Below are 144,179 nucleotides of genomic sequence, written 5' to 3'. Positions count from 1 at the left end.
CCTCGGTGAATCCATGCTGACTGTTCCTGATCACTTTCCTCTCCTCTAAGTGCTTCAGAATTGATTCCTTGAGGACCTGCTCCATGATTTTCTCACTAACATTTACAAATGCTGTTAAACTGTTTCTCTCTGGGCTCAAATGAAAAGCAAGTGATCTCTATTAAGTGCATTTAGTGGTTTTGACTGTTAAACAATTAGGGCACATGAGCATAACTACCCTAAATGTCATGTGCTGTGCTGATTTATTATTTAATACCCACATTTATTGGTATTGATAGCATTGATGGTCAAAGACTAGCAAAACTGAACAAAGTCTTGGCCCTAAACATCAAGTAGACTCCAAATAGCATTAGAATAAGGGAACTCCAAGTCTCATCTTCAGATTGGATCTTATCCACCTTTTTTTCCTGGAGCACAATCATATTTAGCTCTACTGCTATGTTACTTTTTGGAGGGTGTGAAAGAAAGAAAGAAAGAAAGAAAGAAAGAAAGAAAGAAAGAAAGAAAGAAAGAAAGAAAGAAAGAAAGAAAGAAAGAAAGAAAGAAAGAAAGAAAGAAACTCCTACTTAGTTTTATGAAGCCTAACACATAATAGTGTGTATGGTCAAAATGTGGTGTGTGTGTGTTTGTGTTTATAACCATGTATACATCCCCAGTGATATGTGGGAGTGAACTGCAGTGAGTCACAGTAATGAATCTCAGGCACATCAGGTAGGGTTGCAATCCAATACCCCTCTCCAAAGCCTGCTAGTTATGTTCCATTATGCAACTTTATCCACTATAAAAGTTTTGTTCAAAGAAACTCTGTGGCCAAGCAGGTGTAGCAATTACACCACCACTTGCCTTGTGAGTTCTCAAATCTAAGCCTTCAATTCACTGTATCTGACAATTATGCCAATATGAAAACTGTTCACTGCAGACTACCTGCTGTGTGTTTTGTTTAAACTTGCTTAAGTAATCAGTAACTTCTTTGATGATAAATACAATAAAAGAAAGCATTAAAGGTGGCTAAGGAGAAAAATATCATCTTCAAACAATTTTTCCATTCTTTGACAGCTAGAAAGTTCCTCACCCAATTTGGTGGGTGGGAAGAGGGGGAAACATGCTCAAAACTGTCAAGTTTCAATACTTTGGAACACAGTGTTGCTTATGCTTGGGAAGGTGGTGGAACAGCACCATGCTATGAAAACAAACATTGGCCCAATCAGGCCTGGTAACTCAAGAAGCCAGATATTGCTTTCAGAGCGATACACATTTTATTTTCAGAGTAGCAGCCATGTTAGTCTGTATTCGCAAAAAGAAAAGGAGGACTTGTGGCACCTTAGACTAAATTGGTTAGTCTCTAAGGTGCCACAAGTCCTCCTTTTCTTTTTACACATTTTAGTGACAATTTGCCAACTCTCTTGAACAAGCTATTGCGGAAGCCAGTGGTGACAATGCATGTATAAAGTTCTGCACTGCTTCTTACCAAGTAGATGAACTTTTGGCTGGAAAAATAATGATTTGTGAATTGAAAGGAAAGGAGGCAATAGGACATTCTGGAGAAATGAACAGAAGTACTATAGAGAACAAAGGGTTCCTCAGGAAAATCCTTCCCTAGTGACAAGTTCTCGAACAGGAATTACCCTACTTGAGACGAAAGATCTTCAAATGATGGTATTTTACCATCAACAATCCCATGGAAATTTTCTACAGGACACTCCCTGTGGTATTTCTCAGTGGCTCCCTCTTCCTAGAAAAAACAAATGATAGAGCATCAGCAAATTCTGAATAATTCAACCCAGCACTCCCATTAAAGGAGGCATTAGAGTGTTTGAAAAGCAATAATTTCCTCTTTAGATTTTTTTTCATTCTCTCTCTCTCTTTTTCTCTCTCTTTTTCTTTTTTCAAAACGCAGCACTGAAAGATGAGACATTCTGCAGCAGATAGCTGATTGAAAGTAGAGTTCTCAGCTTTTTGGAAACCAAATGGAAAATTATAGAAATAAAAAGAGAGGGGAAAATGCAGCCTAAGCTTTGCATGAGGCCTTGTGTGGGCTTCTTTGTGAATTTTACCCTAAGTAGAAAAAAACAGTAACATAGCACCAAAAAACCTCTTGCTGTTCTCCTCCTTCGCTGTCCAGCTAATCAACATGCAGACTCTTTAAAGAAAGAATTGCTCTTGATAGAATTATGAGGGAGATATTTGCAGTTGTGTGCGCTTGGTCTTATTTTAAAATGCACAGCTTGTAAGAAAAGACCCAAGTTCAGAGGGCCCACAGAGACCCTAGGCACAATTTAAATCGTATATGAGCTCTCAGAGTGAAATTCACCTTCTTGCAGATAACCAATACAAGACTCATGCACCAGTAATTTCCCACTTAAAGCCTCATCATATCAGTAGCATTATTTGTGCTTCCCCATCTGTCTGTATCCACCTGTCTGTTGTCTCTTGTCTGATATTTAGATTGCAAACTCGTTGGGCCACAGATCATCTTTTTTGTTCTCTGTTTGTATAGCAACTAGCACAGTGGGGTCCTGGTGTATGATCAGGGCTCCTAGGCACTATGATAATACAAATAATAAATAAGTGATGCATCGGTCTTGTGCTGGTCTACTGCACAGAGGTGAATATCACCCTGAATCCAGGTTTTAAGTGTCACTTATTTTATTACTTGCATTGCAATAGCACTCAGTCATGGACCAGGACCCCACTGTGTTTGATATAATGGGTCAAACCTTGGTCACTTTAACTCATGGCAGTAATTCCAATAATTACTAATTTACTGAGGAGAGGAAGGACAGCAGAGTTTGGCCCATTCTGATGTGTGTTTTCTTTAGGGCCAGTACTATAGTTCTGATGAGGTGTTTTTGTATTATTTACAATTAATATATTGTGAATGCAGCACCACAAACAGTCTTGGCACTACAGACGTACAAAAGACAATGGACATGCCTTAAACAGCTTACAGATAAGTTAATACCTTAATAAATAATTAGAGTGCAAAGAGAGGTCATGACCAGCCTATTACAGGGAATCGCGTGCTATACATAACTGGAGACTATGGGTGGGATTTTCAAAAGCACACAGAATTTGCCTAACTGTCCCACTAATGTCAGCATAAGTCTTTCATTGACTTTAGTTGAAGCAGAGTTAGATCACTACTGAGTGCTTCCAAAAATCCCATCTTCCATATCCAGAGATGAACAATAATTCAAGAACGTCATCCCTGGGTCAAAATGATGGTGCTATCACATAGAAGTAATATACTATGTGTAGGATCTGGAAATATAGTGCATTTCTATAACTGCTAAAGCCATAACATCTGGAATGCCATCTTGGAGAGGCTCCAAGTGATTTCCACGAGGAACACTTTGTAAAAGTTGTTACTTTTCTAGGCATTTCAAAATTTTGTAAGTAGAATATGTTCCCAGGCCCTCATAGGAGCAAAGATTGGATTATAAAGTGCTAAATGTTTTTTACAACTGTATAAGCAATGATACTAGATGGATAACTATTCAGGGGAAATTATTTTTACAGACAATTTGAATGGATTTGTTCCAGCCCTCAATTAGTTTCATATTTCAAGAATCCAGAAATGTAGAACAATTTCTCTTGTGTTCATCCCTTTCATGGAAGTCAGGGAACCCAACCTGGGGAAGCCTCTGTTCATTCTTCCTATTTCTTACTGCATTAGGCCCAAATTTTCAAAAGCTTGGAGCAGCAGCAAATAGCCATTTGGATGCCCACCTGGGGCAGCAAGCGGAAGTCAAGCCCTGAGGAGATTTTCAAAGCTGCTGTTCAGTCATTCATTCCCAAATGTTCTGAGAGCCCAGTAGCTTGAGCACTTCCAGAGAGCAAGGCAGGAACATGGCCCAGCAAATGGACACCTAAAAAGCACTTTCAAAAGTGGAGGCTTCAAGGTGCTCAAACGTTACACAGATCAGAGGGGTGCCTCCTGGCTTAGTCATAACTTAAGGTACTCAAGCATCAGTCCCTTGTTGGGACTGGATATCTAGGACAAGCCACAATAACAGTGAGCATTTTAGTGATTGCACTTGACTATGTTGCATCTGTAGTGTATATCACGAAACAACTTAGGGAATGATAACAGAAAAGAAGGCTGAGACTCATAAAAGAAGGTCCTTTTTACTTTCTTTACAAGGTCTGTGTGCTTCAGATGAACTTCTTGTGAGGCACAAGACAGAGAAGTGCCAGTTTACCTGGAAGCATTAATAACCATATCCATACAATTCAGGGTACCACTGCACTGAACATCCTTGCCACTGGATTCTTTCACAAGCTCATGAGGGACAGAACTTGCACCAACTAGTCTTTTTTCTCTGAGTGCCTAGGGGACTTCATAAAATATGACCCACAAGGACACAAAAAACATTAGCTTCCTAGGGATAGGCAGATCCCACACAAAATTAAATGGGCATTGTGGATTGCACACACATCCCTCTCAGGGGACCAAGGCAAGATAATGAAGCTTACTGATGCTATAGAGACAGTATGTTACCCGAAAGTAGTGTTCACAGCTATGAAGGTTAGATATCCAGAATAAGGGAGCAAGGGGAAACCTAACGTCACATGAATCGATGCCATAATTACAGAAATGACACCCTTCAAGGAAGAGCAGTTGGGCAAGTGTTTATGAATTCTCTCTGCCAGCACAAAGCAGAGACTGTTGCTACTTTTGTCAACTGGGTAAATGATGCCTTTGGAAATGCCATGATGTAGGAGTCAAATAGAAAGAATTGTTCCACTGGACAATATGTTCACTTACACAAATTATAATACTGGAAGCATGAAATATAGAAGTAGTAAAGAAAATATAAGCATTCCTTTTCCACATTAAAGATGTCAAAAATGTTCTATTTTACTATGCTATATTGTAAATGCACTGTTAAAATAGGTCTTCCTTAAAGCAACAGTACTTTTGACTCATCAGTAAAATCTAGAAATCATCTGGATTGTAGGCCCTACCCCATGTAGATAGCATTTAAAATTCTGTAGGTAATAAAAAAATGTTGCTTTAATTATTTTTTCCCCATTGTTTTTGAGAAATGTATACAAAATAAAATTTCCTGACCATAAAGTCAACAAGGGAGTCTTGTGTTTTTCACATTTGCTTGTCTTGTCTAGTAGCATCAAATCCATGCTAGAACCTCACTGCTAGAATATTGCTAGAACCTCAGAAAATAAAAAATGTGATGAATTTTTTTTTCAATTGGCTTCAACTCAGCTTTAAAAAATGAATGATTTTTGTGTCTATAATTTTAGAAGTGCAACAATTTTTGTGCAAATAGTACTAGTTAGCCATCAAACTGCTTGTTTCTGAGAAACTGTGGATGAAGTTCTAGAAGCTGTTTAATAAAACATGAAGACTTTGTGCCTTCTGAGTATGAAAGACTGAAGGAGTGGTTTCCCCAAGCCCACATAGTAGAATTTTATCAGGCTCCAGTGGGAAAGAGGACCTCGTGTTCTCAAAAGGATGTTCGGCAATGTTTATTTTTCATTTAAAAATGGCAAGGCAGCTCAATAAAGAGGATTACAATTGAATACTATAAGAGAAACAACATCAAAAATGAAAACTGCTCCTCTGAGTTGAGCCAAGTTATTGAGTGGTTACTCACAAGTGTTTCAAAAATGACTACATTGAAAGGCTGCCCTATGGTAGCGTGTGCCAGATGCCTCCTGTAAGATGCTGAGCACCCACAACTCCTATGGAATTCACAGGAATTTAAGTCACTTAGCATCTCAACCAGATCAGGCAAATGGTATCCCACATCTAATTTCTATGTGAATTTTCTATATTAAAAATTCTATGTTAAGCACAACAATCATTTTATCTACATTGTCATTCTTGCGCCAGAAAAAAAGGGCTTTAACTTTGAGTTGGGTGTCTTACCCTCATTCCTATACATTAATGCTCACTGTGCTATGTCAGTCTGCTCGACAGACAAAGGGAAAGAAATGGGGCAAAGATAAAGGAAGACGGAAATATTTCAAGACTAGCCCATGTAGTGTAAATCAGCTTGTGTAACTTCTCTGGGTCACACAAAAACCTCACGCTCACATTTAATTTGCCCATCCTGAAGTATTTTTCCTAGTAATGCCAAATACCATAATGCTCTCTGTCAGTGATTTGAAATTATTGTATAAGCTACATATCGGGTACACTATTGTTAATGAAATGCACACAAGATGATGAACAACTTCCTTTTCCTGCTGGAGCCCAGCTGCAACCAGGCCCTGTATCCTTGATGCTGTAAATCAGGCCTTTGTACTCCGGGAGGATTCAATCAGCTGCAGGTGTGGGCCCGCCAAGGCCCGTCTGGGATTAGGTAGCAGCATTTGATATGAGATCCCAAACAGCACCAGCAATCCACACACCACATGTGGCCAGTCTTTGGAGAAAGCAAAGGAAAAACGCTGATGAAATGTGGCACAGGACCATGGAATGCAATTTCAAACTTCCACATCTGCAGGAAAGAGAGAATGAAAGTTCCTAATTTTACAATGATGATGTCATTGAGAATACATGATGGTGGAAATGATGTGCCAAGGTTTTCATAGATTTAACCATTTAGGATGCTGCTAACTGAGGGTTGAGTTTGTTTGTGACATTGCAGTTCTAAATGGAACACAAGAGCAGTTGCCATCCCTCAAATGTTGTGTGTATGTATACACATGGCCACACAAAACTTACACCAATTAAGCTGACGTTTTGTACAAATTCACTAACTGAAAACATTGCTACATCCATTTCAGTGCATATTCCTTTAAAAAAAGAGATGTAATCTGGACAAAGCAGTACCTCACACTCAATGAGGAAAAAGCATTTACACTCAGCAAGAAAAGAACACTAAGAGTTGTTCTGCTTTTGCCTTCCGCCTCCCCCCCCTCCCAGTGTTAAGAGCTGTGAAGAATTTGCTTCTTTACATTTGTCCATGGTATTTAGGGATGAAGAAATATTAAAACAGTCTGGTTTTGTTATTACTGTAAATATAAAATACATTGAAAAGAGCATGCACTTGATTTTTGTAAAATCTGTTTTCCATTAGCTTATCTTGATAGCTGAAGTTAATCATTATTTTTGACCATATATGATTTAGATATGTCATTAATTCATGTACAATCCATCTGAATAATGATTGTGGTTTTCTGCTTTACAAATTCATCTACTTCACTGCGAAACCAAGAGAGTCAAATTCCATGCAACATCTGGTTTCCATTTTATGTAATTGCTATTTTTAGAGTTATAATCATGTGTTATTGTAAGGACCATGGTGTCAATCACTCAGCTAATGGGGAAAATTCAATGCCTAAATACCTGGGAGAACAAGAAGCTGACTGAAACAGGTGCATTTAGACACTTGGTTTTAAGTATAATTCTAGTCTCCCAATTTAAATAAATCATTTTAAGGAGAAACTATATTCTTTCCATTCCTTCTAGGAACCAAAAGTTTAATACAAGGGTGTCACACTATGTACCTGGACTTGTGCCCATTGGTTTCAGCAGGAGCAGGATCAGATCTTATATATAAGCTCCAGTACCATTAACTTAATGCATCTGCTAATCTTGAAGGTTAGCTTGTAGGAGCTATTGTATGAAGTAGCCCCCATTCATGAAGACTAGTTGCAGATTTTAGTAAAAGGAAAAGAGTAAACTTTAGCTTCTTCTTAAACAATAACAATAAGGTGTGCACACATGGCTAATTCTCCAAACCTATAAAGAAGGCACAGACCAAAACAGGATAGCTATTCATGGGAAGAACTGCACCAATTCATATGTCCCAGAGAAATGTACAAAAATAATTCAAACAAAACTGTACGGGAAACATCTCGAGTAATGAACAGCTTTAACTTGCACTTTAAATAGATGTGGACTATTGTAAAGTATTCAGCAAGTACTATGAGCACTTAGTCACAGGATGCACTGGCATACAGAATTTCACCCAGAGGGCTCAACCAATAAACAAATGTGTTCTTCTCTGCCCACTTTCATTTTTAAACTATATTCATTTTTAAACTTTCAGGGCAACCAAATGATGATGAGCAATATGATGTTGAGCACTATGCTAACAAGTTCTAGACAGCATAATCTCAAAACAAATTATACATATCACGCATCTCTACCTTCTTAGAAATAGAGAGCTAATGATCCTTAGGAAGCTCACAAGGACTAATATGAGGTCCTTGTTAACAGAGCCCTTAAAAGGTGAAACTCAGATTTTTCTTTAAAAGTAGACATTTCTACCCCATCTCCTGGCGAGTATAGCCTTGAAAACAAACCAGCATAAACCAGTTTCTTGGAATGAAAAGAACAAGCCACTGGTTTTCACTACTGCAGAAGAAGACTGGGAGGGAAATTTCTAAAGATACACACAGACATACACACTTAATGTCAGTTAAGTGCACCTCAAATTTCAGTTTCCTTACCCTCGCCAAACTCCTCAAGCTGGCCTTAAACATAGTGGTGTGATGATGTGGATAGGAATAAATTACAGTTAGGGAAGCGGGGTTAGGAATTGGAATTCTTTTCACGACAGGACCTAAAATGCTAAGGTTGGCTCTGCTCATTAACATTTTTCATCCCCCACTGAAGATGGGACTGAGATGGCTGTTGCTCACTCAAGCAGCTGCCAAGCCAAAAGTTGTGCCTCGTTTTGCCATGGTTGCAACAGGCACATCCCCTCTTGTATCTCCCGCCAGTGCAGAGTTTAAGTATTATATTTTCTCTGGTGACATTCCCACAAAGTAATTGTGTGTGCATGTGCAGACTTAGCTAAGTAGGGTGTGATCAGATCCTTTTCCAGCGTGGATAACTGCCTTTGTGCCAGGATAAGTGCATAGCTGCCTTTACTCCTCTGTCATTTTATGTCATTGACACAAAGTAACTGTGTGTGTGAGTACATGTTTGTGTGTGGGTCCTACAATAGCTTTGCAGGGTGCCTCCACTGGGAATTAAATGAGCTAAACAAGGCTGTCTGCCAAAGCTGTGTCATGGGAAGGCGATTGAGATCCTTGTGCTGCTGCTGTGTCAAGCACATCAAATGCCATGTATCATTTCGAATGCGCAGTCAAACCGGTGAGTTTACTCTGGTCAGAATACATTGAGGTGAAAGTCAAGCACGTGAATGTCTGTAGACAATGGAAATGGCCAAAAAGGAACTAGTTTTAAATTTGAGGACTGGACTCTTTTTTGGTGTATTTGTCCATTTCTGTTATTTAGTCAGAAAAGCTAACAAGTAAATAGAAATATAACACTGTTATTAAAGTGAACATTGCATAGGAAAGAGCCCATCCAAAAGCCATGTCACCAACTCTCACAATTTTCTCAAAAGCTTAATGATATTTGATGGTTTTTAAAGTTTCCATCCCTGGAGTCAGGTGAAAATGTGAAAATCTCAGATTTCTTTTTTTTTTTAAACACGGTTCTTGCTCTCATAGTTGCAGAGAAAAGCCTGAAAACATGAGCTGAAAAGGCTCAAAAGCCAGAAGGCAATTCAGAAGAACCCCAGATTTATTATTTTTTTAAAATTTCATTATGGGAGGAGGGAGCCTGACTCATAATTTTTGAATGGTTGGGGTTGGCAACACTGCGGACATTACCTGAAGAAGCTCTAGATATAGTATAATATATATTTCATTTGAAGTATTGTTTCCTACCCTCTTGAATGGATAAATAAAATACCCAGGGCCATCATTTCAAAGGGGCCTCATCAAGACCCGAACATTTGTGCCTTTAATGTGCAATTACCTGCAACTGCAAATCACATTAAGATATCTAATTGCAGTACCATAACTGGAGTGTGCAAAACTAGATGGGAATGATGGACATAACTTTATTCTTCAAGTTTGCTAAATATATTTTGAAGGTGAACAAACTTCCCCTTGTAGAACCTAGACAGACAGATCCATCCTCATTCCTAAATGAATTGTGTAAACCAACCCCTTATTCAGGAAGGGAATTAAGCTACTCAACTAGTCTCACCTATGGACATACTTAAAGTTTAGGCAGGCGCTTAATTCCTTTCCTGAGTCGGGGTTGATTTTCTCAGTTCATTTAGGAATGAGGATGGGTCTGTCTCTCTCCTCTGTGTATTTGGAGGCTCAATATTCAAGAGTAAGCCACAGAAGATCACCTTCTGCTCACGTGAACAGATAATTTCTACTCCTACATTATGCAAATTCTAATGCAGCTTTTTGAGATCTATAGGCTTTTTAACTGACATGATTTTCATTTGTATAATAAAACAAATATCAAAGTAAAGCAGGTAACATTGATCGGATAAAAGTAAGCATAGGAAAAATTAGTCTGTATAGCGGTGGGGGGGGAGGGGAATTCCTAATGGTGAGACTTATTAGCCCGTGGAATAGCTTCCCAAGGGAAGTGGTGGAAGCCCCACTGAGGAAACCACTGACAACAAGACAAAACAAACCTCTTAAGAACGAATACACTGTAGGGAGTGATTCTAGATGGGCAGTGGAATTGATATGATGACCTCTTAGGTCATTTCCATATTCATTTTCTATGAAGTTATGTCAGGTAATGAATGAATAGACTCAGTGTAAAAAATAGCTAGCTTAGGAGGATTTTAAAAGTAAACGAGTGGAACACAGTTTGAAATAGTCATGTTTTCCTCTCAGAGCAGGCCAACGTAAATATTATTTCACATGTTATCAAGTAATTCTAAAACTAAACATACTCACCCTAACAATGGTTATGATCAAAATTTAACAATGTCCTTTTGAAAGTTCTCAGTACATAAAACTTAAAAGTAGCCTTAAGGTATAGATGACTAAAAGTTTGGAGTTGGGTGCTTCTTGCTCATTGGGGCGAAGGAGCTTGTTTGTTTTTAATATTGCATTCCATTTATTTTATGCTTTTCCCTCAGTTCAGTTCTCAATGTGTTACAAATGGTCATCATTAGGTTTCAGGGTTAGAAAATGTCCCCAGTATAGGCAGTTCCAAGAAGCCACTATGTAAGCAGGTTTAACTCCAGTTAAGTCTGTAGCATTATAACTACTTACACCAGGGCTGAATTTCGTTTAATAACTTATGTGTAAGATGCTGCCCATCCAATAGCAGTCCCTATCCCTTATTCTCACTTAAGTATCTTTAATCACCAGGCTACAAACATATTCTGCCAGTTTCCAGTTTAGGGATCTATTTCTAGAGTAACATTATCTGTTTCGCGGTATCTTTACCATTTTTGTTTCAATATTTACATTGTGGTGATATTTATCTTGTTCTGTTCCAACAGGGGAAGAGAATTTGCTAATAAAGGAATCATCACTTGAAGAGATATTGAAATGTATGAGCGCCTCTTCTGACAAGCTGCATGCCCATTGACTTCAGTGCTGAGGGTGATCAGCACCTTGCAGCACCAGACCCTACATTCCGAAGTAGGAGAGCACATGGCTCTGGTGTTGTGATTCTTCCTCTTTCTTCTACTTTTGGTATTTGCTGGTTTTCCTCACTTCCCAGCTTTTGGAGTCATATCAGTAGGTGAGGATCTCAGCTTTTGTTTATGAAAATAAAAATGCTTTTAGTTCTGTTGAGAAAACCTTGAAAATGCAAACTCTAATGGCTCAAAAACCAGAAGGCAAATCAGAACCCCAAATTATTGTTGTTTTTTTCAAGTCCATGGTTTTTAAACCAACGTCATGATTTTTTTCAGCCCTGATACAATTTTTCAATGCTTGTAGTTGACAATACCATGGTTCGTTCCGGTGAGTTAAAAGGCAGCAGTCTCTAGGGATGCAGAAAGATAGGTTTAATAGGAAGATTAAAATCTTGCCTTATTTCACAACATGTCAAAATGCAAGGAGAGCAATCAACAACCTAGGCCTGTTGAATGGAGGTTATCTAAGGGCTGCCTAGCAGATCATGGCAACAAGCCTCTAAAGCATTGCTGAGTGTGATGATTTTTGCACTTATTTGCCTTCCATGGCTTTTACTCCACTGCAAGCTTAACATATGCACCTGCATAATTGAAAACAATCCAACTGTAAGTGCTACTCATGCAAAAAAAAAAGACACAAAACAAAACAAAAAAATGACAGAGAATTTCATAGGGCCGGCACTAGACCAGTAAAAATAGCTGATGAACTTTGCCAGCTGTTGAAAACTGTCTGTGGGATCAGTTCCTTTGTTCTTCTCTAATAATAGTTTTAGTTTAAGTTTCTTTTTTTCCTTCTTTTTCTTTTACTTTTACTGTTTTCATTTTGCTTTGATGTTGAAAACAGCCACAGCTGCATTACAAAAATAATAGCTCCCACTTTCATATACAAGTTCATGCACTGGGAGGCAACATTCTGAATACACACATGCACACACACACACACACACACAAATTTTGTGCATAATCTGATGGTGACCATCTATGACCAAACAAGAAAAATAGGACCTCTCTCTCTCTCTCAAAACAAAACAAAAAGACAAAGAATCATCTGGCCCGTTTATAGTGGGATCTTTTAATAACAACCAACAATAACCTCTTGACATTTATATAGTTAGTGCATTCCCCTCGAAGGCTTTCAATTCCCTGCACAAATATGAATTAATTATTGTATTTATTTATTCAAATTTTTATTTTGCTACCAGTGCTCTGGACACCCTTAACAATCTTCTAAAATTATATTAATAAATAAACAGACCCGTGAATTACCTCAGATCAAATCAACCGGCAACGAAATAAATATAACAGAAATTAATCAACCTTCCTGCACATATCCTACTATGTCCCACAACCACCACTACCCAGCTCAACTCCTCACGTGCAAAGGAGAAAGGGTAGACCTCCCAGTGTGTTCTGAAGACTAACAAACGTGGGCAATTAAGACCATGAAAGCAGAGAATATCTTCCAAAGGCCTGGAAGCCCTAACAAAGAACACCCTCCCAGCTAGCCCTCATCCCTTGTTTAATTTAGCCTCACATATATAGACGAGTGATATAGGTAAGTATTATGCCTATTCTAAAAATGAGGAAAGTGAAGCACAGTGACAGGTTAAATGACTTGTTTAAGGTGACACAGGAAGCCTGTTGCAGAGCTGGGAATTGAACCCAGGTCTTCTAAATCCCAGCTCTGCATTTAACCACATGACCTTCCTTCCCTTGGACATGAAAAACAAGGATATTTTTTTATGAAAAAATATTTTCTTCCTTTGTATGTCTTTTCATAGGATGCCTAAAATGGAGCATTCCTGTTGATTTTGACTCGACTTCCTGAATAGCCCCCATTATTATAATGTTGCTTAAAATAACAGAATAATTAGATCACAATTCGTAACCCCTGGAGTATAGATCAGCAAAATTAGCCGCAAAATAGCAGGCCAGATTGTAGAACCCTTACTCTTGTTGGTCAGGATTTACCTAGACAAGTAGTTCCACTGACTTGGTTGGGACTACTCAGGTAAGTAAAAGCTCACCAGTGTATATATTTCACAACCAAGCCCAGAGACTGGAGTAGGGAACTGTAGTCAAGACTCCTGAGTTCTATTCCTAGTGATATATTATTATTTAATATCAATATTACAGACTGAGACCTCTGGGCACTACAGATTAGTGTCCTGTTGTGATAGGCACTATACAAACATTATATGAAGACTGTCCCTATGCTCAAGTGTTTACATTCAAAGCCCTGATCTTATAGTCTGCCAGACTGAGGGTATATCTACACTGCTGACTCGGGCTCATGGGCTCAGGCAAAGGGACTGTTTAATTGCAGTCTAAATGTTCTGCTTGAAGTCCAGGCTCTATGACCCTGCAAGGTGAAAGGATCCCAGAGCTCAGACTGCAGACCGAGCCCAAATGTCTACGCTGCAATTAAACAGCCCCTTAGCCCGAGTCAGCTGGCCCGGGCCAGCCATGAGTTTTTAATTGAAGTATAGACATACTCTGAAAGCTATATGATCTCTGACCAATCATTTCTGCTCTTTGAGCATCGTTTTCCCAATTGAAAATATTTCCCTACCTTGCAGGCACACTGCAAGTCTTAATTAATTAGGGCCGATTCTGCTCCTGTTACATTGAATCAATTAGGCTGTTCACAAGAGTAAGGATTGAAACACTGAAGCTCAAGGTAACTAAGATGCTAAAGATCAGAATTTGATTTTCTGGCTCCACTCATGATCTCATGCTCTCACTTCATGAAGAAGGCAAATCACCCAATCTAAAAAGAAACAGATTTATCGCCTTGCCTACGGTCAAGTATTCTTCTTCAAAGTTCAGTTCAGCTCTGAGTTGAGTCTTAAATTAAAATCAATATTTTGTTATGCAGGCAAGTGTACATTCCCTATAGGGCAGAGCTATTTTTTTAACACTTTGAAAATCATAGTTTTTCAATTATCCAGAAACCCCAACCAGCTCTACAACTGGTAGAAAACTCTAAAAAAAAAACTTGCATTAAAATCTACAGGGTCCCACCTGCTCTTTAAATCAAAAACTCTAATTCTGGGCCATTTTTTTTCCCATTAGAAACCTGAATTTCAAGAAATTTCAAGCAGCTCTATCCTAAATGCTTCAATGAAATATTTTTAAAACCCCTCTGTCCCTAGGAATTAAACTGCCATCATTATAAAGCAGGAAGAATTGGTTAGTGGCAGTGGACAATAAAAAAAAAAACTGAGAAAAATGTGGTAGCCTCAAAATATCCCAAACTCTTTTAAAGTGATGGAAATGATTAGAGTTAGCTCATCGTACTAGGAATATACAAATAATTTCAGATATATGGATCAAAGAAACGCAGTCAACGAAGGTAACTCTGGAACACAGAGTGCAAGAAGCAGCAATGTCTTATTTTAGGCCTGCAAGCCGTATGCATTTTTTTTTTGTTTTGTAATTATTGCCAGTTAGCTTTAAAGACTTTGCCAGTAGAATGAAATGTTCTTCCTCCTGTTGAGTCTGCTTCCATCTGTACCTTCCCACCCATGACAGAAACATTTAGTAATGATTAGTGATGGCTACATCTACTCCAGGAAGCAGCTGGGCCACTGACTGGTCTTATGTGTCATAGAAATTCCAGGGTGTTCTGCAGCTTCAGGTTATTATATGATAAACTCTATTTAAAAGCAGTTGTCACGGCAATCAGTGGATACTGATCCCTGTCATGTGACAGAAATATTGAGCTTTGTCATCCTGGCATGGACCACGTGATTAGAGGAGGAAAAAAAGATCCAATTACTTGCCTGAGCACTTGTGTGTCAGACCCTTGCTATAGAGATGGATGTTTAGGGGTACAATTTAGCAATGGTTCAGTTGCCATGTAGTGGAAGTTGTGCTCATTAGTTGCTATACAAAGTGTTGCCAATCCTCAAGATTTTTTTGAGTGTCATGGGACTTCAGTTAGGGCTGGAGTCAGGTGAAAGGTGACCTGGAAAGCTCCAGCCCTCTTTAAAATTTAAGCCCTGTCTAGGAACAGCCCCCCTCTGATTGGCTTCCTTCTCCACCTCCTGGGAAAGAGCAGCCAATCAGGGCAAACAGGACCTTTCCCCCCTCCCCTCAAGAACTGACATCATTCTCACAGGAGGGGGTCAGGAAAGAGGGAGCAAACAGAGCCAAGCAGCTCAGGGCAGGCCAGCTCCCTCCTTCCCCTCCTGTGGCTCCTCCGCTTCTCCCCTTCTTTCTCCCTCCCTGCACCACCTGGCAGGGTAAGGGAGAGAGGGAGGTGAAGAATCCCTCAAGCTGCCCCCATCAGCCTGGAATGGGGATAAGGAGACCTCAGTGCATTCCCCCCCCCCAAGCCTGGGAAAGAGGGGTGACAAACCCCAGGACTTGCAGGAGGAGCTGGGATGAAGCTGTGGAGGGGGAGAACTGATTTGGGGTTTGGGGGAGAGTGTTGATTTGGGGCCTTGGAAAGGTGGATGTGGGGTAAGATCTCCTGCCAAAACCCACCTTACTCTGTACATTTGGGAGCGCTGGCAACCCAGTAACTGCCACACACACACACACTGGGGAGGGTGTGTCAGAATGAGTGCATAAACCAAAAGGCAGACCAAATGTAATACAATATGATTTTTTAAGAAAAAGTTCTCGTGATTTTTGAGACAGTCTCATGATTGTTTGGGGTCTGACACATAATTTTTGAGCCTTCAGGGTTGGCAATACTATACTCGATACAGTATATAACACTCACAGATACAATGCACGTGAAATGGTCCTTTCCCCTCCCACAAACTAGATTAATAACATTCATTAATTTATAAATAATTACCTGAAAGAAAAGCCCACCACCACAGGAATGAAAACCCAGAAGATTTGGCACCTGAAACAAAGAGATTTGCTGTTATGCATTGTATGAGAGTCTAGCCAATAAAACAAGAAAGACCTGGTTTGCTACATTCTATTTTCTCTTCTTCACTTCCTTGGTAATGCAGGGTAGGGCCTATGGTCCTAACCGCAGGCATTTGAGGTGAGGTTAGAGCCAAGTTGCTCCTCCCTCTCAGGCAACAGCACAGTCCCCACCATTGCATTAGGGTCTGGTCCAGTGCTGCTTGGTGTTTCAGAGCATTGAGCTATGATTCCCCTGCTCCGCACAGAGCTAGAGAACTCTGTGTAGTTGCTCCAGTGATGGAATGGAAGAGCCACCCACAATAAAAGTAGAAAATCTGTTGAAGGCAAACCTTAGTGGAAAGGTGATAGGTCAGCCTTTCCTTCCAACGGGAGAGGTTGAGTGATAGGCCACAATAGCCAATCTCCTGAGAGCTGGGAGGCCCAGGTTGGAGTCCTTGCTCTTGGCCTGATTCCCAATCTCTCCTATTGGAACTGTTCCACTTTGTATAGATAATAAAATATTCACTGGGCAAGAGCTCAAGGATTATACTACTCAATTAGGATGTGGGAATCAGCCAGAGAAGGGACTTGAAGCTGGTTTTCCACCTCCCAGGTGAGTGCCCTAACCAGGGATTCCATCCTGGGCATGAGAAACCTTCTCAACAAAATCTGTGCTGAAACATTAGTTCCTGTGAAAAGCTTCAGTTCTGATTAATTAGCTTATTCCAAATAAAAAAAACATTTCATCCAAAAATTCCTAACCAATTCTAGAAGGCTTCATAGTTAAACACTATTAGACACTTATTTCCCTCAAGCTGGCTGTGCTCTATCTCCAAGGCTAGATTTTAATGTTAAGTATTATCTTCCTTTCTTATTGCCCCTGCCTAACTCTAACCTTTCCACCATTAATCCAGCTGTTCTGCCACTGTACTTCCCTAAACAAATGTATAAGCCTCCTTGACAATCTGAGAGGAAGAAATGTCTATTTCAGAGTAGATTTAAAACTGCATGATTGTGGGACAGGCCAAAAGCCAGAACCAATCAAATATCCAAAAGTATTAAAATTTAATAAAATGTAAATTAAGTGAGGCCATAAAGATGCTTGTCTCCATAGCTAAAGTAAGCGGCCAAACCCGCATGTCCTTGGTCCCAATCTCCAGCAAAATAGTCTCCTGCTGATAAGATATTGTCCCTCTTCGATTTCACCTGAGTACAGTCATGTAGCATTACCACTGTATATGATATGTTTCCAAGTCAATACATGGGGCTTAGCTTTTCAACTTCCATTTAGGAGATAGTATAAATTTGTGGTGGTGGTGGTGGGGAACAAACAAATAAAGAGAAACCCAATAGCCAGGAAGGAACTGGATTATAATTTGGCCTAAGACATTGGCTAACATCACCAGGTGACCTTCTGCAAGTCATTTGACTTCTTCCATCAGCCCAGCTGGAAATGAAAGCAAGACCTCACTGGAAACCAGACATTGCATGTAAACTGCGGTTTTCTAGATAAATAAATTACAAAAGAACGTTTTATAGCGGTCACACAGCCAATGTTCCGCACGTTGAACAGACAATGGTAACATAAAACTTGTGTGAATCCTGTGTGGCAAAACTGCTGTGCTACAGAGTACTCTACTGAAGTTACAAATGATCCAAACAGTTCCTCATCCTAGGACACTGAAATCACAGCATGCCAAATTCTGATATCCTTGCTCATTTTTGGCAGGACATTATTCCACCTGCAATCCCATCAATTTCAGTGGGACTATTCAGAGAGCAAAGTACAACTCACTGGCAGTGAGCCTGGCAGAATCTGCCCCCTCTATGCCATCAACAAGCACAAAACCATAGCAAGGGCTCAGTTGTGCACACTGGGGAGCATTTATTCATGTGAGTAATCCCATTCATTTCAATGGGATTATTCACATGAGGATCAACAGGATTAATACCCATAGAGATGACCCCTAAACCATTATATTTACAGTGTGAGCCTACTCCTACTAAACTCAAAGGAGTTATGCCATTGACTTCAATGGGAGCAGAATCAGGGCCTCTATAAGGTCAGCATTTGTTTCAAATGTTCATACATCTAAGGTGTTCTCTTCCTGGGCTCAATCTTGCAAGATATTGAGTGAGCTCAACTGCATTTGAAGTCAACAAGTGTTGGGGGCTCGCTGCACCTTACAAACTCAGGCCCTCTCTGAGATATTGGCTTTGTCAATTAAAGGGGCACATTGCTGGGAAGCTAGTTACATGCATTATGCCAACATGTAAAATTAATATTTCAAATGGACTTTACATTTTCCAGTTTTTAAATGCTGCATCAGGTAACACAGGAGCAATAAGAGCTCTTGTTTACTCCCGAATTATGGCAGATTCTCAAGATAACACATTCCACACTTGGGTCTCTAGGAGAGAGAGTTTGTACAAATTTACACAGTCCTGGGTAGGAGGCAATGCAGAGCTACACTGACCCTAGAGGAGCAATGGAAGAACTTGTGCTTGAGGAGATACAGTCCATCTTGAGGTTGCTTGGCGCAACACACAGTGAACATTTTGCAATATCCATTAAAATGATGCAGATTTGTCCCCCTGGTGGGTTGATGCTATAATCCTGCCCTGCCTTCAGGAGCCTCCTTACCTTTATTTCAGGCCACTTGTTTGCTGGGGGGAAGAAAATGAGATCAGTCCTTGCCTGAAGAAACTGTTGTGAGTGGTCCTAGCACAGATGGCACAAGGAGCAGTGGGAGGAGAGAAAGGTTTATTGCACATGCCCTGCCCTTTCCATAGGGACCCACACAATGGTTCATCACACTGCAACCCTCCGAGCATATCTGAGTGAGTTAAACTCCAAGACTGCTTGGCTAGCTATTGTTTTTTTACTCCTTGCTATGTGAAACTAGCAATATTGTACATAAAAAGCCTGTTGGGAGAAACGTGTTTTTCCTCCATCAGCGAGCAGATGGCACGCAGATTTTGTGCATCATTTATAAATTATTTCAAAGTCTATTTCTCTATTCCAAAGAGATTACAGGAATCTACATCTGCATTTTAATGTAATTGTTTCCATGTCACATGAATGAGGCATAGGAGGGTTACAAAAAAATGAAGAACACCATAGTTGGCTGACAGCTGCAAGAATTTGGGGAAACCCGCCTACCAAATCCCTCCTCACACCTTGTTTTATTTATTTATTTTTATTTATTTATTTTTGACACTACGACTTTAGAAGAAAGTCTGCTAGCCTACATGGGCAGCTAGAATTCAGTTTCACTGAAAAATTTGCAATAATAATAAATGAAATAGCAAAAGCTGCATCTGTTATAATAAACCAAAACTGAAGTGCAAGTGAGAGTGCTTTTATATATGATGCTTCATACTTATTTCTCTTCTCAAAAAGGGTCAAAGCATGCCTTCTGTGGGATGCCAAAACTGGAAGAATTTCCTAAATTATCCTGGTCAGGATAAACTGACCCTCTATTCACTGTGAAATATGGTTCCTTGCCAAGTAACATACCAGGAATCAGGATGATGGATTGAGAAATAACACTTCCTCTAGGAGGATAAAATTCACCTTTCTATAGAGTCCAAGGCCCTCTGCAACACCTAAGCTTGACACTGGGTCTTCAGATGAATGGGAATAGGCAGAGCAGTGCAGAGGCAGGAAACATTCATGGAGGGGATCTTCTGCACAGGGCCTGAATAAGCATGTGTGGAGATCCTGGTTTGCAAGAGGGACAGGAGAGCCTTGAAGGAGGAAAGGTGTGGATAAAAGCTGCTTGGAGGATAAGAGACTGCACAAGTATCCTCTGAACCATCCCATTGTACGCACAGAGTTTTACTATCTCCAATCTGTCCCACCATGGATTAAGTAGAGTATTCAGCTCAGTCCCATGGATGTCCCATCCAGGGAGATCGCAAGATCTACATGGCTCTGGACACACACAGTATCTGTTGCTTCCCAGCTCCATCAACCCCATGTTTTCATGGCTGAACAGCTCCTATATAAATCTAATTTAAAGCTAGGCTGGACAACATGTTATATAATTCCATGTAAATAAATCTATCATTATTGCAACATTAATATGAAGTCACAAGCACTCAAAACCCAGGAAATTCCCAAAGTTAGGTGGCCTCCACCTGTCCAGAAATGCCAGCTTGAATTTTATTATTTTTCCAAATATGCAGGATAATGGAAAAGACCATGTCTTAAAGGCTTATGCAGAAGGGTGGCACAGTGAAGCATCAGTGGTCAACCTTAACTTTGGGAGCTACCTGATTTTTGAGTGACTTCTCACAGCTATTTTTATCGAATTTCCTTGTTTTGAGCTAAAAAATAAAAAAAAATAACAGAGTTGAGAAGGACTAAGATAATAATAAATAAGAAAATAATAAAGAGAACAACTATGAGCTATTCATCTTGCAGAGACAAGATAGATTCCTTGATCAAAAGGCTGCCTTACTGGCCCTCCCACCATTAAGTCTGAGGGGATCCCTATTATTACCAATAACAATAAATGTGTGTAGTGCAATATATTTTGCAAACACTGACTTAGATGGGAAGCTCTTTGGAACAGTAAATGTCTTTCTGTTTTATGTGTACACAGTGCTTAGGATAATGAGGCCCAGATCACAAATTGGGACCATTAGTAATTTGTATTGCAGTAATGCCTAAGTAATAAATTCCATTCAGCATCTTGGTGATTGCCTACACCACTGGATTTGTGCCACAAGAAGGTGCAGAACCAGATCATCCTCCCATTGCTCCATGTCTTTCACCCAGTTTTCCAGGGAATAACAGTGAAATGCTATGAACTTGATTAAAGGGACAGATAGATTTGGGACCAGAGTTAACAGCCCTTTGGAAGAAGTGACACATAACTGTGAGACCGTCCCAAACTCTGGAATGTCCTGATTTTTTCCAAATGGTATCAGTATCTGTTGTCCTAATTTGAGGAAATATTTACTGATTTTAAGCATTCAGAACTTTAAAACTACTGAACGAGTTTATTTAAAATTTGGCTTGAATCATAGCTCTCAGTGGGATGTACGTAAGCCAGGGTTTAAGTACAAATTGTATGACTCTAGCAGCTGTGAAGAGTGTACTGTTTCACACTTGCATAACTCAAAAATATATTTGTAATCAAATTTTCCAAAAATATTTGCCTTCAGAAAGATACCAGGCATGGACATTTTCAAATGAAAAGGAATTAATTTGCTAAGAACAACAAAGATGGTGGGTGCTGTTTATGAACCTAGACAGATAGAAAGCATGCTCTGGACAAATGAAAAAAAGTGGTTTATATAATAAAACCTAGAACACAAGGTTAATATAATCATGAGCATTATAATGTACTGTAAGGAACAATCCTACATTTGCTGTTGACTAAATTGGTTGACTTAATAGTTCTTTTTCCTTTCCAGCTTCCACAGACTTTCCCTTCAACTCTGCCGCTAGGAGCCTGTGTTTTTGAAGAAGGTCCTCAGTGCTATATCTCTAGTTGCATTACAGGCACTCTAGCTGGTAACAGTTGTGTGCATTTAGGCCCTGAATTTCTATTTATGGGACATCACAAAATGACGCACCCAAGTGTCCAAAAGTATGAAGTCAACAGTTCAACACTCTCATGTAATTTTTCTTTTACTATTGAATATTAGTTAACACTAATAGTAAAAAACCTCGAGATCCATAGCTCATAATCAAAGTCTGTTCCAGGATGGGGCAGGAGGGAGTGACAAAGTCAATTAGTATGGCCACTAATGCTGCAGTTAAAATGACAATTCTCCACCTAAAATGCACTTAGACAAAGTTCAAATGAAATTTGACCCTCTTGAGAATCTGTAATGAATGGGGAAAGCATAGAGTTGGATGGGCTTTTTCTTTAACGGTATACATTTTCCATGTGCTTGTATTTAAAAAGTAAAAAAAAAATCACACTAGAACTGTGGAAAATTTCTAGGATTTTAACATTTTATGGTTTTAATTCAAAAAGTTTGAATTTTAATGGAAAAAATGGAAAATGAGATAAAATGGGCACCATTTTTTTCTCTGCTATTTTTCAGCCAAGTTTATAGCTCTGTCTACACTTACGCACATACCCAAGTAGTGAAGCATGTGATTCTCCTGTGTGCTTTCCACACCCATGCCTAAAAGTCCACATGTGTTGTGCTGGACATGGGTCTAACACTGTATACACGTGCATACCTGCATCCACATACCTGCTATTGTTACATAACATTAGCACTACCACTTCATGGAGGTATCTTAGGTTCTCTGCATCATAGAGACACTCTAAGCCCTGGTCTACACTACGAGTTTAGGTCGAATTTAGCAGCATTAGGTCGATTTAACCCTGCCCCCGTCCACTTGACGAAGCTATTTTTGTCCACTTAAAGGGCTCTTAAAATCGATTTTGGTACTCCTCCCCAACAAGGGGATTAGCGCTAAAATCGACATCACTGGGTCGAATTTGGGGTAGTGTGGACGCAATTCAACGGTATTAGCCTCCGGGAGCTATCCCAGAGTGTTCCATTGTGACCACTCTGGACAGCACTTTCAACTCAGATGCACTAGTCAGGTACACAGGAAAAGCCACAGGAGCTTTTGAATTTCATTTCCTGTTTGGCCAGCATGGCGAGCTCATCAGCACAGGTGACCATGCAGTCCCCCGAAAGCGGGCGGAACTGGATCTGATCCCTGTATGGGGAGATGAATCCGTGCTATCAGAACTCCATTCCAAAAGATGTAATGCCAGTATGTATGCCAAAATCTCCAAGGGCAAATGTGAGGTGTTTACAATGCTCACACCTGCAGCGGTGAGTGGAGCAGGCTCCCGTTTGCAGTGCTATGGCGTATGCGCAGGCAATCCAGGAAAAAAGGCGAGAAATGATTGTCTGCCATTGCTTTCATGGAGGGAGGGAGCAAGGGAATGGTCACTGACGACACGTACCCAAAACCACTGGCGGTTTCCTTGTCCGTTATCTCAATTTTTTTAATTAATAAAGAATGCATGGTTTCAAAACAATAGTTACTTGATTTTGAAGGGGGAGGGTGGCTGGCTTACAGGGAATTAAAATCAACAAAGGGGGTGGGTTTGCATCAAGGAGAAACACGCACAACTGTCACACCGTAGCCTGGCCAGTCATGAAACTAGTTTTCAAAGTCTCTTGTGATATGCAGTGTGCCTTGCTGTGCTCTTCTAATCAGTGTCTGGCTGCTCAAAATCGGACGCCAGGCAATTTGCCTCAACCTCCCACCCTTCCATAAACTTCCCCCCCTTACTCTCACAGATATTATGGAGCACACAGCAAGCAGCAATAACAATGAGAATGTTGGTTGCGCTGGGGTCTGACCAACAACGCCAGCGAGCTTTTAAACCTCCAAAGGCACATTTTACCACCATTCTGCACTTGCTCAGCCTATAGTTGAACTGCTCCTTACTACTGTCCAGGCTTCATGAGCCATGGGAGTAAGGGGTAGGCTGGGATAGGTGAAACTGCACGGTGCTGCTGGCTGGGAGAGCAGCCTGAGGCAGAAGCCTCTAGCTTGCAGGAGATCAGGATAACAGAGTTGCAGCGGAAGCGGTGGAGCGAGCAAAACACCATTGATGAGGACGGCTCGCAGCCCTACTGCACCATCTGCTGCAGAGTTGCAGTAGAAGCAGTGGAGCCGTTCACCATTGATGCGAAGGCACCCAGGAGCTGCTGCTGTGTGGCCAAGGCAAAAGAGCAGGAACCCTGGAGCTGTTTCATGTGGAATGTGCGCCTGCAAGACTTCTTCACCAGTGACAAAGGACAGGAATATGATGCACCTAAGATCTAAAAAGGCCTGCACATTTCCCAGAGTCACTACCCTTGATAACAAAATGTCAATGATTGCATTGGCTACTTGGATCACAGCAGCCTTCACAGTAGACTTGCCCACAACAGCAGTGGCGACGGTGAGCTGAGTGGGCTCCCGCTTGCAGTGCTATGGCGTCTGTGTGGTTAACCCAGGAAAAAAGCCGCTAAACAATTGTCTGCCGTTGCTTTCATGGAAGGCGAGAGAGAGGGAGGGGCGACTGACAACATGTACCCAAAATCACCCATGACAATGTTTTTGCCCCATCAGGTATTGGGAGCTCAACCCAGAAATCCAATGGGCAATGGAAACTGCGGGAATTGTGGGATAGCTACGCACAATGCACCGCTTCGAAAGTCTACGCTAGCCACGGTACTGCTGTGGACGCACTCCGCCGACTTAATGCACTTAGTGGGGACGCACACAATCAACTGTATAAAACCGCTTCCGAAAAATCGACTTCTATAAAATCGACCTAATTTCATAGTGTAGACCTGCCCTCCTGTGTTTTGTTGGTACTGTCACCTGCCTTTACACATTGGCCAATGGCACTTTCTGATTACGTCACATCTCACTGTTATTCTTGCAAAACTGGGTGGAAGACATGGAGTAACGGGCTGATGACCCAGTTCTGCTCCTGCTCCTTATTGAGGGACAAATGGTTAAGCAATCACCAAGATGCTGAATGGAATTTCGACAGCATTGGGTGATCTGTCAATGGCAGCTGACCTTGAGGTTTCAATGACGTGTCTTTCAGGTCACACTGTACAGATATGGTGAATGTCAGTATGCATCTGATGCAGGAGCACCAGCACTGTGCTGGTGGGATCATATAGTTTTGGAAACCTGGAATGACTAGCAGGTGGCTTCAGAACATCTCAGTGGGGAAACAGACTTTCATGGAAGTGTGTGAAGATCTTGCAGCAACCCTCCAGCACCTGAACACTTGCTTCATGGAAGCTATATGAATGTAGAATTAAGTGGCTATTGCCCTGTGGAATCTGGCAAGTTATAGATTCAGTGCAAACCACTTCAGGGTTGGAACATCCATGGTTGGGGGTTGTGATTTTGCAGGTCTGTGAGGCAGTTAACACTGTTGTTTACCCACAGGTGGTTGCCATAAGAAAAGTTCTAGCAATAAGAACTGGGTTCCCAAGGATGGGCTTTCCAAACTGTGCAGGGGCCAGCAATGGCACCCATATCCCAGTACTTTGCCCACCACAAGGGTCAAGTGAGTATGTGAATGGAAAATGTTACTATTTGATCGTCCTGCAAGATTTAGTGGATCACAGAGGCAGATTCCTGAATACAAATGTGGGAAACTCTGGAAAGGTCATGACACCGGGATGTTGAGAAGATCAGGATTGTATGTGAAGGGGAAGAAGGGAGTTTATTTCTCAGAAATGATATGGTTCTGTATGGCATGTCTGTGCCAATTGTTATACACACTCCAAACTTGGCTCCTGAAAGTGTACCCAACATCAATAACCCCAGAGAAAGGGAACTCAGCTCCAGAATGGTCATGGAGTGCACATTTGATAGGCTGAAAGTTTGTTAGAGCAGCCATTGCACCCAGCTGGATGCCAACGTGGCAAATTCTGTCTGTATAATCCTTGCCTGCTTCTGGATAAAGGGGATTGGTTCCATCCCAAGTGGACTCAGGACAACCCTGGTTTACAAACTCCATACAGGCAGCTGGATCCCAACTACAGGTAAACTGGCCCTGGTTCCCAATGGGCAAGGGAAATCAGAGATGCCATATGGGCACACATCTTGGTACAACAGGGACACAGAAGATGTAAAGCTGCTGGAAAAATACAAGGGAACATTGGTACATATTTATGGCTATATAGCTTTGTGAGGGGTTTTTTCACCTGTAGACGAAGGTCATTAGTCATTCGTTCAAGTGACATGGCACACATTAAAGACAGTGATAGAGCACCTCCGCTGGGCTGGCATGTTGGGGCTGGATTTGTGCCATGGTGCGTGGCAGCTGAGTTATGTGATCACTGTGCCATATTTTTGGCTTTACTATATACACTTTGTTAGCTCTCTTATTGGGAGCTTTTTTAACAAGTTTATGAGGGTTTGCTGCTTTGGTTGGAGAGTATTGCATCCATTGTGTTTTCTGACCTTCTATTGTCAGCAGTGCTAAGTACAAATAATGGCTGTTAGAGAGCACTACTCCCTGGCATGTTTGCAACTGCTTAAAGTTTGTTTGTTTTCGCGTGGGAGGAGTATACTAGCAGATGCTGTTATTGCCGACATGTTCCCTCTTTCTTTATTACTGGATTTAGATTTTCAACATGTGTAATAAAGCCCATAAGATATTAATTGACCCATTTTTGTTTGTTTTAAACATCTGCTGTATAGAAAATTAGTAGTGCTTTTTAAAGCACATAATGCCATACATTGCACCATACAACTTAACAGATTTCTGAATCTTGCGGAGAAGTGGAGACTCAAAAATATTTGCATGATAGTGGCACCAGATTTTTTACGCACCATTTGATTATGTGAGGTGGGAAGCTTGTGGCCACAGATGGAGGGTGGATTCCCCCACTTCGGGAAGGCTAGCCCCTGGCCCCGACCCTTCCGCATGAGACCCCACCTCCCAAGGCTAGAGCCATGAGCCTCCGGCAATGCCCAGAGAAGCCCTGGGCTGGTCGGAAGCCCGAACCCCCATAGCCCTCCCCCCTCCCACGGCTGGAGAAGCCCTGAGCTGGCCATAACTCTAACCTCCCGCCCCCGCTGCCAGAGTAGCCCTGGGTCTCCCCCAGCCGCGCTGGCTGGCTAGCCGACCCGAGCAACCCCAGCCACCCAAACCGGTCCCAGTTGCATGGGTGTGCTGGTCAGCTAGCCAACCCGAGCAAGCAGCCCCAGCTGCCCAAGCCACCCCAGTCCCGGTCTGGGCCGAGCAACCCCGTCTGGAGAATGAGAAATGTGGCGTGCCTCCCCTCCCAAGACCCACAGCTGCTCAGTGGAAGAACACTGCGCTTTTTATGAACCATGCCGTGCAGGTTCCCAGGCAGCTGAGGAGGCTGTATCTGCTACTCAGCTTCCCGGGTTCATCAGTCATCCCCCTGGGCTGCAGAGAGCCCCACACAGTGAAAGCAAATCATTGATTAGAAGTTGGAAGCAGAAGGTTTAATGGGAGGATTCTGATATCAGAACTACAACATATGTAGTTCACTGTTCACAACTGAGAATATCGCCCACAGCTTAGCATATTTGCACCCAACTCCTTCCCCTCCTTATCAGAAGGGGTGAACAACAGGGGACACTGACTCTTGGTGAGAACCAGGGACGTCTCCAGCAAGGCAGGTAGAGGGTGATCCATGGTGGTGTTCCTGGACTCCTGCCAGCTCATCATTCTCCTTCTGCTCAGTTAGGGGTGGGTCATTGCAACAGGATCCTCCAGCTTGGTAGCACCCTGGGCAGCAGTTGGAGGAGGTGGGCTGGCTCTGGGGCCTCTGCAGCAGGTGACCACACTTTTTCAGCCACCAGTTCGATTAGCCTCTCCATTAAGGGATGCTTTTGTTCCCTATGGCAAATCTCCATTTCCATGAACCAGTTCATAAGTGTCTCCTTCTGCTGAAGAGCCTGCTTCTTCCTTGCCCCATGGAATTCAAATTGCTCTGGGTTTTTCCTGTCCATCCCTATGAGCAGCTTTTCCAGAGTCCTTCTCCATCTACTTCTGCGGTCTTTGGGGTGCTGCTCCTGCCCTCTTGGCAGCATAGTTTTACTCTCAGGAGCTGTAGATCCTGCCAATTCAAAGGGAAGGAAAGCATTATATTTTTGGCCTTTGGGACAAGCCTGGAAATACTCCCACTTAACATAACTTTGCTGTAGAAGGCCACGATATTGATACATTTCAGCATTTCAAGAATGTAACTGTCTCACTATCCTTTCATCTAATACAACTTTTACAGCCCATGAGGAAGGAACAGCAGTTAATAATGATAAAAAAACTGCTTTTAACCATTTAAAATGTTCATACTGTCTTAACAGGAGGTGGGGTAATTCCTTCCTGGGCTATTTTACTAGTTTACAATTTCCTCACTTAAGGCTGCCCAACATGTGGAGAACATAGCAGTTTTCAAGTACCAGCATGGAAAAGAGAAGTGGCTTTCCAGACTATGGAGGAGACCCAGCAATCTACGCTGGAGAGATGTTTCTGCTAATGGTCACCTCTCTACATTTTGCTAAATGGACGGGTTCAGTCAGCTGAAAAATGGTGGACCAAGCAGATTTGCATTGCTGGGGACCCTGAAGAACCACCTGGAGATTTTGCTGCAACAGAAATGTGCTGGAATATGCTTATAGGATTGGAAGGCACTTTGACTGCCGATTTACAACATTCTCAGCTAGCACATGGAGACTTCATGCAAAAGGATATCTGAACCAGCACAACAACTACCTTGGTTGTAAAATGTTTACATTTATATTTTACACATATCCAAAGGGCCAGCCATGGCATTGCAATGTGTCTTGAGCAAGGACAGTGCATTATTGTGCTGCCTGTTAAGCGGACCAAAAAAGACAGATAATGGCTGAATCATATCATCAGCTGGGCAGCTGTACCTAGTGGGATATCCTTCAGTATGCAATATTTTCATAATGGAAAATGAATAGCGGAATGGAGAGCATGCTTCTAGAATTTGTGGATGACACCATGTTGGAGAAGGGGGTTACAAGCACTTTGAAGGACAGGCTTAGAATTCAAAATGACCTTGATAAATTGGAGAATGGGTCTGAACTCAACAAGACAAAATTCAATAAAGACAAGAACAAAGTATATTTAGGAAGAAAAAATCAAATGAACAAATATAAAATGGGAAATAACCAGTTAGGAAGTAATATTGCAGAAACGGATCCTGGTACAGGGAAGAGATTGTACAGAGGATCACAAGTAGAATATAAACCAACAGTGTGATGCAGCTGCAAAAAGACTAATATTATTCTGGGGTGTATAAACAAGAGCCTCATATGTAAGACATGGGAGGTAACTTGTCCCACGCTACTCAGCACTGGTGGAGCCCCTGTGCTGGTGGCCATACAAACTCTGGCAGACTTCATAACTGCCCCCTGCTGAATCCTAGAGCATTGTGTGCAGTTTTGGGGGCCACACTTTAGGAAAGATGTGAACAAATGGGAGAGTCCAGAGGAGAGCTACAAAAGCGATGATAGGTTTATAAAAGCCTGAGCTAGGAAGAAAAGTTAAAAAAAAACCTGGGGCATGTTTAGTTTTGCGAAAAGAAGATTGAAAGGGGACTTGATAATAGTTTTCAAAGATGTTTAGCGCTGTTCTAAAGAAAACAATGATCAATTGTTCTCCATGTCCACTGAAGGTAAGACGCAAAGTAACTGACTTAATCAGCAGCAAGGGAAATTTAAGTTAGATACTGGGGAAACTTTCTAACTATGAGGAGAGTTAAGCACTGGAATAAGTTACCAAAAGGGGTTGTGGAATTCTCATCACTGGAAATTTTTAAGCACAGGTTAGACAAACAGCTGTCAGAAATGGTCTAGGTATCCTTGGTCCTGCCTCAATGCAGGGGGGTGGATTAGATGACCTCCTGAGGACCCTTCCAGCCCTACAACTCTATGATTCTATGATCGACTGTCACAGGGTAGCTGGGCTCTGTGGATAGATTGAGCCCAGCTCCAGAGCAGGACCAGAGCAGATGAGCCCAAATCCAGCCAATTAAACAGGGCAAGGCTACTCGTGGACCTATAAAAGTTGCTGGAGAGCAGCTGGAGGAAGGACTGAGAAAGGCTGTGCCCTGGGGAGAAAAGGCCCACACTGGAGTGGAGTTAGCTGCTGAGCTGGGTTCCTGCAGCAAGGAGCCAGGGACTCAGAAAAGCAGCCCTGGGGCTGTTGCTCCAAGAAAGGAGCAAAGCTGACTGAGACTAGGAAGCTTCCAGAAGCTAGAGTGCCAGAGACCCCGGGGAGGAGTGGTCCTGAAAGCTGGGGCCAAAGATTGAGTTAAAAGACTTTCTCTTTGTTTGCTAACCTCTGTTAAAGAAATAGACCTCTGTGCAAAAGACTGGGTGTGGCAGCCCATGCTTTGGAGCTGGGGAAAAAACATGACTGTTTGACATCAACTATACCTTTCAAAAGAGTGTTCCAGTCTGATCCTTTAGCCATTACTCAGGCAAAGCTCTCATTGAGGTTACTACCTGAGTAAGGACGGATGACGCAATCCTTTTCTTTGTAGAAAGGTTAAAGTTCTATAATTACTATTGCCAAAATGGACAGCATCCTTTATAGACTCTTAGAATCTCAGGGTTGGAAGGGACCTCAGGAGGTCATCTAGTCCAACCCCCTGCTCAAAGCAGGACCAATCCCCAATTTTTGCCCCAGATCCCTAAATGGCCCCCTCAAGGATTGAACTCACAACCCTGGGTTTAGCAGGCCGATGCTCAAACCACTGAGTTATCCCATATATTCTTCTCACTAACATTTACAAATGCTGTTAAACCGTTTCTCTCTGGGCTCAAATGAAAAGCAAGTGATCTCTATTAAGTGCATGTAGTGGTTTTGACTGTTAAACAATTAGGGCACACAAGCATAACTACCCTAAACGTCATGTGCTGTGCTGATTTATTATTTAATACACACATTTATTGGAAGTCACAAGTTCTATTTTTCAACTATACAATCGTTTTTCTCCTAATAAAATAATTTACACTGTCTGGAATAAAAAAAAAAACGCTGTCAAAATGTTTAATACAGTGTTGTTGTAGCTGTATTGGTCCCAAGATAGTAGAGAGACAGGTTAGGTGAGGTAATATATTTTATTGAACCAACTTCTGTTGGTGAGAGCTCTGTGTAAGCTCAAGAAAGCTTGTCTTTCTCACCAACAGAAGCTGGTCCAATAAAAGATATTACCTCATCCACCTTGTCTCTCTAAAATGTTTTATATGCAGGTAGCTTAATGTTTCCTTTCCTTCCATCATTACCAGGAGTAATGATGGTTTCCAAGGCCTATTATATCTAATATATTTAAGGACAAGTATCCTCAAGTCAATCCTAGGGCATCTTCTGTATTGCATAGTCTTTTCAGTTTCCCTGAAACATGTTTGAATGCATACAACTTAAAGAGGGTGGAGGGTTTTGTGGAACACTGGTCCATTTTCTATGGGGAGAGGGGGCTATATAGTTTGGATGGTCTCCACCTCAGAAGAAGGAGAATCAATCTTCCCATGGATAGGCTGGCTAGCATAGTCAGCAGGGTAAACTAGTTACAAAAGGGGAGGGTAAATAAAGGGAAGTGATGAGCATTCAGCACAAAATCGAGATGTTGAGAACAAAATTAATCAAGGAACCAAAGGGCATAAAGGGCATATATACCAATGTTGGAGCCTGGGTAACAAACAAGAGGAAATGGCATTGCATATTTATGAGCACAAATTTGATCTAATAGGTAAACACTGAAACCCGGTGGGATGATTCCCATGACTGGAATGGTTATAACCTATTTAGGAAGGACCGAGTGGGCAAAAGGGGAAGAAGAGTAGCACTCTATGTTAAAAATGTCATTACCTGTTTCCGAGTCACTGATAAGTCAGAAGGAAATGATATTGAGTGCTTATGGATAAATATCCTAACAAATGAAGCACAAGATGGGGTATTAGTTGGTGTCTTCTCAGGCCACCAAATCACACTAGGGAACAGGATGACAGACTCCTTATACACCTACCTGTAATATGTAGGGGGAAGAGTTGTGTAGTCATGGGGACATGTTTGAGTGACATATGCTGGAGGTCTCATGCTGCCAGTATTGGGATTTCTAAACACTATAGATGAAAATTTCCGAATTAAAAATGTTCCATCCAACTCAGGAGAGTTCCATATTAGACCTCATTTTGACAAACAGAGAGGAACTGATCACAGAACTAAAAGTTAATGGTAGCTTAGGCACAACTGATCATGATCTGATCATATTTATAATATGCAAACAGAATAAACTGCCGACCAGCGATAAATGTACTTGATGCTTTAAAAAGGCCAATTTCATAAAGCTGAAAACAATTATGATCCAAGTCATCTGGGAGGAAGAATTTAATCAGAAAAATGTGAATGATAGTTGGGAATTGTGTAAAAACAAATTACAAGATGCCCCAAAAACCACAATTCCACAATTGAGGAAGAAGGCCATATTGGTTAAAAAGCAACCTGGTTTACAGGGGAAGTGAAGGCAGATATAAAAAATTTAAAAATAATATATAACAAATGGAAGAAAGGGGAAGTTGATAGTAATGAATATAAATCAGAAGCTAGGAATTGTAGAAAATGATAAGGGAAGCAAAGGGACACAAGTAGAAATCTAAGGACAATAAGAAGGAATTTAAATATATTATAAATAAAAATAATCCTAACAATGGTATTGGTCCACTACTAGATGTAAGTAGTCGAATTTTCAATAATAATGCAAAGAAGTTCAATAAATATTTCTATTCTGTAAAATAAAAAAGATGCAGTAGTCATATCACAGAATAACACTCTTTCCACTCCACAAGTACCTCAGGAGGATGTTAAACAACAGCTACTAACGTGAGACATTTTCAAATCAGCAGATAACTTGCATCCAAGAGTTTTAAAAGAGCTGGATGAGATGTTCACAGGACTATTAATGTTGATTTTCAATAAGTTTTGGAACAGTAGGGAAATTCCCAAAGACTAGAAGAAAGATAATGTTGTGCCAATATTTAAAAAGGGTAAACTGGATGACCAGAGTAATTAGGACTGTCAGTCTGACATCAATACCTGGCAAGATAATGGAATGGTTGATACAGGCCTCGAGTAATAAAAAAGAGTTATATAATTAATGGCAAACCACATGGGTTTATGGAAAACAGATTCTGTCAAACTACCTGTATATCTTTTTTTTTTTTATGAGATTGCAAGTTTGGTTGATAAAGGTAATAGTGTGGATGAAATATATATTTAGACTTCTGTAAAGCATTTGACTTGGTACTACATGACATTTTGATTAAAAACTAGAAAGATTACAAAATTAACATGGTACACATTAAATGGATTAAAAGCTGACTGATAAATCTCAATATATATTTGTAAATGGGGAATCATCATCAAATGGGTGTGTTTCTAATGGGGTTTCATAGGGTTTTTGTCTCTACACTATTTAACATTTTTATTCATGACCTAAAAGAAAACAAAATCATCACTGATAAAGTTTACAGATGACACAACAATTGAGAGAGTGGCAAATAATCAAGAGGACAAGTCACTGATGCAACTAAATGTAAATATATACATTTGGAACAAAGAATGTAGACCATACTTACATGCTGGGGGATTCTATTCTGGGAAGCAGTAACTCTGAAAAAGATTGGGAGGAAGTGGTGGATAATCACCTGAACATGAGCGTCCAGTATGATGCTGTAGCCAAAAGAACTAATGCAATCCTTGGATGCATAACTGGAATCTAAAGTAGGAGGAGAGAAATTATTTTACCTCTATATTTGGCACTGGTGTGACCACTGCTGGATGGATGTTGATAAACTGAAGAGGTTCAGAGAAGAGCCACAGAATAATTAAAGGATTAGAAAACATGCCTTACAGCAACTGAGCTCTTTTAGTCTATCTATTTAGTTTAACAACAAGAAGTTAAAGGGGTAGTTTGATCACAGTCTATAAACACCCACATGGGGGACAAATATTTAATAATGATCTCTTCAATCTAGCAGTGAAAGGAATAAAATGATCTAACAGCTGGAAGTTGAAGCTAAGAGTGAGAGTAATTAATCATTGGAACAATTTATCAAGGGTTATGGTGAATTCTCTCAATGGCCATGTTTAAATCAAGTTTGGATGTTTGTCTATAAGATATGGTCTAGGAATTATTTTGGGCAAGTTCTATGGCCTGTGTTATATAAGGACATCAGACTAGATGATCACAAAGATCCCTTTTTGCCTTGGAATCTATGAGGAGCACTTTTTTTCTTCATTTACAGTTTATTTTCTGATACAATTCATTTGTTCACCAAAAGCACTCACTTAGGCTATGTCTTCACTAGAAGTTCTGAAGCAGTAGAACACTCTAGACACTCACTTCGGTGACAGGAAGGGTTCTTCCATCAATGTAGTTAATACACCTCCTCTTCTGTCAACCTACTGCTGTGTAGGTCAGCTTAACATTGTTGCTCAAGGTTGTGGATTTTTCACACCCTTACGCGATGTAGCTTGGTCAACCTCATTGTTAGTGTAGATCTGGCCTTAGTTGAGCAAGCCATAAATTCCTGACCCTTTGCTGTTTGTTTATGTCATGGAATTAATCTAGAAATTAACCATATGTTAATGTTGAGGAAATCATGAAAAATGTGAACGCTGACAGTGATATTGGATCATTCTATAACTGCAAGCCAACCACCTACATTACACATTTATGAGCAGCTATTAAATATAAATAAACACACATGTGCACATTCCCACTATAGAATGCAGTTAAGAAAAAAGTGTACCAAAAAAAACCCCAACTTTATATAGATCCATTTGACTCACCTCCTCACTTGAATTATTCCTCAAGGCCAAATTCTGTTCCCGTTTCAGTCAATGGAAAAAATTCCATCAACTTAAAAGGATATTGGAATTTGTCCTTTATTGTGGACTAAACTGTGCAACCCCTCCTCACGTTGGTGAGTGTTTCCCCACACAGCAGTCCTGTCGAACTCTGAGAGATCTAATTGTCCTTTCGAGGCACAATGCGCAGGTTCAAGTAAGACATGTTGGAAATCCATAAAGTGAATGTCTCTTCATTCTAGAAGCAGTGTTTTTTTACATAGAAAGGTTTCTAAAAGCCAGTGTGTTTACTAGTTATTTCTTCCTCTACTTGTTTGATGTGAAATGCACACATCTGTCCATTTATTGTCTGTTCTCAGGGATATTTTCAGACATTTATTCTGCCCTTTTTGATCTCGCAGCTCCTGGAGCCACATGACCATTACTAATGGGAGAACCGTTTCTGTGGGTAATTTAACTTCTTGTGTTCACTGGTGAGATAAAAATAGAACATGTGGCTGCTACATAAGGAAGCAGACATTTTAGTAAGTTAGTGTTATGTTAAAGGATATGGAATACTTGATGTACTATACGCAAAGCTGAGACAGAGCTGAAAAACTCTGATCTGGGTCTGAACTTTACCAAAGATCAGGGGAGTTCAAAGCTAGTCTTTTGTTTGGGACCTCTCTCTATTTTTTGGCACAATTAATATTTGGTAAGAAAGAAACCGGTAGCCCATTAGAAGCTTAAGGACCAAGTGACATTATTTCACAGACCAGGAACAAAGCAATCAATTACTAGCAAACAGCAGCAAAAACAGCTGGCAGAGAATGCTGTATAATAGCAGTGCTGAATAAGGCTAGGGTAAACGAAATGTGCATTTGATAGAAATCGAATGTCAGGCCTGAATAGATGAAGCTGCGACGTTTCCCATGGTTCATGTTAATAAAAAACATTCCTTGTGTCCTCCAGGAGAAAAAGTTGTTCTTTTGCAGCAAAGCATTTTTTGTTTTAATTTTGTTGTTTCTACAGATGTTTTCTGAAAAAAAATCATTGTTATTTATCTTCTCTTCGTCAGATGTTTTTTCACAGCTATTTATTTTTGCTAGGGTTATTCTCCATGGTGCAGAAAGGATTTTCAATTTGCTAGCCTTCAACTCACTGTTTAACAAAACTTGCAAGAAAACAATGCATATTTTCAAACTCGGGTACCTAAAGTTATATAACAATGTATAACAGAGGCACTTAGCACCTCTTAAAATTATGGGAGTTTTATTCAACTATTATGTCAATTTTAGTTAAATGCCTAAACACGGCTTTAGACGCCTAAATTTCTAGCACCCATTTTTCAAAATATTGGCCTTAGTTTATAGTAAGACAAAACTGTCTATTTGACAAACTACCTTGGTTCACAATAAGTTCAGACAGCCACAATTGTACTCGATCGATTGGTATAATCAACAAATAAATAATAGAGCCTACAAACAACAGGCAACACTTACAGGGTCTGGAGACAGCCAATTGACGCTCTGCAGATTTATTCATTTACAGAGCACGCGTGTGCTTGGTGCTGTATCAAGAGAGGAAGAACATGATCCTTCCCCAAGGAATTTGCAATATCAGATTCCAAACCCACAAAACACTTATGGCATGTGTATAAATTTACTCAAGTGATTAATCTAATGTAACCAATCGAATTACTCACACGAATGAAATTATACACATGCTTAATTGTTTGCACCTTAATCAGATACCACATTTCAGACAAAATGCTCCAGAAGTAGGATTTCAGGGCTTGTGTACACAGGAAAACTGACAATAGCTATTCAAAAAACATATGAAATAAAAGTGTCCACATGGGAAATTATTCCAGAATAGCTATTGCATTTTAAATTCACACTCTACCTTATTCCAGAATAACTTCTGTCCTGTGCAGACAAGCCCTTAGCAAGCTCATGGTAGAATGGATTTTTCACAAATGTTGATACCGGAACATTTTAGAATAAATGATTAATCCAGTCAAACCATTAGATTCTGCACTATCTTGGCAAACGGAGGCACATGCTTTCAATGAAAGGGAGAGGTTAGTATCTTGACGTGTTCTCAAAACACAAGAATCACTGCAGTCATGGATAGAAGGATATCTGGATGGTACAGTGGATTAAATGGTAAGAAAATTGAGAGTGTTTCAACTCTGGATCACCAATGCTAATCTGGGCCAAGTCACAAGTGATGGAAAGCCACTGTGATCCAGTAGCTGTTTAGTGATTCATGTGAAATGAGCAGGAGCTCTTGGGCCAGCTTGCAGCAGACAGGAATCCACCACATAGAACTCGGCTGAGTGGTACAGTGTGAGAGAAGGTGATTGCCCATGTTACACCTGTACTAAATAATACCTGTTATGGAGGCAGCAGTTGCAAATTCATAGTTAAAGCTTTTTCTTCTTCATTGAAAACTTTGATTTAAAAATACAGGGCATCCTCCCCAAATTACAGCACTAATTCTTTGAGTACAGAATGAATTTTATCTCAAACTAATTAGCCCGCTAATTAAATGGTAGGTTCATTAATTAAATTCAAAGCTAAAGTTATTCTTAACACTAATCATTTCTTAATCATATGCATATGGTTTTTGCATTATGTTAAGATGGAGTTAAGGTTGTTTGGGTGACTCTGTTATACAGCATACCTTAACATGTTTGGATTTCTTTTAGGTATAACTTTAATTCTAAATTGTCTGTGTTCCTGATGCTTGGTTTGTGGATAATTACAAAATCCATTAAATTGGCATTACAATTGAGAGTAGCGGTAAGTCTTTGATTTGTAAAATACAATTAATGTGTTTTGCTCCCCCCTCGGAATAAATAAAAGACTAGCTCCATAAGGGAAGCAGCTGTAGAACGAAACATTAGATGGATGGAAGATTCTGGATAAAGGCTTCAGAGGACCAGATAGAGGAAAGAATCTGGTTAGACAGCTATCTCCATGGCTGATAATCAAATGCCTTTTATAATGCATGAGGAATCCCTTAAATTCAATTTGATTTTTAAGTTAATGATTAAAGAGAAGTTAGGAAAAAAATGCATAACAGCCCATGATGGGGGACACCCCCATCCCACTGACCAAAAGGCTAATGAGCCTTTATGCACTGAGGCAATGCCAATAAGGTGCACCTGCAGAACACGCTCCACCTGGGAGCTTAAAAAGTTGAAACTCACCACAGGAAAGGGGGAAATTTGCCCAGGAGGAGAGGCTGCTAAAGACTTCCAGTGAGCTTCACTGGCAAGGAGAGCCCAGCCTAGGGTAGTGGCCAGTTTCCCCTTTTCCTTGTTTGGGGAAAGATGAACATTGCAAGCCTGATATGGGTGAGAGGCCTTGTAAGGCTGCTCCCAGCCCATAACCTGTGGCGAAATCTGGGAAGCACCACCCCAGATTAGAGATAATTGGACTTGAAAGGGATTCCAGGAGTGAGCTGAATTTCTGCTGGGAACAGTGAGATTTCCCAGGAGTGGGGGCTCCCATAGGGGACCAGAGCAGGCTCAATACCACAGCTGGGTGAAGGCCGCTATTTTAGATTATCTGGATATAGGCAAGGAGACACAGTGGCAGCACTTCAGAGCAGAGACATACCCCAAGGGGACATGTTCCCAGGTGCTGGCGGTGGCTTCAGTTGGAGGAGCGCGCTGGGGCCCAACTTGCAGAGTTAGTCCTAATGGAGCAGTTTGTCTCCATACTTCCAGTTAGGGGCTGGGAGTGGGTACTCCAGCATTTCCCCAAGTTATTGTCAGAGATGATGCAGCTGATGGAGAATTTTCTCACACCCAAAGAGTCATTAGAGATGCAACAGGCCTGGCCTCTGCCCATTTGCCAACTAGGGCCATTGACTGCACCGGATGCCCGCCAGCAGATGCCACACTCTGGGAGTGACAGAGAACATGTACAAACCCCACCCCCATGACCTAAGCTACATGCCCAGAGCGGGGAAGACCTCGGCGAGACACAGGGATGAGCTCAGATGAGGTGTCACCCAGATAATCACCTTGTGACACAAACACCCAAGCTGGAGCCCTTGAAATCAGGCACAGGATGCACTCATAGTTTAAACCCAGCCCCTGCCAAGAAGGAGCCCATGGTGGTGGGGCTGAGCTTAGTAACCTGCTTCTCCTATGTGCAACGGAGAAAAGAGTGTCTATTGAAGGAATGTGAATACACAGAGGGTTGGATGGCAGAAGAGCTTACCCATAGGAAGACTTCCTCCAACATGACCATCCCTGTATTGGTCCAAGGGAAGAAGGTACTAGGGCTTGTGGACTCAGAGTTAGCCAAACAGTGATGCAAGCCACCCTAACAGGTGAGATGATTACCCCAGAGGTGATTTGCTTACAGTGTATACAGGGAGATGTAAAGCCTTATCCCAGTACGCAACTGGAACTAGGGTGACCAGATGGCAAGTGTGAAAAATCAGGACAAGGTGGGGGGTAATAGATGCCTACATAAGACAAAGCCCCAAATATCCTGACTCTCCCTAAAAAATTAGGACATCTGGTCACCCTAACTGGACCTGGCAGTGGGGACCCATACCAATTCAATGACAGTAGCACAAGCAAGGGGGAAGTTTCATCCAAAACCAGCATGACAGTGCAATTCTTAGCTGCACCTATGAACAAGTGGCATCCATGAATGGGGAGGAAGTGGACCTCCAGCACCTGAGACAACACCCCAGTTTTGTGCTGGAGAAAGAGTGGCTGTAGAGGGTGGAGCAGAACCCACAGTCGGGAGCTAGTGAGAACTCGGGTTACTGATACCCTGTAAGTATCACTGGGCCATAATGCACCTAGCTCACGATATTCCCTGACCAAGGGCATCTGGAACAGGAGAAGACCCTGGAGCAGCTAATGACCCACTTTATCTAGTCTGGGGTCTATCCCAAGTTCAGGGAGTATTGCTCTTCCTGCCCAGAGTGTCAGTATTTGGCAGATAAGAATGTTCTGAAGTCCCCCTGAGTCCCAGAGCCATTAGTGGAAACCCAATTTAAGAGAAAAGGGATTGACATGATGGGGCATTTAGAGAAAAGCTCCAAAAGAAACCAATACTCATAATGGTGGACTATGCCACAGGCTACCCTGAAGCCATTCCCTTGTATTTGGCTAATATGACAGCAATCACTCCTGAGCTCATGTGATTCTTTGCCCGAGTAGGTTTCCTGCAGGAAATATTGACTGATCGGGGCTCCAGGTTCACATCTCAGTTGTTACAAGTACTATACTCCCACCTTAAAATCAAGGGTCTGAGAACATCAAAGCACCATCTGCAGACAGACTGCATCATGGAAAGATTTAACATAACATTGAAGGAGATGTTGAAGTGGCTTGTCAGGACTGAGCCTAGGCACTGGGACCAACTCCTCCTGCCTCTGCTATTTGCCATACAAGAGATACCCCAAGCCTAAACAGTGTACTCACCTTTGCACTGCTCTATGGACACCAGCCCTGGGGAATCTTGGGTGCAAGAAGCTTGGGAAGAGCAAGATGCAAATACACTCGACACAACCCAGTACATTATACACCTTAAGACATTGAGCATGTTTGCAAAAGAGACCCTCGTCTGGGCTCAACAGAGGCAAGAAAAAGGATATAGCCAAAAGGCATGCTTATGAATTTTCCATCCAAGAGCCAGGGTTCCATTGCTATTACCATCCTCAGAGTCCAAACTGATGGCTCCCTGGCAGGGCCCATTCAAGTTGCTTAGACAAAAGGGCCTGGCAGATAATAAGATCCACCTACCAGACAGGAGGAAGAAGACTAAAGTCTACCATGTAAATTTCCCCAAGCCATGAAAGACCTGCAAAGCTCTCCTTATAGACCCTTGGCCAGTGAGCCCTGAACTAGGGCCCGAGGTAGCTGGTTGCCCAAAACCTGGACTCATATTGCTGAACAAGGCCCTTTCACCAGATCAGAAGATCCAACTGGTGCAAATGATCCAAGCCTTTGCTGAGTGTTCAGGGAGAACAAACACAATACAACATCATCTGGAAACAGCACCAGGGCAACTGGTTAGGGAGAATCCATTACCTAAAGGGATGTGGGACACAGTAAGAGAAGAAGTGCAGGCAGTGCTGAGAATAGAATCTAATAACGATTGGAGGAGCCCTAGTCCTCTAGGCGGCACAGTCCAATTTTGTATAGACTTTTTCAAGGTCAATGGGAGGAGACCTTGTGAAACCTGTGTTAGACAAAGTCCATGCATTAAATTCATACCCCATGTCCTGGACGAGGCAATGGATACACTGCGTCCTGGGTCTGCTGGGATATTACTACCACTTCACCCCCAACTTTGCATCAATCACAGGTCTCCTGACTGATCTGTTAAAAGGCAAAGACTCCAAAAAGGTCTGGTGGGGGATTACTGGTGCAATGAATCTTTTAATACCCTGAAGGCATGACCGAGCCAGCTGCCACTCCTTGCCAACCTAGACTTCACCTGGGAGTTTATCTTCTATACAGATGCTTCCGACATCAGCCTGGGGCTGGTGTTCTCTCAGAAATCTGAGGGAGAAGAGCATCCCATCCTATATTTAAGCAGGAAGTTGTTCCCTGGGGACAGAACATATTCAGTTACTGAGAAGGAAGCTCTGGCTATCAAGTGGGTTGTGGACTCCCTCAGGTATTACCTGCTGGGTAGCCCCTTTTCCCTAGTCACAGACCACAAGCCCTTGCAATCGCTACGCTCCATGAAGGACTCAAACCGCCAAATTATGCCCTGTAGATCGTGCTCCAGCCCTATAGATTCCAGGTGAAGCAACAAGTAGAGAGAGAGCATGGAAATATGGATTTTTTTTCCCAAGGAGCTTTGGACTGGGGAGATGTTACATCACAAAACCTTTCTGGTATGGGGGGAGGGGTGGGTATGTGCTGGAACATGCCCCCCATCTCACTGACAGAAAGGCTAACTGCATTCATGCATTCAGGAAGCACCAATTAGGTTCACCTGCAGAACATGCTCAACCCAGAGAAGGGGAACTTAAAAAGATGAAGCTCTCCACAGGAAAAGGGGGAAGTTTGCCCAGGAGGAAAAGCTGTTAGGGACTGCCAATGAGCTCCACTAAAAGGGGAGCCTAACCTGGGGTAGAGGCCAACATCCCATTTTCTTTCCCCCTTGTTTTGGGGCAGATGGACATTGCAAGACCCTCCACCCCACCCCCGCTCTCCTGCTGGTAATAGCTCACCTTAAGTGATCACTCTCGTTACAGTGTGTATGGTAACACCCATTGTTTCATGTTCTCTGTGTATATAAATCTCCCCACTGTATTTTCCACTGAATGCATCCGATGAAGTGAGCTGTAGCTCACAAAATCTTATGCGCAAATAAATTTGTTAGTCTCTAAGGTGCCACAAGTCCTCCTTTTCTTTTTGCGGATACAGACTAACACAGCTGCTACTCTGAAACATTGCAAGCCCTGTAAGGCTGCTTCCAGCCAATATCCTGTGGCGGGGCCTGGGGAGCATAGCCATGGACTAGAGGTAATTGAACTCCAAAGGGACCCTGGGAGTGATCTGAATTCTGCCATGTCATAAATATAAAGGGAAGGCTAACCACCTTTAAATCCCTCCTGGCCAGAGGAAAAAACTCTTTCACCTGTAAAGGGTTAAGATAACCTCGCTGGCACCTGTCCAAAATGACCAATGAGGAGACAAGATACTTTCAAAGCGGGGGACGGGGGGGGGACGACGGGACACAAAGGGTCCTCTCTGTCTGTGTGATGCTTTTGCCGGGACCAGAGCAGGAATGCAGGTCAGAACTCCTGTAAAGGGTTAATAAGCAATCTAGTTAGATATGCGTTAGATTCTGTTTTGTTTAAATGGCTGATAAAATAAGTTGTACTGAATGGAATATGTATTCCTGTTTTTGAGTCTTTTTGTAACTTAAGGGTTTGCCTAGAGGGATTCTCTATGTTTTGAATCTGATTACCCTGTAAGGTATTTACCATCCTGATTTTACAGAGGTGATTCTTTTACTTTTTCTTTAATTAAAATTCTTCTTTTAAGAACTTGATTGCTTTTTCATTGTTCTTAAGATCCAAGGGTTTGGGTCTGTGTTCACCTATGCAAATTGGTGAGGACTTTTATCAAGCCTTTCCCAGGAAAGGGGGTGTAGTGCTTGGGGGGGATATTGGAGGTGGGGGGAGACATTTCCAAGTGGGCGCTTCACCTGTTATTATTTTGTTAGACACTTTGGTGGTGGCAGCACAAAGGTTCAAGGACAAAAGGTAAAACAGTTTGTAGCTTGGAGAAGTTTTAACCTAAGCTGGTAAAAATAAGCTTAGGGGGTCTTTCATGCAGGTCCCCACATCTGTACCCTAGAGTTCAGAGTGGAGAAGGAACCTTGACATGCCAGGAACAGTGAGATTGCCTAGAGGTGGGCAAGAGACTGTTGGAGAGCTCAGGCTGAGAGTCAGCTGACTATAAAGCCATAGAAAAATCTGTGCTAAGTTAAACTAAATAAATAAAAATCAAAAATATGAGTGATCTAATAGTTGTGATGAGAATATTTTTACTTCATTGTTTGCTCTATTCTCCCCAGTTAACTTTTTGAATTCTTAGGAGGAGACAGAAAAATTAAATCCATCAAGCCCTGATCAGCTTCTGTACACCTTATAGCTAAAGAGCAACTATGTGGAATATACAGTGCATTTCACTGAACTGCTGGACTCACATATTAAGAGATTTGTCATTGTTCTACCAATTAAAAATCTATTAATAAATCTGCAGCATTTCAGTCCTGTAGATGTATGGATGGCAGCAAGTGTTACATCCCCAGAAGTGTTAGGAAGCTGAAATCCCTCTGCACTTTTTTATTTCGTAAATCTGTGATTCTTGTGCAAGCATCTCCTGTTATTGGAAAGAAAGCCAGATTCCAAATGGCAGCCAGCAGGAGACTTTTGCAGCTTTAATGACTTGCAAATCAAAAGCATGAAAACCAAACTGCACCTTTTGAACTGTTTTCCCATTCAGCCTAGATGGTCCAAATAATTTTCTCCTCTACCATTCCTGTTATTTTCGCTACTTGAGTGTCAGCCTTTTTGGTGTATTTTTAAAACATGAGGGTGGTGGGGAGACCTGTCCAATGATCTCAAAGCATATGTTTTTCATTCTAATAGGATTATGGATACCAAAGGAATAAAAATGGAAATCACTGCTGCCAAGATATGAAAGAAAGTTTGCATACTAAAATAATTTAAACCCTAACATTTGGACCCAATAAGGCTAGCAGAATGTTTATTCCATAGTTTTGGAAAGTGTGCTTTTTCTGCACATTAAGTGGTACAATAAAAAATAATGATTCTCACTCAGTTTATTTCTATAAATTATATTGTTTTATAGTTTTCCAGGGTATGGTTATGTGTCAGATCTTACAGCAAGCACCTGGGTGTAAAATGCAATAAGCTAGTTACTTCCAGTGAGACAAAAAAAAAGTCCTATTTCCCTTTTTGAGAAAACTACATTGAGGCTCATCTAAAAACAGCCAAATACTTTTTCACACTTAAGAAATTATCAGTTGCACCTAATTTTGACTAGCTAGTGATATAAAACTAAAACCTGGATTCAGATGTAGTAATGGTCAGAGACCTGAACACAACAGGTAGTGATCAATGGCTCCATGTCTAGTTGGCAGCCGGTATCAAGTGGAATGCCCCAAGGGTCGGTCCTTGGGCCGGTTTTATTCAATATCTTCATAAATGATCTGGAGGATGGTGTGGATTGAACCCTCAGCAAGTTTGCAGACGACACTAAACTGAGAGGAGAGGTAGATACGCTGGAGGGTAGAGATAGGATACAAATTAGACAAATTAGAGGATTGGGCCAAAAGAAATCTGATATGGTTCAACAAGGACAAGTGCAGAGTCCTGCACTTAGGATGGAAGAATCCCATGCACCGCTACAGACTAGGGACCGAATGGCTAGGCAGCAGTCCTGCGGAAAAGGACCTAGGGGTTACAGTGGACGAGAAGCTGGATATGAGTCAACAGTGTGCCCTTGTTGCCAAGAAGGCCAATGGCATTTTGGGATGTATAAGTAGGGGCATTGACAGCAGATCAAGGGACGTGATCATTCCCCTCTATTCGACATTGGTGAGGCCTCATCTGGAGTACTGTGTCCAGTTTTGGGCCCCACACTATAAGAAGGATGTGGAAAAATTGGAAAACATCCAGTGGAGGGCAACAAAAATGATTAGGGGACTGGAACACATGACTTATGAGGAGAGGCTGAGGAAACTGGGATTGTTTAGTCTGCGGAAGAGAAGAATGAGGGGGGATTTGATAGCTGCTTTCAATTACCTGAAAGGGGGTTCCAAAGAGGATGGATCTAGACTGTTCTCAGTGGTAGCAGATGACAGAACAAGGAGTAATGGTCTCAAGTTGCAGTGGGGGAGGTTTAGGTTGGATATGAGGAAAAACTTTTTCACTAGGAGGGTGGTGATACACTGGAATGCATTACCTAGTGAGGTGGTGGAATCTCCTTCCTTAGAAGTTTTTAAGGTCAGGCTTGACAAAGCCTTGGCTGGGATGATTTAGTTGGGGATTGGCCCTGCTTTGAACAGGGGGTTGAACTAAATGACCCTCTGAGGTCTCTTCCAACCCTGATATTCTATGATTCTATAAATTTGGTGGTCTCTGTCCAATGGGTGATTGCCCAGCTCATGAGTTTAGAATTTAATGTAGCACAGCCTATGAATTAAATACCAAAGAAACTACTCCAAAAATGGTATTTCGGTTGCAAAGTCAAGAGCTCTGAAGTTAGGAAGAGCCAGATTTAAGGATGCTCTTGCAATGCTAATTTGACCCTTTTTTGTTTATGCATTATAATTAGAGCTAATTGGGGGTACTCTATCTAAAAAAAAATTGTTTCAGCAAACATCAAAACTTTTCAGTGGGAAACATAAATTTTCCAGAAATTTTTCAATTTTCCATCAGGAAAATTTAAACAAAATATGTAGTTTTGGATCAGGTCAACTGATTCAGGCTGTCAAACTGAATCAAAATATTTTATTCCAGATCCGTTCAAAATTAAATGTGTGCCCATCTTAGTTGCCACAGTTCATCGTGGGTGGTGTAGTTTGGGAGCTTTGTGCCCCCATGTTCTTCTATAGGTCAGCTTCCTCAGCTGAACAATATCTCCTCTGATGCACTACACTATCCTCTCTGGCTGAGTAACCATGTGACTCATGGGAGTCGTCATCCAGCAATGGAGAATTGGAGCATGAAGCACTCAAACTACAACTCTCATCAGACACCATGGGAGTTCAGGAGGACTCTGTATAATGTTGAACCAGTGCTTAATTTGTGACAGGGCTTGCCAGGGCAGCACCTTTGGACTTGCTAAATCAGTTCTTAATGTAAAAACATTGCTTGAGCCCCATCACCTAATTGACTGAGCCATGGCAAGTATTTCATTACAAATTAAGTACTGTGTTGAATAAAGTTGAAACTAAACATTTCAATGCTTCTGAATTTTCACATTTTTTTTAATTTGAAAAGGAAATGCAAGAGTTAAGATTGTATATGTAACCTTAATTATGTCCCTTATGTGCATGTATTATGATACAGTCTTTATAACATACCATTTCAGTAATATGTGATGAATGCTAAATATTTAAGGTTGTAGATCATTTTTTTCAGTTGGCAATACACTGTGTGTGCCAGCCACTGAATGAAGGAAACATATGAAAAGTTCACCATAAGTGGCACTTAAACAATATCCTATAGACTAACTAAAACACACAGACTAATAGTAAAATATGCTGCCATATAGAAACCAACAAAGTGTACAGCTGAATTAATTTCAGTTAACTACCTCAATACCGTAAAAACACTAAAAAGGGCTGTGCTAAAAGCTAGTCAAAAATGGAAATTTCTGTCCCACAGTAAATTTCAATATATCCAGATTTGTTTTCATCCCAAATAGAGATAAAGTTGAAATACTGAAATTTTTCATGGAACCAACAGTTCAGAAAAATTTAAATTCTAAAATGTTCAAATATTTCATATTGTCTTGGTTGTACTTTGGGTGCCACTTGTCCCCATTCTGGTCTATGGGATGAATGCCATAGCTGGACTACACCTTTCATGATACTCCATGGCTGTGTGAGACCCATGATGTATTGTTATGGTTCGCCATTCCATTGTGCATCATGGGATATGTAGTCTAGCCAGGGTACTTACTCCATAGAGGAAAATGAAGCATGAGGCGTGTAAAGTACAAAAATTGCATTTTTTTCCATGGAAAATTTTGATTTTGCAGAAGTCATGTTCTCTGTTGAAAAACATGTCTACAAAAAACATCCAGCCAGCTCTAGCTGTGCTCCCGGTTGTACAAGGAAATGCATAGCTGCTAATTCAGGCAGTGATCCTGCAAGGTGGAACATATGCACAGATCGATGCGCCTGCATAAAAAAGCCCATTGACTTAAATGATGTTCGTGTGGGCTCAGGGGTCTTCCCATATGTTCTAACTTACAGAATCAGGGTGTAACTAATTAAAATAAATACCTAGAGAGAAGACTTTATAAAAATGTAAGTAAAATAAGATGTCCCATTATGGACTATTATCAATAAAAAATAATTTATGGATACCAGAAAAAAAATATTGCACGGTCCTACATACGTGTATCTTATCTTGTATCATACGACATAGTTTAGAGAAACAGTATGTAATTGTTTAACTAACAACAGTATCATAATGCATGCACAGAACATATTATTGATCATGTTTATTACAACTGGTGCCCAGGGATCAACCAGGAAGAGAACCCCATTGTGCTAGGCACTGTACAAACACAGAATACAGGACAATCCCTGCCGTGAAAAGTATACCATCTAAGTAGACAGGACAAACGACAGGTAGGGGAAAGGGATGTAGCACACAAGCAGAGTGATCAGTGTGATAGCAGCAAATCATAGAATAATAGAAGGGCAGCAAGTGTCTGGTTAGGTCCACAAAATAGTCTATTTTTAATGTTGGGAGGGGTTTCATTGAGATGAGATTAGCTAAACAGAAAGGCAAGGCTGGGAGAGGGAACATTAAAGGGGGAACCTGGGGTAGGTGCAGAGCAGTGGAGGAAAGAAGAGGACATAAGGGGCAGATGTAGAGTGACGCTGAAAGCAGGGAGGGTGGGGGGTGGGTGGGAAGGGGTTGGAGCAAACAGTCAGCACAGGGGACAGAATGTGCAGGATGCACCCAATCCTGACTTCTTCATTTTCTGAATTTACAATACTTACCTATGCAACCTTAAGGTGGCTTAATGCTATTTTATAGTACAGAACACAAATCCTGGATGCTTGTTTCCATCTACTTATAATATGCACATCATGGGCATTGTGTTTTGCAAATTTAGCGAGCACAGTTCCACACTGTGGGCCCAGTTCTGCTCTCATCAGCATATGTGTAACCACAGTGAAGTTAATGGGGTTGCCTGTGCACCGCAGTTCAGAATACGTCCCACCCATTTAAACTATTTTCCTCACTGCCATAATTCAAGAAAGACATCTTGCACTGAACCAAAGAACCAAGATAAATAAATAAAAGAAACAGCTGCTACCGTTTGCTTACTAACCCTCTTAGAGATTTTTTTTAAGTCGCTCTGGCAGGCTACAATACAAAATATCTTGATATCTCTGTCTAAGCTCTCTCTCTCATACACACAAACACACAGTTTCTCAGAGCCTGTCAAGTGTCTATTTGCAAATGAGGTTGAATGGCATAGAGCCTGCTCACTGTCCCATCATCATCTTCTTGTTTTAATTTAGCTAGAGTTCCCCCTTTCCTTCCCTTGGAAGCAAGGTAAAAAACATTTTGAAACCGACAACATTATGGTGCGCTGAAAAAACTTCTAATTTTTCTGCCATGAACCAAAGCAGCTGTCAAAGTACAGTATTCCTTTAAAGAGTAGCAGATATGCTGGAAAGGCACCAAAGAAATTTCTATAGTTCTAAACAGCGTCTTTAAACCAACAGTGCTAGAGCAGAAGAGGAGCTCAGGGGAACTACAGAGCCACTTACTCTCCAAAAATAAAGTGAGCAATGCCTGACTTTGTTGAAATTACCAGTGGTCGGTCATTGTTGGTTGAAAACTAAAAATGTATACTTTTACATTCTTAGCACAAGCCCACAATTCCAGCTGGCTTGGTGGCTTAGCATTGCTACCTAGGGGGCTAACGGGATCTCAACATCTGCAAAATTATGCTTTGATTTTTGGCACCTTCACACCCCAAGGGATGAAAACCCAAGCAATCGACAGCCAGAACTCACATTTTGACATGTTAAGCAGGGGACTGTTCCTCAGAGAGTTTGCCATTTGGAGAAGAGGAGTAAGCTATATCCTTGAAGGAAGGGGGAGAGGAAAAAGTAGCCGACAGACATCAGTGTTACAGTATTTCTGCTACCAGGGAGAGTGGCTGTTGGAACAACATAAAGGAACAAATTATGAGTGAGACGGGAATGGAAGGAAATTGGCAAGCTCTGTACTCTAATGCTTATTTTTCACTTTCACCATGTTCATTATGATCACTGCAAAAGAAAAAATATGTAATTATTTAATGTGAAAAGATGAAGAAAATATGATGAATTCTACAGTGAGAAATACTGCCATATATTATTTCCTTTACAAAACGTTTTCACTCTAGCAATCTGGCATCCTATTTAAAGTTTGTATAGCTGTGCAAACAAACAAAAATGTTCTAGCTCAATATTAAAAAAACGAGTATGTAAGGAGTATAGCAGATCATGAAAAGGCAGGGACTGTACCTAGGTGCTTTGCTACCCATCAGACATTTCAAACAGAAAAGCTGTATTCTGTAGGCATAAACCCATTTTTCTCTATGCTCCTTCCAAATTAGCACTTCAAGGGATGGCACCTTAACACTGGAAACTTTGCCTGATGCCCATATTCACAGCACAACTGTTTGCTGCTCTGGGAGTTTTTACAATATGTAGCTGGTATTTGAATGTCCACATTACTAGGAAGACTAACTAGATCTTGCCATCCTTACTCTGGACACAGCAATTGGACACTAAAAAGGAGGTGGAATACTCCTACTTCTGTAGCCTAATCAGGAAGAACTATCATTCCAAATATTCCAACTATAAAATGTGCATTGATAGGTTTTAAGGCTAGATGAGACCATTATGATCATCTAGTCCAACCTCCTATATACTGCAGGCCATAAAATTTCACTCGGTAGAGGGTATATAAATGAATGTTACTGAATCCTGTAACTTGTATAAGACCAGAACACCTTTTAGAAAGCCATTCAGATCTGAATATAAAGGTTTAAAGTCCTCTGCCATTGCCACTGAATGCAGGTGGATTAGACAAAAAACAGACAAACCGGGCTTTGAAAACCACAGCTCTGATTGTGGGAGGGAGTGACAAGAAGAGGGTTTAATACTTTCAATAAGAGATTCTTAAACTTTGGTCCACAGTTCACCTGTGACCCTCACAGCCCTTTCTGCTGATCCTCAGAATGAAAAGTTTTGAGACCCACATTATGGAGGGATTGGGGATTGTTAGGAGGGAGTTGTGCCCATGAAAGGATCATAGAATCATAGAATATCTGGGTTGGAAGGGACCTCTGGAGGTCATCTAGTCCAACCCCCTGTTCAAAGCAGTACCAATCCCCAACTAAATCATCCCAGCCAGGGCTTTGTCAAGCCTGACCTTAAAAACTTCAAAGGAAGGAGATTCCACCACCTCCCTTGGTAACCCATCCCACTGCTTCACCACCCTCCTAGTGAAAAAGTTTTTCCTAATATCCAACCTAAACCTCCCCCACTGCAACTTGAGACCATTGCTCCTTGTTCTGTCATCTGCTACCACTGAGAACAGTCTTTGGAACCCCTTTCAGGTAATTGAAAGCAGCTATCAAATACCCCCTCATTCTTCTCTTCTGCAGACCTGATGGTCTAGCCAGCTTTCTATCCACCTTATAGTCCATTCATCCAGCCCATACTTCTTTAACTTGCTGGCAAGAATATTGTGGGAGATTGTATCAAAAGCTCTGCTAAAGTCAAGGAATAATACATCCACTGCTTCCCCTCATCCACAGAGCCAATAGAAGGCAATTAGATTAGTCAGGCATGATTTGCCCTTGGTGAATCCATGCTGACTGTTCCTGATCACTTTCCTCTCCTCTAAGTGCTTCAGAATTGATTCCTTGAGGACCTGCTCCAGGATCTCCCTCTTGCAAAGAAGGCTGCAGAATCAAAAGAGCTGAAGGACACCTGTTCTGGGTAAAATCTTATGTCTTCACAATGCCTTTCATCCTGAAGGACCCAAAAGCACTTTGCAAATCACAACCTGATTCTCCTTTCACTTACAGCAGTTTTACACCACGATAATTCCATTGACTTCAGTGGAGTTACTCCTGATTTGAACCAGTGCAAGAGGAGATTCCGGCCCTGCCACTCTGGCAGGGCAGACAATAGTAGTGATTTTGCACCAGCAATATTGTGCAATAATCAGGTGAATAGTAACTTCTCTAGTTGAAATTATAGTGGAAAGGTTTATTGGACGAAATATGACCACTCAGGATGGTTAAGGCCATGGTACCTGGATTCATATCTTTCACTACAGGGGAAAGTTACATGGGATCTTTCAATCATCTAATGTGATCAGAGCCTCTTTTCTGATTGATAAGACTTGTAGTGCTCCCTAGAAAAAGGCATTTACTGTATACTCAATATGCCAAGAGTTCCATCCAAACCACAAGCTGGCTCAAAACTGCTTAATTTATGACATAGCTGCAAGGCTGCCTTATAATGGGATCTTATGCTCCATTGATTGCCCTACGCTTTTTATTAGCTATTGTTTTGGACGTGGTGATAGCAAGATCATTTGAAATTAAAGAGAGGAGCAAAATCTGCTGTTCTGCTCTTGACCCTATAAGTGTTGTCAATTATTCCATTAGTGGGAGGACTTGTTCACATCCTTCCTCCAGAAATCTCAATGTTTCTTCAACAGTTGAAAGACTACTTCAAATTTGTCTACAGGGAGCAGTAATGTGGACTACAAGAGTGTAATTTCTAAATCGCACTAGCATGTTGTGCATTAATTGGTCCATGTAGCTCCTGTTGGTGCAAATTGAAATTCCCTAAATGTACTTTTGCTTAGTACTGTTTCAAACAACTATGTTAAAGAGCACCAGGGAACTTTCGGTTTGCACCAGTAGGGCCTACACTGACCAATTAATGTGCAACATGTTAGTGCTCTTTAGAAATTACATCTCTGTAGTCCGCACTACTGCTCCATGTAGACAAGCCCTTAACCACTTCACCATGCAGCCCAAAAAGTCTCTATAGCAACTATGTCAAATATCAGGGGTCAGATCAGTCAATGAGATTGCTGTTTTGCCATTACCTGAGAGGAGAAAGTAGTGGGGAAGTAGAGGAGATGATTTTTTTTTAATAACTGATTATTTCTTTAATTTATACAAAAGCCCTGATCATGTTCTCCGGAGCTGTGCAAAAATCTAACACACATATTCAACAATTGAACTAATGCCAATTAACAAGAACTAGCCCATCACCCTCCCTTCACTGCTCTCCTCCAAAATAATAAAAAGAGAAAGACTGTGACTTTTAAAACACTTTTAATAAAATCAATACAGAGACAAGAAAATAAATTTCAAATTCAAAAACAACTGCCTATCCCAAACAGTACAAAGTGCATTTCCAATAACCCACCACTGAATATATTGATCCAAATTGCTTATAAAAGTATAATATTTAAACTTCACACGAAGGCGTAAAACCACTAAAAATCTAAAAGAACTGAAGAGCATCAGCAACCTCTTCCAAATAATTTACATTGTCTACTTTTTTAAATAGCCATCTGTGCTTGATCCAAAATAAAGTTTGCTGGGCATCCCACAGATTTATTTGTATCCCTATACTTAACAGTAAAAATAAATACAGCAGGATAAAAATCAAGGGGCAATAACCAAAATATAGTGTGAAGTAAAATAAATAATGCTTATAACCCAGAACAAGTAAGAAACACATGAAAAACAGCCTTCTCCATGTCACAAAAAGGACATGACATGGAAACCTCCAGATTCAAATGATGCACAGACACACTCATGGCAGTAGCCCTGTGAAGAATTCTCCATTGGAAATTACCCATACTCTTCACAGCCAGAGGCTTGTCTATAGTTTACCAGGCTGGATAGATAGAGTTTGCCACCAAAAGCTGTCTTCTCCGTGCCATATTGGGATAATCAAAAAGCATTCAAAAATGATGAATCTTTACCACAAGTATATACAATAACTTGTGGCCTAAGCTATTAAAAGTAAATTCAGAAGATCCATTACGTATTACATGGTCCTGCCTTGAATGCAGGGGACTCGACTAGATGACCTCTCAAGGTCCCTTCCAGTCCTACACTTTTATGACTGAAGGCAAGCAAGATGCCAGGTTTGTCAACATCCCAATCTACAGCAGGAGCAACAGGCAAGAAAATAGAAACATTAGTATAATAAGGAATAGCTCATTCAAGAAGGCAACTGCCCAGACTGGCAATTCTGCCCCTATTAGATTCCACCTCTAATAAAAACTGAGAAACCCAGAAAAATGTTGAAAACCAAGCTTAACAGCTAAGATATCTGCTGAGACCTATATAAAATTGGTAAAATAAATTAAATGAACCAGTTTAGTCACACTTGCTGCAATACAGGAAGAGGGGACTTCTAGGAACAAGACTACCAATCCTCATGACTCTGCTCAAAAGAACAGTGAGACCTTGACACCCCTTTCTAAACAGGTAGATACAAAATACTCTGCATCTCAGTCAATGATAGCCATCCCAGCAAAGGTTAAAAAAAAATAACCTTCTGAACTTTTTCTAGAAAGAGTGGAGTGAGATCCTAAAGAAGACATTATGCCACAACATAGTGGCAATTAAATCAACAATTACTAACACCTGCCCTGAGAAAAAGAGTCAAGGCAAAGACCACTACCAGCTTTACAACTTCCCCTCCAACTTTTCCATAACTCCCTCCCAATTCTGACCCAAAATATCATCTGATTTCAGCACAATTCCCAAGCCTCTCTGTCAAAGTCAGGGGGTGGGAAATCATCCAAGGCCCCAGCAGGAATGCATCACTCTTCCTCCAATTTAAGTAAGCTGAGGAACTCTGCTCAAAAGATTGTTGACATTCATTCAAAACCTGGATATCAGAATCATTAGAAATAAACACAGTCACATTGTCAGCACATGCAGAGACTTTCACCAGAGTACAAACTGGAGCAGGGATTGGAACGCTAGAAAGGCCAATAGAAAGAGCGTATAATAATCCACACAGGGAACAATCCTGTCTGATTTCCCTGCAGAGTTGGAAAGAGGGTGATCAAAACACCATTCACTATAAGTAGATCAGTGGTTCTCAACCAGGGGTCCGTGGCCCCCTGGAGAGTTTGCGAGCCCTTTCAGGAGGGCCACAGAGCCCTGGCTCTGAAACCCCGTGCCCCGAGACTCAACGCTCCCACCCCCACGGGGCTCATGCCGGGAGCAGTGCGGGGCTGAAACCCTGAGCTCTCTTCCCCATCCCCCTGAAGCCCTGCCACCATGGGCGGAACCCTTGAGCCCATGGGCAGAGTTGAAGGGGCACAAGGGTGTTGTCCCCCAAATCTGCAGTGCCTTACCTAGAGTGGGATAGTCCTGGGGGCAGCTCCACACACCCCCACCTCCTCCTCTCTCTCAGCCCCTATCCTCTGGCCAGATCCTAGGCAGGATGACAGAGCCAGACAGTCAGGGGCAGCTGCTCCTCTGGCTGGTGGTGCCATGGAGTGGGCAGCCGTGGCATTTCCCCATCTGCTGCTGAGGGGGGAGGTGGCGCAACAAGTCAGAATCTCCAGCCTAGGCCGTGGGTTCCATAGCAATGGGCTCAGCCTTCCATTTCGCAACCAGGCTCAGGCTGACATGCCACTGAGTCAGGAGCTACAGAATGAGTGATACCATCTCCCCCAGGTTGTAAAGAGGTCACTACCTGCCCAGAACCAGCATCCCCAGAGCCACCTGGAGCCTGTTGGGACCCAGTCTCTGCCACAGCCACCCTTTTCTGTGCTTTACTCTCAGAAACCACACACACACACATACACATTCGCAGGTACAAGAGTCACCATTCCCAGGGGCAGCCTGCCTCTTCTTAGGACACTGATTAACTAAATATGTCAGACTCCTACAATGAAAATAGGCCATGTTGGGGTGACCAGATATCCCGATTTTATAGGAACAGTCCTGATATTCAGGGCTTTGTTTTATATAGGCGTCTATTGCCCCCCCCCAACCCCTGTCCCGATATTTCACACTTGCTATCTGATCCCCCTAGGCCACGTCCTCAGTGGCAACAAACACAATGTAATCCCACTCCCCTATCCTATACTTAGGGACACTTTTACAACTTTGAAAGCATTGTTTAATATCTGATAAACCTGCATATGAAAAGACAAGACATGCTAAACCTCTGGGGCTATACAGCTGAGAGGAATCATCCTAACAGGACAAGTGATCTTACCATGACTCACTAGGTCTCTGGCCAGCTGCTCATTTCCTAAAGAATGAGAAACATTAAAGATAGCAGGTATTTAATAGCAGGTGTTGAGAGGGACACTACAGGGACAAAAATACCTGCAAAACAATCCCCTCCACAAACATCTGCTCAGCAAAGCCAAGCATGACAACAAACACAACAATAACCTTGCTCATGGGGCAGGCATACTTCATATTTTTAAATCCAAACACATTCCCCCACAGAGGCAGAGTTTGGAGGTGAAATCCGCAACCCATAATCAAGGGTTAAACTTCAGAATCCACAACAAACGGAGTTCTTTGTCCCCCTGGAGCTAGCCATGCCAGCCCAGAGGACAAACAAAAGCCTGCTAAAACAAAAGAAAAGCTGAAATTAACCACAGAACCTCATAGGGTCACCAACCTTCCAGGATCGTCCCCAGGAATTAAAGATTAATCTTGAATAGGGCTGTTGACTAATCACAGTTAACTCACATGATTAACTCACAAACATTAATCGCAATTAAAAAAATGAATCACAATTAATCACATTGTTAAACAATAGAATTCCAATTGAAATTTATTAAATATTTTGGATGTTTTTCTTCATTTTCAAATATATTGATTTCAGTTACAACACAGAATACGAAGTGTACAATGCTCACTTTATATTATTATTATTACAAATATTTGAACTGTAAAAATGATAAACAAAAGCAACAGTATTTTTCAATTCACCTCATACAAGCATTGTAGTGCAATCTCTTTATTGTGAAAGTTCAATTTACAAATGTAGATTTTTTTTTGTTACATAACTGCACTCAAAAACAAAACAATGCAAATCTTTAGCGTCTACAAGTCCACTCAGTCCTACTTCTCATTCAGCCAATCACTAAGACAAACAAGTTTGTGTACATTTATGGGATATAATGCTGCCCACTTCTTATTTACGATATCACCTGAAAGCGAGAACAGGCATTCGCATGGGACTTTTGTAGACAGCATTGCAAGGTCTTTACATGCCAGATATGCTATATATTTGTATGCCCCTTCATGATTCAGCCACCATTCCAGAGGACATGCATTGATGCCGATGATGCTCGTTAAAAAAATAATGTGTTAATTATATTTGTAATTGAACTCTTTGGGGGAGAATTGTAGGTCTCCGGCTCTATTTTACCCGCATTCCACCATATATTTCATGTTACAGCAGACTCAGATGATGACTCAGCACATGTTCATTTTAAGAACACTTTTGCTGCAGATTTGACAAAACGCAAAGAAGGTACCAGTGTGAGATTTCTAAAGATAGCTACAGCACTCGACCCAAGATTTAAGAATCTGAAGTGCCTTCCAAAATCTGAGAGGGATGAGGTATGGCGCATGCTTTCAGAAGTCTTAAAAGAACAATACTCTAATGTGGAAGCTACAGAACCCAAACCACCAAAAAGGAAAATCAGCCTTCTGCTGGTGGCATCTGACTCAGATGATGAAAATGAACATGCGTCGGTCCTCACTGCTTTGGATTGTTATCGAGCAGAACCCGTCATCAGCATGGAAGCATGTCCTCTGGAATGGTGGTGGAAGCATGAAGGGACATGTGAATCTTTAGCGCATCTGGCACGTAAATGTCTTGTGACGCCAGCTAGAACAGTGCCATGCAAATGCCTGTTCTCACTTTCAGGTGACACTGTGAACAAGAAGCAGGCAGCATTATCTCCTGCAAATGTAAACTAACTTGTTTGTCTGAGCGATTGGCTGAACAAGAAATAGGAGTGAGTGGACTTGTGGGCTCTAAAGTTTTACATTGTTTCATTTTTGAATGCAGTTATTTTTTTAACATAATTCTACATTTTTGAGTTCAACTTTCATGAGAAAGAGCTAGTACTTATATTAGGTGAATTAAAAAATACAATTTCTTTTGTTTTTATAGTGCAAATATTTGTAATCAAAAATAAATATAAAGTGAGCACTGTACACTTTGTATTCTGTGTTATAATTGAAATCAATATATTTGAAAATGTTGAAAACATACAAAAATGTTTAAATAAATGGTACTCTATTATTGTTTAGCTGTACGATTAATCGCATGATTAATCTTTTTAATCGCTTGACAGCCCTAATATTTAATAAAAGATCATATGATAAAACCTCCAGGAATACGTTAACCAAAACTGGCAACCCTACAACCACCACAAAACTAAACAAACACAAAAAAAACAAAACCCCATTTTCCCACAGAAAGAAACACAGGGAGAACAGCAGAGCACACAAACTCTGAGCATCCCTCCCAAACACTCCCACAACCCTTTGAGAGAGAAGAAAAACCCTTCAACTGTCCTCTCAGAAAAAAGCCTAGGAAAATAGAGAAGACTAGCAGTGTGCCCTGCAGGTCAATAAACCTGGGATCACAGGGTTGGAAAGGACCTCAGGAGGTCATCTAGTCCAATCCCCTGCTCAGAGCAGGACCAATTCACAATTTTTGCCCCAGATCCCTAAATGGCCCCTCAAGGATTGGACTCACAACCCTGGGTTTAGCAGGCCAATGCTCAAACCACTGAGCTATCCCTCCCCCCCAATCTATCAGAATGACAGGGGGGAAGAGAATTCCAGGGTCAAAGACCAGCTCCTCAGAACCCCCTTAGCCTGAAACTTTACATGAATAAACCTAGCTCATATATCCCAGAAAATTTCAACTTCTGGGTTGGAGCACAAAATAAGAGGCAGCCTCAAAGATGCACAGGACCATACCGGGCCTCTTCCATATCAGGCCTCCTCACTCTTATATACGGACGTAAGATTTCTCACCTGGAATTCAGCTTGAGACAGTCCTTTCTTTCCCCATCCTATCTGGAAAAAACATAAACAGAGTTACGGCTCCACCACTCAGGAAGGCAAAAGGTTAACATTTTTCAATCATAGGTAGCATATGAACCCCAGTCCAGTCACTTCCTCTCAGGGAGGAAACTTCAAAGCAGGAACATAGAATGTTATGCTCAAAATGACACTCCCCGAGGGACCGTGGGAGGGATGCAGGATGGGAGAAGAGAGGACTATGACAAACAGGATTACCGGTGCTCAATCTTTTTTCGCTGTCCGTCTTTCCTCACCCACCCTAGGCAGCAATACTCTGTAAAATCTATGGATATAACAAGCAGTATTATGCCAAAATTGGGCTAACCTATAGGATAGCCTAAGGTACTACCTGGCCAAACTCGGTATGCAGCAAAAGACAGAACCAGCTAGCAGTGGCAGTCATGACTAGCTGGTCAGCTCACAAATAGAAAAGACAAAGCCTGAAAGGAAGTGGGCAGAGTGGGGTTTATATGCCACCAGTGATTGACAGATCTTTGACTCCTGCTTCCTGACTGGTAGAGCCATAATACTGTCTGGAAGGGCTGCTCCCAGGCAGGATGGGAGAACAGGAACATATGACAAATGGGCTTTTCTATATAGCTATTTTACCATGACAGTAACCACACTTAGAAATGTTTCCCTTAGTTCACATTACCTCAGGCTTTGCTGTATTCCTATACTTCCTTACAGTGCTTGCTGGAGAGGTGTGAAGCCCCACTGTGGCGCTGTGAATTCTCACTCCACAAAACAGCAGCAGTGCTGTGGAAGGTGAGCCTGCCCCCAAAGCTGTGAATGGCGAGGCAATGAGCAAACAGGAGTTGGGCAGAGAGATGGCAAGAAATCCCACCCAGTTTCTCGTGGTGAACACTCTTGGAAAGAAGGAACGGCTAGGGCACAAGCGGTGCAGGAACACCTGAGAGCTAGACCTGGGTGGGGGAACAGAGCCAGAGAGCAGCCTGAGCGTTCAGCCCCAGTGAGCCTGCACCATGTGACACATGAGAACCAACCAGAGCCCAAAATGAAGGAAGCTGTGATCCGTGTCTGAGGGACGGAGCATGGCAGTGCAAATGCACTGCATCCTTTATGTCCCTCGCAGTGAGGTGGTATGGAACTCGATGGTGCTGTGGCTACCAGAGAGACAACTCTGTGGCAGAACCCACAGCTGAGGTACTGCCTTGGGGACCAGATCCAGGGAGCAGCAGAGATCCAGCAAGGAAGCCCAGGCCAGCATCAGGATACAGCAAATACAGCAAATACTGTTGTGATAATTGGACCTATAAATTAATCCAAATTATGAGCTCAACTGTGGAAAGTGAGTGAAAGTTCATAAAGTGTCACAATAACATATAACAACGAAGGTTGATGGGAAAAGTTGCCAAAGGGACACAGAAAAACAATTCAAACAAAAAGACCCACTGATAACATTCAAGGACTGTGTTAAAATATGCATGGCAAACAAGACAGTGTGAGACCAAAAAATCAATTAACCAAAATTAGTATCAGAAATTAGGCCTAATTGGTGGACAAAATAATGAGAGGAAGGGCTATTCCACCCGTCGCTCCATTTTGGGTCCTTAAAGAAAGATACTCCGGGGAGAAAAATTAGCTACAGGAGTCAGCTTCACCGTCAGAGCTGCCACCATCTCCTGGGATCCTGCCAGGACATTGTTATCCTAATTCTGAGAGCTGTCCTGACCAGACCAGGCCAGAGAGAGACCCAGGTGACAGGGCCACCTCAACCAGCTCCAGCTGAATCCCAACCACACCCTGGGATATGAGACGTGGTTCTCTCTCTCCATCCCCACCCCCAAAATGTATCCTTTTCCTTCCCTGCTTTATCTCTTCTCTTTCCCGTCTCTCTCCTTTTTCCTTTTGTCTAATAAGAGTCTGGCTTAACTGTCCAAGATTGCGTATCCTGAAACACTGCTGTAAGCCTGTGACCCAGAAAAAGGCAGAGAAAACCAAAGCCCTTAGCAGCCCAATGCTGGTAGGAGTTTGCCAGGTCTCTGAGTGGCTAATAAGACCAGGTGCCATGCCTGTGTTTTTCCAGCAGTGAGGTTGCAATGAAAGTCAGAGAGAGAAGCTGCATTTTCTCTTTGCTGTTCTTTTCCCTCCCATTTTGTGTCTGTGTGTGTGTGTCTTGTTTTTTCTTTTTAGGACTTTAACAACTACAGCACTAACAACAGCTTCAGCCCATCTCAACTAACAACTTCTCTTTTCCCCCAAAAAGGACAATTGTTACCATCTTTGATACCATTTGAGAGATTGTATTCTCTTAGGGAACAAGAGATGATGTAAAATTAAAATCTTATTCAGTCCTTCACATTTCAAATGCTTTACCTGTTTTTTCTTCTTTTTCTGTATCTTTAATCAAACGTTAAAAGGTTTTTTAATAACGTGCTTGCCATAGTACTAAGCAGGCTGAGATCACTGTCTGCCAAACCCCGAACCGTGTTTAAAACCGTTTAATGTTGGACAGTGACTGGGTTATGTTAACACCTTTGAAGCTGTGGGCCCATATATTTCATCTAAATAAACACAACACCCCCAGACTTGGCACTGTCAACTCATGCTATAGAGAGGCTGGGGCTGGAATTGGTCTGTTGCTGATAAAATAGACTATTTGTACTGATAATAGCACTGGAGCAATTCCTGGTGAATTCCTGCCTCCCCGACAGCAGGAGGAAGGGTCTCCGCCCAACAGCGAGGTGTGGGAGTCTGGGCCCCACTGCTAGCAAGGAGAGCCCCCACCTGGCAGTACCCATTTTTGAGTCTGTGATGCTAATACTGTGAACCCCGGGGTAACAGCAGCTCAGCCAATTGTCAGGACTGACAAAGTTCCTTCCCAAACATGAAAGCCGCATCTACACATAACTAAATGCACCTCTTCATGAGTGGTAGAGAAGTTTTTGTTCACTTACTCAGAGATTTGCAGACAATTTTCAGGCACATAGGGTCAGGACTAGTGATTTGAACACAGAACGAATAGGCAGGGATTCCTGCATTCTAATCTTGTTTCTAACACAGATTCCCTCTGTGGCATTGAGCAAGCCACTTGACCAGTCTGCCTCAGTTTCCCCATCTGTACAATGGGGATAAGAATACTTTCCTGCCTCCACTATGCTGTTCTGGAGATTAGTGTGTGTAACTCATTCTAAAGAGTAAAAAAACCTGCTAAATATTTGTCTTAAAACTACAGAAAGCACAAGGAGCTCTGAGTATTATGTTTGGATACTGTGGGGCCCACTTGCACCAAAGTATTTTTTCTCCCTGCAGAACAACTACAAAATAAACAGCAGGTCACTGAAACCAAAACTTTGTCCATTGAGCTGCATGGAAACAATTCAGGACTTCCATACTATATCACTATAAATGGGGCTTCATTATACTGGAGTTCACTATGGGCCAGTTCAGTGCCCTTCCCTTCTGCCACAGAGGGCTCCTTGCCATTGGAACCAGTGCAGTTCTATTGTGCAAGGAAGAAGAGCGTGAATGCAAAGCAGCAAGGCAGTGGGTGCAGAGCTCTGTGTGTCCTGTGTAATAGTCCCTGAGGGGCCGCATGAAGGGAATGGGAGGTGGAAACTGTTTGGGTGTGCCAGGGGAGACATGAAGGCAGGGACAGAGACAGGCAGGGACAGATTCCTATGCACATCTCACATAAAGGACTACAGAGGCTACTGGACACTGGGCCGAAATAGACTCTGTGGCACAATTCCAAAGCTTCCAGGGCAGAAGAGGGAATTCTTCATGTGCCCACTGTGATACAGCATGGCCAGAGGGCAGCAGGAGAGTGTTAGAAGGAAGCCTTATTCCCTGTAGAGGGAAGAAAGTTTGCAATGGATTAATTAAAGCACCTGAAGCCAGTCACATGATAAAACTCCCCTGCTTCAATCAGACAAGAGGAGGAGTTGAAGCCGCGTGGATTGGTGTTGGATCAGAGAGCAGTTTGGAGGGAAGCAGAGGAGAGTTTGGAGAAGTGCTGCGGTGGGTACCAAGACCCTAGGTAAAGGGACACCTGGTTTGTGCAGAGGGAGGGCAGGAAGCCCCACAAGCTGAAGGGTAGGAGAGGGAAGTAGCCCAGGGGAAGGAACCGCTAGTTCAAGTGGTTTACCACTATCCCTAGGGCCCCTGGGCTGGGACCCGGAGTAGAGGGCGGGCCCGGGTCCCTCCCTCTCCACTCCCCTCCTCTAGGACACTAATGGGGCAGTTAATACCCCAGTTCAGGGGGAAGAAATGGTGCCCTGAACCCCCCCCCAAAGAAGAGTAAGCGCGAGACCCATCATAGTAGTGCTGGCAGTTTGCCACACATGGTGTCAGTAGTGGGATCTACGTGATGGGGACTTAAAATAGGGTTAGCCAAAACCCTCCTGTCCCTAAGATGGATGACGTGTCAAGACCCTAATACAAGCCACTGCAGCCCAGCAGGAGGCTACGTGGGTCCAAGCAACCACCCAACAGGAGGCGACTTGGATGCAGCAGGAGACTAATTGTCTGTTGATGAGTCAGGCTGCCCAGGACAGAGCCCTGCTGCAAGAGCTGGTGAACCAGATGAAGGCCCTTATGGAGCTGAACTGCAACTGTGATGGGACCCGGACCATACACGACAGCCACTGCCGACAGAAAATGACACGGGAGGATGACGTGGAGGCATACCTCCTGGCTTTTGAAAGAGCAGCCCAGCGGGAGGCCTGGCCCGAGATCAGTGGTCTGGCATCCTCGCCCCGTTCCTGTGTGGGGAGGCCCAGAAGGTCTACTACAATATGGCTGCGGAGACTGCAGCAGATTACCCCCAGCTGAAGGCAGAGATCCTGGCCAGATCCGGAGTAATGACAGCATTGTGATCCCACAGGCTCCATGAGTGGCAGTATACAGAGGACAAGACACCCCAATCGCAATTGTTTGACCTGATCCACCTGACCCGGAAATGGCTGTGCCCTGAGGCCCTCAGCTCTGAGAAGATGACGGAGGTCCTGGTACTGGACCGGTATGTGAGGGAGCTACCACCAGGCCTCTGGGCTTGGGTTGGGCAGAATGACCCCTCCACCTATGATGAGTTGGTCTCCCTCGTGGAAAGACAGCTGGCAGCCCGCAAACTGCTCCAGACCCCAGGAGGTGAGATACAGCAAACCAGGAAGCCAGTCCCAAACCCAAGGCCCAGGACTGTCGAGAACTCCAAGAGAACCATAACTGGGAGGAAAGACACCGAGGAATGGCCTGAGGCCAAGAAGGGACCTGGGGGTTTGGGTAGAGAGGACTGGAGGGGGGGGCAGCCAAATAGCCCCAGGGAGAGGGCGGCAACCGGAATAAGGGGGCAGTGTTATGAGTGTGGGGAATTGGGGCATATAGCGGCCCAATGCCCCAACAGGGAAGAGCCTATGCAATGTAATCTGGGGGATCCCAGGGAGCAATGTGGCCTAATCAGCCTGGTAGGAGTCGCAATGACCTCCCATGGGTATACAAGATCAGTAAAAATGAATGGTATTGAGACCATAGCATTAATAGATTCCGGGAGTGCTGTCACGCTGGTCTGGGGAAGTTGGTGGGGCAAGACCAGGGGTAACACAGGGGTAACATGCATATGGCACCGTAAATTTCTACCCCACAATCCCGGTACGGATTGAGATCCAGGGGAATACTACCAGGGTGACTGCAGGGGTAGTCCCCAGGCTCCCCTACCCTGTCTTAATTGGTAGGGACTTCCCCAGGTTTGACTCCCACAATTTACTCCCCACAATAGAGTCAGGGGAGGGTGGCAACCCCTGGGTTGAGACGGAGGCACCTACAGATAGCCTCACCCCAATGTTTGCCGAATTTGCCCCAGAGTTATTCTTATCCCCCAGAAAACCCCAAAAGTCTAGGCGGGAAAGGAGGGCAGTTAAAAGATTAGGGACCAGGATTCTAGCAGAGAACCAGGAAACCTCCCTTGTTGGTAGGCGAACCCGTTCAGGAGGCCAGGAGATAATTCAGGCCAGTGAGGACTCGGAGACGGTTCTTAGCCCAAGTAGGGCAACCCAGGGGGCGGAGTAGAAACAGGCCCCCTGGAATTAGGTCAGATAGATACCGCACATGAGAATTTCCAGCAGGACCAAGCCAATGCAAATGTAAGGGAGGGGGTAGTGGAAGTAAATGGCATACCCATGGAAGTAAAGACCAAAGGCCCAAGGCCATATTATGTGCTCAAACGCGATCTGTTGTACAGGATAGCGCAAATATGAGGGGAAGAAGTAGAGCAACTCTTAGTCCCATGGAAACACACAAGGGCAGTACTAGAGTTAGCTCACAGTCATCTATTTGGGGGACATCTAGGAGCAGACAAGACACTGGATAGAGTCCTAAGAAGGTTTTATTGGCCAGGAATACGTGCAGAGGTCCAACACTATTGTGCCTCCTGCCCTGAATGCCAGTTGCATAGCCCCCGACCTCGCTTGTGGGCCCCATTAGTACCTTTGCCTATTATTGAAGTCCCTTTCGAGAGGATAGCCATGGACATAGTGGGCCCACTGGAAAGATCAGCATAGGGCCACCAAAAGGTACTAGTCATCCTTGACTAAGCCACGTGGTATCCAGAAGCCATTCCTTTAAGAAACCCCACATCCAAGGCAATAGCAAAAGAACTACTCCAGGTTTTTGCCAGAGTGGGCATCCCTAAGGAGATCCTGACAGACCAAGGAATCCCTTTTATGTCAAAATTAAAGAAAGATTTATGTACCCTACTCCGCATCCAGGCCACACGGACCTCAGTCTACCATCCACAAACAGATGGACTGGTTGAGCAGTTTAACCGTACCCTTAAAAGTATGATCCGGAAGGTGGTAGCACAGGACTGAAAAGACTGGGATACCCTTCTACCATATCTAATGTTTGCAAAACAGGAATTCCCCCAGACATCCACTGGTTTCTCTCCCTGTGAACTACTATACAGACACCACTCATGCGGAATATTAGATATTCCCAAGGAAGATTGGGAAGAACAACCCAACCCAGGAAAGAATGTCATTGAGCACTTCACACAGATGAGAGAGCGAATTACTCGAGTAACCCCTATAGTACGAGAACATCTGGAAAAAGCACAAGAGGCCCAGCGGACATATTACAACCGCCGGGCGAAAGTATGGAGATTTCAGCCGGGGGAACGGATGATGGTGCTAGTGCCGACAGCAGAAAGCAAACTCCTGGCCAGCTGGCATGGACCACATGAGATAGTGGAAGCCATTGGGGAGGTGGACTATAAGGTCAGACAACCAGACCGCCGAAGGCCAGAGCAAATCTACCACATCAACTTACTGAAGCCCTGGCGTGACCGAGATTCATGCCTGGTCATTCGGGGAACTCCACCCTAGACAGACGACCCACAGGAGCAGGTGGAAATATCTCCTGAGTTAATTCCAGAACAAAGAACGGAGGTCATTGATATGAGCCAACGGAACCAGGACGTGTTCTGTACACAGCCGGGCCGTACAACACTGGTCCAACATCATATTGTCACCAGGCCCAGAGTAAGGGTGACAATAAGACCATACCGAATACCGGAAGGTAAAAGGGAAGAAATTAGGTCAGAAGTAAAGAAGATGCTGGAACTTGGGGTTATTGAAGAATCCCACAGCCAGTGGTACAGCCCTATCATCCTAGTCCCCAACCCTGACTGCACCCTGAGGTTTTGCAACAACTTTCGGAAGTTGAATTAAGTATCCCAATTCGATGCCTTTCAGATACCACACATTGACGAGCTAGTTGATCAGTTAGGCAAGGCCCGATACCTAACCACTCTGGACCTGACCAAAGGATATTGGCAAATTCCCCTGGCCGAGAATGCCAAGGAAAAGACTGCCTTCTCTACACCCGATGGCCTAACAATACACAATACACTATATCAATACACTATCCTCTCTTACGGACTCCATGGGGCCCCTGCAACATTCCAAAGACTTATGGACAAATTGCTGCGACCCCATGACAAGTATGCCACCGCCTATCTAGATGACATAGTCATCCATAGCCCTGACTGGGAAATGCACCTAGGAAAAATAGAAGCAGTGCTAGACGCCCTGCGGAAGGCTGGCCTCTCTGCCAACCCTCTCAAGTGCGTGATAGGACTAGCTGAGGCCAGATACCTCGGGAATGTAGTAGGGAGAGGTTTGTTGAAACAAACCTCAAAGGAATAAAGTGGAGGCAATACAAGGTTGGCCTCGACCAGTCCACAAAAAGCAGGTCAGAGCATTTCTAGGGATATTAGGATACTATCGGAGATTCATCCCTCATTTCGCCACAAGAGCAGGGCCATTGATGGATTTGATAAAGGCTCGGGGTCCCAAGATAGTAAAGTGGACTGCTGTGGCAGAAGGAGCATTTGCAGATTTAAGGACAGCCCTTTGCTGCCATCCAGTACTCATAGCCCCAGAGTTCGAGAAGGAAGTCACCCTTCAAACAGATGCCTCGGAGGTAGGGCTAGGAGCCGTCCTTTCGCAGATGGTAGGGGAGGAGGAACACCCCATCTTGTACCTCAGCTGGAAACTCCTCCCCAGGAACAACAGTACGCCGTCATTGAAAAGGAATGTCTGGTGGTAAAATGGGCTATGGAGACTCTCCACTACTACCTACTGGGGCGGCAGTTTACCCTTGTGACAGACAATGCCCCACTCCAGTGGATGCACAGAAACAAGGAGAAGAACGCAAGAGTGACTAGGTGGTTCCCATCCCTGCAGCCCTTCCATTTCCGGGTACAGCATAGGGCCGGAAGCCAACACGGCAACGCTGATGGCCTATCACAACAGCACTGCCTCTCATCCCTCTCATCTCAGCCCAACCCCATGCTGCCCTGAACCCCCCCAAGAAGAGAGAGCACGAGACCCATCATAGTAGTGCCGGCAATTTGTCACACGACATATCTGACCAGCACATGGTCTGGCCACTCAGGCAAGGCACTGTACAGAGGACTTGGCCCTGTAAGCAGGTTCCACTCAATACATTATTGAAGGGATACACAGCCAAGAAAATCAAAAGCAGAATCCAGCATACAGTCGTAAATATTTCCTGTTAGTATCTTAGGTGAAAAGTTCCAGAGTCTGGAGAATCAAACAAAGAAAGCTCTAGCCACAGAGAGACCGATATAAAGCTGTCATGCCCTGATATTAAAACCTGCACTGTTTTTATATCAAAGAAGTCTCGCCATAACTATTTTGTCTGAGACCAGAACTAACTTTTAACATGCATCGTAATCAGATGACAAATGATGCCCAAACTCTCCAAACTCCTGTAATAAGACTGACTCCCGTCTCCCCTTTGCATGACTTCTCAGATAACAAAGATGTCAGCTTGTGACTCACTGAATCCACAGTATCAGTTCATATATAACTAACAGTGTATAAACCACTGCCTCGGCTTAAATTGACAGAGATTTTTTAAACATAACATTACAAAGAAAAAATATCTGACCTGGTAAGATATTTGAGGAAATTAATCTGACCCCCATACAACATCCAATAATAGCACATCTGACAAAATAAACAATTCCAACCAGCTTCAGGTGGCCCATTAAAAAGGTAAGTATGAATGTAGCAGCAATAAATATTAAATCCGACCATCTCTCCCACTCTGTCTCAAAATGATCCTTTTTCCATAGCGCCTGAGTGATCACTTTGCATCCATCATACTTTGCATTTATGACATAGTCCTGGGGAGGTACAGATTGATGGCCACGGTTATGAGGAAGAGGATGGCTAACATTTCAGGTTGTTCTGCAACCTGAAATGTTCGCCATCCTATTCCTCATCACCATCACCATCCCCCTCATCACCAGTGCCCATCACTCTGGACCCTCCCAATGATTACAATATTGCCTTTTTCATTCAAAGATCTCACAGTATGTTACAAACTGTCCTTATCTCCATTTTACAGATAGTGAAAATGAAAGAGAGAGGTTAAGCAACTAGCCCTAAGTCACACAGCAAGCCAAAAACAGAGCTGAAAATAGAACTTAGGTCTCCCACTCCTTATTAACTGCTTTTGTTTGATAACTGCATCTGATAGAAAATATATTATTGCCTCTGTATAAATCCATGGTATGCCCACATCTTCAATACTGCATGCAGCTGTGGTTGCCCCATCTCAAAAAAGATATATTGGAATTGGAAAAGTTCAAAAATGGGCAACAAAAATGATTATGGGTATGGAACGTCTGCCGTATAAGGAGAAATTAATAGGACTGGGACTTTTCAGCTTGGAAAAGAGGCGACTGGGGGGTGGATATGATACAGGTGTATAAAATTATGACTGGTGTGGAGAAAGTAATAAGGAAGTGTTATTTATTTCTTCTCATAACACAAGAACTAGGGATCAGCAAATGAAATTAATAGGCAGCTGGTTTAAAACAAACTAAAGGAAGTATTTTTCATACAATGTACAGTCAACCTATGGAACTCCATGCCAGAGGATATTGTGAAGGCCAAGACTATAACAGGGTTAAAAAAAAAATTAGATAAGTTCATGGAGGATAGGTCCATCAACAGCTATTAGCCAGGATAGGCAGGAATGGTGTCCCTGGCCTCTGTTTGCCAGAAGTTGGGGATGGGTGTCAGGGGATGGATCACTTACTTGGTGATTACCTGTTCTGTTCATTCCCTCTGGGCAGCTGGCATTGGCCACCGTTGGAAGATAGGAGAATGGGCTAGATCAGTGGTTCCCAAACTTGGTTTGTGGCTCGTTCAGGTAAGCCCCTGGCAGGCCGCGAGATGCTATGTTTACATGAGCGTCCGCAGGTACAGCCGCTCGCAGCTCCCAGTGGCCGTGGTTTGCCGTTCCCGGCCAATGGGAGCTGCGGGAAGCGGCATGGGCCGGGCCACCACTTCCCGCAGCTCCCATTGGCAGGGAGCAGCGAACCGCGGCCACTGGGAGCTGCAAGCGGCTGTACCTGTGGACGCTTCAGGTAAACAAAGCGTCTCAGGAACCACCAGGGACTTACCCCGAACAAGTCGTGAACCAAGTCTGGGAACCCCTGAGATAGATGGATCTTTGGTCTGACCCAGTATGGCCATTCTTATGTTCTCATGTTAAAGTAGCGCCTAGAGGCCCCTACTGTGGTAAGCACTTAACATATATATAATGATAATCCCTGTCCCAGTCTTACAGTGTGGCAGGTTGGAGAAAGGAAGTATTAGGATCCTCTTTTTACAGATAAGAAACTAAGGCAAAGAGAGATTAAATGACTTGCCCAGGATCACACATTCAGTCTGTAACAGAGGTGAGACTTGAAACTAGAGCTTGAGTAACCGATCCCATTTTTTAACCATAGGGCCATGCTTCCTCTTCCTTCCTATCCTTTTACTACTATACCACACTGCCTCCATTTACTCACATTGAATTTATAGCGCAAAAGGTTACTCTTACATTCCCTGCTACTGGCACCTAAACAAATGAGCTGCTTTCATATGTGTTCTCCTCAGACTGATGACAAGTTAGTGTCTAAGCTACTTGCATAGAGGAAAGAATCAAAGAATATAGGCATTGTGAATTCATGATCATGCATCAAGAATCCTGGAGTGACCACTATTTATAGGCCTTGAGCTGTTTCACGTACAAGTAGTGAATAAACAAACAAACTCCCATGATCAATTTTCACTGCAGCAGAGTTTATAGGTCAAATGCTCTCTAATCCTATAGTTTATCCCTAGATTCTTTCCTTGTCAGAGCCAAAAAGACTGTCTCTCAAAGTAAATGTACCTGACAGATGGAAGAGGAAAACACTGACACTGATAATTCCAAAATTCATTTTAAAAATGCTGCAAGTGGTCTATTGTAATAGCAAGGTGAGTTGGAAAAGGCTTAAAAGGACATGGACATGGAAATGTAATTCAACAGCAAGGCCATCTGCTTGTCTAACATACTGGACTTCCAGAGCAAGAAAGAGAAAATGCCAAATTAAAAATGCAGTTCTATATTAATTAATTATAATTAATTATTAATTATATTATATTAGGCTTCCAAATAATAGGCTGCACCCCCCATGCTGTAGAATCCTAAAGAGCCAGTCTGAAATATTCCAACTCATGCTGAGTGACACTTTATGAGTGGTCTCACTGACTTGAGTGAGACCACTGACCGAGTAAAAATATATGTAACGTGATAAGGTTGTCAGAAACTGATCCATTGTGGCAGATGCCTTTGTAATACCTAGAGAGAAACTCAGAGCTGGTTTGAGCAGAAGTCAATAGAAATGTACTTACGCCAGACCTGAATTTGGGTTCTTCCGAATGGTGCGTGTGGAGGTGGTCAGATCAGAGGTGATGTTGATTTGGAAATAGAGGGCCAGGGGAAGGTAGCCGACTGCATTTGCACTCCTTGTATCCTGAGGCTATATAAGGGCCTTACTCAACACCATTATAAGTTAGTATGCCCTCGAGACTGCTCTAACTTACATTCAATTTTTCATGGCTGCCTATCAGCCCTGGGAAGCAGAAAATAGTGAACTTCAGTCATGCCTCCAAAATACCCCTTCACGTTACTCAAGGGACCAGCTGAAACTTGGAATGCTAAGGGATCACAGTCTCAAAGCAAATTCTTCACCAGCCTCAAAAACAAAAAGTTGGTTTAGCTATTTTAAAATTAAACAAAAAAATTGATCCTGTCTGACTTTTTTCCCATACTCATAGCTCAAAGATAGCATCATGCTAGCAAATGAATTTCGCAAATCAATTACAAGACCAACCTCAAGATTCCAAAAATAAGGAAGCTCTTGATACTTTAAAAGGACACTGTTCGTTATGTTATTCATATGTCTCACTGATCAAAGTTTTTAGGATCACCAGGGACTTTAAAAGGCTGGGATTGAAATGGTAGCAATGTGAGCAAATCTCTGCATCTTGTTATAAATCTCCTTGAAATTACCTATGTAAGTATGTGGAATGCCGCCATTTTGAATCTAACAATTTTATGTCTTTGCTGACAAATTTATGTAATGTTTCTTATCTAAGATGGAATTTAGTGTCAGAGACAGGAAACATGTAACTAATTACATCTTTGACATCCAAGAGAAGAGGGGACAAAAGAGAAACTTTTAGAAGACTCTAAGTATCATACAACATGTGCATTTGCCCTCAGAGTAGGAAACTTTTAGTTTTATTTATTAATTATATACTGTCAAGCAATAAAAAAAATTAACCATGATGAATCAAGCAATTAAAACAATTAATCATGATTAATAGCGCTGTTAAATAATAATAGAATACTATTTATATAACTATTTTGGATGTTTTCCACATTTTGAAATATATTCATTTCAATTACAAAGTGTACAGTGCTCACTTTATATTTATTTTTATTATAAATATTTTCACTGTAAAAATAAAAGAAATAGTATTTTTCAATTCACTTAATACAAGTACTATAGTGCAATCTATTTATCGTGAAAGTTGAACTTACAAATGTAGAACTATGTACAAAAAAATGCATTCAAAAATAAAACAATGTAAAACTTTAAAGCCTACAAGTCCACTAAGTCCTACTTCTTGTTCAGCCAATTGCTCAGACAAACAAGTTTGTTTACATTTGCAGGAGATAATGCTGCCCACTTCTTGTTTACAATGTCACCCGAAAGTGAGAACAGGTGTTCATATGGCACTGCAGACCAACGCATGTTCATTTTCATCATCTGAGTCAGATGCCACCAGCCAAAGGCTGATATTCTTTTCTGGTTGTTCGGGTTCTGTAGTTTCCACATCGGAGTTTTGCTCTTTTAGACTTTTGAAAGAATGCTCCACACCCTATCCCGATCAGATTTTGGAAGGCATTGCAGATTCTTAAACCTTGGGTTGTTTGCTGTAGCTATCTTTAGAAATCTCACATTGGTACCTTCTTTGCATTTTGTGAAATCTACAGTGAAAGTGTTCTTAAAACGAACAACATGCTGGGTCATCATCCGAAACTGCTATAACATGAAATATATGCAGAATGTGGGTAAAACACAGAGCAGGAGTTCAGTCGCAAATTTAATTCAAGCATTATATTTTTAAAGAGCATCATCAGCATGGAAGTATTTCCTCTGGAATGGTGGCCAAAGCATGAAGGGACAAACAAATGTTTAGCATATCTGGCACGTAAATAACTTGCAATGCCAGCTACAAAAGTTCCATGCAGACGTCTGTTCTCACTTTCAGGTTACATTGTAAATAAGAAGTGAGCAGCATTACCTCCCGTAAACGTAAACAAACTTGTTTCTCCTAACAATTCACTGAACAAGAAGTAGGACTAAAAGGACTTGTAGGCTCTAAAGTTTTCCATTGATTTGTTTTTGAGTGCAGTTATGTAAAAAAAAAAAATCTACATTTGTAAGTTGCACCTTCACAATAAAGAGATTGCACTGCAGTATTTGTGTGAGGTGAATTGAAAAATACTATTTCTTTTATCATTTTTACAGTGCAAATATTTTTAATAAAAATATAAAGTGAGTACTGTACACTTTGTATTCTGTTGTAATTGAAATCAAACATATTTGAAAATGTAGAAAAACATCCAAAATAGTTAATACATTTCTATTGGTATTCTATTGTTTAACAGTGTGATTAAAACTCTGATTAATCGTGATAAATTTTTTTTAGTTAATCGTGTGAGTTAATTGTGATTAATTGACAACCCTATTAATTATCATCATTATTTCTGCTTGTCGCTAGCATGCATAGTAAGTGACTGAGGGATTAAATGACCAAAGTCACACCAGAAGTCCTGATTAGAGCCAGGAATAGAATCCACATCTTCTGAATCCCAGTCCAGTGCCTTAACTGCAAGATCATGCTTCCTGCTATGCAAAAGGCACTAGACTGGTAGTGCTGGTCACAGAGGCAGTGCTCTTTCCTGCAACAGACTGTCAATGTCCTCAACCTTTTTTCTAAAAGTACTGATCTGTGGGGTGAGAGGCCCATTTGTCCTCAATGCCCATTCACTCTTTGGTCTCTCTGCCAAGACTGTCAGCAGCACCAATTGTTTGCAACTTTATTCATGAGCACTTTACATTCTTGCTTAGCAGCAAATCACCTTAGCTCAGGAAATGCATGACCTTTTACAAAGTAGGAAATCCAATCAAAAACAGATCTGCAAGGGAGTGTGTTTGAAATTGCAATGGCAGAGCAAGTCTCAATATTAAATCATCATCCTCAATCTTTGGCATTTCTGTAGCACCATTGTCCAAGGAAGCATTACAAATATTAATCAACTACCCCAGTGAAGTGCAATAGGTGGTATTATCCCCATTTTATAGCTAACAAAATCAAGGCACATAGAGATAAAAGTGGCCTGCTTTTCAGAAATGTTGAACATCTACAATCTCTAATTGCTTGAATGCAAGCTTCAGGAGCTCAGCACATTTCACTATCAGGCCACTTTTATTTAAGACTCTAACTTCAGTCATCTAGATATGAAAATTTTGGCTTATGTGACATGCCCAAGAATATATGGGAAACAAAACTCAGATCTCATCCCAGTTCCCTGGTTCCCATTCCTGTGACTTTTCTGTTCTATATGGGTTATTATACCATTCTCATCACCAGTGCCTTCCAGTAGTGCATTAAACAATGTAACCAACATTTGTCTCATGTTTGTTCTCTCAGCCTCTCCCCAGGAGGAGAAGAGTGTGTAGTGAAGTTTATGTTAGAGAAGGCAGGGTTGAAGAAATATGCCTTGCACTTAAAACAGGAGGTAATGAGATCGGTGATGGTCCTGAATTCCAGTGAGAGTTCGTTCCATAATCGTTTGCCCCCTGACAAAGCTCTTTATCCTATAGAGACGAGCTGTTATCCTTGATGTAGAAAGTTCCATTGTGCTAAAGGAGTGCAGTTGTCAACCACAGTCTTCACAAAGTCATTCATTCTCTCCTCATGTCACTAAGTACTTGGGGAGGTTGTAATAGTCTCACCTCTCTGGTGGCTAGATGTTAGAAAGAGGAGGTCAGTGCTGATGCTAATATTACTGACAGCTAGCAAAGATTCTTCTTTAGCACATGTTGAGACCTGAAGGATCCCAGTTGTGACGAATAACCACAATGGAACCAAGTGAAGAAACATCAAAATGAGGAAATTCCCTCAATGGATCTTTGCCCACTTAATTGCTTCTCTCAATCCTGAACAGCAACAACTCCTTCCATTCTAATTCACGCAACGTACCATGATTGAATGCATCTCTTATGTAGTTATTTTAGGGATTTTTTAGGAAAATATTTGTTTTAAACATTTATACAGTGGTGTGAAAATATAAGGCTGAACAATTAAGGATGATAGTGCTCACTTGCCAGCAAAAACTAAGAACTAGAAGCTCAGTTGTGTAATAACCAGACAATTTTTCAGACTCATGTCCCTCTTGTACTTTTTTCTTTTCTTTTCTTTAGTTGTTTTTATTGCCAGTTTTCCTTTTTTTTCTACATAAACTAAACAAAAAAACTTCAAGAAAACTCAATGACAATTAGAGATGGGCTGCAATCAAAACCCCAGATCCAAACACCCCCTTTTATCTTATCCAGATAGGAAGTATGCAGCATGCCCTCATGGACCTGATTATATAAACATTTAGGGTACCCAAGTAACTTTATGTATAATGAATACCCCACTAAAGCCAGTGGGACTACTCATTGTGCATAAAGTTAATAATCAATAGATTCACAGAGTTTAAGGCCAGAAGAGACCTTGGGTCGGTTGTATGCGTCCTCACCAGGAGCACTTCCACTGACCTAAGAGGGAAAGTGTGGGGAGAGAGCCTGGTCTCTCAGCTTCGCTGACAGCTCCCTGCTGGGAGCCTGGCTGCCCCATAGGCTTCCAGGCTCCCGGCAGGCTGTCCCCCACACCTCAGCTCTCCATTCCCCGCTGGGAGTTAGGGAAGCCGCCCAGGGCTTCTTGCTCCCCATTCCTGGCTGGGAGTGGAGGGGAACTGCCTGGGGCTTCTCACCCCATGGGAAGCGGGGTCCAGGTGCCCCAGCTTCTCCCCCAACCCCACGCATTTCCCCTCAGGAGCCTGGCAGCCTTGTCAATTTCACAGCTCCAACAAGGAGCCGTGAAATTGACAAGACAGCCTACATTTCTAGTGGGGTGGGGGGGAACAGCCTGGGGCTTCTTGTCTTTGGGGAAGGGTCAGGGCTGATCGTGGGTTGCCCTTAGATTCAAAAAGTGATCTTGGGCATATAAAGGTTGGAGACCACTGGTCTACACAGACACAGCATCGCCTTAACTACACTGACATTGGCAAGACAAGGCTGTAGTGTAGATACTGACATAATTAGGTCAACCTAAGCTGCCTTATGTCAACCTAACTCTGCAGTGTAGACCAGGCCTGAGATGGGAGGGTTTCCCACTTCAGGATCTGCAGGATCATCTGTGGCTGTGGAGGTTTGACTGCACAACTCTGGCCAGACTCATTGGTAATTAAGAATTTGCTCAGAATTTGCATTCATTTTTCCACCCAAGATACACATTGCAGATGCAAATCTGAGTATTTGCATCTTTGCAATCAGCTAGTTTGAGGCATATGTTCTCAGATCTGTGTCCCCACTTGAACTATGGGTGCAAAAAGTAGACACAAAAATTGCCTCAGCTAAAGGGAGTACATCTTTCTGAAAATGTACCCTTATACTCAGACTTTGGTAACATTCAGACTTTAAGCAATAAATGATATTAAGTAGATCTGGTTGAAATTTTTGAACTTAATTTTGTTGTTGAAAGTATCCTATTTTTTAAACAGAAAGTTTCACAAATGTTTTGCCATTTTTTTTTCAAAATAAAGTTATGCTCCATAAATTAAAAATGTAAATCCTTCTACAGTTTGATATAATTTATATAATCTCTATAGAGATAAACAAGGAATGCAATAATACAGAACATACCCAAAGCCAAATCTGGAAGTCTTTCCTCAGGTAAAACTTCCCTTAATGCCTGAGAAAAGCCTGAGTAGAAACTCAGTATTTATTTGATTGCATGAACAATAATTAATAGAAAAACATTTACATATTCATGTGTGTTTGTGACATTTCTTTCAATAACAACAATTCTATGAAAATAGCAGTTAGTAAACATTTTTAGAAGACAAAATGAGAAATACCTTGTCATGCTGACATTTCGTTAACCTCTATAACAAACCACACACTTATTCAGCATCACTTATAGCATGTCACATTGCTCCACTGTTATGTGATCATGTACTGAAAGATCCTATCATAAAATGTAATATGCACAATGGGGACATAATTAAGGTTAACATGGGAGTCTTAATTCTGAATTTCCTGACGCTTGTGGGTTTAAATCTCAAATTTGACATTGTATTAACATATTTTAATTGAGTGAGAGAGGGTAAGAAAGTGTATATTAAAAGCCTTTATTAGTTAAAGATGAGTATTTCCATTGAGCACATTTTACCCATTCATTTTTCATTCCAAGTTTTCTTTGTAATTGAAAACTAACTTCTCCAGTCGCTCTGCGCTGAGTTTCCTTAAGATTAGGAATTAGCATGACAGTATTCATGTTTATATTCAGTGCAGCAATGGACTTCATCTTACTGAGACAGAACCTATGCCCATTAAAGTCAATTGCAAAACTCCTATTGGCTAGACGGGAGCAGGATATGGCCCTTGTAATTTAGATTTGTATTAAATATTTGGAACTTTTTAAGTAAGTACAGCAAATGATTTCTGGCAACAAAAGCTATAAAACTGATTGGGGCTGCAGAAAAGGAGTTTATTTCCTTTATTTCATTTAATTCATAGAAGTGTAGAATTTCAAGAATAGAAAGAAAATATCCAGTAACATTGTTGCTTCTCCCCGCTCACCTCCATACCAGTCAGACTTCACATTGTATAAGATTTTAACTCCTCTGTAGCAATTTTAATCATCACCAGAATATTGGGGTCTTTTAAAATTATTATTTGATCATATTGTCCCATTTTACCTTCCCTTATGGAAAAATATCTTATGATTTTTAACTACTGTTTAAAGATTCACTAGTGTCCCTTGGAAAACATGGTAAAGCAGGTGTTTTTGGAGACTATTCTACTGAATTGCCTAATTTTTTAAATCTTTTTTAGCAAGTGGCAGGAATCATCAGTACAGGCCTGATTCAAAGCTCACTTAAGTCATTGATCTCATAGGGCTTTGGATCAGACCCTATATATTGCAGCTGTACAATACACTGGCGTTTCACCAGAGATGCTCATTTTAAAGAAATAAACCAACCCCAAAAATATGATACCATGATGTAAATTTCTAAAGTTGTCATTTTTATGGCATTAACTTCCAGATTTTGGTTGTCTTCATAAAAATGTTGGAGGTGAAGTTCTCTGGAGGCAGCTCTCCCTTCTAGTATGGCTTTTTTAGTAAGCAATAATTGAAAACCCTGGTTGATAAGAGCAATATTTTGGATCTAGTTTCCAAAAGGAAGTCACTTTTATTTTGGAGCTAGAAACCAGTGTAGCACTGTCAATTGTCCTCTTAGAACCCCGCTGGGAAATCAACAGAATTTTATGATGTTAGCTGGAGCTTTGTGTAAACACTATAACATTTTATGATGGGAAACAGTACTTTGCTTTCTATGTAAAAATGGCATTGATTAAGGGGGTCTAAGGATTGTGTGGCTGAATGGTTGGGGACAGTTAAAAGGGCATGTATTGTGGTTTGAAAACCATGTAACCCAAGAAGAGATCATTCATTATTTTCTTGTTCATTCAAAACAATGCACATTTTGGGGCTTTGTAGCAACCAAGGTAATAAAATGGATTTTGATTTCTAAGAATATACTCTTAGCAGATTATTTATATTAAAAATAATTAGTTGTACATTCATTTTACTATATTCTGAAGATGTATCAGAAAGTACATTTATCAAGCTACTTCATGGCCAACATTTGGGGTGTTTTTTCTCTCTCAAGGCTCACATTGATTTTCTCTTTTCTGCTGCTTATTTCTCACAGCATAAATCTACGGATAATATAGATTACAAGGCAAGACATATTCTAGAGATGAGCCAGAGCCTCAAACCTCAGCAGGTAGGAATCACTAGTAATTCTCAGATCAGGAGTTTGGATTTCTTATCAAAAGCAGTGCAAAGAAATGTCCATTACTGAGTTCTCAGCCTTTGCCCACACACAAATTCAAACTCCCACATGTTTCTTTCTTTCCCATAAAGCACCCACTTTTATCTCCCAATATCCCAAAATCCATTGCACTATTTCAAAGACACCATAAATGTGTTAATTTTTAAGTCCATTCAGTGCATACACATTTTATGATTTCACATTTTAAAAGAATAGCAAAAAGCTGCAGGTGGGATTTTCAAAAGTGCTCAGCACTACCTTAACTGTCCTCCCATCTAAATCAACTGGAGTTTATCATTGATTTCAGTGAGTACAAAGTTGCCCAGTGCTGGGTGCTTTTGAAAATCTCACCCTACATCTGTGCACAAGATGAAGAGTTTAAGAGTTGCATATTCCCCAGTGCCTGGGCTAGATTGTGCCTTTAAGCACAGCCCTAAGTAAGGGGTGGTACCAAGCCACTCTGCCCCAGGAGTAGCTCGAGGAGAGATTGTGTCTGAAGGAGGCACAATCCTACTCCAAGCTTCCTGATCTGCAAGAAAGAGTATGCTGGGTCACTATTCTTTAGGCTGCTTCCCCAACACAGAGGTGGGGTGGGGCTATAGATCCCTGTAAATGCCCATCCTCTGTAGGGCAAAATGCATCCCTGGAATCCATGAAGGGAGCAGTCCCTGTGCTCTGCACAAGCTTAGAGATTGCAATTGTTACTGGTATTTGCATGGGGTACACAAGGTTTGCTAAGGTGCCTTGAGCCCTCTGTTAATTCCAGCCACTAACACACCCAATAAACTTAATAAGTGTGGTTCTTGATGTTCAGAAGGTTAAATGCTAGTTTCACAACCAGAAACAATTGGAAGAAAAATATTAAAAGGTCAGATTCTGTAAGATATTTCAGGACATGCCCCCTCCCCCCAAAAAAAATAATTTTTGACCTAGTTTATGGTTGCAACTTGCTACACCAGAAAAAAGTAAAAACAAAATAAACCCCCAAAACACTGGTTTTCATACACTTTGCCCATCCAGCCCAAAATAAAGCTAGCACTGTCAGGCCGATACAGCTCAGATGTGTAACATTTTATGTACTGTAAACATAAATCAGTGAAATACTCATACTTGCACAGACATACCCACATATTTCTCACCACATAAAGCCTATTAAGAAGATCTCAAGGTTCAACGTTCATTAAACATTTGTGTGTAACTCTTCCACTTGGAATCAAAGTAGCTTTTTAACTACACTCCAGTGCACTGAGAAAGACAAGTCTAAAAGTCTTTAGATAATTTTTTTTTAAAGAATAGTTTCAGTGTAAGTCAGTCTATTTTCTTTCACATTTTTATCTGATTATTTGGTTAAAAGATTAGAAACTAAACCTTTTATTTATCCAGGGCACAGAACTTGCAGCTGCAAGACAAGCAAGCTTCCTCACACTGCCCTTCCGAGGACCTCAGCTCTGACCTGCAGGGACCACCCTTATTAGAGGTGAGAGGTAACTCAGGCTCCACTCTTGCTTAGTCTGGGCCTCCCCTAAGCAGAAACTTTGGTGTTTTATGGGCTGATCACATGTCAGTGAGGGACAGAGCTGAGGGCTTCACGTAACATTTGAGTCGAGGAGGAAAGCCAGCATTTTATCACTAAGCCACCCAAGTCCTAACTGTGATTCCCATTTATTTAAGAACAGACATAAAAATCCATGGGCCAAATTCTGTCTTCATTTGCACCCTGGGCACATGGCTGCCTTGACTCACATCCTCTCAGTGGAGTTAAATGCGGAATAATTCAATGCAGAATCTGACCCACTTTATTTGATTTGATTTCTTAATTTGCCTCACTGAGTTTTAATTTACCCAGGAGATCAATTTCTTTTTGGATGTTAAAAAAATCCACTTACATGTCAAAAAGTCTCCCTATTGTACAACAGAAGTGAAATAACATTTTAAAAACTTCAGGCTCCCTAAGATTTTGTCCTTTTGAAAAATCTAGGCCTTTTGGAAGCTGATTAATTTTTAAGATCTTAAGAAGCCCTGTGCAGTTGCTTTAAATAGCAATAAAGGCTGATTCAAGTTGTTAAATTTTATGTTGTGTGTAATGTTGTAATTGATGTCAAGCCTTCCCCATATTCTTCACACTGACATTGGGCAGTCTCCTGAATTCAAGGAGCTCAATTATAAGAATCCAGACCAAGTAATAGAGCCATGAAATGGATGGTAGAATGAGCATTTATTGCTAAGAACTGAGAAGTTAAAATGCAAAATAATTAAGCCTTAGCCAAATTTAGCCAGTTTCTTCCCCATCCACTTATTTTGGTGGATAATTGGGTGTATTAAGTATTTCATTGCACACTGTTTCTCCTGTAAATGCATATAAAACTTTATTACCCTTGTAAAATACCTGCTGTGAATTCTGATGCTTCTGTGTGTTTGGGAGAACTTAATTGTTCCCTTTGCAGGAAAGCATACTTACCTAGATCTTTAAAGGAACAAGCACTTCCAAAACAACTGCTGCTTAAAAGCAGTGCACCAGACTTGCAATAGAGCACTATCTTGGAAAAGGCAAATCCAACTCATAGCTCAAAAAGACAGTGTCTTCCCCTCTCTCAGAGGATTTATTAAGTTAGTGCTTTGTCTACCTCTTGTTGTTATTTTTGTGATTTCCTTTCTTAACAAGCCTAAGAAAACTATAACCATTTATGATGTCAATTCTGGAAGCATGTAAATACCTGAGTAACTTCATTTGGGAAAGTCTTACTGTTGAGTTCAATGGGACTAGTCAAGTGGGTGAAGTTACGCACGCGCCAGTGCTAAATTAACTTTTAAAAAAGGAGGGGGAAAAAGAGTAGAGACAAAAGAAAAAGTCATAGAGAGAGAAGTATAATGGATAGGTACCAAGAATATGCAAGTAAAATATTTACAAAGGTCTCACCTTCCACTGTCACTGTGCCAGCCTTCACTCCATTGTAAGTGACTGCCCACCCTCTGACATATAAAACTGCACTGTAGCATTGTCTTGTATCTGTAGTCCAGAATCCACATGCCCAGTCCTACAAACCCACAGGGATGCACAGGAATAAGCTCACGAAAGCTTATGCTCAAATAAATTGGTTAGTCTCTAAGGTGCCACAAGTCCTCCTGTTCTTTTTGCGAATACAGACTAACACGGCTGCTACTCTGAATCCCATGAGTAAGTCATTGAGTAAGGGTTTGCAGGATTGGGCCCCAGATAGATCTATGGAGGCTGCGCTCAAGCATTTGCCTTAGGCACATAGCTGTCCATTTTAAATCAGTGTGTATCCTGATTTTTTAACCTTGGCACTAAAATATCTGTTCCAGGCACTCCTGCCCACTGCTTGAAGTTAGAGGATAATTATTTCTCATCCTGTTAGCTGCCAGATTTCACAAGAAATGTAGTGTATATTTCCCAGAATATACCCTTCTTTAGTTGTGATGCCAAGGTAATGCACTTCTGATTCCATAAATCCTTTGGACAGTTAATAAATATCTATATGTAGAAAAGGGCAGCTGTTTCTTGCCTGATCCTAAAATCTTAAAATGTCAAAACCAGCAGGACAGTCACCCCTTCAGACCTTTAATTTCACCCTTAGCAGATCTGATTTGTTGGAGGAAGTAACAGTTTACACATTGCAAAAATAAATGGTGCAGCAGGCGATCGTACACAGTAGGAGGTGTGAAAAATGGGGAGGGGAGAGTGACACTGATGGAAACAATCAACTAATGCAGAATGAAAGCACTTTTCCTGCTCCAAGTGGAACTAAAAGGAGCCTCAAACACATTAAACTAAAACAGAAACACTAACAACCGAATTGTTTTATTTTTTGCAAAGCCGTTTGCAAGAGCAGTTAAAATCACACACATTTATCCAGCCAAAACTAGAATGTCTGCATCCAGAACATACAATCAGTTTCAAATTCCTGTATATTTAAAAGGGTAACATTTATTTGTCTGCCTAACCAGTGTATCTCCAGAAACCACAAATTCACAACCTGGGACCTTACTAACTGAATAGAGGATGGAGTGTATACCTACCTTGTATCACACTGTGCACATGAAATGTGGGGTGCATCAGCTGTGTGTCTAAAACAAAGCAGTATTGTAGTAATATTATTTCAGCACAACATGACTCATATCTTATGAATATCCGGCAAAAATATGACTGTGTAGAACGCCATTATAAGGCAGAGATGGGGGGTCCAAATCCTTATGTCATTTGGATTCATCCTTTGAATTTCATTCTGGTCTTGATGACACCAGGGTAAACAAGATCAGAATTTGGCCCAATGAGACAAATGTTACAGGAACACTTCCAAAGGTGGTAGGCCCACAATGTGACACCCAATTCTGTTGGAGAAATTAACTTTGGTACCATGCATGCCCAGGCCATTGAACTCAAATACATAGGCCAGTGATAGATTTTCCTTAAAAAAAATAAACAATGTAACATCAGTAGCCTTGTCCTCAATAGCAGTCCTTGGAACCAATGTGTGTTCATGCCTGGGAAGAGCAAATTTATTAAGGAAGGACATCAGTCGCAAAGATCTAATGGATTAATATAAATAATAGCATTGTTTTAAAAAAGCATTCTGTGAATTACACATTAGCAATGTTCTGTTAAATAAGCCCCAAGTTAATGTTAAAACATAGAGTTAAATGATGCCTATCTCTGCGCACGTTTTGGAAACATCCTATAAATATATATAAAATCTTTCAAAAGGCATTGCCTTTAAACCAGGCCATAACAGAGAATTAGATCCCTGCAATCGAACTCTGTGGACTGTTTTAAAAACCCATAGAAAACATCTAATTCTCTAACAAATTATAAGGCTTTTTTTAAGAGTCATTTCTAAGGAATACTCTTAAATGTCTGTAGAAACCTATTGGTTTCAACCCTATGCATTTCTATAGGCCTTCTCCGTTAGGATTTAGGACACTCAAGAAAAGAAAAGACATGGGGAACCTTGCCATCTGTGCACCCATGCAGCAGACGGCCGTGCTTTTAAGCTCCCAGTCTTCACGAACACAACAGGAAAAAGGACTAATAGTGCCTTCTAGGCAGGGTAGTGGAATAATCATTGCCTCACCCCTCCACATATGAGCATGATTCTCCTGCCACGAGCACAGGCTACATCTTGGCAGTGCAAAGATGCGAACTCTCATTATGCTTCCTCTGCACCCTGCCTTTGCTTTGGAGTCCTTATATCATATATAAGCATAATGGACCACATCCCAAGCTGGTGTAGACAATCTGGGCCCATTAACATCTGATGTGAATGTGTCCCTGATGCCTCCAATCATCATGATTTCTGGTGGTGCATTACCCCCACTCCTCAGTAAGGTATAATATGGTACTGAACCAGTTAATTATTGTATATAATCGATATTTGAGAGAGTGAGGTATGACAATTACGCAAACAATATGTGCTACATATGGATTAAACCTCAATAAATGTTTTAAACTTTGTAGTAATTAAATGATACTTAATTTTCCCATATTAACTTACACTTTCCATTGAAGTCATGGGCTTAAATTTAGGCATGTGCTTAAATACCTTCCTGAATCAGAGGCTATATGTACATTTTGGAAACTTAAAGTATAACGATGCCAGAAAATATACTAAAATAAAGTCGTTATTGAGCTGGGGGACTATCAGCATTATATATTTTCACATGCTGACTGTGTTCAAAAGTAAATAGCCCATGAAAGTAAGTCTAAAAAATTCATATAAATAAATATGATTGCAGTTAAGATTATAATTAAACCAAGGATGTGGTTAGAGTTATAATGCTCATGGAGAGAACACTTTTTAATTCTGGAGGGCTTTTTCAAAAATACATTAATAATATATTTTTAGCACAAAACAAAGTTAATGAGAGAACTGAAAATGAATGAAATACCATTTTTATATATATTTGGCAGAGCGTATTCTTGGTACCGATCCTTTATACTGGTCTAATTACTTTAGTTTTCTTGTGAAGTCCTTCAGTGTAAACAAACTCTGTTAGTGTCCTTTAGCTGTGGGCTTCAAAAGACCTACAATTACAAATTTTATTGCTCAGTGTTACAAGATGATGGTATCTCAGGAGAAGGTGACAGTGAGTTAACAGATAGGTCCCCAAGGGCAACTGGCCCAGACCTACAGACTCCCTTCTCCAAACAGAGAAACAGGCACAATTAGCAACTTTCAAAATGATAAATCTCTTTACTTCACTAACCCAGCCTAATGGACTCCCTTTCATTCACATTTTGGTACTAATTAACTCATAACATTTGGCTTTGTCTCTTAAGACTCTGTAGTTTTTTAGATGGCATCTCTGACAACAGCACGCAATGGCAAACACAAATAATGTCAGAACAAACCAATTACAAAGTGAATGAGTTTGCAACTCTCTCCTGGTAAACCATCAGGAAGCACAAGTATATTGACTCCTGGTATCTATCTATTTTAGGGTTTTCTGTAGTGACCATCATCATAGTATCTAAACACTGGTAGTAGGTAGAGATAAGGGTGAAGATTAGATTGCCAAAAGTCATCAAACTGTCCTCATATCTGTCTATTTCTAAAGTGCCCATCACCATAGTATCTAGTCATTAGAACTTTGTTATAAAAGGGTTGTCCAATAATATAGACCACTTAAGTATTTTTTTAAATAGAGAAGGGCTGAGATTCTGAAGTTGGATCTAGATCTGATTAAGGTTTGGTTTGACACTAGATTAGAGCGAGCACTTTTAATGAAGCTAATCACTTTAGGTATATTCAAGGAAACATGAGGTTTCAGTTTTCATCCATCTCTCCTTTTGACATCTGTCATCTGGAGGAAATATGTGTCAAGCACGGATACTTAATGATCCATTTCTATTATTGTGCCATGGACGTCTGCTTAGGAATGGGTGCACCAGTTTGGATAAAATAAGAATCAGCTTGCACCTTTACCTGAAACCTGAACCAAACCTTTTTGGAGGCTTGAAAGAATCTGGATATACAAGTCATTTGTCTCTTCACTTCATAACAAGCAGAAGCACCAACATACCATTAGAGAAGCTTTTCTCCTTGAGCTGTGAGGAAGGCATGATATAGAAGAGCCTACAGTGTTGCCTGGGAAATACCATGGCAACATTTACACAGCTACTGACATGTCCTATGACAAGGGCAGGGGACACATCACTCCAAGTGTGCAGATATCCCACAGTCCCTTGGGAAATTCCACACAATTCAGCGCATCCCCTGAGTGTTACACGTATAGGCCTTAGATCTTTCATCCTTCTCTGCAGCACAAATTCTGAAGCAGCTAAGATTCCGTGGCCCCATTGTCCCTTTCTAGTCCACCTTCCCCACACACTCTGCAGACTGTGACACTGTAATAATTCTGACTATGTCAGAATTAACCTCAGCAGAAAATTTGCCACAAGTTTACCAGGGAAGGTATTGCATAGAGTAAACATACGCTCTACATCCCAGAACCCTGGCCACACTGTGTTCATACATAGGGGCTTTCATGGCTTTAGAAGGGAATAATGGCACTTGTCCCCCCCTCCCCTTTACAATCATACAGTTGTTTGACTGGTATTTGGACACTTATCATGCCCTTCACGCTCTAAGCGGAGGGGATGATGGGTCCTCCAGGTTGTATCAGAAGTTTCATGAAAAAGTGTTCTCATCTGATTTCTAGAAATGAATCAGAATAAAATCCCTAGATCTGAATCCCACAAAATTTTGTTTACGGTGATCGTTGGTAAATTGTTTTAATGGTTAATTACTTTAACAATGAAAAATGTCTGCCTTATTTCCCGTCTGAATTTGTCTAGCTTCAACATCCTGTCATTGGATGTTATACTTTTCCCTGCTAGATTGAAGAGACTGTTATTAAATATGTGTTCCTTGTGTAGGTACTCACACACTGCAATCAAGTCACCCCTTAACCTTCTCTTTGTTAAGCTAAATAGATTGAATGCCTTGTGTCTATCACTATAAGGCAGGTTTTTTAATTCTTTAATCATTCTCTTGGCTCTTCTCTGAACCTTCTCCAATATGTCAGCATCCTTCCTGAATTGTGGACACCAAAACTGGGCATAGTGTTCCAGCAGCAGTCTCACCAATGCACAATACAGAGGTAAAATAATCTCTCTACTCTATTTGAGATTCCCCTGTTTATGCATCCTAGGACTGCATTAGCCCTTTTAGCCACAGCAAATGGAAGCTCATGTTCAGTGGATTATCCAACCAAATCTTTTTCAGAGTCACTGCCCCCCAGGATAGTGTAAGTATGACCTACATTCTTTGTTCCTAGCCGTATACATTTACATTTAGCCATATTAAAGCACATATTGTATGCTTGCACCCAGATTACCAAGAGATCCAATTCACTGTTTCAATGACCTGTCCTCTTCATTATTTACCACTCCCCCAATTTTTGTGTCATCTGCAAACTTCATCACTAATGATTTTATGTTTTCTTGTTCCGGGTCATTAATAAAAATGTTCAAGAGCGTACAGCCACTCGTCATTACTTTGTCTAGCACTGAACACTTACTATGGGCCACCTTAATCGGTGGCATGGAAGGCAAAAGAAGCTGTGAATCTTGGCTTCCCAACAGACTAATCTGTTCAGCAGAAAGTTTAGCCAGCCAATGGAATTCATGTTTCTCTTCTATAAAAGCCACTACTTTAGTAAACTGAAGGGGAAGAAGAGGTCTCCTCCCTCAGTATCTCTTTGCATTTGATTCAGCAGGTGGTTTAAATCATAATCTAAGTCTTCAACTCAGTCTTCAAAATTTAGAGTCCATGAGGTCAAAGAGTGAATGGGCACAGAGAGTGAATTACTTTTTCTCTCTGAGGAGGGGCCATTCCTGTTGCAGGGTTCACTAATAACAGTGGAGTGGGAGTGGGGAAGCTAGAGATATCTTAACAAATAGGAAAGAGAGGAATACACAATTAATGACTAGTCACATCAGATAAGCAAGAGATGGGAATTGGAGTGTAACAATGAGAGACTAGAGGCCAGAGCAAGGACATCAGCAAAGATGAGGAGTAGAAGATTTGGGAGCCTCTCCAGGACTTACTGGATCTGGATCATGTTTGTTATAAGACAGGAATGTTCAGCAAAACCCCGGTGTAGTCTTCATCCAGGAGTAAATCAAATGTGATGCCACTTATCTACCCTCTAATCTTAAACAGAGAAATAGGTACAACTTGGATGAAGGACCCAAGCCTGCAAACCCAATAAACACATAAAACTCAGTGACCGCTCCACATGTGAAGATTTTGTAGGATCAGCTTATTAGATTTTAAGCGTCTGCAGCCAGGGGGAGTCAATTCTTCACTGTTGCATTCCTGCACATAGCTCAGAAAAAGAGCAGGGATGGTGGCTTTAAACTACCCTTGAACTCCCCGTATTTTTCAAGCTGCTTGGCCTCAGGACTGCTCTAACTTATATTCTTGCTGCAACGATCAACTACAGGCCAGTTATAGTCTGCCAGTCCAGAGTTCACCGAAAGCAGTGGGCTTGGACACACCCCTCCACATTCCCTTGGTATACCCCATACGTCAGGGCTGCATGTATAGGACCATCACAGTAGCTTGATGCCAGGGATATTCCACAAGGACCACTTACAGCCCCTTTCCACAGTTCCCCACCTAAGCAGTTAAAATAAATGAGGGTGTGATGAAGTTCCATGTCTTGTACAACACTGAGCATGTCATGGGCACTCTATAACTGGCAAAGAATAGGTAGCTAAGTAAATGATGATAGCTAGTGAGCACCTCCTGTGTTAAGTGAGAGAGTGAAGGTTTCCTGTGAGGTAACAGAAACACACTCTCACACTCACACCCACCACAAAAACTTTAACTTCAAGACATACAATCTAGTAAGAATGACTTTAAATAAAAATATCTATATTTCCATGTTTGTGAGTGAACCTCTAAAAGTGGCGTTACAGGGGCAAGACACAGAGTACTGGGAAAACAGTATATTTAATTACTGATGTATCTAATAGATGCCCTCATTCAGAGACATTATGCCTGTACAATACCTGCAGATGGAGAGAATTTAATACTTTTCTGACAATCTATTACACTGACCTTTCTCAAAGGCTCTGTAAGAAAATTTAGAAAAGCCTGTCACTGCATAAGGGCATCAGGGATATTTCCTGAGCACATTTAATCAGTTTCCCATCTTTAAAATGCAACTATAACCCAGTAGTGTGTGTGTTACAAGTCCTCCTCTGTGCCAATCCACAGAAGATATCCCCTAGCTCCAAAGCCTCAAGCTTTTAGCTCTGGAGGTCTCCAGCTCAATCCCTGATGCGTTGGCCATGAGTGTGAACATCACACAAATAATAATATTCAACTGACATCCTTCAAAACAGCATCTATGTAAGGTACAGAACTGATGGAAAAATCTTCAATCTCCTAAGGCCTAATGCAAAGACAAAAGTCCTTGAGGAACTCCTATATGAAGCACTTTTTGTGGATGATCGTGCTCTACTTAGTCGTAGTGAAAGTGACCTATAGCTTATCCTTGACAGATTCTCAGAGGGAACTAAACAGTTTGAAAACACCATCAGTCTGGAAAAAATTGAAGTCCTCTTCTAACCAACTCAAGCAACTACCACTAAGCCAAACATCACCATCGATGGAGCAAAACTAAGGAACATCAATCACTTTGCACACATTGGCAGTACCATCTCAATTGACAGTTCTCTGGATCAAGAAATATCAAACAGAATACATAAGGCAAGCCAGGCTTTCAGAAGACTTTGTCATAGGATATTCAACCAGAACACCATCAAACTATCAATAAAAGCGATGATATACAATGCAGCAGTGATAATATCCTTTTTATACAGGTGTGAAACATGGACAGTTTTCCAGAGACACATCAAGCAATTTGAAAATTTTCACATGCTCTGTCTTTTTGCTGTTGTGAAGGTTTGTTGGCAAGGCAAAGTGCCAAACATTAACATCCTTGAAAGAGTAAAAACTACCAGCACTGAGGCAATGATTATCAAAGTTCATCTTAAATGGATGGGTCATGTTATCAGAATGGGTGATGACAGACGCCCAGAAAAAGTCCTCCTTCATAAGCTGAAATTTGGAAAGCACAGGAAGGTAAACACTTAAAAGACACTTTTAAGCAGATATGTGGCGTAAATATTGATAACTTCAAAGACACAGACAAGGTAAGACCTCAGTGGAGAGCTACTATCAATAAAGGTTGTAATTACTTTGAGAAAGACCCAAAAAACAAATTGAAAAAGGGCCAAGCATCATTCCACGTCCTCAGTGGGACCCTTCACATTCCTACGTGACATCTGTTCACAACCTTACTCCTTGCAGATTGGACTATATACAGCCACAAAAGAATACACAAGATGCTGTGACATCATCATTATCTACAATGGACAGCCATAATAATAATATTCACAGGAGGGCTGGCTAGATTAATTACATATTGTTTGTAACCAGTAACAACCAGTGTAATTGAGGAAAACACAGAAGTAAGGAAAGCTGTTTCCCACCAACAAAGATATGTGCAAGTTTTTATAGACCTACCTTACATCTAACCCTTCTTTTCACAATTACCTAAACTATAAGGTAAGAATGAATACATTTGAAGAATGAAAACATGCTTTTTATTAAGCAGGGTATTGTTCTATTGATATAAAACTGTTTTGTTAATTGCACTTACATAACACTTGATCACAACCAAGATCTGACAGTGACATGTTATCTCCAGCACATTTCTAAATTACTCTTTGTTGGGTGGCTGGAGATACTTTCATTATTTTGACATCTGTTCAAGCTCCCCAGAAAAAATTCTGTCCCTGCTAAGTTTTCTTTCCTTCTGTCTTGCAGAGGCAGCACCTTGAATATTAGAGACAATTCATGTCAGTAAATGAATCACAAAGCAGATTCACAATTTTAGCAGTTCTTTGTATTTTCCTCCTGATGTGGAAAACCCTTCTTAAGCTACCCGTCTTTACTGTTATGCTTTGTTACTATTTTCAAAGTGTAATTGTGCACCAGGCATTGAACAGATCAGTAAAGAAGAAAAGTCCCTGCCTTGTGGAAACTGCAATCTAAAGGCTAGATGCTGCGTGGACGTTCAAGGGTTTGGAAGAACAAGCAAGAAGTTACCCCATCCCTTGCAAGGCTGCACATAGGCTGCACACAATAGGAATCCATGCACTCTGGAGAGGGAAGAGATTACTTGCTCTGAAAAGGGAGCAGGAAGAAGGCAGAGCTATAGCTCTGTCCTGTCCCCACATCCCTGCAACCTGCTCCATCCAAATGGATGGAAACGATTACATTCTCCATGCATTGTGCCTCACTGGTACTCTTCTTAGAATACTGAGATTTCAGATTGCCAACTATGCAAGGATGTAGCATCTTGTTGAGTCCTCTGTGTGCATGTGAGAGTGTTCAGGGGAAAGGACTGTATAGAGGATATGTATTTTCATAACTGATCATTATAATCACAGTATGAGGCAGGAATGCCTTAGAAGACAGGAGTAAAAGAGCAGGGGTCAGTCCTGGAATGTTAACCAATAGAAATTAGCTTTTGGGAGGCATTTGAAGGTGAATAGCAGACAGTAAAATTGTTTCTGCACTGTGACAGCATCATCCAAAATACATTATGGAGGACTTGATTATTTTGTGCTGGAATGCATACTGAGAAGCAAATACAACTTCTTGTCTCTTGTGACTAGCTTTCATGAACAGCTATTTCATTATTCCTACATTTATTTCAGATGTATCGTCTTGCTTACACCTCACATGATGGTTTCATGAGGGTCACAGGATTGCAGAAATCAAATTATCTTATTTCAGCAAACTTCAGCCCAGTCCAGGGCAGTCTGAAAGAGCAGTCAGAATTGAAAAGCCACCACTTCAGACCAGATGATATAAAGGATAGAAAGTTTCTTAAAGCAAAATAAAGTAGATTATTTTTACTGATGGTGCAGTAGTTTATTTCAGAAATTTAGGACAGCAGCCCCAAAAATCTAGCTGGATAGAAATTCTGGCTCTATAGCAAAACTCCCATTGACTTCAGTGGAGCCAGGATTTTGCCCTAGGTTTTTATACCATGTGTCAAGCTGTCTGGAGTGGCTCACGAACATGGATGCCAATCTCAGGGAAGACTGTTACAAACTAGGGCACAACCCCAAACCAGTTCTATGTTCTATAACTAGATTTCACCAACCAGGTATCAAGTGTGAACTCCTCAAATACTATAACAGCCTCAACATGGAGTCACAGATCATCCCCTCGGGTACTGCGGTCTATCTTGCCTCCCAGGCAAGCTTGCGATAGATGCTCCCTTACACCAATAATCACAACAATATTCAGGGTACTCCCAGTCCCAAAGGACCATCACTTGCCCCAGATGTTGTACCTTAGATTTGTAACCAAAGACAACACTTGTAGCCAATCCTGTAATAAACTAAAGATTTATTAACTAGGAAAAAGAAATGAGAGTTATTTATAAGGTTAAAGCAAGTAAACATACACACACAAGTAAGAGAAGCAGCTATAATGTGCAAGCTCCATATGTCCTTTAGGGCTAATGCAGGCTAAGCAGCTTGGGGATTCCTTGCTTATGCTTAGAAATATTGCCCTCTCCAAATTCCAGGCAGCATAGTGACACAGTTCCTTCTGGTGAGGGATTTTTATTCCATTCCCCCAATGTTCAAATTGTGATGGGACATGTCCACCTGCACATCTCTCTTCATGGGTGTGGGGGAGAGAAATCAACAAAGTCTTTTGTCCCCTGATGTTCCAGAGTGGCTTGTCTGATGTCTATAGATCTTCTTTTCCTGAGCAGGAGATGACACCTCTTGTGGTACACTAGTATTTCACACTTGGTAATGCTTCTCTCCTGAATGTGGAGGTGTCCACTTTCAGAGCAAACACTTTCATAGTTACAAAGCAAACATTTAAATATTACCTTATTACATGGGATACAGAGATTGTAAGTGAGATTAATGCACGCAGCAACTCACAAGCATTTCATAAAGTCCAAACACTAAACACACTCTTATCAACCTAAAATCTATCTTAACAATGCTAACACCCAGGCGAGCCCAACTGGTTTCCAGCTATGTATTTGTTAGTGTTCAGTGAGGCCTAGGAGTCTTTGCATAAGCTGGCACCTGGTCTGCAGCATCACATCATGTCTATCAAATCTGTGTGTCTAAGCCTGGCTCCCACGCTTTTATTTAGACCTAGTCAGTGTTAGAGGAAAGGACAGAAAGACAAAGAAATATATGTGGGCCTATGCTTCCTGTTTCCTTAGATTCAACCCTCCCTGTCCAGCATCTGTCAATTGGTAGGTTTGATTTTCCCATAAAGGGTCCCTCCCACCTTGAATAACGAGGAGTCAGTTGGGATGAGGTGAAAAACAGATACAGTGTGTTGAAGAATTGGTGTACAATGAATAGGACAAAGAAAAGGAGGGAGTAAACAGTAAAATTATGCAATACAGTGATTCCCCAAAATAAACCCCATAAACAAGTAAACAAACCCCTCAGTAAAAACCTTCTTCTATAGATTAAGCTTCCATTGCCTGGGACTTCAATCCTCCAGCTAGTTGAAAGCCATCAGAGAGGAGCTCCAGGGAGTCCCTTGATGTTCCTCCGGGTCTGAAGAAGAGTAGATGGTACATTAGGGGACAGCAGCTGAAGATGGATGATGGTAAGTGGGATGTGGCTGGCTGTCCTTCTCGACTCCTTGCAGGTGATGGCAAATGCATGTCCAAGTGGAAGCAGAGCTGTGAAAAGAAAACCCTAGCCCCCTCTACCACTAGAATGGGTAGGTAAGTGAAAGTCAGACCTGCAACAGTCCCTTGCTGTCACTCGGATGGACAGCCCTGAGCAGTGCTTGGGATAGACCTATCTAACCTTGCCCGCGAAACTTCCATAGAAGAAGCAGAAAACCCCTTCTGGGAAACCCCATGGAAAAGGTGGTAAAACCCAGTTCTATCCAGAAGTTGTTTACCACTTTTGAGGAGAAATAAAAGGTGGGAAAACTGTGATCAGCTGCATCACATGGGCACAAACGTCATATGGGTTCCTGAAATTATAAAGAATAGACATAACCCAACATCAGATTCCACCAAAATTCCTCACATTGAGCCAGAATCTCAGCTGGTGTAAACTGACATAGCTCCATTGACTTCAACTGATCTACACCCATTTATATCAGCTGCGGATTTGGTCCATTAAACAGTTACCAAATGGTTACTTCTCGAGTAGTCCACTTGAAGCAAATGCAAATACTTGAAGAATAAGCTATTACTTAACATGAGCAAAGAGTACAGGAAACCAGCCTTTTAAAATTTGCAGACTGGTATTTGCTATCAGCACAGACAAAATAGCATATATAAGCCCTCACGACTGCTGACCAAAGTGTCTCATACATGGGAGCACCTAGATCCAAAGCATAGCATTTGTTATGGAAAATGAACAATGAAAGCAGGTTTTTTCACAGATGTATTAAAGACAAACACAAGTTTGTAGCTACAGACCTTTCCATTTATGGTTGTCATGGTTTGTCAAATATAAAACCTGGAGGTTGGCAAGAGTTGAAAAGAAGAGTTGCCCCTTTTCTGTATTCCTTACTCATCCATGTGCCTATCTCTTCCACAGCCTTACCCTTTCTTCTCTTTTTTCACCCTTTTTCCCATTCTTTATCATCTATATACTTTCTTCATTCATCTTTTTCTTATGCTGCCTTTTTTGGGGACGAGAGGTGGAAGAAAAATCAGCCAAGTGCACGGTTTTCTTTTGTTAGTCTGCTCCTGCACTGCTAACACGGAGACTTGTTCTGGCACTTTCAATCCAGCATGGCTTCTAGAACGGTCTGTCTATCAGGAGTCAGCACATGCAGTGCCATTTGGCTAAGAAACAGACAAAAGTCAGGAAGGCTGGACAGCTGACATTTAATTTATGTTTAAAATAAAAATAACAGGACAAGCTGCACAAAAATGACTTGGCGGCTTGAAAAACTGTCTGGGTGGCAACCCTAACTCTGTTTGATCTCATTTTATTTTTTCGCCTTATTAAATAACAGTTCCAGAACATTCTTAAGAAGACTGAAGCTCATTTTTAAAGCAGATCCACATATCAATGAAAGACAAACTTATGGTATAACATGGCAGTTTGTCACAATTTGTCCAAGATATTGGCAATTAGGAAAAGGTGTCCTTTCATCTTTAAGGCCAACAGGATTTTTAAGCTAAAAATATGAGGCACACAGAATATTCTGGATCATGGCCATTCACATGAGGTAGAAGGTCTACACAGGTAAGATGCAGCTCAACCAAGATTCTATACATTTTAAACCAAGACGAAAGACAAGAAGCAGTTAAGCATGTTCTGACAAGGATGCCTGAAATGAAGATGACTTGAGTTCTATTCCCAGCTCTGTCATTGACATATTGTGTGACCTGGTGAAGTCATTTCATGTCTCTGAGCCTTGGCTTACCCCTAGTACAAATTAAGGCCAATACTTACTCACTTTGGTAAAGTGCTTTGAGATCTACAGATCAAATCCTGGTTCCACTGAATTCAATGGCAAAACTTCTGTAAGCAGGGTCTGAATGAATTCTCCCCTGACGGCTGGGAGAGGGAGAGACTTCAGGAGCAAACTGTATTTACTGAACACACCTACTCTGCCTAGATATCCAGAAGATAGAGTGGTGTTGCTCAAAGTGATCAACTTTGGCTGGTGTTGGGTTACAAATCACTTTAATACTGAATGCAGGGGCAATGAAATGTTATCAATGTTGTTGTTTTTATTGTATGAATAAAGGGGAGCAGAACTGTGCTTAAACTATCCCAAATGAGGGGGGTCACGCTTATAAGAACAGCCATACTGGGTCAGACCAAAGGTCCATCTAGCCCAGTATCCTGTCTTCTGACAGTGGCCAGTGCCAGGTGCCCCAAAGGGAATGAACAGAACAGGTAATCATCAAGTGATCTATCCCCTGTCGCCCATTCCCAGCTTCTGGCAAACAGAAGCTAGGCACACCGTCCCTGCCCATTCTGGCAAATAGCCATTGATGGACCTATCCTCCATGAACTTATCTAGTTCTTTTTTTAACCTTGTTATAGTCTTGGCCTTCACAACAACCTCTGGCAAGGTGTTCTGCAAGTTGACTGCAGGTTGTGTGAAAAAACACTTCCTTTTGTTTGTTTTAAACCTGCTGCCTATTAAGCTGAAAGCACCTCATTAAGCCAGGGGCTCAAATGCCAGACCCCTGTGAAAGTAAGAGGGTGGGGATAGGTATCCCAGCAAGAAGAAGTGGACTCTCCCTAAGGATCTCCGTTCTGGTTTAGCCTGTTCCTCCGCACTATTCAAAGATTGAGCTAAATAGGCTCCATAAGGAGCCTTTTGTTATTTTAAGTGCTCAGAAGACCTGACGATCACTTGGGGTGGGGCAGTGTTTCTGACCAGCCTAAGAGCTGAAAATCACTGAGAACTAGGCAAAACCTCAAGAGACTGACCCACAGAGGTCACAGCAGATGTGCCAGAATGTGACCAGTGAGTGGAACGGTGGCTGGTGAGACGGCAAGCAGAGAGGAACCATGGCTGGTGGGGCGGCCAGCAGAGAGGAACCATGACTGGTAAGGACGGCCAGCCAGAGCAAGTGCTCAGACGATGGAGCAAGCACTTCTGAACCCTGGGTCCTCACTGACCAAGGCCAACCATTGTGAGTGGGTATGGTGAGGGAGCAGCAAGGGGCACAGAAAAGGAACTTTTGGTTGTAGAATTCAAGAACATGAGGCAGAAGACTCTGCCCCACACACTCTGAGGTGGGTGTCCTGCTCACAGTTTTATGATTGTGAATCCTGCTTGTGGCACTTTCCCTAATTAATGGCAGGTGACTTCCCTCCTTTCATTAAAAGTTTCGTTTCTACACTCAGTCTCTGCACTTGTCAGTGGGGAAGTATTGCCTTTCAGAGGCATGCAGGGGTGGTGTGTAATTTTCCCAGGTTACTGGGTGGGGGGTTGAGCTGGTTTTGTGTTGTATTGTTGAAAAAGAACCCCTAGATATTGAACCTGGCCCTGGTTGCTGCCGGCTCCACCTGGCAGAAGAGTTACATTTCCATTGGCCTTCCTGGGACCAGGCTTTGGCACATCAGTTTTAATATGTTGTATGTTTAACAGTGTCTCTGTAACCCACACACCTCCTGGGTGTGGTGTCGTGTGTCATGTAGTGGCACCGAGACCACTTAGAGAGAGAGATTAATGAGTTTGCTCTACAGTCTTAGTTAATAGCTAGTTGCCTTTTAGCTCATGCACTAAGCTCCAGAGGTCCCTGGTTCGATCCCACCCGATGACGACCGGGGTCTGTTGGTGTTACAAGTAGGCGCTCACTCCATGCATCTGAAGAAGTGGGTTTTTTACCCACGAAAGCTTATGCCCAACTAAATCTGTTAGTCTTTAGGGTGCCACTGGACTCCTCATTGTTTTTGTGGATACAGACTAACACGGCTACCCCTCTGATACTATTTACCATATCTTTAACTGTTGGCATATTTTGAGAAGCCCTATAGAATCCTTAGCAAAGAACTAGTAGTAGGTGCCCAATTTTAATTTAGCCTGACCTCCCATTGTGAAGACTACTGTGCAGGGTCTCCATTTTGAATTCCCCGTATAAGCTCGGATCTCATTCTCAAACTGCCTTCACTTGACGTTGTTAACATTCTGCAAGTTCTGCCTTTGTCAATCGTGCTGTTCACACTGGTGGAAAAGCACAAAGGTAAAACCGGAACAAACTTCAGCAGAAAAAGATGGGCAAAAAAACATTGAAATGTAAAGTGCTAAATTCTTGAGGCAATGCAGGTTTTTAAACTCCATCACCCACTGGGTGCAAGCAAAATACTCTAATCCCTGAGCTACCAGAATCAGCTGGCAACTTACAAAAGCTGACAACAGCAAGCAAATTATTGCATGACTTCTTTTTAAACAACAGACGTGTGAGGGTGGAGGGAGGATCAGAGAAAGGGGCTGGGGGAAACTTTGACATCTAATCTATCATTTTTATTAGGCTGGCTCTGCAGACATTTGAATTGTTTTCCTCACTTTTTTAAATGAAATCGAGAGCAGTAACACTAATATTGTAGCTCCTCATGAGTGATAGGGTAATTCAAACTTCATAGAGCCTCTTGTTTCACATATTGTTAATTTATATGTGAAAGAATTTGGAAGTGTGGTGTTTTTATTTTAAAAAAACTACAAAGTACCTTTGCATGTCTGCCTGGGGGCATGTGCAAAATCTCAGCCGAGAAGTCTGAAAAAACTATGATCCCCCAAACACATGTGTACACAGAATGAAGGGAGGGTGGAGGCTGGGTGCATTGTGGAAACTGTTTTCTTAACCTCTGTAACATAGTCTCGGTTAGACTCTGCTCCACTCCACCCAACTACCCTCTCTCTGTGTGCTGCATGTCAGCCAAAACACCAACAACAGCTTGAGTAAAAAACAGCTTTCACTGCTGGTGAAAAAGACAGGAAAGAACTTAGTGCCTTTTATATACAAATAGTGTCTGTTAAAGCCAAAGACAAATTTGGGGTGATTTGGGCTTATGTCCATTAGCTAAACTCTGAACCCTGGTCAGCAGAGACCCAGGGTGAAATTCAGCCCCATTGAAGTCATTGGCAACAATCCTATTGACTTCAAAGTGATCAGGATTTCACCCCAAAAGTTATTACCTGAAGCTGTTCCCTGGCTGTTCATGACACAATTTGATGGTCTTCATCTAGATCCTAGTGGACTAATTCCACAGCACAAACTACCACCACATGTGGCATTAATTAACATTAATTAACAGCTAGCAGAGAGGCTAAGTATGAATAGTCACAAAGACTAAACTTCCATTTCAACCTTCAGGGGTGTTTCCTCCAGCTAGGGTTTGGACTTATTGCATGGTGCAGTGCAGGGAACCTTGTCCAGTAGCAATTACATGGTTGAATAGATGATTTCACCTGGCAGGGCTGTGAATCCAGCACCTTTCACCAGCACTAAATATAACTGTTATTGCTTACAGAGTATTTTTAATCTTAGTGCAATGTTCACAATGTTTTCCCTTCAGGCACATTAAATGCAGTTAAGAAGAGAGGAGGACCACCACATGAGAGAAACCTGCCCTGGAAAAAAAAATAACAAAAACTCAAGCACAAAATTAATGGTATATTAAATGTTTGTTTAGAAACTGAACAAACATAATTTGCTCTTTCATTTGTATTGAATTTCTTGGAGTTCTCACAGATAAATTGATTCTGGAAAAAATCCCATGCTTAGAATCAATCTTCATTCAAAGGCTCTATCTGGGTTGACTGCTCCTACAGTGGCAGGAAAGGGATAAATGTTCCACTAAAGCATTCTTACTGTAGATACAATACAGTCCAAATAAAACCAAGTCAATGAGCGCTGAGCTTGCATCCTGAATAACCTGCAATGAGACAGATTTAGTGTTTTAAACCATCATTTGTCACTGCCAGCGAGAAAGAAAAATTACATTTCACTTCGGATAAGTGGTGGCTCATTTCAACAAACTGAAAAGTCTCTCAACTTCTGCTTTTGTTCTGACCTTATAAGTTGTTCCTCTGAGTTAGGAAATGCAAAGCAGGGAAATATCAGGAGCTTTGGGGGGGAAGAGGGGGGTTCAATGATGCAGACAATTGGAATTGCTTGCTGATAGCCATGAGTTATCTGGGTTTGAATATCCTTCACACAAGATTTCTTTGGAGGCCCATGGTTCGAATGACTATCTAGACCATCTTTTCAAGGTAAATTTTGTGGTTGTGCTAGATGGAGAGGCCCAGAGCCTGAGGTGCACCCTTTACGTACAGCAGTGTTTCACAGGGAATGTCTACACAGCAGCTGGGAGGTGTAATTCCCAGTTTGAGCAGATGTACACAAGCTAGTTTTGCTCAAGCTAGCATGCTATAAATATCAGGGTGGACATGGCTGAATGGGTGGTGGCTTGAGCTAGCTGATCAAATATGTACCCAGTGGGTCAAGTGGGACTGTACTTGGATGGCTAATGTGAGCCCCACCCATGCTGGGGCAGCCATACTGCTATTTTTAGGTGCTAGGTCAAGCAGAACTAGCATACCTCCATTTATTCAAACTGGAAATTACACCTCCTAGCTACTGTACAGATGTATCCGCAAATAATTCGCTACCAAACAGTGCAGGATTGAGAAGCTAGGATGGGAGGTGTTTCGGACATTATCTCACTTGCAGACTGGTATTCAGAATAATAAAGACGGAGAACAACTGATGTACAGAATAGATGCAAGCATGGGCAGTCCCAAAGGGACAACCTCTAGGGGAGAAAGCTTAATTCTCCTCTGTGCCCATCCAATCCTTGCATTTGCACCTGAGTCAAACTGATCAAAAATTCTACACTGACATGTATTTAAATATTGCTCAAGTTGCAGTGGGAGAGGTTTAGATTGGATATTAGGAAAAACTTTTTCACTAAGAGGGTGGTGAAACACTGGAATGCGTTACCTAGGGAGGTGGTAGAATCTCCTTCCTTAGAGGTTTTTAAGGTCAGGCTTGACAAAGCCCTGGCTGGGATGATTTAACTGGGAATTGGTCCTGCTTCAAGCAGGAGGTTGGACTAGATGACCTTCTGGGGTCCCTTCCAACCCTGATATTCTATGATTCTATGATTCTATTGACTTTAAAGTTGAAGTACGTGCTCAAGAGTATTGCTGGATCAAGACCTGATGGATCACTTTGCAGGATTTTTTTAAAAAGTGAGTAATACTTGTTTTTATTTATTTATCTCATCTCAAAGGCTATTTCTTCAATGCAGAAAATGTGTATTTTAAAATCAAGCTAGTTATCTCAATGTAAAATCCTAGTGGAGACAAGACATTGTCATCTTGATGTAGCTAGTTGAGGTCAACCCCAGGTATGTGGGGAGTAATCCAATAACCAAGACATTCAGCTTCTGGGTAGAGTTGAGGTTCAGCCCTATACAGATTTATGTAACATAGAATCCTATTTTACATAAACCTTCCCATAATAAGAATTGTTCCATTATCTTTAGAAATGGGAACATATATATTATATGCACTGTTCACATTTTGCTCCTGTAACAGGTTGCTTGGAGAGCTGGACAGCCTAGTGGTTGGCGCACCTGACCTCCAGCCCCTTGTTTCCCTGGGTGAGGTGCCTCGGTCTTTTAGGCAATGGGGTAGGGGAACCTGGACCCTCCCTCTCCACCACATTCCAGCCCAGGTCCCTGTGTGCATCAACCCCTGAACAGCAGATGGTCTGAACCCCTGAACAGCAGGTAGTCTAAATCCACTGACCTGGGCTACTTTCTACCACTGTCCCTTAAATTTGGAGCATAGCCCCTATAGTCCAATTCACTGAGTTGCCTGGCTCCTGTAGTGCCCCCTTGTGGATCTTGGGTGGTGCCCTGCTGTGGTCCCAGGCTCCTTCAGGCAGGGCAGCCATAAGTTTGGTGAGACCAAACCCCAGAATGTCTCTTGGCTTCAGTCACCCAGTTACCTCAGTTGCCAGAGTCTCCTAGATCTCCTCTGTAGTCCCCCTGGTTGGGGAGACAGCACTTACTCCCCAGTGGCTTCTTCAGTTGGCAGGCTAGTGACCCTTCTTCTCAGGTAGGGAGGCAGCTAGTTCCTGCCACTTTGCCAGTCAGCCCTCAATTGAGCCAGGATCTCTCCTCTTCTGTCCTCTCCAGGCCAGGCATTGGCTTCAGTTATAACATGGCAGGGCTAACTGTGCCCATAGGCATTCCATTAACCACTGCCGGCAGACTGTTTCTCCCCTTCATCCCAGCTCCCATTTCAGTATGGGCAGTGAAACTAGCTTAGTCAGTGTAACTGCTTATACACAATCTCATAATCCAAGTCACTTAGTAAACTGGGTGCAAGCAAATGATATGCATTTTAATATAGCTTAATGAAAATGCATACATCTAGTAACAAAAAATGTAGGTCATATACATGATGGGGGACTCTATCCTGGGAAGCAGTGATTCTGAAAATCTTTTGGGGGTTATGGTAGATGATCAGCTGAACATGAGTTCCCAGTGTGACATGGTGCCTTATAGTGATAGACTGAAAGAGTTCTATCTATTTAAGCTTAACAAAGAGAAGGTTATGGGGTGACTTGATTGCAGCTTATAAGTATCTATATGCATAGCTGCTGACACCGTGGGTGCTCCGGGGCTGGAGCACCCACGGGGAAAAATTAGTGAGTGCTCCGCATCCACCGGCAGCCAAGCTCCCCTCCCCCTCCACCCCACCTCCTCCTCCGCCTCCTCCCCTGAGCATGCCGCGTCCCCGCTCCTCCACCTATCTCCCAGCGCTTCCCATTCCTGGCCAATGGGAGCTGTGGGGGGCCATGCCTGTGGACGGTCAACGTCAGCAAAATGTCTCGCGACCCACAATCAGATTACCCTGATGGGCCACATGGGGCCCACAGGCCGCAGGTTGCCCACCACTGGATTAGAGGATCACAGGGTCCCTTCTGGCCTTGGAATCTATGAATCTACCCTAGAATGATGCTGTTGCATTTGGTTTCCAATAGTGAAGGGAAATGTTTAAAGATTAAAAATTAAAAAAAAAAAAAACACCTTAGCACCATCACCATTCATTGGAATTTAAGTTGAGGAAAAAAAATTGATACTTCCATTTCCATTAGGTTTGGTATCACCTCATTTACTCCTTACACATAAGAATGGCCATACTGAGTCAGACTAATGATCCCTCTAACCCAGTATCCTAGTGGCTAATGACAGGTGCTTCGGAGGAAATGAACAAATCAGGCAATCATCGAGTGATCCATCCCCTGTAATGCACTCCTAGATTCTGGCAGTTAGAGGCTAGGGACACCCAGATCATGGGGTTGCATTCTGAATCATCTTGGTGAATAGCCATTGATGGGCCTATCCTCCATAAACTTATCTAATTCTTTTTTGGCACCCGTATAGTTTTGGCCTTCACAATATCCCCTGCCAACAAGTTCCACAGGTTGACTGTGTGTTGTGTGAAGAAGTACTTCCTTTTGTTTGTTTTAAATCTGCTTTCTATTAATTTCATTGGGTGTCACCTGGTTCTGGTACACATTCTTGGGATAGCTCAGTGGTTTGAGCATTGGCCTGCTAAACCCAGGGTTGTGAGTTCAATCCTTGAGGGGGCCATTTAGGGATCCGGGGCAAAAATTGGGGATTGGTCCTGCTTTGAGCAGGGGGTTGGACTAGATGATCTCCTGAGGTCCCCTCCAACCCTGATATTCTATGATTAGAGACTGCATCCTACTTCCATTCAATGAGAACTGGACTGACCCCTAAATGAATAGTTGCTCTTTACCAGATTAAGACACATGCACATACAAGTAGGCTAGTTTATGCTGTGTGATGGGGCAAGGCCAGATGGCTATAGAAAAGTAGTGGGAGATAGATATATTAGCTCCAGGTTTCAGAGTAACAGCTGTGTTAGTCTGTATTCGCAAAAAGAAAAGGAGTACTTGTGGCACCTTAGAGACTAGAATCATAGAATATCAGGGTTGGAAAGGACCTCAGGAGATCATCCCGATGTGTCGAAAGAATAGTAAATACGGCAGGTGACCAGCTTGGCTTAACGGTGAAATCCTAGCGGATCTTAAACATAAAAAAGAAGCTTACAAGAAGTGGAAGGTTGGACATATGACCAGGGAAGAGTATAAAAATATTGCTTGGGCATGTAGGAATGAAATCAGGAGGGCCAAATCGCACCTGGAGCTGCAGCTAGTGAGTGATGTCAAGAGTAACAAGAAGGGCTTCTTCAGGTATGTTGGCAACAAGAAGAAAGCCAAGGAAAGTGTGGGCCCCTTAATGAATGAGGGAGGCAACCTAGTGACAGAGGATGTGGAAAAAGCTAATGTACTCAATGCTTTTTTTGCCTCTGTCTTCACAAACAAGGTCAGCTCCCAGACTACTGTGCTGGGCATCACAACATGGGGAATAGATGGCCAGCCCTCTGTGGAGAAAGAGATGGTTAGGGACTATTTAGAAAAGCTGGACGTGCACAAGTCCATGGGGCCGGACAAGTTGCATCCGAGAGTGCTAAAGGAATTGGCGGCCGTGATTGCAGAGCCATTGGCCATTATCTTTGAAAACTCGTGGCGAACGGGGGAGGTCCCAGATGACTGGAAAAAGGCTAATGTAGTGCCAATCTTTAAAAAAGGGAAGGAGGAGGATCCTGGGAACTACAGGCCAGTCAGCCTCATCTCAGTCCCCGGAAAAATCATGGAGCAGGTCCTCAAAGAATCAAACCTGAAGCACTTACATGAAAGGAAAGTGATCAGGAACAGTCAGCATGGATTCACCAAGGGAAGGCCATGCCTGACTAATCTAATTGCCTTCTATGATGAGGTTACTGGTTCTGTGGATGAAGGGAAAGCAGTGGATGTATTGTTTCTTGACTTTAGCAAAGCTTTTGACATGGTCTCCCACAGTATTCTTGTCAGCAAGTTAAAGAAGTGTGGGCTGGATGAATGCACTATAAGGTGGGTAGAAAGTTGGCTAGATTGTCGGGCTCAACGGGTAGTGATCAATGGCTCCATGTCTAGTTGGCAGCCGGTGTCAAGTGGAGTGCCCCAGGGTCGGTCCTGGGGCCGGTTTTGTTCAATATCTTCATAAATGATCTGGAGGATGGTGTGGATTGCACTCTCAGCAAATTTGCGGATGATACTAAACTGGGAGGAGTGGTAGATACGTTGGAGGGCAGGGATAGGATACAGAGGGACCTAGACAAATTGGAGGATTGGGCCAAAAGAAATCTGATGAGGTTCAATAAGGATAAGTGCAGGGTCCTGCACTTAGGACGGAAGAACCCAATGCACAGCTACAGACTAGGGACCGAATGGCTAGGCAGCAGTTCTGCGGAAAAGGACCTAGGGGTGACAGTGGACGAGAAGCTCGATATGAGTCAGCAGTGTGCCCTTGTTGCCAAGAAGGCAAATGGCATTTTGGGATGTATAAGTAGGGGCATAGCGAGCAGATCGAGGGACGTGATCGTCCCCCTCTATTCGACATTGGTGAGGCCTCATCTGGAGTACTGTGTCCAGTTTTGGGCCCCACACTACAAGAAGGATGTGGATAAATTGGAGAGAGTCCAGCGAAGGGCAACAAAAATGATTAGGGGTCTGGAACACATGACTTATGAGGAGAGGCTGAAGGAACTGGGATTGTTTAGTCTGCAGAAGAGAAGAATGAGGGGGGATTTGATAGCTGCTTTCAACTACCTGAGAGGTGGTTCCAGAGAGGATGGTTCTAGACTATTCTCAGTGGTAGAAGAGGACAGGACAAGGAGTAATGGTCTCAAGTTTCAGTGGGGGAGATTTAGATTGGATATTAGGAAAAACTTTTTCACTAGGAGGGTGGTGAAACACTGGAATGCGTTACCTAGGGAGGTGGTAGAATCTCCTTCCTTAGAAGTTTTTACGGTCAGACTTGACAAAGCCCTGGCTGGGATGATTTAATTGGGGATTGGTCCTGCTTTGAGCAGGGGGTTGGACTAGATGACCTCCTGAGGTCCCTTCCAACCCTGATATTCTATGATTCTATCTAGTCCAACCACCTGCTTGAAGCAGGACCACTCCCCAATTTTTGCCCCAGATCCCTAAATGGCCCCCTCAAGGATTGAACTCACAACCCTGGGTTTAGCAGGCCAATGCTCAGACCACTGAGCTATCCCTCCCCCCAAACTAACCAATTTATTTGAGCATAAGCTTTCGTGAGCTACAGCTCACTTCATCGGATGCATACTGTGGAAACTACGGAAGACATTATATACACAGAGACCATGAAACAATACCTCCTCCCACCCCACTCTCCTGCTGCTAATAGCTTATCTAAAGTGATCACTCTCCTTACAATGTGTATGATAATCAAGTTGGGCCATTTCCAGCACAAATCCAGGTTTTCTCACCCTCCGTCTCCCCCCCACACACAAACTCACTCTCCTGCTGGTAATAGCCCATCCAAAGTGACCACTTTCTTTACAAAGTGTATGATTATCAAGGTGGGCCATTTCCAGCACAAATCCAGGTTTTCTCACCTCCCCCCCACACACACTTTTTTTTTTTTCCAAAAACCACACACACAAACCCACTCTCCTGCTGGTAATAGCTTATCCAAAGTGACAACTCTCCTTACAATGTGTATGATAATCAAGGTGGGCCATTTCCAGCACAAATCCAGGTTTTCTCACCCCCAAACCCCAAAAAAACACAAACACAAACTCACTCTCCTGCTGGTAATAGCTTATGCAAAGTGACCACTCTCCCTACAGTGTGCAAGAAAATCAAGGTGGGCCATTTCCAGCACAAATCCAAGACATTGTAGGGAGAGTGGTCACTTTGGATAAGCTATTACCAGCAGGAGAGTGAGTTTGTGTGTGTGTGTTTTTGGGGGTGGGGAGTAGAGGGCTCCTCCTTTTGTCCCCTCCCTCCACCCAATTAATCACTGAGACTGGGAGACAACAGAGACTGTGCAAGGGAGGATAGCTCTCCTCATCTCCCTTGCTGGCTTATGATGAAAATGGCTCAGTAGACTGTGACCCTTGTCTCTAGAGAGAGAAGGGTTACGTGGAGGGTCACAGTGAGCCTCTGAGGCTAGTGAAATCCACCAGGAAATGTGGGACCCATGGAGACAAGGAGAGAGCTTTGTCACAGCTGCTAAATATTTAAAAATTTTCAGATCATTCCTCTTGCAAGACATATAGATTTCAATTTAAGCCCAACAAGAGAATCAATTGAATTGAAAGTCATAGTGATTACATCTAAAAATTAACTTCAATCTGTTCTAAATGAAGAAGCCCAAATGTACCATTACATCTCTTTATACAGCCTAATTTAAAACAATTCAAACCAACAGTAACACTTCATTCTTTCCCTAACCTCCCATAATTTTGATAAATACAAATAAGCATGAATTTTCAATTCACTTCCCCCACCAATAGGTAGCACTAGTCATGTAAGAATTTTCTATAATGTTATGCCTGCAGTTCTCAAATTCCTATACACAAAACATTCTGGAAACACGAAACCCAGATTCAAGAAGACATATCTCGAGCTGCATTAGTATAATCTCCTGCAGAATTAAGAAAGCATCTGATAAGAAGCACTACTCCAAGGGAGTTCACTTTCTGGCATATACACTGCATAGGCATTGCCAAACTAGCAGGTCTGAGTCAGCACCATACTAAACATGTTATCCACAGCCTGACTGTCCATGTGCTTTATAACATTGGACTTTATTCAAAATAAATAATGGTAGTAACAGGCCACAAAACTGAACTTTCCTCTGAAAAAGCTCTAATACAGCATCTTCGTGTATTAGACATCAATGTTCTCTGTAGCAAGAAACGTATTTTAGTAGTTAGGGCAGAAGACTGGGAGAAAAGAGACCGGGGTGAAATCCTGGCCCTGGAGAAGTCAATGGGAGCTTTGCTGTTGATTTCAAGCAGGCTAGGGTTTCACTCCTGAGCGTTACTAAGCTCTGCCAGTGACTTTGTGAGGTGGGAAAGTATTCTAACCTTTCTGCGGCTAAGCTTCCCCACATGAAAATTGATAATATTTCCTATGTCACCGAAATGTTAAGTAAAATGCCTGGACATCTTCTGATGGAAAGAACTGTGGGTGCAGTCATGCAAGATGTTAAGTGCAATTAATTTCAATTTACTTCTTCAGGATTTGAAGGAAGCACTTCACAAGAGCAATAGACAAGTACAAATATTATTGGTCCTAATCCTGTGGTCCTCGGTGAGGCAAAATTCCCATTAGATTTGGTGGAAGTTTAGCTTGTACATGGACTTTAGGATTTGGCCCTGTCAAGGTTCCTCCCCCACTCTGAACTCCAGGGTACAGATGTGGGGACCTGCATGAAAAACCTCCTAAGCTTATCTTTACCAGCTTAGGTCAAAACTTCCCCAAGGTACAAAATATTACCCCCGTTATCCTTGGACTGGCCGCTACCACCACCAAACTAATACTGGTTACTGGGGAAGAGCTGTTTGGACGCGTCCTTCCCCCCAAAATACTTCCCAAAACCTTGCACCCCACTTCCTGGACAAGGTTTGGTAAAAAGCCTCACCAATTTGCCTACGTGACTACAGACCCAGACCCTTGGATCTTAAGAACAATGAACAATCCTCCCAACACTTGCACTCCCCCTTTCCTGGGAAATGTTGGATAAAAAGCCTCACCAATTTGCATAGGTGACCACAGACCCAAACCCTTGGATCTGAAAACAATGAAAAAGCATTCAGTGTTTTACAAGAAGACTTTTAATAAAAAATAGAAGTAAATAGAAATAAAGAAATCCCCCTTGTAAAATCAGGATGGTAGATACCTTACAGGGTAATTAGATTCAAAAAACATAGAGAACCCCTCTAGGCAAAACCTTAAGTTACAAAAAAGATACACAGACAGAAATAGTTATTCTATTCAGCACAATTCTTTTCTCAGCCATTTAAAGAAATCATAATCTAACACATACCTAGCTAGATTACTTACTAAAAGTTCTAAGACTCCATTCCTGTTCTGTCCCCGGCCAAGACGACTACAGACAGACCCAGACCCTTTGTTTCTCTCCCTCCTCCCAGCTTTTGAAAGTATCTTGTCTCCTCATTGGTCAGGTGCCAGCGAGGTTACCTTTAGCTTCTTAACCCTTTACAGGTGAGAGGAGCTTTCCCCTGGCCAGGAGGGATTTCAAAGGGGTTTACCCTTCCCTTTATATTTATGACAGGCCCCTTAATTACAACCTCATACTTCCCCCACAAACACAACACAGCTCAGACTTAACTTGTACTCATATGTCAAGCCTGATTATTTGCTTATCCTGCTGAAATTGAGATTAAGGTTTTTGTGTTATACCATTATGGAGATTAGTGTGCTGTGTATTTCATTACCTGCTGGAGGCAGAAGGAAATTCTCGGCAATGAGGGCAAGTCTGTCATTCTCAGTGGAAATGTGCTCTGTGGTATCATACTGTTAAGAGGTGTCCCATAACTTGGAATTTCTTTGCTTTTTAGAGTTTGCACTGGGAGATGTCACACTTAATCATCCTTAATCACTTTCAAACTAAGTTTTTGTTCATAGAATTGTAACAAGTATAGTGACACAGAACAGTTATTCAACTGAGAGTGAATCAGTGACATGATTCAGCACAATTCAAACTCACCTGATTTATTTCTTTCCAGTAAGGAATGTCTGTTAGAGCCAGGAAAAATTTTTATCACCAGGCTAAATTCATATCAACAATTAAATAATCATTTACAGAAAATGGAATTTCACTTAGCAAAGAACTTCAGCACAATAAATCCCTACAACGTTTTTGTTTTTTGAATCCCTAAACTCTTTTTTCCCTTGATTTTGGTTTATTTTCATTGTATGTTCCTACTTCTAAGTGGCAATCTTTTGTTTTTCTGGGATTATAGCTATCAACATTTTTTTAAAAATAGCAATTTGTGTTTGAGATTGGAGAAGCATTTTTTATTCAATTTGATGAGCTGTCATCTATAAAATAAAATCTAAATAACTCACATAAGAAAGGTCCAGAGGACACCATTCCATCCGGCTTCTGGTATCAGAGCTGTAGAAGACAGGAAAAAAATAATAAAATCACTAGTTATTGCCCTTGAACAGGGCTGGAGACCTTTTGCATCTTTCATAACTTGCTGGTATCATCTTGAGATCTATATGGAAAAGACATGGGATATTGGGACAGAAGTAAGAGGAAAATGTTTCCTAAAAAGAGCACAGGCTCCATAAGACCTTAAACCAAAGACCTCATATGGGCCTTGATTAAGCAAACCATTTAAATTCATGTTTGTTTTAAGCATATGCTTAAGGCCATTCTTATTCAGCAACACATGGTTAAGTCCCACTGAAGTCAATGGGGTACAAGCATGTGTACTTAAGTGCTTTGCAAAATAAGGATGGACTTAAGCATGTCACTAAGTGTATTGTTAAATCTGGACCTAAAACTTAAGCCCCACGGCATTACCTAGATTGTGAGCTTTTCAATGCCATGGCTTCGTTTGGTTGTGAAGCACCAGGCACATTTATGGCAGCATTTCAACAATAATCTCTGTCGGGGCACCTTGGATAGAAAAAACTGAACCAGGACAACAGTTCCAGTACCCAGTTTCAAAAGCATACCTTGCAATCTTCTGCCCCAAACCGTACCCCAAGGAAGATGGCAAGGGCCAGTGTGAGCACAAAGACAGTCAAATAATCCAAAGGGTGAGAGACATTATTAATTATTATTATTTATTTGTATTATGGTAGCCCCAGCCATGGATCAGGACCTCATTGTGCTAGACTCTCTGATCCTGAAAGGTCTTCTGTGCAGGCCCCAGCCTCTGCCTCTAACCCTGCACAGGGCCTCACTGAAGCTATGGGGGTACCACACAGCTGCAGAAGGTCTCTCCCTGAGGATGAACTTGCAGGATTGGACCCTAAAGATGGAAGCCATTTTATATGTGATTAAATATAGTAATCCCCATACCCAGATCATTAGGGGGTCTTTTAATGTGTCAAAGGGCAAAATGTACAATACTATATCACGGCATCATCACTACTGCTCTAGTTTAGAGTGCTTTGCCATATTTACATACACCAAAAGAAACTGCAGTAATGTAGAAATATTCAATGTGCATTCTTATCTGGCATTTCTTAGACCATAGAATTTCCCCCAGAGCAACCAGTTTCTGGAAACTATTGGAAAATAGCATAAATCCTTTGATTTCTGGGTACAACTTTCCAACTGCCCTTTTGAATCCTGCAAATTAAAAGTGCAATCTTGTCGATTACAATAAGAAATGCCAAGGCAATTACATGAGATAGTTATGTATTAAATGCAGACCACCCCAGAATTTCTTGAAATAAAAGCTGAAAAGAGATTACCATCCAGTGTGCTGGGACCTGCCAATCACAGGACGACTGAATGCCTGTCAGGATCTCTTATATTTGACTTGGAAGCAGCTCGTATCAATATGTAGTCAGGAAATGGCTCTTTAATCACTGCAAAGTCTCTCCTGATTTTAAAGATTAAATCAACCACAGGCAGCTAGGATTTTTTTTTCCTCCTCCAAGATAACTGATGATAGCATTTGAGAATGATTAGCCATGCTGCATGGCATGAGCACACAGCTTGGTCCGATTTCATGCATCACAGGCCAAGCTGCACAACACTGATATCAGGTAACAGACTGTCCAACGAGATCTTCGAACCTCATCTATAAATGATAGATGAGGAAGAGGCAAAAATGAAATACTGAAAGAAAAAAAAAGTTACGCAATATGTTAACAGTGATTTTATTAGAAACACTGCAGGGCGGCAAAGATCTGGTTATCTCCACACAACATCCCCTCAAAGGAGTGGCAGTTCGGATGGTGACTCCTTGTACGTCATAGTAGCAGTTTATCATTACTGGAAGTACCGTTTCTTTGGAAGGAATATCAAGCCAGACAGACATAAAGGAGTCAATATAAAGCTTGGGAAAAGTTTAACTAGTTCTCAGGAAAAACTTCATAACCACATATGCAGACAGGCCATTTGACAAGCTGCCAAGAGCAGCTGTAGAATCAGAGATACCAAAGGCTGCAGATGGCACCCACCTTTCAAAGGTAGCTTAGAACTAACTAAATCCTCATTAGGCATTTGGCATGCATGAAGCAGGGGGTGCAGTAGAAACATCACTCATGGTCTTTTACAGTCTGAACAACCCTAAAAACATCACACACGCGCACACACACACACACACAAACAGAAAACACTCGGGGTGCGATTGTAACTTGATGATGTCCTCTCAGTAAGGGGCAGCGTGTAGCTGCACTGCCCCAGAAGTAGATCTGATAACAAACTGAGATTTACAGTTCCTCCCATGCTCTCTACTTGCTGTAGGGGAGGAGTCAAAAAGTTACTTCAGGCCCTTTTACAGATCAACTTGCTAACTCATGGGTTTCCAGCCCATTACTCTACTTGGTGATTGTAGGAGGGAGAATCTAGAATTCCTCCCACTCCCTGCTCCTCTCTATTCATTTACTTGCAGCAGGAATATTAGGCAAGCAACCCTTGCTCTCCCCACCACAACCACAGTCACAGTCTGACAGGGAAATACCCCCCTTTACTGTTTTGTGCAGTCGAGTAAGGCTAAGACAAGCTAGCTCTATGGAAGTACAATTTTTCTGTACTTTGTGTGTCTCTTGTACCGCAAGTGGCCATATTTAGTCTCAGGCAAACACCCACCTCTCTCACTTGCATTAGATTTACAAGTAATTGCTGGGAGTATATTGACACACACTATCCTATCGACTGACTCACACTGACAAGCTTTTATCCTCTCCTTTACATTTAAAGGGCATAGTCTGAATTTTCAGATAAAATGATGTTTTCTATTAAAATCTCTGCCTTGTGTTACAAGCTTGGACAGAAAAAAGCTTCTCTTGAAGGTTGTTGGCATTTTTGAGGATCTAAAAGTGTGCTCAGGCACTTTAAGTTGAAAAGGAGTGTGGTCACATGGACTATAATTTCACACTTCTGCCATTCAGCTTCTAGGTCAGTATGGAAAGACCATGTGAGGGAAAAGAGGCAGCAATAAGTTGTTCTCTCAAAGTCTGATCCAAACTCCATTGACGTCAATGGCATGATTCCTATTGATTCCAGAAGGCTTTGGATCGGCTCATAGAACTTGGAAGGGGCCATGTAAGTGGTTGCACTGGTGGGGGGAGAAGGGCAATGACTAGATACATATAAGTATACTAGAGAAAGGCTTGTACAAAACCCCTGGAACTGAACACCCCAAAACTTGAAGGAAATACAGACTTGGATCTGAAATTTGCCATGCAGGAGTATCTAAATGTTTATTTAAATGCCTCATGCCAGCCTAACTTGGACATAGCACAAGTATGTAGGGACAAAATCAGAAAAGGCATAAAATGAGTTACACTTAGCAAAGGACATAAAAGTCAATAAGGAGAGGTTCTATAAATACACTGGCAGCAAACGAAAGACAAAGGAAAGTGTAGGTCTACTACTTACCGGGGAAGGGGAGCTCATAACAGATGACTTCAAGAAGCCTGAAATATTCAAAGCCTATTTTGCTTCTGTCTTCACTTAAAAGGTTCATTGACTGGATGCTTAACAATATTAATAAGGGGAAAGAATACAAACCGGAATAGGCAAATAAGAGGTTAAAGAATATTTAGATAAGTTAGATATGTTCAAGTCAGAAGGACATGATGAAATTCACTCGAGGGTACTTAAGGAGCTAGCCAAAGCAATCTCAGAACTGGTAGTGATTATCTTCAAGAAATCATGGAAGATGGATGAGGTCCTAGAGGACAGAAGAAGGGCAAACACAGTGCCTATCTTTTAAAAGGGTGAACAAAGGGTATGTCTACACTGCAGTAAAACACCCTCAGCTGGTCCATGTCAGCTGACTCAGGGCTCATGGAGCTCGGGCTGCAGGGCTACAAAACTGCAGTGTAGACATTCAGGCTCAGGCTGGAAGCCCAAGCTCTCATGATATAGATGTGATCTATCTAGATTATAGTGAGGCTTTTGACACAATCCCATATGACGTTTCCATAAGCAAACTAGGGAAATGTGGTCTAGATGAAATTCCTACAAGGTGGGTGCATAACAGATGTTTACATGGTTTTTCATTTCACCCATTTTCAGTTCCAGTGATACTTCCATTCGGCAGCAGCAGTATTGTGATACGCTGTGATTTCAGCCATCAGTAGTTCGCTGCCAGATGGTGTAGTTGCACCAGTGCAAACCCACAGTGCCGGCAGGCAAAATTACTGTAAGCCACAAAATGCACCAGATAGGGTTGCCAACTTTCTAATTGCACCAAACCGAACACCCTTGCCCCATCCCCTGCTCTGCCCCTTCCCTGGGGCCATACCCCTGCCCTGCCTCTTCTCTGAGGCCACACCCCCACTCATGGTTCCCAGCCAATGGGAGCTGCAGAGGTGGCATTTGGGACTGGGAAGCATGCAGAGCTTCCCTGATCACACCTGTGCCTAGGAACCACATGGTCATGCCAGTCGCTTTTAGGAGAAGCATAGAGCCAAGGCAGGCAGGGAGCCTGCCTCAGCCCTGCCGCACCACCAACTGGACTTTTAACAGCCCAGTCAGTGGTGCTGACCAGAGCCACCAGGGTCCCTTTTCAACTGGGCATTCCAGTTTAAAACCAGATGCCTGGCAACCCTAGTACCACAGCAGCTTATCCTTGCTTGAAACTGGGTTCAGAGGCACCAGTACAAACTGTGGCTTGTTGCAGCTTTGTCTGTCAACGCTAGGATTTTGCACCAAAGCAGCTACACAACTAATGATGACCATAAGCAGGGCAAATCCCCAGTGTAGACAAAGCCCAGATCTGAAAGGCCTGACCGTTTCCCCAGAACATAATACATGAAGATGACCAACCACCAGAAAACACTCAACAGCAATTGCGTCTGTGATTGCTCCTTCCCACACATAGTGGGACTTTGAGCATCATATCTCCAGCACATTAGCCCTCATTGACTAGAAGTAAAGGGATCTTAGGGTTGTATGGCTCAAGGAGCTGCTTTTTGAATACCTCCATACTTTCAGCTTTAGGTTACCCATTCCATTTAGCCAGTGTAGCAATAAAGCAGGTCCTATTTATATTGGAAAAATGCATCATGTTAGAAAACATGTTAACAAGCATGTTAACTCACATATTTTTGCCTTTACAGTAGCCAAGGACAGTCCTGTTTAAAAACGTGTTAGCTGGTTCTGATTAACCCAAGAGGGAAGTTGGGTGGTCCAGCTGATCAAGATTGGATAACAAATTCTTCCCTTGTCCACAGTAAGGTCAAAATCATGTTTAACATTGCCTTAGTCAATTCATTTTCCCAATGCAGACAAAACCTCAAAGTTATTGGCATTGTACAGTTCTTCAGTAGCCAGTGTGAAAAGAACTGTTGTCCTTGTTCCTAGATAGTAAGCATCCACACCTTACAAAAGCCACACCAGAGTGAACACTACATGGGGAAAAAACAGTAAAAATGTGAAAGAGCCAAAACTTTTCAGGACTTCTTTAAGGAAGCAAAAGAAAAGCACTAACCCAATTTTATTCCCCTTGCAGATCACCTTTAAGGATCATGTTTGCCTCTGGAAAAAAAAGTAAACACTTTTCTATAGAAACAAATCCTGCATCCCATAGTTGACTGTGAACTACCAATCACCAGAAGCTTTTTTCCAAAACCCTTGAAAACTAGTTTAAAAAACAAGAAATATTTTGTTGCAAGGTGAAACTCTATACTGGGCAACAACATATAAACTGCTGCAGTTACAGGGGTCCTTGTCTCTGAAGTTTAAAAAGAATGGTTCCTAAGAACAAATGCTAAAATAGTAAACAGATAAAGTCCTTTAGCTCATTTCCAGTGTGCACCCCAGTTGCTGCCAACCTGGGCTTACTGAAAGCCTTTGGAGTTGTTCTAATGGCAAATTCGCAGCTCATAATATCTGCAATAGATTCAGCTGTCCTATTGAAATAATGCCATGCTTTCTTTAGTATTACAACCAATACTATAAACTGAGAACTAGTTAGGCCCTACACAATAAATCTGGATTATGTTTTTCTGTTAGTTACCAAGGAGAATTTTGCTGAGTCTCTACCATTACTATATAGGTACATATTCAAGTAGAATAATTACTGTTTACCTTCCTTTCAAATGCTCTCTGCAGAAGCTGAAACAAGATCTCTGAGGACTCGTCGGAGTTCAAGGGAAGGAATAAAGAGAAGTTCTAAGCTGCTGGGTTCTTTGGAATCTCACATGGCTATATCATGCAATGTCTAACTTCCCTAAAGGTTTCACAACACTCCAGAAGTTCAAAGTGATAAATATTAAGAAGTCAGACTATTCTAAGGCTGTCGGCACAATGTAGTATCAAAGTCCTGTAATAATATGAATAAACATCAGGATAGTGGAATGAATTTTCAGTCGCAGCCCACAGGAATTTCTGCATCCAGGCCCCATTAATCATCCAAGCTCTGCATGTTTCTCCTTATGCAAAACCCTTAATATTCAGATAGCACTGTAAAATATGATAAGCTGGAATTGGGGCCAAATTCTGCCCTCAGTTATATCTCAGCAATGCCACTAATTTCATATAGCTGTAAGCATAGTCTGATTTAACCCTTTGTCTTTTATATCACACGTACTTCAAACCAAATTCAATGGGGCTACGCAAGTGCTTAAAGTGAGGCACATGCGTAAGTGCTTTACTAAACTGGGAGCTAAGTGAAGTCAATAGAGGTATGTCTGCTTATGCCAGTGGAGAATTTAGCCTTTGGATTTTTGCCAGGACAACCAGGCCTAACACTTCTACTGTTATGTGAAAAGTGTCATGGGATCTGTAATGATCAAAATTGGTCAGAAGGATCTTGTTTTTTAGTCCCACCAAAAAAACAAGTGAAAATTACATTATATGTACATACATATAGTGAAAAGATTCTCTTTAATTTATTACTTCTGAATTTTAGTACTTCAGAATAAGTATGTGCTAGTTTAAAATAGTTCCAAATAACAGAGGGATCCATTTAAACTGTTGTGACAATCTTAAAAGAAATCAAACTAGTTTTTTTTCCATAGTTAATTAGAACTCATATTTACTCCCCAGTTAGGTAGCAGTTTAGCTTCAGAAAAGTTACACACAACATTTGGCCTTATGGAATATTCACAACTGTATTTTACTTGACTTCTCTTCAGTGGCAGGTGAAAAGAGAAATTTTAATATAAAGATTGAATTTTACAGCACATCCTTACCATACAGGAACAGTGGTGGAGAGAAACCTCTTTTTGGCACAGTCAAGTCCTGAAAGCTGCAATTTACAACAAGTAATTGCACACAAAAGGAAAACACTGCCGCTAAAACCCTTACCATAAAGAATTGAGGATAATATTTTGCTGCTAAGCATTAAAGTTAAAAGCTCAACCAATGAATCTTCTAATGTTGCTGCTTCTATAAATTATGTAGTTGAAAGCAGCTTGCACATTTTGGGCACCAAATTTCTGATCAAAAATCATGGAGGCCCAAACCCAGTAGGGATGGATCCTCTGCAGTGCTTAGTACCTCCAGTGAGTGCAAAGAGAGGTAAGATTGTCTATTGTCTTTCAAGCTAATGTATTGGAGCAAAGACTTGAAATTTAGCAGGTGGGTGGCCTTTGTGTCAACGATGTGCCTTTTGCCACCCTGCAAAAATTCATCCAATTTGGCCAATTTATTAAGCCTTTGAAAAATATCAATTTGCAGGAGGCACTGAACACACAAAGTTGGTATCTATGAGGAAGTCAGAAACACAAAGGCATTGTTCCTTGGAAGGCTTCCAAATAAAGTTATCATATTTATAAGTAGGGAGAGCCTAACAAAAGTCAAGTGGAGACCAATCAGCTTAGCGATACACAGAAAAGAAGAAAAAACCCTGTATTTTCCTATATCCCAGCAGTGTTCGACCCTACAATGAGTCTCCTTACTGATCAGCATAGGGAAATAGGTTTATCCTGTGAAGGTAGCAGAATTTTTTTGGAAAATTTCAGCCAAAATAATTCAGCCATTTCCAAGAATGAGGCTAATGGAAAATACAGGGTTTTGTACACGTCCAAATTTTCTTGGGACCCTTTTTTAGATCAGCTTTAACACAAAAGGAGCAGGGACTTGAAACTTGGCAGGGGGCTGGCCTTTTTCTCAGGGATGTACTTTTTGCCCTCTGAAAATCCACCCAAATTTGGCCAAGTTATAAACCTTTGAAAACATCTCTTCAAACATGCTCAGTAGAGACTTCTTCAATTTCAGTCACTAACATCTCTAAAGATTCCATACTCACTAAGCATGCTCAAGCCTCTCAGAGCTCCTAGCATTGACTGGACTGTGTTTGCATTATCCCCACAGGGTGATTGGCTTTGCCCTGTGGTGGAGCATGCTCAGACTTCCCCTGTAATGGTTGCTCTGGGCCAAGGTGAACCCAGGCACTGGAACTGAGAGCAGGGAGCCTGTCTCAGTGTCTGCTGGTTCCCAGGCAGCATGGAGAAGGAAACTAAGGGTCTGATTCAAATGCAGAGGAGACAAAACATGGGGTGGGGGGAGGGAAAGAAGTAGATTGGAACAAGCAGGCTGATGAAACTTAATCTCAAGGACTGGGGAGGTTGGGGAGACTGTGTCTGGACCAGGAGACTGGGAGCTGGATGGGATGTGGGGAGGCTGGAACTGGTTGGGCAAGAAGACTGGGATTTGAAGCTAGGGTTGTGGGAGAGAATGGAATCTAGTTAAGAAAATTGAGTTGGAGGGAACTGGGATACAGTTGGCTAAGGAAGGGGAGACACTGAGATCAGATGAGGAGCTAAGGGGAGGGAGGAAATCTGGCATGGCCTGGGCAAAGAGACGGGACAAGAAGCCAGGGAAGCGTGGGGCAGAAACAGAATGAGACTCCCACAGAGACTAGGACTGGGAGCCAGTGGATGGTGATTCATGTACCATGTGCTGGGTAATGATATGAGACAACTCCGTGTTTCTAAAACTAAACTGGATCTTTTTTAAGAGAACTATTTACAGGGATGCTGCAACTACAGCTACTATTCCAAGCCGTGTGCTCACGGACTGGCTTCCTGGTGCCTCCTCCAAATTATTCTCTTCTGCAACTTGTGCTCCTCCCTCCAAGTTCCATGCAAGTTGCAACAGGGGGAAGGGAGAGACATATCAGATAAGGAGCCAAAAGAAGGAAACTGGGACTGACTGGGGCTAGTTGTGGGGAGAGGGAGTAGAAGTGAGATTCAGTCTCGGACAGCGAGCCTGGAGAGGGAATCTAGAACTGACTGAACAAAGAGACTGGGAGCCAATGCGAAAAATGGAGGAACTTGGTGCCAGTTGGCTAGTAGAGAAACTGTGAGAAGAGACAAGGAGCTGTGGGGAGCAGAGAGACTGGGACTAGGAACCAGTGTGGGCTGGTTTGGACACAGGAGGAGGGAAGACAGATTTAATGAGCTGTGGTCCAGGGGGAAGACTGACTGGCTGGGCAAAGAGAGGAGACTGGTGCAAGGAGCTGGAGAGGAAGTGTGGGTGAGACTGAGGCTATGTCTATCCCGGCAATTGAATGACAAAACTTTTGAATTTCTGAGGTGTTAACACCCCCACCCCTCGAAAGACAAAATTTTTCCACTACAAGCGCCAGTGTGAACAGCTCATTGTCGGCAGGAGCACTCTCCTGTCGACAACGCAAACGCCACTTGTGGGGGATGGATGTTTTCTGTCGGCAGGGAAGCCAACAAACAGTGGCTACCCTACGCAACTTTCAGCGGTACGACTGAAGCGACACAGCCATGTCGCTAAAAGCTGTGTAGTGTAGATATAGCCTGAGACTGGATGAGGAGCCTGGAGAGGGAGACAAAGCCTGAGAGCCAGTGGGATGGGGAGGGAGAGACAGATGGTATGGGGAGCTGGAAGGGGGAACTGGAACAGGTTGGGTAAAGAGACTGGGATGAGAAGCCTAAGGAATGGAAATTGGGACTGGGTAGGCAAGGAGAATAGAACTGGGACAACGATCCAGAGGTGGAAAGGGGACAGGTGTGGAACTGGGATAGATTAGAGGGGACAGGGCAGAAGTGCTCAAGCTGAGGGGGAACAGGAAGAAGGATCTACACTTCACTCCAAAGCAGGAAAGATTGCTGATGTGCCAGATGTGGAGGTGCTTTGTAATAGTCTAAGAATACCGAGATGTAACCTAGTTATTGAGGTAGCCTGTGTAACTTATATTGCAGGTAGTAGAATGTTTATTATTTGACTAACCTGCTTGAATTCAATGGGGACTGTGCATGAGGGTTACAGAATGGCTCCCCAGATAAGAATATCACAGCACACACATGAAAGACAACGGAGAAAGCTATTGACTCCGGTGATCCTATATCTTGTTCCAAGGAAGATGCTAGCCTTTTTGTGTCAAGATGGCCCTCTCTAGGTACCCATCTTGACACAAAAGACTGGTGAGTCTTAGGAAAAGACTCTGGACACTGGACTGGTGAGTCCAGAGGGCCCTCTGAAAAGAGGAAGGATAGTTGTCATTTGCCAGGGGCTGTCTAGGGAGTTGTCAGTGAACTCTGACACAGACAGGCTCTGTAGAAGAATCTAAAGAAGCTTGTGCCTTCCCCAGCTCCAGGGACTGGTGAGTCTTAGGAAAAGGCAGGCATGAGACCTCAGTGGGGCGTGCATCCAAAGAGGCTAGGAGGGTTCAAAGATGCATATAGCCTTGGAACTGTGACACCTGAGTCTCACCTTTCCTCTGCTGTCAGAAAATATCTGGGAAACCCAAGGTGTATGTCTGACCACCCTCTAGTAGTGCTGGTCCACACAGAGAATGACAACCTACTACTGCTATCAGTTACTCCATTATCTCAAGTGGTCAGAAGTTTGCATGGTGGATATAAAGGTTTCAGCACTGTGGAAGACCCATGCAGAAGTCAATATGTTGCCACATGATAGAATGTTTTCAATTTGTTGTTTTAGAAACCTAGGAAATTTCATGCACACAAAATCCACACTAAAAGCACATTATTATGCTTGCTAAGTCAACTACTCAAAAGTTAGAAAATGCCCAAATTAAGGTTGCCAGTGCAACATTCATCTGCCCCCCTTGTGCATATGCATTCTGATACACTTTTAATTACATGATCACATGCTATTTTTTCCCCACAGGATCCTTGCCTCAATCAGTACACAGGATATATAAATCCCCACATACACACTTATTCCACTGTAAGAGTACTTTTTTTTTTGGTTAGCTTATATTGCTTGGGAAAGGGTTTAAACCAAAAAAGGCACTCTTTTAGCAGAATAAGAGTGTCCACACAGGAAAAGCAGAGGGGAGTGATAGTTATACTGGTATAACTGGTAAACCTTTCCCATGTTGAGAAGACCTTAGTCTCAAGAAGTCGAACGATGCAGGGGAATCTGAGTGCAAGAGGGACTAAATCACTGTAAGAGCGTCTAAGTTTACAGCACCTCTGAATTTGATCCAACTGCTTTAACCACAGGCAGCATTATGGCTATGCTTACCTAGGACTGTTTTTGTCAGTGCCAAAGTCACATTAGTGAGGGATCTTACTGACCGTGAAGATATGCAGGAGAGAGCCAAGTAGGCTGTAAAGTTAGAAGTGGCAAAGAAAAATTACCCTTGCAGTGGGGGGAGGACATTGTGGATCCACTGCTGCATCTCTGGACCTCCAGAAAACTCACTGCAATCCTGGACCTCCCTATACTTGCTGCTTCCGCTGCAGACCTTCACATTGCTCACTAGAGCGGGGCAAGTGGGTATCACATTTGCCTAAATAAGAACATTCTCCCTCACAACTTGATTTCTCCTTTTGCACTATCTCACAGTGAACTCAAAATCCTGGATTTAGGACACCATAGTCTGCTGTCATGGAAATAATGGAGATATCAGAGATTTAGCATTATCACTTCATTGCCTGACTAGGTAGGGGGGAGAAGATTAACTGAGAGTGAGAAAACCCTACTTGTAAATAAGACTACCTGCTCATTTGCAAACAGACCAAAGAAATGTGTGACAATATTCTCTAGGCCTGAGCCAAAACCCATGGAAGTGAATGGAAAGACTCCTGATGATTCCAATTGGCTTTGGATCAGGCTCTCTGAGAGACACAAGGGGGTATTTGTTAAAGTTTTCCAAAGTGTTACAAGTTCCTTTTCCACTCCAAACCAGCTACATTAGTGCTTCAGAGCAAGTTAAATTCCAGAGACTTTTCTAAAGCCAAGTCATCATTCTTCCATTTTCCTTGCCGGAATCTGGTGTTTAAGGCCTGGCTTAAGTCCTTATTGATTGTTTTGAGTTGCAGAAGTGACATCTGTAAATCCCTATCTTGTTTGTTAATTTTTACACTAAATCTTAGCTGAAATCATCTCATGATAAGTCTCCTTTTCCTCATCATTCTCACCCCATCTGCTCTCTCTGGGGGGACATTTGTTTTCCATCTTCCAAGCTCATCTCTTCAAACAGTAAGGAAACTGTCAGCTCCTGTGAAGATTTGTAGGGTACTAAATCTTAAACTTTAAACCTTTAAACATGTTTATCCAGGTAAAACATTTTGAAGCAAATCTACAAATGCTCTGGGTTCAATAGCATATGGGGCAATGATTAAACTGCTCAGATTATGTTGACCAGTGGTTCACTGCATCCTCATTATCTTTTTTTAAACATTATATGACTATTCTACTGTAAATCAGTTCACCTAAACAAATATATTCTGATTAGATTATCCTTTGTAAAGCTTATGCCACTGCAATTATTGAAGAGATGGGCAACCTCAGAAGGCAGAGTTTTAGTAGGATTAAATACCCCAAAACGTAGATTCTTACTTGAACCTTTTAGGACTACAAGAATAAGTTCTCTAATGAGGTTTCTGGTGCTTACCATTTCCATTCATGGTGGATGTAACATTGGAAGTCTGTCATGGTATTACAACACTGCCGGCCCCACTAGGTATCCAAAAAGTACAGACCATGCAAAAAAGAAAAGTTAGCCACGGCCCTGTTCTGGGTCTTTATTTTTCCAAAATCTCCCAAGTTTCGGTTCAAGGAATTAATGAGGGGATGGGCTTCTCCGTTATTTATCCTGTTTCCTACTTAGAATGTGAATTATTCACAGAATTCAAGCACCAGTATCACTGTCTATCAGAAGCTTTAATTACCTGACATTTTATCCAGATGTGACAGATGCTTTGTCCAAGTAGACCTGCCTTTTATTTTTTCTTTCATTAATGAGTGTCGGGAAAGTCTTTGAGGTCTTAGGATAGGGGCTATAGAAGTGCAAAGTCAATATTATTATTCATTTCATTAACTGCTGTTATTGTAACATGCTATAGCAGGTACTGACAGTGTTTACAACAGAAATGACAGAGCGTAAAAAAGAGATATACAGAAAGCAGGAGAAGTCACAGAAATTAGAGATGGAAGAGATCTATGAAGTCATCTAGTCCACACTCTGCCAAAGCAGGCTTGTTCCCTACAGTATAATACTGTATCTGGTGCTTTCTGAAGTCTTGTTTTCAAATGAGGAGGCAGCATCCAAAGCAACAGCAGCAGGTGTGACCCAGCTGAAGGAATAGGTGGATAGTAGAGATGGTCCCAAGAGTAGACTGCTGCAGCAGACTTGCCGAAAGTCAAGCCACAGAGCCTCACAGAGACCAGTTAATTATAAGTGGATTACTATGTACTGAAACTGATACACTTTTACAGTGTATTTGTTTTGTCAGTCTTTTCCCCCTTTGGGAGGAGCACTGTAGTGTCAGTTTATTCTAGTTTCTGAAATACATTGTGGTTTTGAGTGTGTGCCTTCTCTCCAGCTGTCAGATTGTGCTGCTGATCACAAGATGCTTCTTCAGCATTGTGTGCTTTTGGGGGCCCAACTCAGCAACCCTTACACTGAACAATACTGGCTGTATGCATGTGAAGAAACCTCTTGACTTCAGTGGGACTATTTATATAACCAGGTGCTCCACAGTACAAGGAAAGGTTTCCAAATCAGGCACTGAAGTGCTAACACATACCAAATTTAACTGTATAACACATCTGACGTGCAGTGAAATAAACTGTGGTAAACCACCAATGATTCACCATCTACTTATTGTAGGAAACAAATAGACAGTCTTTTTCCGAGTCAGGTTCATGCTAACAATTTTTTCCCCTCTTAGCAAAATAAAAAACATTGTTACTTGTATCAAGATTACTTGTTACATCAGATGTCATTAAAAGTGGACAAAGCATTGTGTTGATGGCATTTGCTACACTTATCATAGAATATCAGAGTTGGAAGGGACCTCAGGAGGTCATCTAGTCCAACCCCCTGCACAAAGCAAGACCAGTCCCCAATGTTTGCCCCAGATCCCTAAATGGCCCCCTCAAGGATTGAACTCACAACCCTGGGTTTAGCAGGCCAATGCTCAAGCCACTGAGCTATCCCTCCCCCTCACACTTCTAAAGTGGCAACCACCGCAACTAAATGCAGGGGTAGAATGTCATGGAAGCCTCATTATGTGAATAACATTATCTGGAACCTTGGTTCATAATTCAGCATTTGCGATATAAAATGATTGCAGGCTTGTGTAGGAGGGAGCAATCACTTACTAGCAGTCATAGTTCGGTGACCATTGACTCTAGCAGATCCAGGTCCCTGAGGTACTATACACACTCAGCTCACACTGACGTCAGTAGAAATTTGAAGGTACTTAACACCTTTCAGGATTGGGCCACTAGAACTACTTCCAAAAGGAAATAATCTTTAAGAGATAGATCATTTGCTGTTAAACGCAGCATATATGCAAAAGGGCAGAAAAAGGCATTTTGCAAAATGTATCTTCTTTAGTGTGATATTCCCAAGCTACAAACTTATTCACTCTTGGCTCTCTCTTTCCACTGTCTTATCTGTTATGATGTTGGCACAGAGCTGAGTTCAATGGGATTTCAGAACTGGAACACAACAGTGAATGTTCTCCAGGTTTTCTTGTCTTACAGAATTCCCTAACTCCCAACATACTTAAGGGGGAGCCGTGAGCTAAAGCAAAATTATAGTTTTGTCTTTTTCTAAAGCCAGAACTCTCTAGAGGGAATTACTCTTACTGGGTATTTTTCCCCCAGAACCTCTACCACCATCTCAGCACCTTCCTTGGAAAACATATTCTGACTGTTCCCTGACAAGAGTCTGAATTTATGAAGATAGATTAAACAAATTAGTTCTAATCAATTCAATAGGATTTTTGTTGTTCTTCTATGAACAGTTGCTTCTATGAACTGGAATTTAATATTTAATCTTGTATAGCCAGCCAGGACATTTATATAAAGTTATGAAGTCTGCCAGATTTCATATAACAGCTGCAAAGGACAGAATATGTTTGCAAAAAAAAAAAAAAAGTCTAGCTTCTAGGCCTTCTTTGGAAAATTAAAACTGCAGGGTTTGTAGTTAAAAGAAAGTAAAATTTTGCAATAATCAAATAAAACTTGTTTTTAAATGATGCAGCTTAAAACAGTTTAAATGTTAGTCTTTTGTGTCTTGTTTTCAAATTACTTTAAAGAGGATTTTCAAAGTTATTTTGAACAGAAAAATTACAGAAGTATTGCTTTATGCAGTCAATACCCGAAACATTAAAGAGACTCAGCAAAAAAGTGGTGTTTAATATTTTTCTCTCTTTTCTCTGCCCTATTGTGATGCCCCATAATGCATCACTCTTCAGTGTTACAACCACCATGGGTCCAATCTACAGGGTCAGGTAAGAGGAATATTTTAAATTAGAGGATATGATTTCCAGTAGGACTCAGACCTATCTCTGATGTTAAAGAAGAATGATGATTATGGACACCAGAGCAGACCAGCCCTTTGAAAGGGGCCTGATATTTTCGTTTCAAGTGTTAGGGTTAAATCCACTTCAGGTCCTTGCTGTCTGGGGCCTTCCATACATACAAAAACACTTCATTCTTGTTTGTTCAAACATTCACTTTTTAATGTACTGAAAATCCCAGTGAGGCTTTTATGATGGAAATAATGCCTATAAGAAAAATTACAGCTTTTGTTTTCTTCTGAAATGTTTCTCAACAAGGGCCTGGGTCACAAAAGATGCTAAGTACCCTCAACTCCCTGTGACTTTAAGAAGGTTTGCGGGCACTCAGCACCATGCAGGTTTGCGCCCATCTTGCACGTGTGTGGAAATCCTATTAACAATATATGCCCAGATCCCTGGATCCAGCTCAGCTGTGCTTAGGACAGGGCCTATGATGGAAGAGAAGGTGAATAAAGGCCACCTTTCTGCTTCTCTGAACCTGGAGCTAAACAGAATCCAGTTTAGCTCCTAGCAAGACTAAGACCAGCCTAAGAGCTGCTCTAAATTATGCCAGCAGGAATTCACCACCAGCAGTGCACCAGGAATGGTCTACCAGCTAGAGATCACAGCAGGAGAAGACACAGCATGCCCCCTACTGGACCCTGTATGATATAGATGCTGTGTGAAGGGGCGAGGCCTGGAAGCAGGTGGATTCTATAATGACAGCTATGGCAGTGTTTTATAAAATAAAGGAAAGGAGTACTTGTGGCACCTTAGAGACTAACCAATTTATTTGAGCATGAGCTTTCGTGAGCTACAGCTCACTTCATCAGATGTTTACCGTGGAAACTGCAGCAGACTTTATATACACACAGAAATCATGAAACAATACCTCCTCCCACCCCACTGTCCTGCTGGTAATAGCTTATCTAAAGTGATCAACAGGTGGGCCATTTCCAGCACAAATCTGAGAAAACCTGGATTTGTGCTGGAAATGGCCCACCTGTTGATCACTTTAGATAAGCTATTACCAGCAGGACAGTGGGGTGGGAGGAGGTATTGTTTCATGATTTCTGTGTGTATATAAAGTCTGCTGCAGTTTCCACGGTAAACATCTGATGAAGTGAGCTGTAGCTCACGAAAGCTCATGCTCAAATAAATTGGTTAGTCTCTAAGGTGCCACAAGTACTCCTTTTCTTTTTGCGAATACAGACTAACACGGCTGTTCCTCTGAAACCTGTCATAAAATAAAGGGATTGTCTTATATTAAGGGGATCAATAGATTCCTTTTAGGGCAACTCTGTCCCCTTGGTACCACTGGAACAGTGCAAAAAAGGTTGTAGGAAGGGGCTACAGCCATAAAATCCAGAATGATCTAGAAATACAATTTTCAGCAGGGCCAAAAATTATCTAATGTACGTGTCAGAAATCCAGGTACAGCTTCCTTGTGGGTATTTATTTGTTCACAACCAAGATTCGCAGGAGTGGCCAGCAGGAGGGAGAGAATATTTAAACTGAAGCCGTGGGGTTTTTGTTACTCCTGATTTTTTTATGGGATTGCAGGGCAAGTGGGTGGGGTGATGGGGCATGATGAAGGATTATATGGCACTGGGGAGCAGGCTGGATCCCTTAACTGCCTAGTGCCACATTTTTTTAACAGATGGATTTGTTTGTAAAAGTATAGAATTTTTGCAAGGAAAGTGTCATTTTGTAAGCTAAACTCTCTTGAAAGCTGCATTCAACCTGAGCTCCATTTTTTTTTTTTTTAAAAAAGCAACATTTATATGTTTAGAAACGTTGAACTAAATATGACTTTCACTCTGACACAGATTCAAAGTTAAGTGGGAGGCTCTCGTTTTGTAATGTAGTGTCCTGGGACAGACTATTGTTGCTCCATGCTGTGCAGATGTAGCCATGGCTGATTATCCCGGCTCCCAAACCGTTTCCTCAAGAATCGCTCTCTGGTGACGGATTTATTTCTGCAGAAACGTGCACATAAAACAAACTTATTTTATAACTGTTCTATGCTCAGCGGTGCGCGTCCCCTGCCTTTAACAATAGAAAAAACTTTCATGAAGGGATACAGTGTTCTACTGAAATGCTCAGAAGGAAAAAAAATGAATACTACACAACACTTGGAAAGTTTGGATTTTTTTTAAATAATAAACCAATGGAAAACAACAGGACTTGAGGTTATAATGGAGGCCAGGGAAGGGGAAATCAGCAATGGAACCTCCTATCTGAAAGGAAAATATAAACATATGTTTTATAATTAGGACCCTACCAAATTTGCAGTCCATATTGGTCAATTTCACAGTCATAGGATTTTAAAAGTTGTAAATTTCAAGGTTTCAGATATTTAAATCCGAAACTTCCGTGTTGTAATTGTAGGGGCCTGACCCAAAAAGCAGTTGTGGGGGAGTTGCAAGGTTATTGTAGGGGGGTCTACCCTTACTTCTGTGCTGCTGCTGGCAGCAGCGCTGCCGTCAGAGCTGGGCAGCCAGAAAGTGGCAGCTGCTGGCCGGGAGCTCAGTTCTGAAGGCAAAACCAACACCAGCGGTAGCACAGAGGTAAGGATGGCATGGTTTGGTATCGCCACTCTTACTTCTGCGCTGCTCACTTCAGAGCTGGGCCCTTGGTCAGCATCCATCACTCTCTGAACATCCAGCTCTGACAGCAGCAAGGCAGAAGTAAGGGTGGCATGGTATGGTATTGCCACCCTTACTTCTGCACTGCTGCTGGCTCCAACAGCCACTGCTCTCCGGTCATCCAGCTCTGAAGGCAGCGCAGAAGGAAGTTTGGCAATACCATGGCCTCCCCTTAAAATAACCTTGTGACCCCTCTGCAACTTCCTTTTGGGTCAGGACCCCCGATTTGAGAAACGCTGGTCTCCCCTGTGAAATCTGTACAGTATAGGGTAAAAGCACACAAAAGAACAGATTTCATGGGGAGAAGACCAGATTTCACGGTCTGTGACACGTTTTTCATGGCCATGAATTTGGTAGGGCCCTATTTATAATAAAATAGACCTGCCTTTATGTAGCACTTTTAAAATTCTACATTCAAATATATTCTTTAATTCCTGCTGTAGGCATACAGCATCACGGACATACAAGTAGGTCGCGTGTAGAGCGTAGTAACCAGCTGGTACCCAGAGCACACTACATATAGTAGGGTAGGTCATTTTGGCTAAGGGTAGCTGGGAAAATTCCTACTCTTACAAAAAGAACCATGGCTTCCGTAATGTCTGCATAAAGCAGGCAGGTCTATGTTATGGTATACAGTGAACTGTGTAGTGTCCAAATGAACTACGGCTGCCTACAGATGTTTGCAGTGCATATCATGTATGCCTTGAGGAGAATATATTTTAAAAGAGGCCTCTCATAGGCTTTCCTCACAGAAAACAGCACAGAACATGTCCTCTATATTTGTTAATCACATGATAAAACACTACTGAAAACGTCCAATGTTCTGATATTCAAGGGTTTTTTATATCTAGCCTATAAAACCAGTGTTTGCAGTGTCCAAACCAACTGTCAGGGAGCAATTTTGGCCTGTCCATAACAAAGAAACTCCCTCAAGGAGCTAAGCAGTTTTCAGGGGGTAACTATCTTCTCAGCTCCAGAGGTGATCCCTCAAGATCAGGATACATATAAATGCTGCAGATTGGAATGGGCTCTGATTAAAGAGTTTTACATACACAGGTTTGTCTGATTAAGGAGCCAAGGACTAGGCTCAGAGAGAGGTTATCATTCTCCAGGACTATTAATCCAGCACCTTTCAGCAGGATGGCATTCACACCAAGTCTATTTTAAAAAAATAATTAAACCAGACTGAGAACTGTATTAGTAGAGAAAGAATTATGTCAATGCTCAGTGGGACACCAAAATGCGCTCACTGTTACATAATGGAGTGTGTTGCAAGTAGTAGCCGAGCAGGTTCAGCCTAAGGACAGGAATATGGTTGGGTTTTTTCCCACAACTCTCTATTCATCCTGCTGTGAAATAGGCTATATTTACACTTACAACAGTCTGTAGCTATGTACTACAGTGAAAAACTCCAGCAATGGGGAGGCAGAGGGGAACGATGCTGGCAACAGGGAGATGCCGAGCCTTTCCCCACTGTCTCCACTCTTTCCCAGCTGCCGGAGCCTTTCACTGCAGCAGGGAAAGGGTCCAGCAGCCGAACACTACACTGCTAAAAATAGCCGTATAGACAGGGGAAGGCACTGCTCCGGCATGTAGGAAGCCATGTAGGGTAGGCACCTGGGGATTCAGGCACATAAGGCACTCTACCCACCTAAGCTGTGTCTCACCCTCTATACAGCTATTTATACCTGTGCTCGCTGTGGGTATGGTGGCTTTACTCCAGAGCGCTCTAAGCAAGGCAAGGTATTTACTATCTCAACAAGAACTAAATATACACAGCGTCAAAATATTAGTTTCATTGAAAAAGTGAGAGAGAACAGCAATGTTGTGTGAGTGAACACTGAACTATCATCTTGAAGAACTGGTGATGGGAACATTAATTGTATTGCCCCTAAAGACCCTTGAAAGCTTTCAAATCTGAAACACTAGAACCAGGCAGAAGCCAGACCCTACAGTTTTCCCAAGGAGCGTCTCGACATTTTGCAGTCAGAATAAAGAGGCCTAAAAACTTCTAGCTGCTAACGCGGCCATGGAAATCATTCCTTCAGTGAGGAACAAACAGCATACAATGCACTGTGATTTTCAATTACTCACCCAATTATTCCCTGAAAACTTCAGAGAAAATACACTGTGCCAGATCATCAGCTGATGTAACTCAGCATACCTCCATTGACGTCAATATACAGCTGAGGATCCAGCCCCTTCAAAACACGTCTGTCCTTAACCAAAACTTTTTCAGTCAGGATGTTTTTACAAAGCCAAGATACATGCTGAGTGAAATGTGTGTGTTACATAAAGAAATATGCTATGTCCTCTGACTTCTTAGTTACTCCCCAAAAGGCATATAATACTCCTTCAGAAGAGGCTGGGGATCACAGGCTGAGGACAAGCTTCCTTCACCATGTGCAGGGCAATTAGAGTTTTCCCTGCATGTAAAGCACAGGATTGCCCCTCCTTTCCCCCCAAGGACACAAGACTGGTAGGTCTCAGAGTTGGATCCATCTTTTTATCTCAGATGTGAGTGTGATGCTGCAAGGCACTGAGATTCTCCCTCTCTCATCGTCCATTGACTTTCTTGGGCATTAAGGATGCTCAGTATCTCAAATGAGGAGTTCAGCACCTTGAAGAGTCAGGCCCTCTCTTTGTATTCTCTGGACAGATTGCCCTCCCACACCTACAAATATTTCAGTGCATTTTTTCCTATAAAAAAATTGCCAGTATCTCACCATTCCTTAAAGACCCTACAGTAATAAATTGGTCTGTATATGTGAAGGAAGAAAAAATAATGTAGGCTCTGATTCAGCAGGGCATGTAAGCACATGCCTAACTTTAAGCACAGGAGTGAGCCCAGTGAAGTCAAATGGGACAACTTGTGTGTTTGGATGTAAGCAGATATTTAAGCACCTTGCTGAAATGGGGCCTCAGGAAAGAAGTGCTGCAACTAAAAGCTTCAACATCTTATCATCAAATATGGACCAAATCTCAGTGTAAATCTAGAGTCATTTCACTGATTTAAAGTGAATTACTTCATTTTACACCATTGGAGCTGAACTTAAACACAATAAGTAATTGGCCAGATCCTTAGTTGATGTAAAACAATATCTCCATTGCCGTCAACAGAAGTATGCTAATTTACACCATTGGAGGATATGCCCCCACGCAATTCAATATATATCTAAGGACAGTTTCCAATATAAATATATAATTTCCAATACAACAAATGTCAGAAAGACAGGAGCATTAGTAACAGCTGCTCTTAAGCAGCTGTAGTTTCAGTGCTGGGTTCTACACACTTAAACTAAACTTCTAATCATTGGCAAAAAAAATAATAATCCCAACCTTGTCATCAGCACAGACATATACTTCACACATTTCCATTTTTTAAGGGAGAGTTTTCAGCACAAAAGTCTTTTGAGTAATGGCTTATTAAAAATAGAATTTTTGGTACACATTAGACACAGAGCGTTCAGTGATATCACGTACTGCAAACCAAGGGAAGGTGAATTATTTAGATGACATGTAAGAATATTTTAGGAATATGTGCCATGTAGCAGATCAGCATGTTTGGGGACACTATGAACCCAGTTTAAATGGTGGCAGATTCAACTCCCATTTTCTTTCCATGTTATTATTTTCCCAACACACACCTTTCTCTCCCTTGGGCACATAAGTCATGCTTGTTTTGCACAGCTACTGAATGCCATGTCAGTGGAAGTTACACTACTTTGCCAACCATATTCACAACTTCATTACTCCAGTTTCACAAATGTGTAACCAATGGAGCAGTGGGGAATCTGACTAGGTATCAGTTGGTCAAAGATGGGTGTAAATGGGTTGTTGTGAATTACAGCCCTGATGTATGAGTTACAGGAGCACAGGGCCTGATTCTGATTTTGTTAACATCATCACATTGATAAAAATGTCATCTGGAAAAATGACCACTCTGTTCATTTTATTTTCTTTCAAGACATCCCCCTGAGTTCATACATCAGAAATTGCATCTGCCCATTTAAACTGTGCAATATATGGGCCAGATACCAAAGCTAGGTTTGAAGGCTCAAGCCTTATTCCTTTCAGTGCTAAACAAATCCTGAAACAGATTTTTAAAAATACTAGTTTACCACAACACTATGTCAAGTATTTAGAAGAACAAGAGTCAGGAATGTAACATATACGATTCTGTCACAGTCCCTTAATTTGACTCTTTTGCACATATGCAGGGTGAGAATCTAATTTCTGTTACACTTGTATAAATCCAGAGTAAGATCCATTGGCTTCGATGATGTTATTCTACATTTAAATGCATATAGTCAAGATCATTTTATTTGATATTACTGTATAATCAATCAATGTCAACTTTATTTATTCTACTTTCATGTACGCAAGTCCAAATCCAGAGTATCTCCATTACAATCAATGGAGTATTTGCCGGTAGTGCACATGTGGGCAAAAATTGGCCACACACATCATGTATCCGAGTTGTGTGGAAAAGGCTACTTTTAGATTCCCTGATTTCTGTGCCTTCACACTCTCATACACTGCATCACACTAACATCAGTCCTCCATTGAATTTCTTTGACTTTAACAAAAAAAACCCCAAAACACAGGATAATTGCACATCAAAATAAATGCACTCTGTGTCTAATCCCAGTATCTCCTTTGCAAAAGATGGAGGGCCCCATTGCAGGAGCAAGGCTGTAGTTCCATTACATGTGGAAGAGGACAGGATACCGAGAGGCTAAATGGGAGGTCTGTCTCCTCATTGCACTATGAAATTGCAGCTCCATGCAGGCTCCCAAGACAGCACCTCTTACAAGCCGGATCAAGACAAGTAGAGGGCAGGGTCAGAGGATCCAAGACTGCACAGATCTTCTGGTTCTTTCCCCACAACCACAACGGGGCCAGAGGAAAGGCACTGTGGCTTCTAAAACTACTCCAGCCTTTAATCTAGAGTGCCAGCCGTGGAGCAGCTCTGTTCTCAGAGCTAGTGCATAGGAAGATTCCTGACCACCTTGCCCCCAGAGATCCTCAGCCTTTACTCAGGCTGGCGCCGGGATTTGGGCTGAGTGTGTTTGTAGCATATTTTTAATGTATTGTGAAATTCATATTAGGGCAAAATATAAAGGAATATACAAAAGGAAAATGCACCTTAGTGATCCCATTTATTTCAATGTTCACTAATTGAAATGATTACAGGTCTGAAGCTCAGATATTCATAGATCCATATAGTTTAATGCTAGAAAGGGCCATCGACCATTTAGTCTGACTGCCAGTATAACCCAGGCCACAGAATTTCATCCCTGTATTATTATTATTATTATTTGCATTATCACGGCACCTAGAAGCCTTAGTCATGGACCAGGACCCATTGTGCTTTGTGTTGTACAGACATAGAAGACAGCCCCTCCCCGAAAGAGGTTACAATCTAAGTATAAGACAAGAGACAACACATGGCTACAGACAGACCAACAAGGGTGTACAAAGAAAAAAATGAGATAATACTTGAACCCAACATCTGCGGTTGACTAAAGCATATCTTCTAGAAAGGAGACCATCAAGAGTTGGAGAATCCACCACTTCCCTTGGTAACTTATTCCAAAATATATAGCTGAAGTCCATGAAGCTACACTGATTTATACCAATTGAGGATGTGACTCACAATCTTTAACTTTATAGGGCCCACTTTTCAACTTCTTACCTGACCTGTAATTACACATACACAGCCATGGTCGAATGACAAAGTTGCCACATCCTGCCTCAACAACAGGGTGTGCACGTATAAAGAGAGATCACATACTGAAGATTGGGGCCATTATATTTTAGAGTAGTAAATTCATTCTGCGAAGGAGAATAAAGTTCAAGAGCCTTAGAAACATTAGTAAATATTTCCCCACCCTTCCCATCATGCTCATTACTGAAAATCCATGAGAACTGTCAGACTGGAATGTTTTGGTTTGAAGCCTGATTGAATCTTGGACAAGATGCTGTGCAAAAAAGTATTTTATTCCAGCAGTCTACCAATCATACTAACAGTTGTTGATTTCACCACTCTTCAGAAGTGAAAATCTCTATTGTTATAGCCTCCAAGCCAGAGAAAATCTGCCAGAGGTAAAAGAAGCAGTGAGCATAATTAGACTTGGAGGAATTTCATTTTATTTGTTATGAATTTTGATGGATAATATTGATGTTTGTTTCTATGTACTCCCTCCCGCCCCCCATTTTAATGACCTAATTATTTTCACCCCCAGGATACTGAAACTTCTGATACTAATTGTTCTTTATTCCTAATGTAATGGCCATAGAAGTCAAGATTAATAACATATTCATAAATAAAATCGTATTTCATGAGATTCTATTCTGATAAATTGCCAAATAAAACAGCAGGAAAGCACACCAGCTGTCCAGAAGTACAATATTTCATGTTTTCCACTATCCCCTTCTGTAAATTTCACTTACTAATGATGGAATTTTTTTAAACTGGTTTTCAGCAGAAGGATCAAAGATAACAATTATGTACAATTACTGATTCAAATCTAATCTTTCCAAGCCTATTTATAAGTGAGAGGCTAATAAAACTGCTTACTGCCTTGCTGATTTTGTAAGTCTAAATTAGAGAAGTTTAGCTATAAACTTAAAAGCACAAAAGTTGATTAGGTTTGATAAAACACTAACTAGAACAACATATTAAGAAGTCAGATTTCCAAAGCTCTTCCTTCATTTTTTTCCCCAAGATTCCAGCTCCAGTTAAATTTGGTATGTAAAAATAGATAACAGTTTCTTATTGTGATTTGTTTGTTAATTTGATAGGTATACATCCACTAGGAACTGAGCTGAGAAACATTTCACACATACCATCAAAGAGCCATCAGATATTAAATACTTTCAGACACTACTGAGTATGGCTCATTTCATACTAGTGATCTAGATGTGTAAGGCTCTGGCTAACTTTTTCAAAAACAGGTGGCTAAAAGTTAGGCTCTTAAATACTTATTTAGGCACCCAAATAAGTGCCCTGTTATTCAAAAGTATTGTGCACTCAGGCGCTTCCCATGTTTTAACTGACTACAATTAACAATTATTTTTGTTTGGTAAAATGCTAATGAAAAAACTCACAGTTGAAAAGAAAAAATGTTAAACACAACGAATGAGGAAGAAAAATATTTTCAGGTATTTTCTTTTACAGCTTTCTCATTCTAGCATCTACATGAGGAAGAACTCGTTTGTTTTTGACCCTGAAAAAGGAGAAAAGCCAGAGACTCCATAAAGTCCACTAGGAACTTTGCTATTGTTATTGGTTTTACATGGAAGGTGCACAGACACTGTGGTGATAAGTAGCAGTATAAAATCCTAAAGTAGTCACGTTATGTCTAATATGATGAAACAAAGTTCTTCATGTGACCTGAACCCAAGATAACAAATTTTCAAAGGTGCAATTTGGTTTATTTTATTTTGTTTATAGATGGTAGCATTTCAGCAACATTTTCCAAAAGAAAATGAGCTATTTTAACATGCAAAGGGTCTTGGGCTGGGTTTGTGATTACATCATCCTCCAGAGATATAGAAGCAACTAGAATGAAAAGTTTTGGAATGTTTCTTGCACACAAATACTTCTTTTTTTAAAGCTCTTGTAACCTGCCTGCTTTCTGAATCATTTTTAAACACAGCCATTAGCTTAGAAGGAATCTTTGCTCTTTTATCTATGTTTGTTATGCCCTATCTCTTCCACTGTTATTCTCATTCTCAGTTATACTTAAATGGAAAAAGAAAAGGAGTACTTGTGGCACCTTAGAGACTAACCAATTTATTTGAGCATAAGCTTTCGTGAGCTACAGCTCACTTCATCGGATGCATCCCATGAATCATAGAATCATAGAATCATAGAATATCAGGGTTGGAAGGGACCTCAGGAGGTCATCTAGTCCAACCCCCTGCTCAAAAGCAGGGCCCATCCCCACTTAAATCATCCCAGCCAGGGCTTTGTCAAGCCTGACCTTAAAAACTTCTAAGGAAGGAGATTCCACCACCTCCCTAGGCAACACATTCCAGTGTTTCACCACGCTCCTAGTGAAAAAGTTTTTCCTAATATCCAACCTAAACCTCCCCCACTGCAACTTGAGACCATTACTCCTTGTCCTGTCCTCTTCCACCACTGAGAATAGTCTAGAACCACCCTCTCTGGAACCACCTCTCAGGTAGTTGAAAGCAGCTATCAAATCCCCCCTCATTCTTCTCTTCCGCAGACTAAACAATCCCAGTTCCCTCAGCCTCTCCTCATAAGTCATGTGTTCCAGACCCCTAATCATTTTTGTTGCCCTTTGCTGGACTCTTTTCAATTTATCCACATCCTTCTTGTAGTGTGGGGCCCAAAACTGGACACAGTACTCCAGATGAGGCCTCACCAATGTCGAATAGAGGGGGACGATCACGTCCCTCGATCTGCTCGCTATGCCCCTACTTATACATCCCAAAATGTCATTGGCCTTCTTGGCAACAAGGGCACACTGCTGACTCATATCCAGCTTCTCATCCACTGTCACCCCTAGGTCCTTTTCCACAGAACTGCTGCCTAGCCATTCAGTCCCTAGTCTGTAGCTGTGCATTGGGTTCTTGCGTCCTAAGTGCAGGACCCTGCACTTATCCTTATTGAACCTCATCAGATTTCTTTTGGCCCAAAAGCTGTAGCTCACGAAAGCTTATGTTCAAATAAATTGGTTAGTCTCTAAGGTGCCACAAGTACTCCTTTTCTTTTTGTGAATACAGACTAACACAGCTGTCACTCTGAAACTTAAATGGAATTGTCTCAACCAGCCAGACAATTGGGACAACTAGTTAGTGATCCACAACAGACTAGCTCTGAATAATTTTATCATGGTCAAATCATTGCTCCCTGATTGGCTATTGAAGACCCTTGAGTAACCAAATCAAAGCACAAAGATTTGAATATTGAATGCATCCATGTGCAGTACAAATCTCATAACCTCCCCTCTTCACCATGAGAAAATGGGCGTTGATCATAACGATTCATCCCCACTCTCAAATTATGAGCATCTGCTGTAGATTTCTCTCTCCAAATACATAGATATGAACATGCTCAGAACTCAGATACCTAGTGCTACCTAACGAGGAATGGAAGGAATTGCCCCCACTAAGAAATGATGTAATGCATGTGGAGTTCATGATGTATAGTTGGGGACTTGCTACACCTGAAAAGAGGTGTAGTCTGCTAAATCTTGTGGTTTTCTGTCAAAGTGCTAGGCAGAAGGACTATGATCCTCAGCCTGCTAGGGACAATTGTATAGTGGGGGTGCTGGAACTGGAACAATTTGTATAGTGGGGGTGCTGAGAGCCAATGAACCAAACTGTAAACCCTGCGTATGATGGAAACCACTTCAAGCAAGGGGGTGCGGCATCACCCCCAGCACCTCTACTTCCAGCACCTATGCACCCTATCAAGGCACATCTCCTTTTGGTCAATGGTAGCACTAGCAGCTCACATACTCCACAGCTGTAGACAAATTATGATTGTCCATGTAGGGTCGCTCTGAGGGGCAAAAGGGCTCCTTGTGCCCTCTCCACCACCAGGGCACCCAATAATTGGGCCCTAAACTTTTATGGGTGACCAATCCGACTGAAGGATCCTTTCCAATAGACTCCAGATTTGTGCTTAAAAAAGAGCGCTAAGCACTCTAGCACTTTCAGCAACTTAAAAATGAAGATCATTATAAACACCAATCTTAGCAGCATATTAATATCCTTCCCCCTCCAATATATTTAATCCTGGAGGGCCGATGCACTGGCTTCTATTTTAGGAGGTGAAAGCAGGTAGTCACCAAAGTTTTATTAGGAACAGAATTTCTTCAAGATTTTGTATCACTTAAATAAGTCATAAACAAAGAGTGGTGCAGTATTTACTGTGCCATTAAGGTAAACAAAAATATCAACCCACAGGTAATTATGAAACAGATTGACTCTGGCAGTGGGTTTCAGCAATCTGGTTCTGATTTTCAAACAAGGGATTAGAGCCAAAATATAGCCTTGCTATAATAAATTAACTATATTCTAATACTTATGTGGCTCATTTCTTTGCACTTCTACTTTCATTTTACATCAGTAAAGGTTGGAATTTTTGATTTAAAAACTGGCCTTTTCAGCTCTTAATCTGCATTGCACCAAGTGTTCTTTTTATTGTAGAGCTCTTGGATTTTGCACGGTGAACCCTGAGATGAAAAGTGAACCAACTAGGATACCTGTTCAGTGCAGACCCCAAGAAAGAAATATACGTAGTCTATTTATTAGGCCAGGGGAAACTCAGACATTGAATGGGTAGTCAGTGAAGTGGAGAGATACAAGGATCCAGAGGACAGGAGCTGCAGAAGAGAACTCTCTTGCACCAACAACTGTGATCCCAAAAGACAAGACACAGAGGACAGCATTAGTCAAGTGGAAGGAGCAAGGACAGCACTAGCAGAAGATTGCTGCAAGTTTTTAAATCATTTTAAAAACTGAGGGAAATGGTTGATTTTATTTGTACTAAGATCTTTAATACAAACTAGTTAATTACTTTGGGTAACATTTTCAAAAGTTCCCAAGTGACTTAAGAGTCCCCCTGCTTCCTGCAGCTCCAATTGGCCGGGAATGGCGAATTGCGGCCACTGGGAGCTATGTGGGGCCGTGCCTGCAGACAGTTAATGTGAGCAAAATGTCTCGCGGCCCACAATCAGATTACCCTGATGGGCTGCATGTGGCCCGCAGGCCACAGGTTGCCCACCACTGGACTAGATGATCACAATGATCCCTTCTGGCCTTGTAATCTGTGGATCTATGAAACTTTGCCCACTTCTCATATCCATTCAGAAGGCTTCGATAATTCTCCAAGCCCATCATTTTGACAAAATCACCCCTCTCTTTACATCCCTTCTCTGCCCCCAACTTCTCTATCCCATCAAACACTTTCAAAGCTCTTCATAGCTAATCCCCTATCTATTATCTCACTGACTACTAGATGTCAACTCCCACCTCTCATAAGCCCATGATCCCATCCACCACTTCCCACTTGTTACATTTTCAAACAAAAACTTTTGTGCCTTTTTCCATGCTGCCCCTCAAACTTGGGAGGAGCTTCCAGTGCACATCTGCAAAACTACCTCATATCCTTCTTCCAATCGCTCCTCTTTTGTGTTGACACTTACAAAATAGCTGACAATGGCTAGGCCTGTCTTGGCCTGTCATGCTGACCAATATTGTGTTATTGTTACTTCCCCTCTGTCTGTCTGTATCCATTTCTTGTCTCGTGTTATACCTAGACTGTAAACTCTTTGGGGCAGAGACTGTATTTATTCTGTGTTTGTGAAGCACTGAGGCTGCTTGACATTTATTAAAATAAATAAATAGATAATAAAGCCATTGCATATATACTAAAAAACAAAAGTCAACATGCTATCACTGCATATGAAAAATTAGTGATGATACATGTCAAACTAAAGACTACAAAATACAAGATCACTATAACTTAAAAGCAACTTACTTTGAAAGAAGAACAGGAGTACTTGTGGCACCTTAGAGACCAATAAATTTATTTGAGCATAAGCTTTTGTGGGCAAATAAATTTGTTAGTCTCTAAGGTGCCACAAATACTCCTGTTCTTTTTATGGGTATAGACTAACATGGCTGCTACTCTGAAACCTTACTTTGAAAGGTTCTTTACCTTTTTTTTCCCCTGTAACAGCAAGTAGCATGGTCCACTGAATACCACAAAGGATAGGAAAGAAACAATTGGACCAGATCCTCAGCTGGTGTACACGGATATAGCTCCAATGAGTCTCAGTCGACTTTGCCCATGACTGATGTGTGACCTCAAACCAGTCACATGTCCTCTTTGTGCCTCAATTTCCTTATCTTTAAGTAAGAAAATGTGGGTAATACTTGCCTTTGTAAAGTCCTTTGGATGCAAATCACTATATCCATGACATTTTTTGTAATATCTAGCAATATAGTAAATTGAAAAGGGCAGCATTTTGACAGAGAAACATTCTCTTCTCCAGTTCACTCTGTGAAACTCTGCTATCGCATAATCTGTAGACATGTGGAATGAGTGAAAAATAGACATTAGGAATCTGCAAAGCCCATCAGAGAGAATTTTATCCAGACTGCCGTTCAAATAGAATTGTTCAAAAATTGTAACAATTCCACCGTAATCCAGAAAGGCCAAAAGGACTAAATTTTGCCTTTGGAGCAGGGAAAGGTGGCAAATTCAAAATTAATAAAAAGCAATACTTTTTCCCAGAATACATAATTTGACTGTAGACCTCATTGTTACATGATGTCACTGAGGCCAAGAACATAGCAAGAGTCAAAGGTGGATTGGATGCTTGTGTGTTTAGCAAAATTACAGTGTTTAAATCAATATTTAACTATTAGGGATTAGGATGAGACTTTCATGTGGGACAGATTATCCAACATGTGCTTACTCTGAGGTGTTTTGCACTTTTCTCTGAAGCATTTGGTGCCAGACATTATCAGAGACAGAATACTGGACTAAATAGACCAGGGGTTGGCAACCTTCAGCATGCGGCCCATCAGGGTAATCTGCTGGCTGGCCACAAGACATTTTGTTTATATTGACTGCCCACAGGCGCAGCCCCCCACAGCTCCCAATGGCCATGGTTCACCGTTTACAGCCAATGGGAGCTGTGCGAAGTGGAGGCCAGCACATCCCTGTGGCTCCCATTGGCCAGGAACAGCAAACCGCGGCCACTGGGAGCTGTGGGGAGCCATGCCTGCAGATGGTCAACAAAATGTCTTGCGGCCCACCAGCGGATTACCCCATGGGCCTCATGCCAAAGATTGCCGACACCTGAAATAGACTATGAGTCTGAACCAGTATGGCAATTCCTAAATTTCTGCCTTTTTGGAGAAAAGTCTATTATAGATTCAAATGCCAACCAAAAATGCAAGCCACAACAATTACATGCATCTGCATGCACACATTGGATACTTTGGTTCCCAGATGGCTAATTTCTTCACATAAAAAGTGAGCATGCTTGAAAGGATGGCTGTAAACACAATTATGAGAATGCAAAACTCAGAGGCTGAGTTGAGGCAAGCTGAATTATCGGTCTCTAGAAACACTTTAAAAACGCAAATATTTGGATCTATTATTATTTATTTGTGTCATGCATCGAGTATCCAGTTCCCACTGTGCTAAGCACTATACACACACATAGTGAAGACAGACTTCAAGTTCTTACAGGGAGAGACTTAGTGCAAGGATGCTTATTTTTCATTCTTGTGCCAATCTCCAGCTACACATGTCAGTTAGGTAGGTTGACAATCACCTCTTCTATTCATCAATAGCCAGGAACCTCTTGTGTAGATGTAAGTGATTTTTTTGTTAGAACTGTTTAGCCCTTGTCTAGAGAAAATCCCAACAAGATGAAAACAATACAACAATATCACATATTAGGAAATTAGTGCACAATAAATGCATGTACATATAGCTAAGGACTGTGTGTCTGGAGTTGAATCCAATATGAGACTCTATATCTCAATAGCTGCTGTGCAGTAGAAGTAAACGGACAACATCCAATTTTAACAGGAGCTGGCGGGTGAGTAGATGGAAACAGATTTGAGCTCTTGCACAAACACTGTCATGATTTCCCAGATCTTCAGTAGACCACATAAGAAGGAAAGGAACCTTTATTCCCTTGAGTAATCATAGAAGCATAGAATATCAGGGTTGGAAGGGACCTCAGGAGGTCATCTAGTCCAACCCCCTGCTCAAAGCAGGACCAATCCCCAACTAAATCATCCCAGCCAGGGCTTTGTCAAGCTAGACCTTAAAAACCTCTAAGGAAGGAGATTCCACCAACTCCCTAGGTAACCCATTCCAATGCTTCACCACTCTCCTGGTGATAAACAGCCTGCATGCCCTCCAGCCAAAACTGCCATTTTAGGATGACTAATGACAGGCAGCTTCAAATCTTAACAACTCTGACAAACATGAGGTACAACTCTATCTACAGAACAAATACCGTTAAAAACAACCACCAACATATGGACTCTAATCCTAGAGAAAGACAGATTTCGGCTTACTGCATAATGTAGGTACCCAACAGCCTACAGTTAAAAGCTATTTTAGGCCCATTACTAGAGATGAGTTTTCTTCTTCCTGCAAAAACAGTTTGCTGCACAATATATACAAGGTTAAATATATGCTCCACCCTTGTCTGCCAGGTCTATTGCATCTACTCTGCTAAATGTTCCTCACAAAACACACAAACAATCACTCCAGATTCTCCCATGTGTAACCCTTCTGTCAGGTGGAGCCAGCAGCAACCAGGGACGGATTCAATATCTAGGGGTTCCTTTCCATTGATACAACACAGAACCAGCTTGAGCCCCGACCCAGTAACCTGGGAAAATTACACACCACCCCTGGTGGCCTCTGAGAGTCAATACTTTCACTTGCAAGCACAGAGTCCATGTGTAGAAAAGAAACTTTTAATAAAAGGAGGGAAGTAACTCGGCGTTAATTTGGGAAAACACCGCAAACAGGGTTCACAAACATAAACCATGACAAAAGACTGACCCCCAAGTAAGTTGGGCAATGTCCTTTTCCCCTCAGGGTCGTAAGTCCAGCAAATGTGAATGCATCAGACAAGCTGGCATGATCCTTTTATTGGGCTAAGAAAAAATACATATTATTACTCTACAAGTTTCATGACTTCCAAAACCCAGCTATAGAGGAAGAAATTAATTGAAAAGAAATTCCCTTTTTGAGACTAAAAACCAACTTTTTTATTTTTATTCATGTTCAATGAATTTTCTAGGAGTCAGTCCTGGTAAATATATTATTACTGGGCCAGCTGGTGTAGATTAGCATAACTCCACTGATGTGTAGCTAAGGATCTGGAGAATAAAATGATGCCAGTTGCCAATCTGGTCTGCTATTTTCTTTACAGCCATTGATATTTTTTAAGCTTTGATTTTTTTTTAAACTTTAAATGTAGAGAAAAGATAGAGTTAACAGGCTTCAATAGCTCTATTATATGTTCCTCTCTTTCTGTGGAGACAGCGAACTCAGTTCACCTGCAATTTGACCAACAAAAAAAAAAAAAGGTAATGGTTGAAATTTAAGTTCTGATTACAGCCTGGGAAGTTTACTTTACAGGGCAGCACGAGTGTGTGCTTATTGTACATTTCCTGAAGACGCCCCTTCGAGCAAATGCTGCTGAATTTGTATCCATAAAATAAGCCTTAAGGGAGTTCAATTGAAGTTGTTATCTCCATGGAGATGTTTGACTTTAAATGATGCGGAAAAGGCTGAAACAGCACCAATCAGATCTGACACCTGAAAAGAAAAAAAAAAAAAAAAAGAGACTCAGACAATGATTACAGCTCTCCACAATGCTATTGATTTAAAAGTCAAGGGTGGGACAGGAGAGGTGGGATTTGTATTGTGCTGTCTTTTCAATACAAAAGTATAACCAACCAGAGAGGACAAATGCATTAAAGGGACCACAGAAAAGTTAATTGAATAATCAATTAATAGTAACTTCAACTCAATGAGTAAATTATCACTATCAAATATCCTCACGCTAAATTAGGATATAAACCACCACACTGCATCACTACCTAAGATTGAACCTATACATTAAACAGAACAAAAATCTTTGCTCCTCTTCAGACTCCACACAAAAATCACAAGTGCCCATAGGATCCACAAGATAAGAGAAGGGGCTCCAGCTAGGGTCTCCACCTGGGAATTCTAAACGAGTAGCCTTATTGACTTCAATGCACTATCTGTGTAAGTACTAACAACATGAGTAAGAGTTGCAGGATTAGATCCTGGATGCCCAATCAGATTAGAGACCCTGTATTGACTCCTATGTGACATCATAGCACTCCAGTTCACCCTACCTAGCACAGGGAGTCTTAAAATTCACCGATATGGATCAAAGATCAAAGAATGGAAGCATTTTTTTCAGGGTTTATTTTGTTTTGTGACAGAATATTAGCCAATATTAAAAGCTCTCTTTTGTACTAGTGGAAATGGCTTGCACCTTAAGAGCACATGATAAATTAACTAATTTTTCAAATGCCCAATTTAAACTCAAAAATATGTAGCTAAATCCGACTATATTTTAAGCCATCACCCCCTCATGCAACCCTCCCACCTCTTGACCTTATCTTTTTCAGTTTCCCGCTCAGATGCGTGTTTCATGAAACAAAAACCTGACTGATTTTCAAACTCAAAGCAAGTTCTTTCCCTATCGCAACCATCAGCTAATTTCCTTAAAACATCATCACATAATCAAAGGGCTCCAGGGACCATCATCCTAACTCTGTCCTGTATGACAGATGGAAGATTCCTTTCTTATAGGTCTAGAGCTCAAGGTTGACAGGAGTCCTTCAGGGAACAATACTCATTTTTTCCAAGTCAGTACCAGCTACAGGTCAACTATAGCACTAACTATTAAAAAACCAAAGACTTTTCCTGTTGATCTGTCAGTGCTCTTTAATGTTAGCCTGACGGGCGTACCCATTCTTAGTACAATTGTACAAAGCATCAACAAAAGAGCATACATGCATATTATTTTCTGAACTGAACATTTGACCTCACATATTATTGCCCAGTTTTCATTGGACAAAAATATCCAAGTTATTTGTGTTTGGCCCATTCCCTCCTCTTAGCTCCCTCAATGCTCTTAACCGTGCATTAAAGAACAAAATTGGTAACCTTCACTGGTGTAGCTACTTACCTCTAAACCTCAATAATTAATCCCAAGTGGATGACAAATACTATGCAATTTATTCTCTGTTTGGCTGCAGCTTGAAGGAGCATGGACTCTGAATTAGTGAGCTCTTTGGGTTCAATCTGGAAAGCATATGTTTCCCTTCCATCATTCAATCCATCAAAATGGAAAAAGGTCTGGGAAAGGCACATGGCGCATTTTGATATTACTCATTAACATTAATGTCCTTGTTATAAAGGTATGTTTTATTTGCAGGTAACAAACAGCCCCATGGGCAT

Source organism: Lepidochelys kempii, chromosome 3 (genome assembly GCF_965140285.1).
Source record: "Lepidochelys kempii isolate rLepKem1 chromosome 3, rLepKem1.hap1, whole genome shotgun sequence".
NCBI classification, from domain to species: Eukaryota; Metazoa; Chordata; order Testudines; family Cheloniidae; genus Lepidochelys; species Lepidochelys kempii.
This window is presented reverse-complemented; position numbering follows the sequence as displayed.